This window comes from Plecotus auritus (genome assembly GCF_963455305.1).
Source record: "Plecotus auritus genome assembly, chromosome: 4".
Lineage (NCBI taxonomy): Eukaryota > Metazoa > Chordata > Mammalia > Chiroptera > Vespertilionidae > Plecotus > Plecotus auritus.
Window position 1 is genome coordinate 111,216,981 of NC_137775.1, and position 144,179 is coordinate 111,361,159.

At 40.6% G+C, this 144,179-nt stretch overlaps 2 protein-coding genes and 3 pseudogenes across 5 annotated transcripts in view; 3 read left to right on the forward strand and 2 right to left on the reverse strand.

Moving 5' to 3' along the window:
- Positions 1-10,381: 10,381 nt before the first annotated feature.
- On the reverse strand, positions 10,382-25,006 carry LOC308246784 (GTPase IMAP family member 5-like; annotated as a pseudogene). The gene is made up of 2 exons: positions 24,964-25,006; positions 10,382-11,030 (listed from the first exon to the last, which is right to left on the reverse strand). The product of its transcript is annotated as a GTPase IMAP family member 5-like (transcript).
- Positions 25,007-39,943: 14,937 nt separating this feature from the next.
- On the forward strand, positions 39,944-46,609 carry GIMAP7 (GTPase, IMAP family member 7). Its single transcript, XM_080666444.1, has 2 exons — positions 39,944-40,021; positions 45,143-46,609. The coding sequence occupies exon 2, from the start codon at positions 45,180-45,182 to the stop codon at positions 46,059-46,061; it is 882 nt and encodes a 293-aa protein (XP_080522570.1). The 5' UTR covers positions 39,944-40,021; positions 45,143-45,179; the 3' UTR covers positions 46,062-46,609.
- A 4,495-nt stretch (positions 46,610-51,104) lies between these two features.
- LOC308246785 (GTPase IMAP family member 6-like) lies at positions 51,105-73,594 on the forward strand (annotated as a pseudogene). Its single transcript has 2 exons — positions 51,105-51,302; positions 72,791-73,594. The product of its transcript is annotated as a GTPase IMAP family member 6-like (transcript).
- Positions 73,595-92,360: 18,766 nt separating this feature from the next.
- On the reverse strand, positions 92,361-97,467 carry LOC308247405 (GTPase IMAP family member 4-like). Its single transcript, XM_080666439.1, has 3 exons — positions 97,416-97,467; positions 95,569-95,640; positions 92,361-93,431 (listed from the first exon to the last, which is right to left on the reverse strand). The coding sequence occupies exons 2-3, from the start codon at positions 95,627-95,629 to the stop codon at positions 92,500-92,502; spliced, it is 993 nt and encodes a 330-aa protein (XP_080522565.1). The 5' UTR covers positions 95,630-95,640; positions 97,416-97,467; the 3' UTR covers positions 92,361-92,499.
- A 42,625-nt stretch (positions 97,468-140,092) lies between these two features.
- LOC308246786 (GTPase IMAP family member 6-like) overlaps positions 140,093-144,179 on the forward strand; it is a 15,742-nt pseudogene continuing 11,655 nt past the window's right edge. Inside the window, exon 1 of the transcript in view lies at positions 140,093-140,123. The product of the transcript in view is annotated as a GTPase IMAP family member 6-like (transcript). The remainder of the gene's footprint in view (positions 140,124-144,179) is intronic.

Here is a 144,179-nt window from a genome sequence, read left to right on the forward strand (position 1 = left end):
TAGTTATTGTAAATTTTGCCACTATGAACATATGGGTGCGTATGTCCTTTCTGATTGGTGTTTCTGATTTCTTGGGATATATTCCTAGAAGTGGGATCACTGGGTCAAATGGGAGTTTCATTTTTAATTTTTTGTTAACTCAGTAATGTTTTTCACAGTAGTTGCACAGTCTGCATTCCCACCAGCAGTACATGAGGATTCCTTTTTGTCCACATCTTTGCCAGCATTTGTCATTTGTTGATGATAGCCATTCTGACAGGTGTGATATAATATCTCATTATTGTTTTGATTTGCATCTCTTGGATGATTACTGACTTTGAGCATGTTTTCATATGTCTCTTGGCCTTCTGAATGTCCACTTTCAAAAAGTGTTTATTTAACTCCTTTACCCATTTTTTGATTGGATTGTTTATTGTCCTTATTTTAAGATGTATGAGTTCCCTATAAATTTTGTAGATTAAGCCCTTATCAGATATAACATTGGCAAATATGTTCTCCCATGCAGTGGGCTTTCTTGTTGTTTTGTTGATGATTTCTTTTGCTGTGCAGAAGCTCTTTATTTTGATGTGGTCCTATTTGTTTATTTTCTCCTTAGTTTCCATTGCCCTAGGAGCTGTATCAGTAAAGATATTGATACAACATATGTCTGATATTTGGCTGCCTATGGGTCCTTCTAATATTTTTATGGTTTCCTGTCTTGCATTTAAGTCCTTTATCCATTTTGAGTTTAAATTTGTGCATGGTGTAAGTTGGTGGTCTAGTTTCATTTTTTTTTTTTTTTTGCCTGTATCTGTCTAATTTTCCCAACACCATTTACTGAAAAGACTGTCTTGACTCAATTGTATGCTCTTGCCTTCTTTGTCAAATATTAATTGAGCATAATGACTTGGGTCAATTTCGGGGTTCTCTGTTCTGTTCCATTGGTTTATATGTCTGTTCTTCTGCCAGTGTCAGGCAGTATTGAAAATAGTGGCTTTGTAATATATCTTGATATCTAGTATTGTGATCCTTCCAACTTTGTCCTTCTTTCTCAAGATTTCTGTGGCTATTCAGGGATTTTTTTTTTTATTCCATACAAATTTTTGGAGAGTTTGTTCTAGATCTGTGAAATATGCAGTTGATATTTTAATGGGGATTGCATTAAATCTATAGATTGCTTTGTGTAGTATAGACATTTTAATGATGTTGATTCTGCCAATCCATGAACACAGTATATTCTTCCATTTGTTTATGTCTTCCTCTATCTCTTTTTCAATGTCCTGTAGTTTTCTGAATACAGGTCTATTACCTCCTTAGTTAAGGTTATTCCTAGGTATCTTAATTTTTGTTGTTGTTGTAATGGTAAATGGGATTGTTTTTGTTGTTGTTGTTTCTTTTTCTGTGAGTTCATTATTGGTATGTAAAAAAGCCAAAGATTTCTGGGTGTTGATTTTTTCATCCTGCTACATTGCTGAACTCATTTATTAAATCTAGTAGTTTTTTGATGGAGTCCTTAGTGTTTTCTATGTACAATATCAAGGAATTTGCAAATAATGACAGTTTTACTTCAGTTTTACTTCTTTTCCAATTTGGATGCCTTTTATTTCTTTTTCTTGTCTAATTGCTATGGCTAGCACTTCATGTTCTATGTCAAACAGGAGTGGTGAGAGTGGGCATCACTGTCTTGTTCCTGTTCTTAGGGGAATAGGTTTTAGTTTTTTCCCATTGAGTATGATGTTGGCTGTAGGTTTGTCATATAAAGCTTTTATTATGTTGAGGTATGATTCCTCTATTCCCACTTTGCTGAAAGTTTTTATCATGTTGTCAAATGATTTTCTGCATCTATTGATATGATTATGTGATTTTTGTCTTTCGTCTTTGCATCTCTGGATCCCACTTGATCATGGTGTATGATCTTTCTAATGTAATGCTGGATCTGAATTTCTAGGATTTTGTTGAGGATTTTAGCATCTCTGTTCGTCAGAGATATTGGCCTGTTGTTCTCTTTCTTTGTAGTGTCTTTATCTGGTTTTGGGATTAGGGTGATGCTGGCTTCATAGAAAGAGCCTGTAAATATTCCTCACGCTTGAATATTTTGGAATAGTATGAGGAGGATAGGTTTTCGTTCTTCTTTGCATGTTGGATCAAACTCTCCTGTGAAGCCATCTGACCCAGGGCCTTTCTTTGCTGGAAGTTTTTTGATTACTGCTTTTATTTCCTCCATGGTTATTGGCATATTCAGATTTTTTTATTCTTCCTGATTGAGTTGTGGAAGGTCCAATTTTTTTAGGAATATGTTCATTTCTTCTAGGTTTACCAGTTTGTTGGAATAGAGTTGTTCATAGTATTTTTTTTTTTTTTACAATCCTTTGTATTTCTGTGGGTTCTGTTGTTATTTCACATCTTTCATTTCTGATTTTGTTTGTTTGGATCCTCTCTCTTTGCTTCTTGGTGAGTCTGGCTAGAGGTTCATCAATCTTATTTATCCTTTATCTATCCCTACCTGGTTTGTGTCAGTGGATGGAGCATCAGCCTGTGGATTGAAGGGTCCTAGGTTCGATACTGGTCAAGGGCACATGCCTGGGTAGCATTCTTGATCCTCAGTAGGGGACATGTAGGAGGCAGACAATCAACGATTCTCTCTCATCATTGATGTTTCTATCTCTCTTTCCCTCTCCCTCCCTCTCAATCAACAAAGATATATGTAGAAAACAACAACAACAACAACAGCTCTTGGCTTCATTGATCTTTTGTATAGTTTTTTTTTTTTTTTTTGTCTCTATGTCATTTATTTCCACTCTGATCTTCATTATTTCTGTCCTGCTCACTCTGGACTTGCCTTGTTGCTCTCTTTCTAATTATTAAAGTTGTAGAGTTAGATAATTTATTACAAGTTTTCTTTGTTTTTTTGAGGTAGGCCTGTAGAGTTATGAACTTCCCTCTCAGGATTGCTTTCACTATGTCCCATAGATTTTGGATTGTTGTGTTTTCATTGTCATTTGTTTCCAGGATGTTTTTTATTTCCTCTTTGGTCTCTTTGGTAATCCAGTTGTTGTTTAATAACATGCTATTTAGCCTTCAAGTATTTGGATTTTTGTGATTGTTTTTGTTGTAGTTTATCCTATCTAATAAAAGGGTAATATGCAAATTGACCGTCACTCCAACACACAAGATGGATCCCCCATGTGGTCAAAGATGGCCTCCCCATGTTGATACAAGATGGCTGCCACAAGATGGCCAGCAAGGGAGGGCAGTTGTGGGTGATCAGGCCAGCAAGGGAAGGCAGTTGGGAGGGACCAGGCCTGTAAGGGAGGGCAGTTGGGGGCAACCAGGCCAGCAGGGGAGGGCAGTAAGGGGTGACCAGGCCAGCAGGGGAGGGCAGTAAGGGGTGACCAGGCCTGCAGGGGAGAGAAGTTGGGAGGGACAAGGCCTGCAGGGGAGGGCAGTTGGGGGGGAACCAGGTCAGCAGGAGAGGGCAGTTAAGGGTGACTAGGCCAGCAGGGGAGCAGTTAGGGGCAATCAGGCAGGCAGGCAGGTGAGCAGTTGGGAACCAGCAGTCCTGGATTATGAGAGGGATGCCCGACTTCCTGTTTAGGCCCGTTCCCATGGGTCCCATTTTGGAGATGGTGCAGGCTGGGCTGAGTGACACCCCCCCCCCGTGCACGAATTTCATGCACCAGGCCTCTAGTTTCTAATATTATTCCTCTGTGATCTTAGAAGATGCTTGATATAATTTCTATCTTCTTGAATTTGAAGAGACTTTGCCTGTGTCCCAATATGTTGTCTATTTTAGAAAATGTCCCATGTGCACTTAAGAAGAATGTATATTCTGTAGCTTTGGGGTGAAATGATCTGAAGATGTAGATTAAGTCCATTGGATCTAGTGAGTCATTTAGGATTGCTGTTCCTTTATGGATTTTTTTTGTCCAGAGGATTTATCCAGTGATGTCATTAGGGTATTAAAGTCCCCTACTCTGATTATATTGCTGTTGATCTCTTTGTTGATATTTTCCAGAAGTATTTTTATGTATTTGGGTGCTTCTGTATTGAGTGAATATATGTTTACCAGAATTATATCCTCTTGCTGTATCAATTCCTTTAGTATTATGAAGTAACCTTCCTTATCTCTTGTTATGACCTTCAATTTGAGGTCTATTTTGTCAGATATAAGTATTGCTACCCCAAGTTTTCTTTCATTTCCATTTGCCTGAACATATTTTTTCCCATCCCTTCACTTTCACTCTGTTTGAGTCCCTTATTCTCAGTTGGGTCTCATGTAGACAGCATCAATATAGATCATACTTTATTATTCATTTAGCCACTGTATGTCTTTTGATTGGAGCATTTAGTCTATTTACGTTTAAAGTTATTATTGACAGGTACTTGTTTGTAGCTATTTCTATTCTTTATGCCTGTGTTCCTTCTTCCCTTTCTAATTCTTCTTTTTATAACAGTCCCTTTAACATTTCTTGCATTGCTGGCTTGATAGTGATAAACTCCCTTTGCATTTTTTTGCCTTTGAAGCTCCTGATTTCCCCTTCAATTTTTAATGATAGTCTTGCTCAATAGAGTATTCTTGGACTCAGTCCCTTGCTTTGTATCACTTTGTATAATAGTACTTCACTCCATTACCTTCTGGCCTGATGTGTTTCTGTTGAAAAATCATTTGATAATCTAATGGGAAATTCTTTGTAGGTAACATTCTGTCTCTCTCTTGCAGCCTTTAATAGTCTCTCTTTGTCATTAATGTTTGCCATTGTAATTACGACTTGTCTTGGTGTGGGTCTTTTGGGGTTCATTTTGTTTGGGACTCTCTGTGCTTGTGTGATTTTTTTTCTTCCCCAAATCAGGGAAGTTTTTTGCCATTAGTTTTTCAATTAGTTTTTTTGATCCTTGCTACTCTTCTTGTCATTCTGGCACCCCTATTTTATGTATGTTACTTTGTTTCAGTTGTCCCAAAGCTCCCTTAGGCTCTCCTCCTGATTTCTAATTTCTTTCCCCAGTTGCTGTCCAGTTTTCTCCAGTTGCTCTCCAGGGTGTGTTTAACTACCCTATCTTCCAACTCACTAATTTGGTCCTCCACTTCTTTTAGTCTACTGTTGAAACCTTCCATCATGTTTTTTACTGTAGCTATATCATTTTTTATTTCTGCTTCATCTTACATAAGTTGATTTTCTCATCCATCTGGTTTATGAACTGTATGACCCTTATTCTAAATTATTTTCCTGACATATTGCATGCCTTTGTTTCATTTAGCTCCTTTTCTGGAGATAACTCCTTTTCTTTCCTTGGGGGTTGTTTTATTGTCTCCCCATTTTTGCTGTCTGTTTCTGTCCCTGTGCACCCTGTTTGGGGTTTGAGAGGTTGTAGACCACGGGTGGGCAAACTTTTTGACTCGAGGGCCACAATGGGTTCTTAAACTGGACCGGAGGGCCGGAACAAAAGCATGGATGGAGTGTTTGTGTGAACTAATATAAATTCAAAGTAAAGGAGCAGAGGGGAGAGCAAGAGAACCCTCTGTTCTTTCAGCTCTGCGGGCTGGATAGAACAGCCGAAAGGGCCGGATCTGGCCCGCGGGCTGTAGTTTGCCCACGGCTGTTGTAGACCCTATCAGAGTAATGGTCCAGAAATTGTTAGCCCAAAGCCTGGGTCTGCCTTGAGTCTCACACCTTTATTGTCTCTGCTCTGAGTTGTATCCACTTTTCCCATGGATCTGGTCCCTCAGTTGTCTTCTTCAGATATTCAGGGTGGTGGGAGCGTGTGCACAGTTCCTCTAATGTGTGATGCCTTTGAGGACCCAGAGCCCTCTGGCATGCAATTCATCTGCAGCCCTGGCACCCATGGCAGGGTGGCACCATAGGTCCCTCTGGCAGTGCACTTGCAGAGTGGTCCTGTAACCCCTGGCTGGGCACATCAGCTTGCTTCATGTTGCCTCCTCAGTGCTTTCCTATGGCCAGAGTGAGGCATGTGCTGTGTTGCTCCAGGTATCCCCTTGCAGGACTGCCCCAAGGGCTGGGGAGAGAGGGTTGGGGTTGCTCTGAGTCTCACAGTCCTGTTTTCTTGTAGCTGGAGTGAGACATGTGTTATGTTGCTCCAGTTTGCCCCTCATCAGTGTGGAGTGGAGGGTGGTTCCCCTGGGTTACTCAGTCTGTGCTCCCCTTTCACTCAGAGTGGAAGGTGCATTGGATTGCTCTGGATGGCCCTGACAGGACTGTCCTGGGGATGGGGTGGAGTGGGCATGGGTTGCTCTGGATAGCACAATCAGTGTGGCAAGCTCTGGGTTGCTCTGGGTCACCCTGACAGCAGGTCCCTGTGCTGGGGGTAGTGTGGGTGCTGGGTAGCTTCAGGTCAGGTTAGCAGCATGGTTCTGGGGTCTGCGGCAGGGGTAGGGCACAGGGTTCTCCCTTGCTTACAAATACTGTGGAGTCTTGGAGCCAGATCTAGGGCACTGGGTTCCAGTGGGCTGGTGAGAAGGCCTGGTGTGGGAGCTCACTCTGGTATAACGTGCTCCCTGCAGACATTTGAGAGCCTGCCGGGAGGTACTGTGCCACTCACTGCCAGAGCACGGCAAGCGCCATTCTCTAGGCATCCTCTGCCCTTTCTTATCCAAACCTAGAGGTCCAGTGCATAAAATTTGTGCACTTGGGTGGGTCTCTCAACCCAGCCTGCACCCTCTATCAGTCCAGGACCCCTTAGGAGATGTATCAGTGCGCCAAGTGGCAGGCAGCCAGGGAGGAGCTTGAATTGGGGCTGAATTCCATGCTGCTCACACTGTGCCTGCTGCCAGTGCTTGGTAGTGCTGCCATGGCATCGGGAGAGGCTCTTGACACCATGGCAGCTGCACTCACCAGCTGTGAGCCTGGCTTCTGGCTGAGCTGTGCTCTGCCTGTGAGAGCACACTGACCACCAGGGGGCAGCTCCTACATTGAGTGTCTGCCCCCTGGTGGTCACTGAACACCATAGTGACTGGTAGTTCTAGTTGTTCCACCATAAAGGTTGCTTAGGCTTTTATTATATTGAGATTGTCTCCTCAACTGTGATTAATTTGTTAGTTCAGGGTGGATATTCTTGGATTTAGTTGCTTTTCTGGCCCTAGGAGGAGGTCCATGATACTGCTGTCTATTCAGCCGCCATTTGTTTCTCTTTTCTTATCCTTGCTGCTCTTCTTGTCCTTCTGGCAGCCCTATTATATGTATGTTACTTCGTTTCATGTTGTCCCAAAGCTCCCTTAGGCTCTCCTCCTGCTTTTTAATTTTTTTCTCCAGTTGCTGTTCAGATTGAGCTTGTTTCTCTACCTTATCTTCTAACTCACTAATTCAGTCCTCTGCTTCTTCTAATCTACTGTTGAAACCTTCCATGGTGTTTTTTATTGTAGCTATATCATTTTTTATTTTTTCCTGATTCTTGCATAGGTTGTTGATTGTCTCATCCATCTGGTTATGAATTTTACGATCATTACTCTGAATTATTTTTCTGTCATGTTGCATGCTTCACTTTCACTAATTTCCTTTCTTGGCGACTCCTCATTTTCTTTCCTCTGGGAATTGTGTTGTCTTCCCATTCTGACTATCACCAGAAGGTTCAAACGTTGAGTTGCATGGGCCTGGGCAGTGTGCAGTGGGAGCTTCACACCACCTGAGTGTCCCTGAAGAACTCTGACACCAAGATGTGCAGCTGCCATGGGTTGGTGGGAACCAGGCTCTCCCAGGGTCAGCATTACCAGTGCTCAGTGTGGCCTTGTGTGTGCACCTAGAATCAGGGACCCTGCCTGAACCACACTGAAACAGATACCCCGCTGGAGTGTGCTGAAAATCAAAGGCCCCTAGCATGTTTCAGGAGTCAGAGTTCCCTGTGCCTGCACCAAAAGTTGAATATCAGAGTCTCTGTTGCTTCATGTGGCCTCACACTAAGAATCAGGGTCCCTGTGTGTGCATGCACCAAGAATTGGAGTCACTGGCTCTTAGTGTGAATGCACCGGGAGTCAGGGATCCCAGGCGCAAGTGATAAGAAACAGAGTCAAGTCACTGGTGCTCAGTGCTGCCTCCTGCCTGGAGAATTGGGGTCCCGGTCAGCTTGGGAGACTGGGTTGCATGGTAGCACTGTGTTGGCAGGAGGTCCACTCTTGTGCTATGGAAAACAGACTTCCGTGTATGCTTTCCCAGAATCAAAGTCAGGTGGCACTGCCACCCTGCGTGTGCTTCAGGTTTGGTTGCCCGATTGCATTGCTGGGAACAGATTCCCAGTGTCTGTGCACTCCCAGGCTCAAATTCCTGTAGAGGCACTTCAGCCTGTGCAAGAGGCTGGTCTATCAGTTACTATGGCACTGCCCATGAGCCTGCAGAAAGAGAGATAAGCTCTGTGACTCACAGAAATTTGCAGCCGGGATGTCTGGATTCTTGTTGTCTGTGGGTCTGCAGCTGTGATTGCAGGTCTCTGTCCCCAGTGGCTGCAGGCTGTTTTGCATATGAGACCAGACTGGGTAGTGCTGAGGCCAGGATCTTAGTCTCAAGCAGCTCTGTTTCTCAAGATGGCATATTCTCTGTGCCCTCACTGGCCGCCCCGGAGTGTGCGCAATGGGAGCGGGGTTCCGCCATCTAAGACTGCCAGATTTGGCAGCCCCTTGGAAGACCTGCAGAATCTAACTGTCCCAAGCTCATACACACACACACACACCACACATGTCCACACACTCCTCTATTGCTCCCTCACTCTCTCACACTCTCTTCCTCTGTATGTTCCTGCCAGTTGCCATCTTCCTTCTCCCAGACACTCCTTTTGAAAGAAGAGTTAAGTCTTAATACCTTAAGGATAGGGAGTAGAAAACAGCTTCTTATAAACTAAGAAGAGAAATGTTTACAATTCAGCTTTGTCCACAAAGTTGATGTTGGTGATGTGTGTTCACAGGAATAACATGCTGAGCTGTGCTTTTTACACTTCCCAGTGCTCTTCACCCACCAGCTTTCCTCATAGCTAGTTCTGTCTGCTCACCCAACTCTATCCCTAAAAGCTTCTAGTTTATTTATAAATTACATGAATAGTAAAAGAAGTCATTTATTTATACAAATATCCTCAGAGCAGAAATCCCTGAAAGAATTACTATTTTGTAGGGCTCAGTCTTTAAAATGGATTACAGCTTAAAATCATCAGAGACAGGAAATAGAAAGAATGAGAAATCCATGCTGATTGGTATGGCACAGTGTCGACATATGAACCAGGAAGTTTCAGTTCAATTTCTGGTCAGGACCCATACCTGGGTTATGGGATAGTACCCATTGGATCGTGCAGGAGGCAGCCAATCAATGATGCTCTCTCATCATTGATGTTTCTATCTCTCTTTCCCTCTCCCTTCCTCTCTGAATCAGTCAGAAATGAAAAATTCAATATCTATAATAAAGAATACACTAGAATGAATCAACAGGAGATTTGGTGAAGCAAATAATCAAATCAGTGATTTAGAAGACAAGGTAGTGGAAAACATCCAATTAAAGCAGCAAAAAGAAAAATAATTTTTAAAAGTGTCAATAATTTTAGGTACTTCTGGAACAATATGAAGCATAAAAACATTCCCATCATGGGCATACCAGAAGGAGAAAAGAGAGAGCAAGAGATTGATAACCTATTTTTAAAAATAATGACTGAAAACTTTCCTAATCTGATGAAGAAAAAAGACACACAAGTCCAGGAAGTACTGAGAGTACTTCAAGATGAACCCAAAAAGGTCCACACCAAAGTGCATTACCATGTAAATGGCAAAACCTAGAAACGAAGAGTGAATTGTAAAAATAGCAACAAAAAGACCAATAAGGGAGCTGCCATAACACTGCCAGTTAATTTCTCAATAAAAACTTACAAGGCCCGAAGAGGACCTAAAAGCAAGATTACTCTACCTAGGGAGGTTATCATTTAAAATTGAAGGAGAGATAAAAGGCTTCCCAGGCAAGAAAAGCTTAAGGAGTTCATTACCACCAAACCAGTATTACAAGAAATTTTAAAGGAACTTCTCTAAGAAGAAGTAACAATTAAAAAAAAAGGAACATGTTATTAATAATCAATTTAAATGTAAATGGATGAAATGCTTCAATCCAAGGTCCTAGGGTACCTGAATAGACGAGAAAACAAGACCAATATAATATGCTGTATACAAGACACTCCCCACAGAATGAAAAAAACATAGAGCATTAAAATAAAGGGGTGGAAAATATATTTCATGAAATGAAAATGAAAAAAGCAAAAAAGCTAAAAGAGCATACTTATATTAGGCAAAACACACTTTTTGACTGTGCACTGGCTTGAATGCCCAGTGACTCCCAGTATCCTTCAGGTCTTACTTTTGTTCTTCAGTGTGCACTTGAACTTTGGCTAGATAGCTCCTGTGCTCTTCTGGGGTGCCGAGTCTGCCTCCCTAGGGCATCTGTGCATTGTGGAAGAGGTTGTTTGTGTAGAAGTTACCCTGATTATCCCTCTCCAAGTTCTCAACCACAGCCATCAGCTTCTCCAGCTGCTCCCTCTGTTCCTCCCCAGTCGCCGGGTTCTTGAGGCCACAGTATCTCTTCCCACACTCCTGGACCAGGATCTGCAGGCTGCAGTTATCTGTTTTGGCTACATACTCATCTAAGGACTCTCCCCCTAAATCTTCCTTGTGGGTGAAGATTACCACCACGTGCATCATGGCTCCTGCCCCAAAGACCTCCTTCGGCCTCCTCACTGCCACTGTGTCCTGGGCAGTAAAGCCACCCAGCTGGGTCACCAGTAGAAGCACATGGGGCCCTGGGGCTGAGAGCAAATAACAGTCAATGAAGCCCTTATACAACTCTTGGTCCTGGCCTTAGCCTCAAAGATGGAGGGCGTGTCAACCACCAGGATGTTCCTTCCATTCCATGTGCATGTGGCCGACTGGAACATCCCTGCCATGGCCTGGGCCCCCAGCCTGTACTCAAACACAGGTTGACAGAGGATACTGTTCTCAGTGGCACTTTTTTTGCAAGCAGATTTTTCCACCAGGTTGAGCCTCAGTGAGGAAGATGATGGAAACTGGTTATCTTCTTCACTTCCTGAAAGAGAAAAATTGTGTATCTTATTAAGCAGGTGTTACTTCCGAGTTTTCAGTCCTGGACCCTCAGGGTATCTCATTAAAGCTGTGGATTTTGCTCCAAAGAAAGTGTCATATCTAAATACATACAAAGGTTTTCAATAACTTTAGGAGGTTCTCGGGTCATAGGAAGTCTACATAGGAAGCCCACTTTGGACCCATAGCCAACAAGTAAGCTACACTGAGAAGGTTGTACCACGTCCTTCATCAAGACCAAGGAAGATAGTTTTTCTGAAATTAAAGTGGTCCCTGTGTTTCTCCAGGGATGGTGCCTAGCCCAGTTTCATGTTAAATAAATGTGAAGTTAGAAGGAGGCAGAGGATAAGAAGTCATACATAGGAAAATATTACCACCTCTTTTCACCCACAAATTCCCAGGAACACTTGTATAGAAGTGCTCAACATATTCACCTAAACCTTGGGAGAAAAGTGTCAGCTGTGACCTTCCACCAAGGACCAGCTGAGGGTCCCTGAGTCTCTGTTTTTTTGGGTGGGGAGTTCTCTGCTTGAAATTGAGACAACAGAAAGGTCATAGTTAATGTCAAAGGCAAAATTTGAGAGATGACTCAGGATGGGTGGCTAAAGAGGATTGGAATTTAAGACCATTAGTAGTACATGTGATGAAAAGATCTACTTGGATGATTGAATTACAGGAAGTTAGCAAAAGTGGTCTTGGAGAGGTCAATACTGAGCCAAGAGCTAAAACCTTCCAGGGTGAGAACCCGGGGAGGTCTAGAGTTCTATGAGCCCAAATGTATTCCATGTTTATTGCAGTGTCCTAAAATCTATTATTTTATTTCTTCTACTCTGTGTTCTTCCTTTACTGCAGTGTTCTGCGGTGTTTTGAAGCATGCATGATTAGTAAATTTTTCTGGGAGGTATTTCTATTTTCTGCTCAAAGAGGACAAGGAAAGATAAAATTTGCTCACAATTCAGCTTAAAACCCTGCAACTTCTGACTTGAAGTTTCATTTCCACATTTTCCACACATCATGTGCACGGAGAGCATCGCACTGAAAGGGACAGGTTGAGGTGGGGGTGAAGATGGTGGGGAAGTTAAAGAAAAAATGAGCACTGATTTTTTATTCGTCAGTTTATTTATTTATTTATTTTTATTTTATTTTATTTATTTATTTATTTTACATATTTTTATTTTTATTTATTTATTTATTTATTATTTATTTATTTTTTAATTTTTTTATTTCTTTATTTTTTTATATAGCAATATTTTTTTATTAAGGTATTATATCTGTACATATCTTACCATTGCCTCCCCACGCACCCCACTCCCATACATGCCCTCACCCCCCAATGTTTTGCATCTATTGGTTATTCTTTTTTTTTTTTAATATATTTTATTGATATTTTACAGAGAGGAAGGGAGAGGGATAGAGAGCTAGAAACATCGATGAGAGAGAAACATCGATCAGCTGCCTCCTGCACACCTCCCACTGGGGATGTGCCCGCAACCAAGGTACATGCCCTTGACCGGAATCGAACCTGGGACCCTTCAGTCCGCAGGCCGACGCTCTATCCACTGAGCCAAACCGGTTTCGGCCATTGGTTATTCTTATATGCATGCATATAAGTCCTTCGGTTGATCTCTTATTTCCCCCACCTCTCCCTAAACTTCCCACTGTAATTTGACAGTCTGTTTGATGCTTTATTGCCTCTGTATCTATCTTTTTGTTCATCAGTTTATAATGTTTTTTATTATCCACAAATGAGTGAGGTCATGTGGTATTTTTCTTTCATTGACTGGCTTATTTCACTTAGCATAATGTTCTCTAATTTCATCCAGGTTCCTACAAATGGTAATAATTCCTTCTTTTTTTAAAAAAAATATATATTTTATTGATTTTTTTACAGAGAGGAAGGGAGAGAGATAGAGAGTCAGAAACATCGATGAGAGAGAAACATCGATCAGCTGCCTCCTGCACACCTCCTACTGGGGATGTGCCCGCAACCAAGGTACATACTCTTGCCGGAATCGAACCTGGGACCTTTCAGTCCGCAGGCTGACGCTCTATCCACTGAGCCAAACCGGTTTCGGCAATTCCTTCTTTTTCATGGCAGCATAGTATTCCATTGTGTAGATGTACCATAGTTTTCTGATCCAGTCATCTGCTGACGGGCACCTAGGCTGTTTCCAAATCTTAGCTATTGTAAATTGTGCTGCTATGAACATAGGGGTGCATATATCCTTTCTGATTGGTGTTTCTGGTTTCTTAAGATATATTTCTAGGAGTGGGATTACTGGGTCAAATGGGAGTTCCATTTTCAGTTTTTTGAGGAAACGCCATACTGTTCTCCACAGTGGCTGTACCAGCCTGCATTCCCACCAGCAGTGCACGAGGGTTCCTTTTTCTCCGCATCCTCACCAACATTTGTCATTTGTTGATTTGTTGATGATAGCCATTCTGACAGGTGTGAGATGGTATCGAATTGTCGTTTTGATTTGCATCTCTTGGATAATTAGTGACTTTGAGAATGTTTTCATGTGTCTCTTGGCCTTCCTTCTGTCTTCTTTCAAAAAGATTCTATTTAGGTCAGTTGCCCATTTTTTTATTGGATCATTTATCTTCCTTTTATTAAGTTGTATAAGCTGCCTGTAGATGTTGGAGATTAAACCTTTATCAGTGATAACATTTGCAAATATGTTCTCCCATACAGTGGGGTTTCTTGTTGTTTTGTTGGTTTCTTTTGCTGTGCAAAAGCTTTTTATTTTCATGTAGTCCCATTTGTTTATTTTCTCTTTGGCTTCCATTGCCCTAGGGGCAGTATCAGTGAAGAAGTTCTTTGGGCATATGTCTGAGACTTTGCTGCCTGTGGATTCCTCTAGTATTTTTATGGTTTCCCATCTTATGTTTAAGTCCTGTATCCATTTTGAGTTTACTTTTGTGTATGGTGTAAATTGGTGATCTAGTTTCATTGATTTGCATGTATCTGTCCCATTTTCCCAACACCATTTGTTGAAGAGACTGTCTTGACTCCATTGTATGTTCATGTCTTCTTTGTCAAATATTAATTGCGTATAGTGGTTTGGGTCGATATCTGGATTCTCTACTCTATTCCATTGGTCTATATGTCTGTTCTTGTGCCAGTACCAGGCTGTTTTGAGAACAGTGGCTTTGTAATACAGCTTGAAATCTGGTATTGAGATCCCTCCTACTTTATTCTTCTTTCTCAGGATTGCTGTGGCTATTCGGGGTCTTTTTTTATTCCAGATGAATTTTTGGAGAGTTCTTTCTAGGTCTGTGAAATATGCCGTTGGTATTTTAATGGGGAGTGCATTGAATCTATAGATTGCTTTGGGAAGTATGGACATTTTAATGATGTTGATTCTACCAATCCATGAACATGCAATGTTCTTCCATCTGTTTATGTCTTCCTCTGTCTCTTTTTTCAGTGTCCTGTAGTTTTCTGCGTATAGGTCTTTTACCTCCTTGGTTAAGTTTATTCCTAGGTATCTTAATTTTTTTGGTGCGATGGTAAATGGGATTGCTTTTTTGGGCTCTCTTTCTGTAAGTTCACTATTGGTGTATAGAAATGCCATAGATTTCTTGGCATTAATTTTGTATCCTGCTACATTGCTGAATTCATTTATTAAGTCTGTTAGTTTTTTGATGGAGTCTTTCGGGTTTTTTATTACAATATCATGTCATCTGCAAATAAGGACAGCTTTACTTCTTCTTTTCCAAATTGGATGCCTTTATTTCTTCTTCTCGTCTAATTGCAATGGCTAATACTTCCAGGACTATGTCAAACAGGAGTGGTGAGAGTGGGCATCCCTGTCTTGTTCCTTTTCTTAGGGGAAATGGTTTTAGTTTTTGCCCATTGATGTTAGCTGTGGGTTTATCATATATAGCTTTTATTATGTTGAGGTATGATCCTTCTATTCCTACCTTGCTGAGAGTTTTTATCAAGAAAGTGTGTTGGATTTTGTCAAATGCTTTTTCTGCATCAATTGATATGACTATGTGATTTTTATCTCTCAATTCGTTTATGTGATGTATCATATTTATTGATTTGCGGATATTGTACCATCCTTGCATTCCTGGGATAAAGCCTACTTGGTCATGGTGTATGATCTTTCTGATGTACTGCTGGATCCGATTTGCTAGAATTTTGTTGAGGATTTTGGCATCTATGTTCATGAGGGATATTGGCCTGTAATTCTCTTTCATTGTGTTGTCTTTGTCTGGTTTTGGTATTAGGGTGATGCTGGCTTCATAGAAGGAGCATGGAAGTGTTCCTTCCTCTTGAATTTTTTGGAATAGTCTGAGGATAGGTTTAGATCTTACTTGAATGTTTGGTAAAACTCTCCTGTAAAGCCGTCTGGCCCCGGGCTTTTGTTTGCCAGAAGATTTTTGATGACTGCTTCAATTTCTTCCATAGTTACCGGCATATTGAGCTGTTTAGATTCTTCCTGATTGAGTTTTGGAAGGTTATATTTTTCTAGGAATATGTCCATTTCCTCCATGTTGTCCAGTTTGTTGGAATAGAGTTGTTAGTAGTATTTTTTAACAATCCTTTGTATTTCGGCGGGATCTGTTGTTATTTCACCTCTTTCATTTCTGATTTTGTTTATTTGTGTCCTCTCTCTTTGCTTCTTGGTGAGCCTGGTTAGAGGTTCATCAATCTTGTTTATCCTTTCAAAGAACCAGCTCTTGGTTTTGTTGATCTTTTGTATTGTTTCTTTGGTCTCTATGTCGTTTATCTCCACTCTGATCTTTATTATTTCCTTCCTTCTGCTTACACTGGGCTTTTCTTGTTGCTCTCTTTCTAACTCTTTGAGTTGTAGGGTTAGGTAATTTATTACCATTGTTTCTTGTTTTTTGCAGTAGGCTTGTAGAGCTATGAACTTCCCTCTCAAGACTGCTTTCGCTGTGTCCCATAGATTTTGGATTGTTGTGTTTTCATTGTCATTTGTTGCCATGATGTTTTTTATTTCTTCCGTGATCTCTCTGGTAACCCAGTCATTGTTTAATAACATGTTGTTTAGTCTCCATGTGTTTGATTTCTTTGGATTGTTTTTATTGTAGTTGATTTCCAGTTTTATGCCACTGTGGTCTGAGAAGATGCTTGATATGATTTCTATCTTCTTGAATTTGAAGAGACTTTGCCTGTGTCCCAACATATGGTCTATCTTTGAGAATGACCCATGTGCACTTGAGAAGAATGTATATTGTGTGGCTTTGGGGTGAAATGTTCTGAAGATGTCAATTAATTCCATCTGGTATAGTGAGTCATTTAGGATTGAAGTTTCTTTGCTGATTTTTTTGTTTAGAGGATTCGTCCAATGGTGATAGTTGGGTATTAAAGTCTCCTACTATGATTGTATTGCTGTTATTCTCTCCCTTGATATCCTCCAGGAGATTTTTTATGTATTTGGGTGCTCCTGTATTGGGTGCGTATATGTTTACCAGAGTTATTTCTTCTTGTTGAATTGCTCCCTTTAGTATTATGAAGTGGCCTTCCTTATCTCTTGTTATGTCCTTCAGTTTGAGATCTAATTTGTCAGATATAAGTATTGCTACCCCAGCTTTTTTTCATTTTTATTTGCCTGGAAGACCTTTTCCCATCCCTTCACCCTCAGTCTGTTTGCATCTTTTTTTCTTAGGTGGGTTTCTTGTAGACAGCAGATATATGGGTCTTGTTTCCTTATCCAGTCCGTTACCCTATGTCTTTTGATTGGGCCATTTAATCCGTTTACATTTAAAGTTATTATTGATAGGTACTTATTTGTTGCCATTTTTATTCTTTACCCCTGTGTTCCTTCTTTGCTTCCTCTTTCTTTTTTTACAGCAGACCCATTAGCATTTCTTGCATTGCTGGTTTGGTGGTAATAAATTCCCTTAGTCTTTTTTTGTCTGTGAAGCTCCTGATTTCACCTTCAGTTTTGATTGATAGCCTTGCTGGGTACAGTATTCTTGGATTCAGACCCTTCCTTTCCATGACTTGGTATATTTCATTCCATTCCCTTCTGGCCTGATGAGTTTCTGTTGAGAAATCAGTTGCTAGTCTGATCGGGGTTCCTTTGTATGTAACTTTCTGTCTCTCTCTTGCCGCTTTTAAGATTCTTACTTTGTCGTTGGTGTTTGCCAATTTAATTATAATGTGCCTTGGCGTCGGTCTTTTGGGGTTCATTTTGCTTGGGACTCTGTGAGCTTCTTGGATTTGTGTGGGTTTTTTCTTTCCTGTATCAGGGAAGTTTTCTGTCATTATTTCTTCAAACAGGTTTTCTATTCCTTGCTCAGTTTCCTTTCCTTCTGGAACCCCTATTATGCGGATATTGTTTTGTTTGGTCTTGTCCCAAAGTTCCCTTAGGCTCTCCTCCTGCTTTTTAATTTTTTTTTCTCAGAAGCTGCTCTACTTGGGTATTTTTTTCCATCTTGTCTTCTAGCTCACTGATGCGGTCCTCTGCTTCTTCTAGTCTACTATTGATGCTTTCTATTGAGTTCTTTACAGCAGCGATGTCCTTTTCCATTTCTTCTTGGTTCTTCTTCATTTCCTCTTGGTTCTTACTCATATTGTCGAATTTGTCTTCCATTCTTTTCAGCCACCTTATGACCATTTCTCTGAATTCTTTCTCTGGAAGGTTACTTACCTCCATTTAGTTTACTTGCTTTTCTCGTGATGCCTGCTTTTCTTTCATATGCGGGCTGTTTCTTTGTCTCCCCATGGTCTCTCTTCTCCGGATGTCTGGTTATGTAGTTCTCTCTCTCCTGCATTGATTTAAAGGCACAAAATACAACACAACCAGGTACAACTCACAAGGCACTGAACAGAAATGTATTCACGATATTAATAATCTCCAATAAAGGTGACCACCAGAGAAAGGCAAATTACAGGATAGGAGAGAAAGAAGAAGAGGAAAAAGAAAGAAAGAAAAAAAGGAGTGTCTAAATGAAATTGGTAAAAGGAAAAAAAAAGTAAGAGAGACAAGGAAGAGACTAAGAGAGAAAGGGGAACAAACTATATATATGGGGAGAAAACTTCAATAGAACAACCACTAATCCCAGCAAATGCCTGCAACAAGTACCTGGGGATTAATACAAACTAATATCAAGTGAGGCAAGGGAAAACAGAAGCAAAAAACAAACAAAAACAAAGCTAACAAAAAACAAATGAACAAAAAAAAAGAATAAGCAAAACAATCTCACAAAAAAGCATAATGTTGATATAATCAACATTCAAGCAAACATGAACAAAAGGACAGAGAGAAAGACAATTTTTGGATAGTTAAGACAGCGAAGAGAGAGGTTTGTATGGACTTGGAGCAGGGGATTGTAGATTCGATATATAAGTAGAGTGAAATTTTATCAGGGGGTAAACAGAAAGAATAGGGAAAATCTAAAGCAGGAAAGGGATAAGATAAACAGGACACCAAAAGGGGAAAGGTTAGGAAGAGAGTGATGGCATAAAGGTAGAGTTGAGATAGAGTAAAACGATGATAAAGGAAAGATGAAACTAGAATGCAGAACACTAATCCCAAAGTAAAATAAAGAGAAAATAAAATGATACTTTAAAAAAAAAGGTAAAATAGTAGTAGTAATGATACTGATTGAAAATAAAAATGTAGTAATTAAAAAGGTAAAATTAAGTGAGGAAAAAAGGAAAAAAATTAGTTTCTTGAGTAAAAGATGCAAAAAATGAAAACAAAATAATAAAAATTAAAAATACAAAAGATAAAATGTGCAGTAGTGAAGGTCATTCACATCCTCTATTGTTCTGTTTGGCATGCCTGTTTCTCATTCTGGACAGTATTGCAGTTCCCTGCATTCCACTGCTCCTCAGTGTTGTAAACCAGTCCTGATTTTTAAGCAGGCGGTGTGTCTTAATTTCTCCTATTACTTTATTTTTGATCACACAAGAGTCAATTTGTGATTCAGCCCCTTGGTGGCAGTGTTTCTGGATTCACTTCCGGATCTCTTTGGCCTCTCTAGCCTGTATTTACATCCTTCTTTCTCTGTAGCACTCAATACCGGTTTGTGGAAGTTGGCTGCCTCAGAGCTGGGTCTCCGATGGTCACTCCCCGCTCTGATCTCCAGGTTCCAGAAAAACACTTTCCCCTGCAGTTTCCCAGGGTGTTCCCAACTGGGTGATCCTATGTATTGGGCTTAGTAATCAGAAGCAAGGATTTGAAGAGGAAAAAGCCCAAGTGTGTGAACAATGGGTCTGTGTGCAAGTCTAAGCAGCTGGCACACCTTTGAAATTCTTAGGCTGTCCCTGCCCGTCAGATCAAAATGGGTTGCTTTTTAGAGATCCCTTCTGTTAGCAGCTCTGAGGACCCCCTTCCACATTCACGGATCACGCCAGCCCCAACAGCCACGGATTTTTTTAGGCACAGACTTCCCTGGTCCTCCAGCTCCCGCAAAACACGCGTTCCTCTCTCCCGCCGGGACCAGAGACCTCACCTTATCCCAGGTAAAATCTGACCTTTCCGTGGTGGAGTGTAGAGCTCCTCTGAATCTGCGTGTTTGCGCCAATTGGGAACTGGTGTTCTGGGGCTCACAGCTGTTCCGTGGGTGCCGCAGTTGTGCATTTTCAGGCTTCCGATAAGCTCCACTTTCCCTTTCAAGATGGCGCAGACTCCGCGTCCAAGCCCGCAGCTCCGGGAGGGGACCCAGCTGCAGTGGGGGCTGTCAGGTCAGGGGAACCCCGTCTAGCAGTCCCCCACCTTCTCCTGGAGTTTAACTGTCCCTTAAATTGCCAACAAACACTCCTTGTGCGACCCTCAGCTGTTCTTTCTTTCTGCTCCGGGACAAGGCTCAGAACACATCTGTCTATTCCGCCGCCATTTTTCCCCCCCTTATTCTTCAGTTTAAAATCACTGGGTTTCTGTCACTGTGTTTGAGGTGAGGAAACGATGCCTCTTGAGGACTTGGAGGCTTTCTTTCCTTTGGCCTTAGTTCCATATCTGCTCTTTGGAAGTCCTTCCAGCTTCTTCTGGGATAAAAACAGGAAAAGGATAAAAAGTAAGTGTCCACATGGTGTTGGTAAGGCCTGAGGTCACCTCCAGTTCAGACTACTAAGAATAATTCTCCATCGAGGAACCATTTCCATTGCTAATTTCCTAACTCACATTATGCTCCCTCAAAAGTCTATGTATAACTTTAAGAGAACCTGGTGAAGCTAATACAATAGACTGTGAACACAATGCTTGGTCTCTTTCTTTCTGTCTCAGCATAGAGGAGAGCAGAAAATGTTTTAAAACCAATCCATTACTTATGTCCCTCCAACTGGATAAGGCACACACACACAAAAAAAGGCTTTTTTTTTTTTATGGAATGAGGAGTTGAATATTATTTTATTTTATGTTTTGGAGTCAAAGTAGGCCAACTTTCTGGAAAAAGTAATCCCCTCTCATGTCAGTCCTTGTAGAAGTCATGTCCCACATCCAACCTTCTCCTGGGAAGGTGCCGTGTACTTTTCCTCTTGGCCACTGGATACCCATGTGACACAAAGAGTTTTAGGCACTAGAAATTCTCATTACTTCAAACAAGCCAATGTCATTTACAGCAAGGCAATTTTTTCTCTGTTCTAGCAAGTTTGTGATTAGCCCCCTCAGCAGTTGGTGGAGAGAAGGGGGTGCCATGGGCAAAGAGAAGGAATCAACATGAGGACAAATTCAAGAAAAACTCACTTCCTGCTCAGTGTTTAATCAAATGTTTTTCCTGGCTGGCTCTGTGGTCCTTGTCTCCCAGTGATCACCATTTTGTATTTTAGTAGATTTAAACAGAAATTGGCACAACCATTGGCATGAATTAGCATAAATGTTTCATTCAAATGAGGCATAATATTGTGTCACTCATTTTGTTGTTAGAAAAGACAAGATGTTACATACCTAAGATGAGGTTATACTTACTTATTCAGTTTTAAATATTATGCAGTTATGAAACAAGTTTTTAAGTGAACTTATGGAACAAAAATCCACAATTTGCAATGAACAAATGTAAGTATTTTGGCATTTTTACTGCAGATATTCTATTTGATTAAAAAGTTAACACACTACACATGAATTTCATTTATGCTTTTCTCCCTCCCTCTGCCCTTTAGGGGCAACTAATATTCTGAGCTTTTTATGTATCATCTCATGTGTTTATTTATACTTTTACATACACATGTATCTATAGGTAATATCTAATACTGATTTTGTATTTTAAGCTTTTACGTAAATGACATTATTTGTATAAAATTGTATCCAATTATTTATTAACCAACTTTTAAGATGTTCCAAAATATATACTTCTGCAAAATAATCCCCATATTCTGCATATCTCTGTGCAACAATTAGTGGACGGCTTTCATATGACTAGATATTGGCAATATGACTGGAGACCACTATGCCAATTCTCATTGACACAAGCCATGTGTGAGAAGTCCCCAAATCTGCGCTTGCACTTGGTGATATTCCACTGTTAATTTTTTTATCACCTTAAGGACATACATAGTGATGTCTTCATCCACTTACACATCCATATTTCTGATTACCATTGAATTTAAAAATGGTTTTCATAGTTTGTTTGCTATTCAGGTTGCTTCTGTTATATAGAAACGTTTGCACACTTTTCTATTAATTTAGTGGGATTATTTTTGGCTCTCCATAGGTAAACCTAAGGTGGGTTCTGGCAACTGGAATCTGTCAGCTAACTGCTAACTAAATTTTCTTTTCTTCTTTTGTTTTTTTATGCTGTACATTAGATTCCTAGAAGGACACAAACTACTGAAGGTGACTCAAGCCTAAATAAAATCTAAAAGAGGTTAAATTAAAATAAAAACCTACAACCAAAGAAAAGCCCAGTACCAGATGGCTTCACTGGTGAAATCATTAAATATTTAAGGAATTAACACCAATGCATTACAGACACTTTAAAAAACCAGGAGAGGAGGAAGTACTTCACCATTCATTCCATGAGGTCAGTATCTTTCAAAGATATTACAAGGAAAAAAACTACAGACCAATATCCTTTATGAATTTATACATAAAAATCCTCACCAAAATAGTAGCAAATTGAATGTGGCAACTTATAAATACAAGGACATACATGAGAAGTATGTACCTATGTAAGTATAGACATCTGGGATTTATAATATAGTTTACGTATTGAATTACATCCCAATATCTGATATGTCCAAGGCCCTCAATGTATAATTTGTCAGTCGTATGTCAGTTGAGTGTCCCCCACTCCTTGGTGACTTGGTGAAACTGGTCCAAACTATCATTTCACAGCATGGAAGACTTCACAGTCCTCCCCTCTGTTTCTAAGAGTTCCCCTTCCTTTCCCTTGGCCTCTCCTGTTTCCTCATTCTTGTGACAGTGTGCACTGTTTCTACTTCAGCCTGTGACTCTGAAAGCCCCAAATGCACCATTTATACTGTTCCTTAAAAAACACTAGTATTTATGCAGAACTGTTCATATCCAGCTATTTCTTTTTCAGTTTTAGAAACTTTACTGGAAATGCTACAGAGTATAAGAATCAGCACACAGACTTTCTCTCTCATTTTGATGATTCTCTTCTCTTTGCTCTTCCCTCTTTTTTCCCCTCTAATTTTTAAGATGCTTTTATTTGGGTATATGAGACTCTGTTCCTTAGTGGATAAAAATCATGTCTCTTTTAGACATTCCAGCTTTGGTATAAAAAGCAACAAACCAAAACACTTTACTCTTCCTGCTCCCACTTTATATTGAAAGGCAGCAATAGTCAATTTGACAAACATTTTAAATTTTTCCACATATTGGAAATATTAGATAAAGTATAGACAAATATCAAGTGTGGACCAAAAAACATTCAGGTTACTCCCATCCCATTTAAAAGAAGACATATTGTGGTTATTTCTGGTATCCATTTCTTTTCTTGGACTTTTAAAAGACTCCATTCAAATCTCCTAGCTGCAGGAAAAGGGCTGTCTCCTTTTGAATTTTCTCCAACTGGTTTTCCTACCTGTTTGCTGGCTGCTGCTAGTTATTTCAGTTGTTTGATTGCTTTCTGTTTCTTTTTCATTCTTGATTTTCTTCCTCTATCTCACTGTCTCATGATGTTGGCTGAGAAAAGCGGTTTTGTGGTGTGCTTCCTGTTTTGCAGCTTTTGGTCTCATCGTCCTTTGTTTTCTACGTGACTGGGTTTGAGATTGGCTTATACTTTGCCCTTGTGGTTTCACACTCTGGGTGGCTTCTGGTGCAGCTTGAGACAGGCATTTGTTTGTTGCTCAGAGTTGCAGTTCTAAAGGTCGTTCCAATATAGGTTCCTCGCTGGGCACTTCACTAACAACTGCTGGATGAGTGACCAAGTCCTTTGGAAATACTTTGTCTGAAAATTTCTGCAGGAAAAAGCCACCATAATGCAGAACCTTATACCTGTTATTCACACATATTCTGGCACCACCTGTAACAGTTACATTGAGCTCCTCCATTCTGGGCACCAAGAAAAGTATGTAAAACTAGAGGCCACTGTTTTGGAAATAAGTTGGTGTTTTTTAACACTTCACACCAATCTTTGTCTTAAATTTAGGATCACATAGCAAAAAGCAACAAGAAAAATGTTACTTTGAGAAGAGTTTGGCTACAACTCATTTTAGTCATTGCACTATAGCATTTTCTTCATTTGTTGCAAGTAGAAAAATATTTGTTATCCACAGCAGGAAACCATTATTTTGTTGACATCTGTACTAGCTATTGTTGATTCACCAGCAACTCTTAGATCCTATATCTCCGAATCTGTCTTGGCCTTAGACACTTTGTGGCTAAAGTTTCATGATGTTACTCATGGCTTTCACTCTTTGGATGCTCTCTTTAAGCATAAGACGTGGTTGTCGCAAGGTAGTTTTATTTTCTTCAGCAAGTAAAGGAGATGGAGGATTCACAGACAAAGCTCTGTCTCCCCAAAGGCAGTGTTTTTATACACTATCTGGTTAATTAAACATTTCTTTCTTTTTTTTTTTCTTTGTTTTGTTTTTCATTATTGATTAAAGTATTACATATGTGTCCTTATCGCCCCATTGACCCCACCCCCCACTCATGCCCTTACCCCCCTGGTGTCTGTGTCCATTGGTTATGCTTATATGCAAGCATACAAATCCTTTAGTTGATCTCTCTCCTTAACCCCACCTTCCCCTACCTTCCCTCTGAGATTTGATGGTCTGATCAAAGCTTCTCTGTCTCTGGATCTGTTTTTGTCCATCAGTTTATGTTGTTCATTATATTCCATAAATGAGTGAGACCATGTGATATTTATCTTTCTCTGACTGGCTTATTTCGCTTAGCATGATGCTCTCCAGTTCCATCCATGCTGTTGCAAATGGTAAGAATTCCTTCTTTTTTACAGCAGTGTAGTATTCCACTTTGTAGATGTACCACAGTTTAATCCACGAATCTGCTGATGGGCACTTAGGCTGTTTCCATATCTTAGCTATGCCAAATTGTGCTTCTATGAACATAGGGGTGCATATATCCTTTCTGACTGGTGTGAAGAGATCAGCCAAGGAAAAGCTGCAAACAGCATAACTTGGAAACATTCCCAACTGTGTACGTGCCAAAGAAGCACATTCTGCAAACAGATGTGCTCCCTCTTGCCTGCAAACAGGGAGGGTGGGTTTGGCCACAAGGGAATGACCTTTAAAGCTATTCTTTAAAGTTATGGGTCCCCTACCCACACAGTTTTCCCAGGCTTGTTTGGATGGCGGTTATCAGTAGAATGAGAGCAACCTTTCATAGCTTACCACGAAGTCTGTAACTATTTACTGAGATTTGCTGTACTGAGAATTTGTCCTTCTGCTCTGTCTCTCCCTTAGAGATTAAGAGGAACAAAGAATACATTCCTCTTGACAGACCTCCTATTCAGTGTTTTGTGTATACAAGGCATTACGCAGTTAATAAACTTGCTGCAGTCTTCACCGAGCTCGGCGTCTGTCTTGTCTGTGTGTATGTTGTCTGTCATTTCGTCATCCCTCATTTTATTGAAACAGGTTGCAACAATTGGCGCAGCGAGCAGGGTTCGAAGGGAGACGAAACCGAAAGGGTAAGCACCCCGGGAATAAAGTAGGGGGACTTTTGGGAAAATCATGGGGAATTCTCCGTCATTGGAAAAGGAATATCGGGAATTGCTTAAAGGATTGCTACTTTCTATTGGCGTGGAAACGAGTGACAAAACTATGAAAAATTTATTCAAACATGTTCAAAAGAAATGTTACTGGTTTAATTGCCAACAGAAGGCACAGCTCAATTTGAGAGAATGGCAGCAAGTTGTGAAACAGCTTAGGCTGTGTCATCAGAAGGGAGAAGTTATGGATGTCAAGTTATGGACTTTGTGTGGAGCTATCACTAGAGGGCTGAAATTATTAGAAACAGATAGTGAGCAAAATAGTAGAATTAGAAAGCAAATCGTAGAAGTTGTGAATGGTCGGGCCATTGATCCTGAAGCAGAAAGTGACGAGGAGGAGGACCCTTTACATGAGGCAGTTGATGACGATCCTCCATTACCCCCTCGTTTAGAAGACAATATAGAGGTAGAAACAAAACCATCTCTAGGAGCAGAGGGGAAGGAATTATTACACCTTTTACGGCAGGTTTTCACTATTACCTCTAAATCTGATATGTAGGAAATGAGCGAGGCATCTACTCCTACGGCTGATGCCATACCCTCTGCTCCCCCTGCTCCTTCTTTGCCAAGGGCTGTGGCTCCAATAACTATGTCTCAACCTCCTTCTTATACTGCTACAGCAGGACCTCAGATGTTTACATTTGGGTATGTTCCTGAAGAGGATGATATTCCTGCCCCTCCAGGGGGCTGGCAGGATGAGAAGTCTAGTCCTTTATTATTTCCCATACAGAGACAACAGTTTGCAGCTAATGCTCAATATCCTCAAAGGGGATATAATGTACAGTATTCCCCTTTAGCTTGTAAGTTTCTAAAGGATTTAAAACAAGCAGTAGCTCAATTTGGCCCGCAATCCCCTTTTGTTTTGGGGCTTCTTGATTCTTATGCTTCAGAAAATTTACTTATCCCTCGTGACTGGGAGTCTTTGGGCCGTGCAGTATTATAAGGTTCACAATGGTTACAACTACGTAGTTGGTGGACAGAAGAAGCTAGAGTACAGGCCCGTCATAATACGACTCGCAATTCTCCTGGTCCTACCGAGGATGAACTTTTAGGTCAAGGAGCCTATCAGACAATAGCTCAACAAGCGGGACTTAATGATCTCGCTTTGACCCAGATTAAGGCTATTTTTCTGAAAGCTTGGCAAAAAAATAGAAATTACTGGAAAAGCTGCACCATCTTTTGTAAAAACTGTACAAGGTCCTAATGAACCATACACGGATTTTCTAGCTAGACTAAGAACTGCTGTCATGAAAGGGGTAGGGACTAATGAGGCTGCAACCCTTGTTCTAGAGGCCTTAGCATATGAGAATGCTAACGAAGAATGCAAAAGAATTATTAGTCCTTTAAGAGGACAAGGATCTTCTCTTGATGACTACATTAGAGCCTGTGCAGGAATAGGGAGTGCTACTCATCAGTCTAACGTTTTTGCTACTGCGTTTGCTTCTGCTCTAAATAAATCCAATCAAACGTGCTATAACTGTGGCAAGCCTGCACATTTTAGAAGGGATTGCAGAAAAGGCAATAATAAGGAGAAAAGAGTGACCAGTAGGGGTCCTCCTGGGCCTTGTCGAAGATGTCAGAAAGGAAATCATTGGACTAATGAATGCAGATCAATGAAAGATAAAGATGGTAATTGGCTTGTTAACAAAGGAGAAGTTGGGAATTTGGGAAACTCCCAGCGGGGCCCAAAGCCCTGGGGCCCCCAACAGAATGCAGGATTTCAGCAGTTTCTTGCTCAACAGGTTCCTCCCCAATTAGAGTAAAGGATTTATATGCTGCTACTAAGGGAAGTGCAGCAGCTGATTTATCTGTATCAGTTCCTTGTACTTTGTCCCCAGCAGGAGGAACGTATAAATTACCTACTGGAGTAATAGGGCCTATTCCCGATAAAACTGTGGGGTTAATTTTGGGCAGAAGCAGTTCTGCTATGAGGGGTCTAGATATCCTTACTGGGATAATAGATTCTAACTTTCAAGGGGAAATAAAAATCATGGCTCGAGTACAACAATCCTTATCCCTGGATGCCGGCGAACGGGTTGCTCAATTGCTTTTGCTTCCTTACAAGAAATTTAGCACCCGCTCAAATACAAGGACAGGGGGTTTTGGAAGTACTGGAAGTCACATTTTCTGGTAGACTTTAATTTCTGATGACAGACCATCTCTCAAATTGTGGATTAAAGGGGTGCCTTTTACTGGATTAATAGATACTGGGGCTGATGTATCCCTCATAGCTCGACGGCAGTGGCCTCTAGAATGGAAAACTAAACCAGTACCTATTATATTATCCGGTTTGGGGACTGTCAATCAAGTAAATCAGTCAAGATTTCCTGACCTGCCAAGGCCCTGAAGGCAAGATAGCCACCTTAAAATTTTATGTGGTAGATGTGCCTATCAACATATGGGGAAGAGATTTATTAAAACAATTTGATGTAACACTATCGTTTCCTGTCATGAGTCCGTCTCTTGAGCAATTCCCTGTTACTACTCAGGAAAACTGAAAGCCACTGTTCCTATTCCTCGAGCCCTACCTTTAACTTGGTTAACGTCAGAGCCAAGGTGGGTGGAGCAGTGGCCCTTAAGTAAAGAGAAGCTCGAGGCCCTTAAAATGCTAGTTAAAGAACAGCTAGAAGCAGGACATATTGAACCTTCTGCTTCTCCTTGGAATTTTCCTGTTTTTGTCATTAAAAAGAAAAGTGGTAAATGGAGATTACTAACGGACTTACAAGAGATAAATAAGTGTATTCAACCTATGGGCCCACTTCAACCTGGCATTCCACTTCCTTCTATGATTCCTTCGTCCTATAGCTCACTTGTGATTGATCTAAAAGATTGTTTCTTTACAATTCCCCTTCAAGAACAAGATAAAGAGAAGTTTGCTTTTACTATTCCAGAATATAATAATGGGCGACCTACAGAGAGATATCAATGGAAAGTCCTACCACAAGGAATATTAAATAGCCCTACCTTATGCCAGGAGTTTGTAGATCGGGCCCTTCAACCTTTAAGAACTAAATATCATAAAATAATTCTCTATCATTATATGGATGACATATTGTTAGCTGCTCCCACACAGGAGCTACGAGATAAATATTTTCAGGAGTTAAAGTCGTCCCTAAAAGAATATAATTTAAACATAGCCCCAGATAAGGTCCAGATGGACAAGCCCTTACAATATCTGGGGTATACTATGGATTCACACTGTATTAAACCACAGAAAATTACTATTTGTACAGAACATCTATGTACCTTAAATGATTTTCAAAAATTGTTAGGAGATATTAATTGGTTGCGACCTGCCTTGGGTATCACAACTGGAGATTTACAACATTTATTTGCCACATTAGAAGGTGATTCTGACTTAAATAGTCCCCGTACTTTGTCTCCTCAAGCTAGAAAAGAATTACAATTAGCAGAAGAAAGAATTTCCGTTACTCAGCTACAATATATTAATCCTCAGGAGGGTGTCATTTTGTATATCTTTCATACTCAACATTCCCCCACTGCTTGCATTGGACAAAGGGAAGGAGTTCTTGAATGGTTGTTTCTAGCCAACAAACATAATAAAAAATTAACCACATATTTAGATAAAATAGCTTATTTAATTATCAAAGGAAAGCATCGATTACACCAATTGATTAGATTAGATTTTCAAAAAATAGTAACCAAGCTTCAGAATAAACAAATTCAGCAGGCTATTGAATTTAATGAGAATTGGCAAATAGCCATTGCAGGCTTTTCTGGACAGTTTGATAACCACTATCCTTCCCATAAATTATTCGGTTTTTTGAAAGAACACCAAATTTTGCCTTATTCTCCCATTAGTGATCAACCGGTTTCAGGAATAACTGTTTTTACAGATGCTACCATCAAAGCAAGCGTAGGTTTTTGGACTAACTCTCAATATTTCATTCAAGAGGCACCTTGGGGTTCTGTTCAACAAGATGAATTATGGGCCATCTGCTTAGTATTAATGCATTGGCCTTCACAACCCCTAAATATAATCTCTGACTCACATTATGCAGTTCTCACTGCTAATCTCATGCCTCAGGTTGCTCTTCCTTTATCCTCTCAAAATATAATGCAAAAATTATTCAGAATATTACAAGAGTTATTATTACAGCGAAAAGTTTCCGTTTTTATTACACATATTCGTTTTCATTCTGGCCTGCCTGGACCTTTGTCTAAAGGAAACAATACTATAGACCAACTAGAGGCCCGGTGCACGAAATTCGTGCACTGGGGTGGGTTGTCCCTCAGCCCAGCCTGCACCCTCTCTAATCTGGGACCCCTCAAGGGATGTCCAACTACCTGTTTAGGCCCGATCCCGGTAGGATCACAATCCAGGACTGCTGGCTCCCAACTGCTCGCCTGCCTGCCTTCCTAATTGCCCCTAACTGCTTCTGCCTGCCAGCCTGATCACCCCCTAACCATTCCCCTGGCAGCCTGGTTGATGCCTAACTGCTCCCCTGCCAGCCTGGTTGCCCCTAATTGCCCTCCCCTGCAGGCCTGGGTCCCCCCCAACTGCCCTTCCTTGCAGGCCTGGTCCCTCCCAACTGCCCTCCCCTGCTGGCGATCTTGTGGTGGCCATCTTGTGTCCACATGGGGGCATCCATCTTTGACCATAAGGGGGCAGCCATCTTGTGTGTTGGAGTGACAGCCAATTTGCATATTACTCTTTTATTAGATAGGATAGGGGCCTGGTGCACAGGTGGGGGCCAGCTGGTTTGCCCTGAAGGGTGTCCCAGATCAGGGTGGGGGTTCCCTTAGGGCATGGGGCAGCCTGGGCGAAGGGCCTATGGTGGTTTGCAGACCAGCCACACCCCCTGGCAACCCAAGCGGAGGCCCTGGTATCTGGGATTTATTTATCTTCTATAATTGAAACTTTGTAGCCTTGAGCAGAGGCCAGGGCCTGCCAGAGCAGGCGGGAAGCTTGGCTTCCTCCATTGCCGGGGAAACCCAAGCCTTCTGCTCGCTCCATGGCTGCAACCATCTTGTTTGAGTTAATTTGCATACCCGCTCCTGATTGGCTGGTGGGCCTGGCTTGTGGGCGTAGCAGAGGTACAATCAATTTGCATGTTTCTCTTTTATTAATGTAGATTGCTTATAAACACCATTCAGGCGGCTCAAGAAGAACATGCTCAATTTCATACCAATGCAAAAGGGTTACGACATCATCATGACATAATGAAAAAACAAGCGGCACAAATTGTTACACAATGCCCTGAATGTGCCATTACTAATAGGGTATCTTTGCCCCCTGGAGTTAATCCCAGAGGAGTAAGAACCAATCAAATTGGCAAATGGATGTTATGATTTATAACCCTTTTGGATGACAGAAATACATCCATCATACTATAGATACTTTTTCCCATTTTCATTGGGCTACAGCTGCCACATCTCAACGTACAGATGCTGTTATATCACACTTATTAACTTGTTTTGCACTTATGGGCATACCTAATACTTTGAAAACAGACAATGGTTCTGCATATACTTCTCAAAAGTTCAAAACCTTTATGGCTCAATATAAAATTCAACACCATACTGGAATTCCTTTTAACAGTCAGGGGCAAGGAATCATTGAAAGAGCAAGTAGAACTTTGAGATTATACTGCAACAAACTAAAAAGGGGGAGTAGGGATATAATTACAGATATACCTAAGAATATCTTACACAAAACTTTATTTACTCTTAATTTTTTAAATTACTGGGATAATGTTCAGGGCACTGCTGCAGAAAGGCATTTCACCAGAATACAGTCTGAAGAAAGGAAGATACTAAGGTTTGGGTAAGAAATTTATATGATGAATGGGAAGAAGGAATATTACTGCATTGAGGGCGAGGGTTTGCTTATGTTTCCACATCTGCAGGTAAAGAGTGGGTGCCTACTCGACGTGTGAAATTGAGGCCATGAATAACCCACGAGATCAGCAAATTCTTAAAACATTCAATGAGTTAACCATTCAATGATCCTTCACCGTGGGGACACGGGGAGCAACACCCCAAACATGGGGACAGGTGAAGAAGCTCACTCAAATGGCTGAGAGTACTCTTCAGAGTGCAGGCCAACCTCTGAATCCCACCAATCTTTTTCTAGCTATGATCGCTGTCATTACTTGTCAGGTGGGTTGCACACAAACGTATGCTTACTGAGCCTATATTCTTAACCCTCCTTTATTACAGGCTGTATCCTGGGGAGATCCAGAAGTGATTGTGTGTACAAATAATACCAGTGTCTTTCCTCTTCCTTCTTATAAATTTTGGACTGAAACCAATGATTCAGTGGTCCTTCATACCCCTTTCATTAACATGACTTTATTTACAGAAGGAATTCCTGTTTGCATTGGAAATAGAAGTTTTTGTTTGCAGAGGAGTCATTCAGTCTGGGGCATGGGCTACAATGCTTCTCATCTTGCTAACTATGTTGTTATGTTATCCATGGCAGGATTTCATTATGTTCATAATCAAACTATTATTACAGATATTGATTCTTATGATCCCTTGTGTCATCTGCCTTGCCTTTCTCCAGAACAACCTCGTCTTATATGGTCTCTATGTCGAGGTCATCACCACACTGTCCTTGTCAATAGTTCTAATGTTGTTATTACAGATGAGCCCTCATGGACAGTTTAGAGAGAAGTACTCTCATCATAATTTGAAGTGGCATTGGGTAAATTCTTCTATACTGATTGGTACCGGCAATGAAACCATAATTTGGCAAGAGATGGGGCTGTCTCCCCCTAGACCACATTTGAGAGGAACTCCCGGGGTTCAGGGACATTTATGGAAAATACTTAGTGCCTCTGAACCTACATGGATGTGGACAGGGAACATGTCTTACAACAGCTCTAGTCGGTATTTACAGGTTACTCTTCATAAAAACTCTTCTAGCTACCCAGGCTTGAGTTTGCTTTCCTTACATTCTGGCAGTGGGAAATTGGCATTGGAATAGTACTGATGGAACTATCTCTTGCTTTAATTGTCAGTTGGTACAATGTGTTAATACAACTTGGTGGGGTACTTCTAATTGGACTCAGGATGCTTTAATGATAGCTCGAGCGTGAAGGGCCATTTGGATACCGGTAAATATGAATCGACCCTGGAGCGACTCTTTGACTGTTAGCCACCTATATGACACCGTAAGAATTCTTTTACATCAGTCTAGAAGATATGTTGGAATTCTCATAGCCACCATATTAGGACTTGCTATGGTGGCTTCCACTGCTACTGTTGCAGGAGTCGTATTACATCAAGGAATTCAGACTGCTTCGTTTGTTCAAGAATGGCACCAGGACTCTCATAAACTGTGGCAACAACAGAGGACGTTGGACTCTCAACTAGCTGAGGACATTCAAAATCTAAAATATTCTGTTTCTTGGTTGGGTGATCAAGTGGCTACTCTAGCCACGCGTTCTTGGCTTAAGTGTGATTGGAATTCTACTACTATGTGCATTACTCCTGTAACTTATAATCTTAGTCAATCCTGGGATAAGATTAAGCGTTTACTTACTGGTCATAACAATGTTACTAGTGAAATAATGACATTAGAACAACAAATTGCTACAACCTTTAATAAGGAATTGCCTCAATTGTCGGGCCAAGATATTTTACAAGGATTAGCTGATGGTATAAAAAATCTCAACCCTTTAGATAATATTAGAACTATTCTAACCTCTACCTTTGGAAGTACTCTGATATTAATTGTACTTCTCTTCCTTGCCTTTTTAGTCATCCGCAGATGGCTCCAAAGCTGAGTAAAAAAAGGTCCTACACCTCAAGTTATGACAGTCCTCCATCATGTCTCTATGCAAACAAAAAAGGGGGAAATGAAGAGATCAGCCGAGGAAAAGCTGCAAACAGCATAACTTGGAAACATTCCCAACTGTGTACGTGCCAAAGAAGCACATTCTGCAAACAGATGTGCTCCCTCTTGCCTGCAAACAGGGAGGGTGGGTTTGGCCACAAGGGAATGACCTTTAAAGCTATTCTTTAAAGTTATGGGTCCCCTACCCACACAGTTTTCCCAGGCTTGTTTGGATGGCGGTTATCAGTAGAATGAGAGCAACCTTTCATAGCTTACCACGAAGTCTGTAACTATTTTACTGAGATTTGCTGTACTGAGAATTTGTCCTGCTCTGTCTCTCCCTTAGAGATTAAGAGGAACAAAGAATACATTCCTCTTGACAGACCTCCTATTCAGTGTTTTGTGTATACAAGGCATTACGCAGTTAATAAACTTGCTGCAGTCTTCACCGAGCTCGGCGTCTGTCTTGTCTGTGTGTATGTTGTCTGTCATTTCGTCATCCCTCATTTTATTGAAACAGGTTGCAACAGGAGACTCACAGGAAAACTTCTCCATTTCAGCCTCAGGCCAGCACCAGCCTAGGAGGGGTCCAAAGTGACCCTGAACACAGTTCAGGGTGATCTTTACAGTGAAATTTTTCCTTGGCCCAGCCTTCTCCTCTCACCCCTCTGAACACTTCAGGAGGTAGAGATAAAGGGATGTGGGCCCTGTAACCTGGCCTTTTTAGCCTATGCTGTGACCAAAACTTCAAGTGATGAGTTAAATAGAACAAGGAGGAAGTGAGGGCTGGAAAGTGCTGTGGTGGAGGCAGGATGTGTGCTTTCTTGAGCACAAATGAATTTACAATAAATCATCCTGTAGCTCATTTCTTGGAAATAGAGTGGATTATGAGAAACAATAAAAACTTCTGTGCTGTGATACACTTGCATACACATTAAAATTGCACCTTTGTCCCTTTGTCCCTTGGTAAAGATGTACTTACAGCATTTATCAGAAGTAATAAAGCACCTAAGGACATATGTTTATGGGAGAACTGGAGTGAAGCAAAAAAAAAAAAAAAAAAAAAAAAAAAAGTCAAACTAAACCCAAAAGGAAGAAATGCAGAAATGCAGATAACAGCAGAAATTGTGCAAACCAAAACGAAAATCCCAGAAAGGAGGCAAATGACTGAATGTTAACAGATGGATCCAGCAGCCTCTGAATTCTTTCTGGGTTCCTGTTCTAAGCAGCCTATTCTTCTGCCCCTAGTGCAGGGGTGGGCAAACTTTTTGACTCAAGGGCCACAATGGTTTCTTAAACTGGACCGGAGAGCTGGAACAAAAGCATGGATGGAGTGTTTGTGTGAACTAATATAAATTCAAAGTAAACATCATTACATAAAAGGGTACAGTCTTTTTTTTTTATTTCAATAGTTTTATTCATTTCAAACATTTTAACAAGAAGAATGTAAACACTAATTATTATAATTTGAAACTTCAAAAAATGGAGGAATCATAGCACAATAACATATATTGAAGATGGCAAAGGCAAAATAAAATTGCCTAACAAAGGAAAGGTACAAAAGCCTTTCAAATTAAACTTAAATATAATAAAATAATTCAAAACTAAAACAAATAGAAAAGAACAAAATGTGTAAACAGTAAATTAAACATTTTCTTTAGTGCAACTTCCAAATTATGCCTGGGACGTAGATGTAGATGGCAATGTAGACTGGTTGAAAGGTTTTTGGTCTTTAAAACATCAACTTCAGTGGGAACAGTGTTGTTGGTCTCCTTTTTAGCTAATGCTCTGATACTGTGCTCTCCAGGGGCGTGTCTCCCTACATCACCACGATAAGGTGTCTACGCATTCCCAGGGTGATGTCGGGGGACGTGTCCGCGGGCATTACAAGGAGCCTCTGGAAGATTGAGAGGTTGTTCCTTCTACTCAGAAGAAGGAGCTGCGGCCGTGTTTCCTGACGTTGCCACACTGCTGGTGAAGGAGCAGAGGGGAGAGCAAGAGAACCCTCCGTTCTTTCGGCTCCACGGGCCGGATAGAACAGCCGAACGGGCCGGATCCGGCCCACGGCCCGTAGTTTGCTCACGGCTGCCCTAGGGTCATAGAAGAGCTAAGAATTCAGGGGTGTCCAAGCAAACAAAGGGTTGTCAAGGAAGGTGACTAAAATGTTTTGGCAGATGAGTAAGGAAGGGAGTGCAGGGTGTGCTGAGAGTGGCAGAGAATTGTGGGAGAAGCACACTTGCTTCCCTGCTTCCTGCCTTCATGTCTGTTGGTGCCACATGGTAATGGGGCTGGGATCTGTCACTGTCTGTAACTACACATGACTCTGATGACCCCAGGCACTCAAAGCAGGAGCAGAGGCCCGCAGTGATATTGCTCCTTCACACAGACCCTCAAGCCAAGAGTCCCAGGACTGGTCCCTCCATGTGCTCTTCCATGAGGAACCTTGTTCACTGTCACAGGTTTACCACTACAACCAAACAACATCTGAGAGGAAGTGTGGGTAAGCAGCCACACTGAGAGGAAGTGTGGGTAAGCAGTGCTCAGGATTCAAACCAGTAGGAGAGTCTGAGGACTTGTTCTCATGGGGCAAAGCCCAGATATTGGTGTATGGTGTAATTCCTTAGAGGCATCAGACTTAGATGATCTGACATTTATCTATCTTCTTCTCTGTAGAGATTCCAGGCCTCAGAGAGGTTATCATTTTGTCCAAAACCATAGATGCTGCTAGTGGCAGAACCAGAACAATATAGCTTTCCTGACTGCATTTCATGTGTTAATGGCAGACACTAGTGCTAATGTGCTAATATGACAATCTGCTCTGTAGCTCATGGAACAAAACCAGTGTCACTGATGTTAACAGAAGTGGACACACTGCCAGACACATTAGCATTGTGTGCTGCCGGCCGAGCAAGGTGGCTCCTGTGTATTTAAACGCATGGATGCTCTTTTTGTTTTACTTTGCAAAGAATGAGGCCCTACTCTGTTTTTTAGATGAAACTATTTATAATTTTTAAAATTAAAATTTATTGGGGTGACATTGATTATTAATAATATGCATATTTCTAGTGTGAAATCCTATGGTACATTATCTGTATATTACATGGTGTACCCACCACCAAAATTCTGGTCTCTTTCCATCTCCATATATTTAACTCCGTTTACTCCTTACAAACTCCCATCCTCCTTTCCGCTAGTAACCACCATACTGTTGTCTTTGTCTCTGAGTTGTTGTGAAACTATTTATTCTTTTGTGTGACTTTGTTGTTCTGTTGGAGTGTGAAGTCGGGTCTTGCCAGTGGGCCTGGAGCATGCTCTCAGGCAGAGGTAGTCTCAGGACCTGCTGTGCTCACACCAGCCTGGTAGTCTGCCCACTCCCTTAAGAGTCCAGGAGCCCTTCATTTCCACTTTCTCTCTCAAAAAGAAAGAATTTGGGGGTTTGTTTTGGTGCTGCATATATTTACTAAATTCTTCAGTAAAGGGCCTGAGTTCAGAAACTGTAAAAGTAAGGAGAATGGGGTGGTGCTTATTATAGGGCCTGGGAGCCCTGGACAGTGAGGTGTTGCTGAGAGACAGGGTCAGGCAGAGTTTAAAGGCCTTTCTGAGAAAACCAGCACTTCACTCATAAGCAGCCTCTGTGGTCCACCTGTGCCAGATGTGAGGGTGACGGTGGGAAGCTCATGCAGAAGGCAAAATCTCTGGGATGCTGAGCTTATGGAACATGAGAAGGGAAGGAGAAAGGTGTTGTGTGAGATTCCTAGGGCTGATGTAACACAGTACCCCGAATTGTGTAGCCTAAAGCCACAGAAACTTATGGTCCCATAGTTCTACGGTCCAGCATCAAAAGGTTGGCAGAGCCATGGTCTCTCTGAAGGTGCTGGGGAGGGTCCTTGCTGGTTCCCAGCTCCTTGTGGCTGCTGGAAACCCTTGGAGGTCCTTGGCTTATAGATGCATTGCTCTCATTTCTTGACTGTTGTATTTTACAAGGAGAACCCAGGCTGTACCCTCCAAACTGTCTTTGGAAACTCAAGTGTATTGCTTTCAAGCTCTTCTTTGCACCCAGTAGGAGAACATAACTCAGCGACTTCTCCCCCACTTTGTAACAAGTATCACCTTTCTTCCAGTGTCCAATACCACAGTCCTCAATTTGAACTGAGATCTCATCTTTAATATTCAAATTCCCAGCAACAGACTCATCAAGGATATTTAGGCATTTCCTATCAAGTGCCCCAGAATGCTCCCAGTATCTGTGCATTACCCAATTCCCCAACCACAATCATATTTTAAGCATTTTTAAAATTTCTTTATTGATTAAGGTATTACATATGTGTCCTTATTAAGCATTTCTTTTACAGCAGAACCCCACTTCTTGGTCTAATCACTAACCCTCTGAAGTCAATACTCCATTTTAAAGATCAGTAAAGGGAGTTACAGAGAGGTTAACTTATCCACATGTGGTAGGCTGAAAATTACACCCTCCCTAAATCCAGGATAACCATGTCCTAATCCCTAGAACATATAAATGTTACCTGATTGCAGAAGTGATGAAGTTAATGATTTTGAGATGGGAGATTGTCTTGGATTATCTCAGTGGGTCCTATATGTAATCACAAAGGCCCTCAGAGGAGGGAGGCAAGATCAAAGTAGGAAAAAGGCAATGTGATGATGGCAGCAGAGATTGGAGTGATGTGATCACAAAACAAGGGATTCTGGAAGTTTTTAGAAGCTGGAAGAAGCAAGCGATAGATTCTCTCCTGGAGATACCTTCAACCCTGAAGATACCTTCATTTTACCTGCATAAGACTAATTTCAGGCTCCTGACCTCTAGAAAATAAGAAAATTAATTTGCATTGTCTCAGGAAACTAAATTTTTGGTAATTTGTTATGGCAGCCAATAGGCAACTGATATACCAAGTTAATTGTTCATTATGGAAGTGTCAGGACAGTTCAAGAAACTATTCCTTTTACCTCCTGTTATTATTTTTGTAAAGTTGTAATAATTTTGAGCAGCAGAAAGAGCCTTGAACTCCACAAGGCAGACTCTGATAGAAGTTAAAGAAATGTATTTTATAACCCCAATCTTTAAAAAAATCCATATATTTACCCATTGACATGTATGTCCATGATGTAAAGCATAAAGGGGGAAAGGAATAATAGGAAAATGTAAAATAGGAAGCCATGTCTTTCTCCACATTCATCTCTTTCCTTCTGACTATGTGGAAGGAGCAGCATCCTGGGAGCTGGGGAGAGCACCTTCATGAAGTTGCAGGTGGGGACCAGCAGCAAAATGACAGGTGGCTCACAGCAGAGCTGGATGTGAAAAGACGCTCCTAAGAATGAGAAGCATGGCCAACTGAACAGCACAGGAGAGACATGAGGCAAAATTACTTCTATCAAAAGTGTCCTAGAAGGAGGTCACTTCTAAGAGAGGGTTCAGGGGTGGAAGCTGTGTTCCAGATGCTCCTCCATGGCCAAGGACCTCAGGGCTATGACCATTCAAGACCTGCATCCTATTCCCTATAACATCTATGGATTCTATTTCAACCACTTCCCTCTTCCCTTTTGGGAACCTATGAGTGTGCTTGGAGAAGCAATTAGTTGTCCAAGAAAACATAAAAGGCAGCTTCTGGCAGGACAAGTTTCATTCAGGGAATATGGAGAATGAAGTGAAACTGGGGCAGTGGTGGAGATATTTTGATCAGGAGATGCAGTTCTGGCTCTGCTCTGGACTCATATATATGCAGCCTGTCAAGGTGAGCTTCCTCTATGTGTGACTTGTAGGGTTACTCAAGGACCTGTTCTTAGAGTTTGTAATTTTTAAACCTGATTTAAAACAATGGGCTTGGTATTTTCCTTTTGTGTCAGACCTTGTGAATTACATAGCTGGCCCTGATCTGTGTCTTCACTGTAAATAGAAAAACTGTTACCTGGGTTCCTTCAAGGTTACTGAAGTCATCAATACCAATAATTGGTCCAATAATATGGCCATTTACACCATCATTTCCAAATATATCTGCTTTCCTCCATGGGTAGCAACCCTATTGTCACTTCTGTCACATTTGGTCCTTTTAGTACCTACCCTCAAGCTTAAGCATTGACTAACCCACTTTCTCAATCTAGTGAAGCAAAATGTGTAATCAAAATTTAATCTTTTTTGTGGTGATGCAACAGACAACTAGAACATCTTGTCAACCTTGAGAGATTCAAAAGCCTGCCTCTTACCTGAAAACAATTTCTAGATCCTTTGGGATCCATCCATGGTAAATCTAGGATAAGCTGCCTCTGTCTGGGCCTGGAGAGGGAGAAGGTAGGAAGGCTGGGAGGGAAGGTTGCCTCTACTCCCTGGGTGCATCTTTATATGTCATGTAATGTAGACTTTCAACCATGCAAGAACCATATGAAACAAACAAACAAACAAACAAACTGACAAACAAAAACAGAGAGATTGTGATCATTGGAAGACTTTTCCCAGGCCTCTCCTTCCTTTTTTCCACTTGGTTCCCAATGGTTTATACCCCTTTGGCTTTGTACCTGAGTTTTGTTAATTTCTGAATGAGTAACTCGAGACCTTCCTGAGAGAATAGACTCAAAACCCATATTGTACCATCACTAGCAAGACCCGAGGATACACCAAGTCCCACGTCCAACTTTCTTCTTCCAGAATGACCCCACAGTCTCCCACTGCACCAGGGAAGGTGACAGACACTGTGTCTGGCTTTTTTGGGCAAGATTTATGTCACTTAATAAGGGTCTTTGGATTCACTACTATAACCCAAAACACCAAAAATAGCTTTGGTAATTTTGGTACAAGAGCAAGCACATGGAGGAAAAGGTTTCAACTTGGCAAAATAAAAGCACCCACCAAATTAGGGGAAATATTACTGTCTCTTTAAAGGCAAACAGTTCCTCCACTGGCTCCACCCAATCTGAGCTTCCTGCCTCCGTGGTTTCAGAGGGTGTGAACAATTTTTCTTCACAATTAAAACAAAAGCACCAGCTAGAAGAGTGTCTTTGGAGAAAATTTGAGAACTCATCAATGGGTTGAAAAGAAGGTGAGTCTGGCTGAGAAGCAGACTCACTGCTTCTCAGCACTAGAGTTATTTGGGCAGTAGGTCCATGGAGTGTACATGGTGTGAGTTCTGGTCCCAGGAAGGATCAGGTTCTATGCCAGAAGCACAGCAGGGGGGTGCTGTCAGAGGGTAGTGAAGGAGGGTAGGGAGGGGATCAGGAGCTTTATTAGTACCACTAGAGGTCTTGTGCATGAAAATTTCTGCAAGAGTAGGCCTTCCTTCCCTGGGCTGCCAGCACCAGCTTCCCTCCAGCACCTGGGACCCTGGCTTCCCTCCTCTGGCTGCCGGTAGGCATCTGGGACCAGGGCTGGCTTCCCTCGGGCCACCCGCAGGGACCTGGGACCCAGGCTGGCTTCCCTTGGGCCCCGGCTTGGTCAGGAAGGACGTCCGGTCTAATTAGTATATTACCCTTTTATTATTATAGATGTTACATGTCTCATATTGAACAGGACCATTTGTGCGGACTGCCTGTCAAGCCTTCCTTTTCCCTGGATAGGAAATGAGTGTCCCCAAGGCAGGTCTTTAGAGCTTGAAGGCAATTTAGAGACTGACCTGTCTAATTCCCTCTTTTTACTGAAAAAGAAGCAAGATCCTGGAGTGTGTGGTGACTCTAGGGGTTGCCCACATCACCAAGGGCAGAGGAAATCTGGACTGTAGTTTGCTGTATCCTTTCCATCATTCAGCAGAGAGAAACTCTAACCTGAGTAAGTGTGACATGTGAGGTGAGGAGAGGGTGTCATTGATAGAGGTTTGGCTATTCTGCAAGAACAGTGTATATGAAACCCTCCACTTAATGCCCCTAGTTACAGGTTTCCTAAAAGTGTTCTGTTCTGGAAAGAGTGTGCACTCTCCTCCCTGCCCTCTCTTGATCTAGCTCTGATTCCATGTAATTTTAGAATCCTGGGTCTGAGAAGACACTGATAGGAGGTCGTTGTGTGCAGTGGTTAGGAGGGAAGGTGGTAGTCAGACAGACTTTGAATTTGATCCCTGCTCTGCCCAATACTTGTTAGCACTGTGATCTTGGGCAAGTGTCTCAGCATTTTCAAGCCACATCAATGTCTTTATTTAAAAAGTTAGAATAATAAAATTAGCTTTTTGCAGGCTATTATGGGGGAGTAGGTGAGATAATGTACAAAAAATTATCAGGGTGCTTGTTTTAGAATGTCAGCAGTGGTTATATTACACACATATCAAATTTTTATTGTTGAAAAATGTTAATTTACTCAAAGATAAACGAACATTACAAGGAACTTTCATGTACCTAGACCAAGCTTCCACAATTATTAAGTGATGCCAATCTTGTTTCATCTATAATATAGTATATAGATTCTATATACTCACCACTCCCCAGCCACGCCACATTATTTTGAAGCAAATATCATTGTTTCATTTTACCAGAAAATATTTGAAGCCACTTAAAAATATGATCATAATCAGACTTCAAAAAGCAAATAGAATTTTTTACAAAGTTACCAGTTGCCTTCAGATTTCCCTGATTGTCTCATAATTTAAAAAAACTGTTTGAAGTTGGATCTGATTAAGATTCATAAATTGCAATTGTTTGGTTTCTCTTATATTTAATTTAACATATAGCTTTCTCACCTTCCCTGTTTCTTTCTGGAAAATTTCTTTGTGTAAGAAGGAGGAAGTCTTTTCCCCAAAAGAACCGGGCAGTTTACATTTTGTTGATTAACATTCTCACTTTGTCATTTCACCTGCTCTTCTAGTTCCAGTGTTTTGGGTGAAATTATTTAAGGAGAGGCTTGATCTGACTCAGGTTTGACTATTTGGTGGAAATAAATCATAGATTCAGCTGTAAACTTCCCTCAGAAGGCATATAATGTTTGGTTGTCTCTCATTCTTTGACATTAATCGACATTAAAGATGGCCTACATTTCATTGAGGGTCAGAAGTGATTGTTAGGTTGCCAAAGGAGGAACGCATGAGGCCAGAGTGGTGAGGGATTATGAATTTATTCGATCATCTGCACAGGAAGTGGCTGAGTCTGGATGGCTCCAGCCCCCAGTGACTGGAGTCAGAGGCTTTTAAAGAATTTTTGGCAGGATTTTTCTGGGCAGAGACTTCTTTATGCATACCCGGAGGGGAGAGAATGGAATGTGGTCACCACAAGTAAAATGTGGTCTCAGCAAAGGGAATGTCCATAGTGAAATAACCTAAAAAGCCAGTTCCTCGGGGAGGAGTATTGATTCAATTACTCGATCAAAACTAACAGTGATGATATCAAATTTTATCATTCTTCCCTTATTAAATGGAAAAAAATCTTATAAAAAGAAAGTTCCCTCCAACCATTCTCTCATTTCCACAAAGTACAGTTGTATCTGAAAGACAAGATAAATGCTCAATTCTTTCCTTTTGTTTGTCAATATTCATAACAAGAAGATGCTTTCCTGGCACACTCCCAAGGGAGCAATTGACTATTTTAAGCAGAAGGCCATGTTATGAAGTCATGTATTTTAAGATATCTGATATATTTTGATTCATTGGCGTTATTATCGATGCTCACATTGCCCCATCAATGTCCAGTTGCATTCTCTTGAGGTTGGCTCTTAAGTCCTTCCCATGAGATCCCAGTGATTTTTTAGAGCATCCTGGCTTTCTTGTTGACAAGAGAGTGAAGGCTCCACTGAAGCATTTTCTGCCTATTCCTAGAATCAGTAGTTTATTTATAAAACCCTAACTTTTGTGGGCAATGGCATTTGAAAACCACACTTTAGGCACGAAGGCGGGGGGTCATTGTCACTGGGCTCATTATTATCTCTATTCCTTTTCAATGGACTTCAAAACTGCACACACACACACACACACACACACACACACGAATAGGATTTTTGAAAACGATTTTATTTTTTTCAGGTTATTTTTTTTTTAATTTAAGTTAATAACACTAAAGATGGACAATGAAATTATTGCTTTTTTAAGTGTCTTAGACCAATTCATCCACCCCACCATATACAATTAGAATTTGCCATTTCATTTTGGTTTTAGAATTTTAAAAAATATATATATATTTGTATAATTATGTAAGCTACCTACATGGCTTCAAGATCAAATCTATGAAATCTTAGTGTAACCAGTTCCCAGCTTCTGTCCTTGTTCCCTCCACCCTACTTCTCCCATCCCCATGTAAGTAAATTTTTGTTGGTTTAGTTTTCAGAGTATCCTGCTATTGCCTTTTCATACATATGAAAAAGATATGTATTATATTTTATATATGTATTGCATATTCATCCTTATTAGAGAAATGGTAGGTCAACTCTACATTATTTTCTTCACTTTCTTTTTTTCCACTTAATGATGTATCCTAGAGACCTCTCCATGCTTGTATAGAGAGGCACATTCCTTTTCACACTTGGATAGTCCCTCACTGTGTGAATATATCTTAGGTAATTCAACCAGTCCCTACTGATGGCCATTTGAAAGGTTTTTGTTCTTAGCATAATTTGTTGGTAAAGGTATGAGGGAAGCAAGTTATTAAACCTTTGGATTTTTGCCAAACCTGGAGGTGTCAAATAATATCTCACCTCAGAAATAGAGGTGTAATTTAATTAATATTTTAGTGATTTTATTGTTTGTGTTTTGATTTATTTTTCTCTGAGTGTATGGTAATGTCTTTTGATACATTCAAGGTACATTTAAATTCATTTTTCTCTGAATGTTTATTCCCATCTCTTGCTCCATTTTTTATCAAGTTGCTGATATTTAGTTTCTGTACTTTTTAATTTTCTGTGTATAACAGGAACATTTACCCCCTTTGTTGTAAGCTGAAAAATATTACTGTACAAAATTTAACATTTTTGCTTTAATTTTTAAAGTTGTCTTTTGTCCCACGTTATCTGTGATATTTTTATGTAATCACACTTATTCATCCTTTTTCTTACTCTATTTCAAATCTTAGAAATATTTTCCTTACCTCCAGGTTACAAATAAGTTACCCATGTTTTCTTCTTTTATTTACATTTTTTTTTTTTTACATTTAAACTTCTAATCTGCTTGCAATTTGAATGGCATGAGGCAATGGATGCAATTTTATCTTTTTTTTTTTTTGTATGGTTATACAGTTATCCCAAAGTTACTTTATTACAACATCTTTGGCCCCTTTGATATGGTATGCTGTCTTATTGAATCTAACTGTAACAGAGTGTAATTGAATTGAATATAAATTAATAAGGTAAGATTAATTTGGTGTGTTTCTGAATTTTCTGTTTTTGGTTCACTGTTCTCTCTGTTTGTACAACATCACGGTCCTGTAATCATAGAAACTGCAATGCTTGACTCCTGGTGGAGCTAGCCCTTCCTCCTTGTTCATTTTCTTGATGGTGCTGAATAACTTTCTTTTTTCTTCATTCAAAGTGAACTTTATAATCCAGCATTTAACTTTATAATCCACTGTTTTTCACCTGCATGAGAAAAATGGTGATGACAAAAGTTTAAATTTACAGTTATATAAAATAATGTTAGAGAAGTATCTACTTTTTCTTCATCCCAAAAATTTATAACTCATTATTTTAACTTTATAATCCACTCTTTCTCAGCTACGGGGAAAAAGTGATGATAAAAATTTAAATTTATAGTTATATAAGATCATGTTAGGTAATTATCTATTAATTCTAATGTATAAAAGCTTTAAACATGGATCAATTTTGAATTTGATCAAATGTCTGACTGCACTAGGTAATTTTCTACTTCATCTATTAATAAGATGTGTTGAAACAACAAATTTTGATATGAATATTTCCAAATGAGACATGTCTGTAGCTTTATTTATTGATCAAATATCTGTTAGCTTTTAGGATCAATATCACACTTGATTCCGAGAAAGAATTGAAAGATTTCCCTCTTTTTTATATGATTAGGAATATCTCACATAACATTGAGATGATCAGATTTGTAGAGGTTTAAGTGAGTTCTCCTGTGAAAACACCTGGACCCTGTACTCCTTTGTGGGAAAATTCTGCTTTATTATTTTTTCCATATGAATAATAGACCATTACAAATTTTCAGGGAGGACAAGAAGAAGAAAAGGGGTTTGGGAATGGTCCCCACTTACCTAAGTACCCTTTTCCCTTCATTCCCTTTCTTAAGGTCTTGTTACCTGCACCTCAGAGCCTCTTGAAAGAAGATGGCTGGCCTTCAGGACAACACTCTGAGGATCGTTCTGGTGGGGAAAACTGGAAGTGGAAAAAGTGCAACAGCAAACACAATCCTTGGGAAAAGAGTATTTGCTTCTAAAATTGCTGCCAGTGCTGTTACTGAGAGCTGTCAGAAAGCAGAGCGACAATGGAAGGGGAGGAACCTTCTTGTTGTGGACACTCCAGGGCTCTTTGACCCCAAGAAGACACTGATGTCCACCTGTGAGGAAATCAGCAAGTATGTCCTTTTATCCTACCCTGGGCCCCACGCCATCATACTGGTTATACAGCTGGGCCGCTATACTGAGGAGGAGCAGAAAACGGTTACATTGATCAAGGCCTTCTTTGGGCAAGAGGCCATGGAGAACATGATCATCTTGTTCACTCGAAAAGATGAGTTGGGTGATGAGACATTGAATGACTTTTTAGCAGAAGCAGATATAAATCTGAAAAACATCATCAAGGAGTGTGGGAACCGCCTCTGTGCCTTCGATAACCAACAAAGTACAAAGAAGGCTGAGAATGAATCTCAACTGCAGGAGCTGGTGGATCTGATAGAGAAAATGGTGCAGAGGAATGGAGGGTCTTACTTTGCTCCTGCCATCTACAAGGAGATAGGGGAGAAGCTGCAACATCAGACAGAGGCCTTGAAGATTATCTATGATGATCAATTAGAGAAGAAAACTAAATTAGTTGAAGAGCAATATGCTAAGGGAAAAATATCAAAGCAAAAAATGGAGGAGGAAAAACAAGTCTTAATGGACAACTATAATGAAAAAATGAAAAATATTGGGGAAAAAGCTAGAAGAAATATATTTAAAGATGTTGTAATGATGTTTTGGGAAATAATTTCAAGATTATGGAATAAGTAATTTTAAGTAATGTAAATTTTATTTTTGTTTCTTAATTTACTATGATATATTAATGTGATTAACTATATTTTCCAAAGGTGACTAAAACAATATGTTCTATCCCACTCATTTTTTTTTCTCATAATCAGTTTGTTTTTCTTTCTGTTGAATTATAGGGTTTGTCCCCTACCTTGAAATTCAATGGACTCTGTGACTGCTTTGACAACCAGTGTGTGGTTGTGACTTCAAAAGTGAGATAGGAAAAATGCCTCTTTTTTCCCTAGGGTTTGTGGGCTTGGCACTTGGCCACCATGTGGTGAGGAAGCCCAGGTTTCCCATTGAGAGGCCATATGAAGAGGACTTGAAGTCACTGGCCCACTCCCCTGGCTGGTCTTTCACCTGCCAGCAGAACGAACTTGCCAGCCGTGCAAGTGAGGCAACATGGAAGCAGATTCTCCAGCTGCCAACTGAGCCACCTCAGATGAAGCTGCAAAGAGCAAAGATGGGCCACCCCACTGCATTCTGCCAAGATTGCAGATTCATGAGAAAAATAAAGTTTGTTGATTTAAACTACTAGGCTTTGGGATGGTTTGTTATGTAGTGATAGTAACCACCAGCATCTTCCTGGATCACTCACCACCAATACCCACAATGCTAACAAATGGAAGAAGTTACAGAATTGGCATAATCAGGCAATAATATATTATGAAGAGTTCACAGACTCAATTTAGGAAAATCCAAATGAGAAATCCTGCATGTGTCAAGTGTTAGCACCACCGATGATGCACATTATTTCAGTCCATGTCTGTGTGCACCTTGTTAGTGAAGCAGCAGGCTTCTCCAGCAAGATGGTTCTGTGGTCCATGTGAGGCAGGATAGTAAGAAGCTAGGAAAATTCCTGTACGAATGCAATAGGGAAACTGAGATGAGAAAATTAACTGTTTGGGAGGCTTGTAGCCAGCTTGTTAATCACAAGACCTTATCTTTCCCAACAAAGGGCACTTGAGAACAAATGGTTTATAGATCTCCTCCCAAACCAGAGAATACATAGCTTAAATCACTCTAGTCTTGAAAGTAGAGCACTAAGACCCAATTATGCCATTTGTGCCAGCTAAACCCAAGGGCAGATGAAGTCAGGGAAAAATAATAAAAACCACATTAAAACAAGGCATAACTAAGATAAAATAAAACAGTAAAACAGAGCAAAGAATAATCCAAAACTGCCCTATACACTTATCTTGATGCATCAGCATATTAAAAATGCACCTGGACAGCTGATTGGGGAAAAAAAAAAAAAAGGAAAAAAGTCATCAGGACAAAAACTCGCTCTAGCACAAGCCCATGCCCTGTACCAGACATGAATTTTTTATTTCTTCATAAACTGTGGATCCCCATGAGGGACTTGCAACCAGGGGAGCAGTGGGCAGTGGCACCCAGCCTCAGCCCCTGATCCTGTCTTCAAGGCCCCCTTTTCCCTGACTTCCCAGTGAGCTGAAGCAGTCCCACCTTGGCTCACTTCCTTCCTATAACATTTCTAGAGCCAAAGCAGCCCCACCTAGGCTCTCTCCTATTGTATCTTCCACCCTAAACCCTTCCTGGGTTTCACTGTCCCCAGCTTTAATAAACATCCTATTTCCTGCACCAAGTCAAGAACTCACACACTATGGGCCAGTCCCCGTCTGGTAACACATGGATGTTTGGAAGTTGCTAAATTTTCCTGTTGATTTTCTCTCTTTTCTTTTTAGGTATCATTCTAAAATGTCCCTGAATGTAACGTAAAAATCTCTACTGTGCTAAATATTTTTCCTTTGCATCTGCAAATCCACACTTTGCCCTCCTTCAACCTAGCTCTTCGCCCAGGAGGTTGATCTATGTGGATCATATTGTTACCAAACTAAAGGGCTTCTCCACTTGCAGTGTCCTATTCCAGAAGGAGACATGGTTGTCACAGGGTAGTTTTAGCAAGTTAAGGAGGCGGGATTCATATCAAAAGCTCTGTCTCCCCAAATGGAGAGGCTTAGCCATTCTTTATACTATTTGGTCAATTTCTTTCTTTCTTTCTTTCTTTCTTTCTTTCTTTCTTTCTTTCTTTCTTTCTTTCTTTCTTTCTTCTTTCTTTCTTCCTTCCTTCCTTCCTTCCTTCCTTCCTTCCTTCCTTCCTTCCTTCCTTCCTTCCTTCCTTCTTTCTTTCTTTTTTTCTTTCTTTCTTTCTTTCTTCTTTCTTCCTTGTTTTGCTGTTGACTACCCTTGTCCTGTTGAGTTCTTGTCAAGCTCATCCTGTTCTAGCTGGTCTTATAAATTTAACATTTAACAAGAGTAGCATTTAGTAAGAATGGCCCATACCTTGAGACCCTTGTCCTATCTAACAACATCAGCGGGATTTCTGGCTCTCTGACTTATGCTTGACTTCTGCCAATGGGAAGTCCAAACAGATCTCTTCTAGGTAGAAAAGCAAGGCATGGGTATTTGTTCTTGTGCCTCTCTCCCTGCAAATTAATCTCTGACCAGCTGCAACCCTAAGTTGAAGATCATACCTTCTCTAAGGTGTGGGTTCCATTTTTTATTCACCCCTTTAGGGTTAGTGTGTAATTTCCTCACTGTTACCAGCAGTCTCCCCTGTCACTTGCATCCCTGTATGCACACATTGTAGGAAACCCTTGCACCTGACTCTCCCTCAATTACCTAATTAGAATGGGCTATCTCTGCTGCTAGAATCCTGATTGAGAAATCTTAATGATAATCACTCTCTTTTGTCTTTCAGAAATGCCCTAATCTTTATTCTTGTTTCTTTTAAAAATTCCTTCTAGTGTTTCTGACACCAGAATATCTCTCCGGATAGCTGAAATCTCTGTCATTGCCCAAGAAGAATGTTTTGTGTTCAACCTGATGAGTCTGCCAATGTACCATCTTTGCTAAATCACATGGGAATACCAGTCAATGCCCTGAGTGATCTGCCCCCCAGCCCAGGGCACTTTCTAAGTCAATGGATGGGTTCATAGGGTTCTGGGTGGGAAAAGTTGCCCCTGATTTTAGAAATTGGTGTCCTAACTTGTGTTTTCTCTCGCATGTGATTGTATTATTGCTATGACATCTGAGAGAGCAGACCCATGACTGATAAGTTTATCCAGTTGCAAAGAAGAAATCAACATGTAATTTACCAAAACTGAGTATATAAGTCTCCCTTAGGAGAGGCAGAGCTTTGGAAATTATTCCCCTGTCTCCTTCATTGGTCTCAAGTGAAAATATAACTTTTTTCCCCACCAAGACTGTGTTCCTTTGAACCCATTATGTTCTGCTACACTGTGTAAGGTCATGGAGAAGATGTGACCTCCAGTTGACCTGAAGGCTGGACCAAGGCAATTAGAGGCTCACCCTAACTATCTTTGGAATGTGCATTCAGCTTGCCCTTTCCCTTCCCAGGAGTTGCCTCAAGGAAACAGAATGGAGCTAGTAATGTGCTGCTGAGACGAGTTGTATGTTGTATGTATTTAGGCCCAGCTAAGGCCTCTATATCAACTTTTCAGATCTGGCAGGCAGGTGCAGAGAATGTTTGTCTTCAGGCTACTCAAGACAAGCCTTGTCTATAAGTTCCCTGGCTTATTAAGCTGCTATCTAACCATCTACAGTGGTCTGCCTCTTTCTTAGGTCTCTCCCTGCCCTCCGTATGGGAGTTGCTTTCAGATGATTCCTGGGAGATTTTGAACCAACATATGCATTTATTTATTTATTTATTTATTTATTTATTTATTTATTTATTTATTTCTGAGATGAGTACAGTAACTAAATTTATTTTTCTTAATTTTTTCCTTTTTATTGAATTTATTGGGGTAACACTGGTTAACAAAATTACATAGGTTTCAGGTGCACAATTCTAAAGCACATCATCTGTACACTCTATTATGTGTTCACCACCCCAAGTCAGGTCTCCTTCCATCATCATGTATCCACCATTCTCCACCTCCCACACACACCTAGTCACCTCACTGTTGTCCTTGTCCATTATTATTTTTTTTTTTGCTCAATTCCCCCAGATCCCCACCCCCATGACAGCTGTCAGCCTGCTCTTCATCTATGAGTCTGTCCCTCAAAAACATATGCTTTTAGAAGAGCAGTCTCATCTATGATTTTAGACAAATATAAAAAAAATGGAGTATCTAAGGCAACGGTTCTCAAGATCTTTCTTCCTATTAAAAAGCATCTTGTGTTTCTAAAATTTTCCCTAAATTGGGATTTGGGATTAACAAATTTCCATGTTGGAGAAAAATCATCATCATCTCCTCCTCCACAGAGGTCTGAGATCTCAGCTTGGAGTCTGGGTCTCAGCCACTCACATACATGTTCACATAAGGAACAATTTTGGTGCATTATCTGCGCATAGCACACAAGTGGTTGTTGGGGCTTTGGTGGCAATGTAAGTGGGGTGGCAGGGCTACAGGGCATTAGAAAATGGAGAGAGTCATTACCTTGGTTGTGGTGATGGTTTCACTGGTGCAGTATATGTCCAAAACACTTATTCAAATCTTTTTTTTTTCCATTTTAAATCAGGCTATTTATCTTTCATTAATGGATTGCAAGAGTTCTTTATACATCCTGTTCTTTGGCAGGTTTTTTTCAAATACTAGAGGCCCAATGCATGAAATTTGAGCACTAGAGGGGGTGGTCTCTCAGCCCGGCCTGCGCCCTCTTACAGTCTGGGACTCCTCGCTTCTTACCACTCACCTGCTCGCTGCTCCTTACTGCTCGGCTTGCAGCCATGGAGGCAGGAGAGGCTCCCACCACCACCACTGCACTCACCAGCCATGAGCCAGCTTCAGGATGAGCGGTGCTCCCCCTATGGGAGCACATTGACCACCAGGGGGCAGCTCCTGCATTGAGCATCTGTCCCCTGGTGGTCAGTGTGCTTTATAGCAACCAGTCATTCCTCTGTTCGGTCGATTTGCATTTTAGGCTTTTATTATATAGGACTAGTGACCCATCACACAGAATCACATGAGACCCAGGACCCTGCCCACACAATGGGAGAGCCCTGAGGCCCAGAGTCTGACCTCACAGGGCTGGCGCGCCATGGGACTACACGAGTCCCAGAGTGCCTCCCTGAAGCCCTGCCTCTGGGTCACAAAGAGTAGCTGCCAGCCCCAGCCCCTGCGGGGTACACACGGGGCTGCAGGAACCTCCGCAGAAGCTGTGCAGAGTGGCCGCCAGGACCCACCCCCACTGTGCGCGCAGCCATCTTGTGACTGCGTGAGGGCATCACACATGACGGTATAAGGACCACCTAGCCCTTTTTTAAAAAAAATTTCTACATTGATTAAGGTATTACATGTGTTCTGATCCCCCCATAACCCCAGCAACCCCTCCACTCATGTCCTCAACCCCTGTTGTCTGTGTCCATTGGTTAGGCTTATATGCATGCATACAAGTTCTTTGGTTGATCTTTTCCCCTTACCCCCATTCTCCCCTACCTTCCCTCTGAGGTTTGACAGTCTGATCAATACTTCTCTGTCTCTGGATCTGTTTTTGTTCATCAGTTTATGTTGTTCATTATATTCCATAAATGAGTGAGATCATGTGATATTTATTTTTCTCTGACTGGCTTATTTCACTTAGCATAATGCTCTCCAGTTGCATCCATGCTGTTGCAAATGGTAATAATTCCTTCTTTTTTACTGCAGTGTAGTATTCCATTGTATAGATGTACCACAGTTTTTTAATCTGCTCATCTGCTGATGAGCACTTAGGCTGTTTCCAAATCTTAGCTATGGTGAATTGTGCTGCTATAAACATAGGGGTGCATATATCCTTTCTGATTCGTGTTTCTAGTTTCTTGGGATATATTCCTAGAGGTGGGATCACTGGGTCAAATGGGAGTTCAATTTTTAGTTTTTTGAGGAAACTCCATACTGTTTTTCACTGTGGCTGCACCAGTCTGCATTCCCAACAGCAGTGCATGAGGGTTCCTTTTTCTCACATTCTCACTAGCACTTTCCTTTTGTTGATTTGTTGATGATAGTCATTCTGACAGGTGTGAGATGGTACTGCATTGTTGTCTTGATTTGCATCTTTCGGATGATTAGTGACTTTGAGCATGTTTTCATATGTCTCTTGGCCTTCCTTCTATCTTCTTTAGAAAAATATCTATTTAGGTCCATTGCCGATTTTTTGATTGGGTTGTTTATCTTCCTTTTGTTAAGTTGAATGAGTTCCCTGTAAATGTTGGAGATTAAACACTTATTGGTGATAACATTGACAAATATGTTCTCCCATGCAGTGGGCTTTCTTGTTTTGTTGATGGTATCATTTGCTGTGCAAAAGATTGTTGTAGTCCCATTTGTGTATTTTCTCTTTAGTTTCCAATGCCCTAGGAGCAGTATCAGTGAAGAATTTGCTTCAGCATATGTCTGAGATTTTGCTGCCTGTGGATTCCTCCAAGATTTTTATGGTCTCCTGTCTTATGTTTAAGTCCTTTATCCATTTTGAGTTTATTTTTGTGTATTGTGTAAGTTGGTGGTCTAGTTTCATTTTCTTGCAGTTATCTGTCCAATTTTCCCAACACCATTTGTAGAAGAGACTGTCTTGACTCCATTGTATGTTCATGCCTCCTTTGTCAAATATTAATTGGGCATAGTAGTTTGGGTCTATTTCTGAGTTCTCTATTCTATTCCATTGATCTATATGTCTGTTCTAGTGCCAGTACCAGGCTGTTTTGAGAACAGTGGCTTTGTAATACAGCTTGAAATCTGGTATTAAGATCCCACCTACTTTGTTCTCCTTTCTCAGAATTGTTGCAGCTATTTAGGGTCCTTTTTTATTCCAGATGAATTTTTGGAAATTTTGTTCTAGGTCTGTGAAATATGCCATTGGTATTTTAATGGAGAGTACATTGAATCTATAGATTGCTTTGGGTTGTATGGACATTTTTATTATGTTGATTCTACCAATCCATGAACATGGTATGTTCTTCAATCTGTTTATGTCTTCCTCTATCACTTTTTTCAGTGTCCTGTAGTTTTCTGTGTATAGGTCTTTTATCTCTTTAGTTAAATTTATGTGTAGGTATCTTATTTTTTTTTGGTGCGATGGTAAATGGGATTGCTTTTTTAGTCTCTCTTTCTGTAAGTTCACTATTGGTGTAAAGAAATGTCATAGATTTCTTGGTATTAATTTTGTATCCTGCTACATTGCCGAATTCATTTATTAAGTCTAATAATTTTCTGATGGAGTCTTTAGATTTTTCTGTGTACAGTATCATGTCATCTGCGAATAAGGACTATTTTACTTCTTCTTTTCCAATTTGGATGCCTTTTATTTCTTTTTCTTGTCTAATCGCAATGGGTAGTACTTCCAGTACTATGTCTAACAGCAGTGGTGAGAGTGGGCATTCCTATCTTGTTCCTGTTCTTAGAGGAAATGGTTTTAGTTTTTGTCCATTGAGTATGATGTTGGCTGTGGGTTTGTCATATATGGCTTTTATGATGTTGAGGTATGATCTTTCTATTCCTACCTTGCTGAGAAGTTTTTTGTTTGTTTGTTTGTTTTTATTAAGAAATGGTGTTGGATTTTGTCAAATGCTTTTTCTGCATCACTTGATATGACTATGTGATTTTTATCTCTTAATTTGTTTATGTGATGTATCATGTTTATTGATTTGCAGATATTGTACCATTTTGCATCCCTGGGTTAAATCCTACTTGGTCATAGTGTATGATATTTCTGATGTGCTGCTGGATCCGATATGCTAGAACTTTGTTGAGGATTTTGGCATCTATGCTCATGAGAGCTATTGGCCTGTAATTGTCTTTCGTTGTGTTGTCTTTATCTGGTTTTGGTATTAGGGTGATGCTGACTTCATAGAATGAGCTTGGAAGTGTATTTTCCTGTTGAAAGTTTTGAAATAGTCTGATGAGGATAGGTTTTAATTCTTCCTTGAATGTTTGGTAAAACTCCCCTGTGAAGCTGTCTGGCCCCGGGCTTTTGATTGCTGGAAGCTTTTTGATGACTGCTTCAATTTCTTCCATAGTTATCAGTCTATTGAGATTTTTAGACTCTTCCTGCTTGATTTTTGGAAGGTATTTTTCTATAAATATGTCCATTTCCTCCAGGTTGTCTAGTTTGTTGAAGTAGAGTTGTTCATAGTATTTTTTAATAATCCTTTGTATTTTGTGGGATCTGTTATTTCACTTCTTTCATATCTGATTTTCTTTAACTGGATCCTCTCTTTTTGCTTCTTGGTGAGCCTGGCTAGAGGTTCATCAATTTGGTTTATACTTTAAAGAACCAGCTCTTGGTTTCATTTATCTTTTGTATTTTATTTTATTTTATTTTTTTGGTCTCTATGGCATTTCTTTCCACTCTGATCTTTATTATATCCGTCCTTCTACTCACTTTTGGCTTTTCTTGTTGCCCTCTTTCTAATTCTTTGAGTTGTAGAGATGGATGATTTACTACCATTTTTTCTTGTGTGTGTGTGTTTTTTTTTTTTTTGTTTGTTTGTTTTTTGGTAGGCTTGTAAAGCTATATAATACCCTCTCTGGACTGCTTTCATTGTGTCCCCTAGATTTTGGATTGTTGTGTTTTTATTGTCATTAGTTTCTATGATGTCTTTAATTTCTTCTTTGATCTCTTTGGTAACCCAGTCACTGTTTAATAGCATGCTCTTCAGCATCCAAGTGTTTGAGTTTTTTGGGTTGTTTTTATTGTAGTTTATTTCTAATATTATGCCATTGTAGTCTGAGAAAATGCTTAATATGATTTCAATCTTCTTGAATTTGGGGAGACTTTGCTTGTGACCCAATATGTAGTCTATTTTTGAAAATGTCCCATGTGCACTTGAGAAGAACATATATTCCGTGGCTTTGGGGTGAAATATTCTGAAGATGTCAATTAAGTCCATCTGATCTAGTGAGTCATTTAGGATTGCTGTTTCTTTGCTGATTTTTTGTCTAGACGATTTATCCAGTGATGTCAGTGGTGTATTAAAGTCCCCTACTCTGATTGTATTGTTGTCGATCTCTCCCTTGATATCATCCAGGAGTTTTTTTTATGTATTTGGTGCTTCTGCATTGGGTGCATATATGTTTATCAGGGTTATATCCTCTTGTTGTATCGATCCCCTCCTTATCTCTTGTTATGGCCTTCACTTTGAGGTCCATTTTGTCAGATATAAGTATTGCTACACCAGATTTTTTTTTTCATTTTCATTTGTGTGAAAGGTATTTTTCCATCCCTTCACTTTCAGTCTGTGTAAGTTCCTTTTTCTGAGGTGGCTCTCTTGTAGACAGCATATATATGGGTCATTTTTTTAATGCATTCAACCACTTGATGTCTTTTGATTAGATCATTTAGTCCATTTACCTTTAAAGTTATTATTGAAAGATACTTGTTTGTAACTATTTTTTTTTTGTGCCCATGTTCCTTCTTGCCTTTTTTTTTTCTTCTTTTTACACCACTCACTTTAGCATTTCTTGCATTGTTGGCTTGGTAGTGATAAACTCCCTTAGCCTTTTTTTTTTCTGTGAAGCTTCTTATTTCACCTTCAATTTTGAATGATAGCCTTGCTGGATAGAGTATTCTTGGATTCAGTCACTTGCTTTGAATCACTTTGTAAATTTCTTTCCATTCTTTTCTGGCCTGGTGTGTTTCTGTTGAGAAGTCATTTGATAATCTAATGGGAGATCCCTTGTATGGAACTTTCTGTCTCTCTCTTGCAGCCTTTAAGGTTCTCTTTTTGTCATGAACATTTGCCATCATAATTATGATGTGTCTTGGTGTGGGTCTTTTCGGGTTCATCTTGTTTGGGACTCTCTGTGCTTGTGTGACTTTTTTCTTCCCCACATCAGGGAAGTTTTCTGACATTATTTCTTCAAATAGGTTTTCTAACACTTGTTCCTGTTCCTGTTGTTTTGGCACCCCTATTACTTATATGTTGCTTTGTTTCATGTTGTCTCATAGCTCCCTTAGGCTCTCCTCCTGTCTTTTATTCTTTTTCTCCAATTGCAGTTCAGTTTGTGTGTGTTTTGATTCTGTTTTCTAATTCACTAATTCAGTCCTCCACTTCTCCTAGTCTATTGTTGAAACTTTCCATGTTTTTTTTTTTTTGCAGCTATATCACCCTTTATTTCTTCTTGATTCTAATGTAGGTTGTTGACTTTTTTCATCCATCCAGTATATGAACTGTATGACCCTTAGTCTGAATTATTTTTCTGGCATATCACATGCCTCTCTTTCACTTAGCTGCTTTTCTGGCAACTCCTTTTCTTTCCTTTGGGGGTTTCTTTGTCTACCCATTTTTTATCTCACTGATGAAGCTAGATGTCGAGTCGTGCTGGGGCTGCTTTTTGGGTGGCAGTGGCTCCTCAGGCTGCAGTTGCTTTTTTGGCAGTCACAGCAGTGGCTGCTCCTCAGTTGGCGGCGGCTCCTCTGGTGGGTGCTGTTCGCAGCAGTGGTGGCTCCTCTGGCTGGTGGTGGTGGGGGGAGTTTCTCGCACAGCTGCTGTTCTTTGGACAGGGGTGGGCTGATTACAAGGCTGCTGCTCCTTGGATGGGCGTGAGCTACACACAACTGCTGCTCCTTGGATGGGGGCAGACTGCTCACATGGCTGCTGCTCCTTAGATGTGGGCTGGCTGCGCACTGCTGCTGTTCCTCGGATGGGGTGGGCTGCTCATGAGGCTGCTGCTCCTTGGACATGGGCAAGTTGCTTGCAGGGCTGTTGCTCTTCGTATGCATGCAGACTGCTCACGCAGCTGCTGCTCCTCGGATGGGAGGTCTGCTTGCATGGCTGGTGCTCCTTGGATGGGGGACGGGCTGCTTGCGCAGCTTCTGCTCCTCAGACAGGAGTGAGATGCATTTTCATGCTGTTGCTCCTCGGATGGGGGTGGGCTGCTCACCCTGCTGTTGCTCATCAGATGGGTTCAGGCTGTGTTTGGCTTCTGCTCCTCAGACCAGTGTGGGCTGTGCAGGGCTTCCGCTCCTCAGATGTGGGTGGTCTGCTTGTGTGGTTGCTGCTCCTTGGACTGGGGCGGGCTACTCAGGTGGCTGCTGCTTCTCAAATGAGGGTGGGCTGCTCATGGAGCTGCTGTTCTTTGGAGGGGGTGGACTGCCCACACAGCTGCTGCTCCTCAGAATGTGGGAAGGCTGCTTGTGTGGCTGCTGCTCCTCGGACGGGGGCAGATTGCTCATGCAGCTGCTCCTTGGAATGGTGCAGGGTGTAAGCTGTGTGCAGCTACTCCTTCTCGGACAGGGGCGGGCTGTGCGGGGTTGCTGCTCCTCAGTTGTGGCTGGGTTCCTTGTGCAACTGCTACTCTTTGGATGGGGTGGCTGCTTGTGTGGTTGCTGCTTCTCAGAGAGGGGAGTGGGCTGCTCACACAGCTGCTGCTCCTTGGACAGGGCAGGCCACTTGAGGCTGCTGCTCTTAGGCCTGGGGCAGGCTGCTCATGGGGCTGCTGCTCTATGGACAAGAGTGGGCTTCTCATGTGTCTGCTGCTCATGTGGTCACAGTGCCCTGGCCTTTCTCCAGGGCTCCTCTGTCCTTCCCGGCTGCAAATTGTCTCACCAGCTGAGTCTCCTTCACCAATTCGGGTTGGGTGTTATTTGTTTCAGCTGCTCATTCTGTTTGCTCCAGGACAAGGCTCAGGACATGTCCGTCTATTCTGCTGCCATTTTGTCTCTAGTCCTGGAGGCTGGAAATCCTGGGTCAAGGTGTTGGCAGGGTGTGTTTATGGTGAGAGCTCTCTGGCTGGCTTGTGGTTCCTCAAAATGACCTAGCCTTTTATTAGTAAGATACTTACAGGTTCTTTAACAGATATGTGATTTGTAAGTATTTCTCCCATTTTTTTTCCTTATTGGTTAAGATACATTTTGCAAATATTTTTCATTTTCCTAATATATACCTTTTTTTTCCCAAGATAGTAATTTTATTTACTTTATTTTTATATTTTTATTTTAATAAATTTATTGTGTTGACATTGGTTAATAAAATCACATAGTTTTTAACTGTACAATTCTATAATACATGATCTGAATATTTTGTTGTATGTTCACCAGCCAAAGTCAAGTCTTCTTTCGTCACCATATATTTGAACTTTTTTAGTTTTTTCTATTTCTTCCCACACCTCTTCCTCTCTGGTAACCACCATAGTGTTGTCTGTGTGTATAAGGTTTTTTTTCGTCTTTCTTGTATTTTCTTTTGTTGCATTCTGTTTTATAACCTACATGTATATGAAATTATATGGTTGTTGTCCTTTTCTATTGACTTATTTCACTTAACATGAATCTCTCAAGATCCATTCATTTTGTAGCCAATGACAATATTTCATCTTCTTTATTGTTGAGTAGTATTCCATTGAGTGTATGTACTACATCTTTATCAGTCATCCATCAGAGATCACTTAGGTTGCTTCCATATCTTGCCTACCATAAATGATGCTGCAATGAACATATATGTTTTCAGATTTTGGGGGTAGATACCCAGAAAAGGAATTCCTGAGTCTCATGGTAGTTCTATTCTTAATTTTTGAGGAACCTCCATATTGTTTTCCATAGTGGCTGTGCCAGTTTAAATTCCCACTATCAGTGTATTATGATTCCTTTTTCTTTTCTCCACAATCTCCAATACTTGTTATTACTTTTCTTGTTTATAATAGCCATTCTACCAGGTGTGAGGTAGTATCTTATTGTGGTTTTGATTTGCATTTCCATCATAGCTAGTGAATTTAAGAATATTTTCAAATATCTGCTCACCATTCGGTCTTCTTGGGAGAAGTGTCTGTTCTGGCCTTTTCCCATTTTAGAAATTGGATTGTTTTTGTTGTTGTTGAATTGTATATGTTCTTTATATATTTTGAATATATTAACCTGTTATCAGAGGTGTTGTTGCAAATATCTTATCTCATTTGGTTGTTTGTCTTTTTGTTTTGTGATGGTTTCTTTGGTTGTTGCAGAAGCTTTTTTAGTTTAATATAGTCTCATTCATTTATTTTTGCTTTTATTTCCCTTGCTTTGGGGGTCAAATTTATAAAATGATCTCCAAGACCAAGCTTATAAGTTTGGTACCATCTTTTCTTCTATGTGTTTATTGTTTATGGTCTCATATTTAGGCCTTTGATTTTTTTAAGTTAATTTTTATATATGACTAGGGGCCCAGCACATGAATTCGTGCACCTTGAATGGAACTGTGGGCTGCAAGACTACAGTGGGCACAGGGGCAGGACTTGGCTTATCCTCCACACACCTTCCCGGCTCCTCCCGCCACAGCCCCTGGTCCTCTCTCTGCCAGTAGCCCCACTCCCACTGCCACCGCTCCCATGCACTGATGGTGCTGGCCCCCCTTACACCCACTGATGGCATTGAGCAATTGGGGCTGGCACCAGCAACGCGAGCAAGCAGGGGTTGCTTCCTCAATTGCCCCTCAAGAGCAGGGGGAGGTGGAAAAGCCCTCAGGGGCAATTGGGCTGGCATCCACTGCTTGCACCTGCTGATGGTTCTGAGCAAGTGGGACCAGCACCAGGTGATCACAGCAGGTGCAAGCAGCAGCTCTGGCACCAGCTGTGGGTGTGAGTGGGGGCAGCAGGAGCCCCTTGGAATACCAAAGGATTTGTTCTCTCTCCTTATAAAAGAGAAATTTAAAACTAATTATGCCTATTTGACATACAGTCCAAACCTCAGTTCCCAGACTTCTATCTCGAACCATTCAGTTCTCAACCAAGTCGTTCACAGAAGAAATGTCTGGGTTGTCCACCAAAACTTCACTTCTAGATCTGACAGCCCTTTAATGCTGATACCTCACCATGAAGAAAAAATAATAAATGAGTATTTTAAACACCTAATAAAATGAGTCTTTTAAACACCTGAAATCCTCCTCCTGGATGCCTGAGAGCTCTGAGGCCTGGGAACAATGGGAGAATTAATGCCACCCCCAAACCTGTGTAGACTGAGGGGCAGGAGGCTGACTGCACCTTCTCAATGTGAAGGGGAAAAAAACACACAAAACACTGGCATTTTAAAAATCTCAAGTAACTGACGTCATACATGCCTGATATTAGAATTAGCAAGCCAACCTCCTTAAATGTTGTCAAGGACAATGAAAAATCTTGTCTTCTCTTTAATTATTGGTAATGTTTTCCTGCTGCTCTCTTTTAATTAGCAGCCACAAAAAGCCATACCCATGTGGATGTTACTTAGTTATCAACATCAAGGAAAAGATACTGAAGTGTTACGCCCAGATTTTGTGATCCCCAAAGACCACCAGGGAGCCGAGTCTGATGCAAAAGCAAAGAGCCTTTATTCAAGCTAGCTCGAGCTCCCCATCCACCACACTCACCAACGCAGTGGCAGGAGGCAGAGAGAGAGCCCCAGGCCCCAAACGCGCTGATTTATAGGGGGCCTGGGAGAGGTAGGAGGGGTGAGGTAGTGTGGCCTCCACTGATTGGTTGGGGTCAGGTTGCACATGGGGGCAGGGCGTGGCTTACTTTCCTCTTGCATTTCTATTGGCTAATTTAAAAGTGTGGGTTGGGCTCTTGGAGAGGTTCTAGGGCGGGAACCTGACTCCACAAGGTGGAGGACATGGAACAAAGGGAACATGGAGTCTGTCTCTCCCCACCCTTTCAGAAGCAGTAATCTTAACCGATGTAAAAACCATTTCTGTTGACCAATAAGGATTTCTTCCCCCTTAGACCTCAGTTACAGATGGAGTCAGAGAAAGTGCTTTTATCAGGTCCTTTGGTGTCCAGAGAGAGGAAAGTAAGTGTGTGGCTGGGGCTGCAGCTTGTGCTGGCAATGCTTGTGCTGGCCACTGAGGATCTTCTGTGCGATTCTGTCCCTCTTGCCACCAGACACTGGCCAGTGGGTGTGCGGTTCCCACTCTTGCTGCATCTGGCCCTTGCAGTGTTAGCCCCACAAGTCACACAGGTATTAGTGATAGAGGCAGTCTTAAAGCTCCTCCTCAGAGCTCACCTGAGGACACACCTCAGATGTCAAGTACAGGTGACAGTGGGGAACAAATTGATGATTTCTTAGTCGATACTAGAGCCACTTATTTGGTGCTAAATACAAAAATGGCCAAAAGAAGTCAGGCAACCATTTCAGTAGCAGGAGTTACCACACAGATGCAACAAACAGCCTTTCTCCACCTTCTCAGTGTTTATATTTTAAGAGATTTTTCTTATCTTAGAAATGGCTTTGAGCTATTCCAAGGAGCCCCTTGGAATACCAAAAGGATTTGTTCTCTCTCCTTATAAAAGAGAAATTTAAAACTAATTATGCCTATTTGACATACAGTCCAAACCTCAGTTCCCAGACTTCTATCTCGAACCATTCAGTTCTCAACCAAGTCGTTCACAGAAGATATGTCTGGGTTGTCCACCAAAACTTCACTTCTAGATCTGACAGCCCTTTAATGCTGATACCTCACCATGACAAAAAACTTCTCTCAGGTAACAGGCAAAAAAAAAAAAGAATGCTTTTGTTGCTGTTGAAATCAAGATTAGCACTATTTAAAAACAAAGAGGCCATCAAGAGTGCTAATGTTGGTAAGGGTCTAAAAATGCTCACAAAACAACAATCACAGGCAATTGAATAGGTGGAAAAACTATTATTTATTTGGTGTGGGAACCCCTTTCAAGTCCCGAGTGGTTCAGGGTTCTGGTTCAGGGTTCAGGTTCTGGAGAAGGCTGCACACAAATGAAAAAAGACTAGAAAAATATTAATTTGGGAAATGGGGGCCAGGCAAAAGCCCACCTCTAGTGGGAGGACTACCCTTTGCTTTGGCCTTGCCTTCCCTTTTATTCAGGTTTGGGATACACCCATTGCCCTTAGGCAGGTAATTCCAGTAACAGGCAGATTATCTGATTATTTGGTGGGGAAATTGCTTCAGCTACCATTGTCTCAATTAGATAGGGAGTGGTTGGCTCTGACCTTTCAGAGCTTCAAGGTTGACCAGCCTTCCAAGGTTCCTTGTCCACACCTTTCTAATTAGTGAGACAATGATCGGTTTCCGGCATCTCCCCCGTTTCTTTGCTTAAAAGAAAATCTTGCATCTGCAGACTAGAAATAAACGTATGAGAACAAAAAATGTTTGAGTCCCAATTTCAATGTCCAACAGTTCTGAGTCCCAGTTTCAATGTCAAACAGTTCCTTATGTGTACATGTCAGCAATGATATTTCAGTTCTGGATGGTGGACAAATGGTGTTAATGCAGGTCTGACCCTCTCTGGTTTGATCCTGGGCAACCTGCAGCGACGCACAGCTGCTAACTGCTAGCGTGGCGAGGTATCATCAGCGTCTTCCATCTCTGGACTGTTTCTCCTCTTGTCTTCGTGGTTGGAGCAGACCTGTCAATTCCTCTCTGTTGCAGGAATCCACATGGTCTTGGAGTTGTTTTCTGAAAATATACAAACATATTCTTGACCAAAAGTTAATAAAAGAATCTTTTCTATATAATTGATTTGGGATCCTTTTTATTTTTGCCCAAACGATTTTCCTTTGTCTTATTTAGACACCATGTGTGTTTTTCATGGGTGTCTTGCTGTTAGCATTACAAATGAAAATTAATTTTGTAAAGTAAAAATTTTCTAGATATAATTTATTTATAGGATATTTTTCCTTACATGATATTACCCTACTATCCCCCCTTTTTTGATTAATGGAGGCTTTTGTAAATTTTATAATGCAGTCTTGACAACTTTAAATTTTAACTTTTTGCACAAAAATATGACTGCTTTAGGTTCATTGCATGTTCAGGAATTTTACCATGACATGAACTACCAATAGAAATTTTAGTTACCACTTTAGGAACAGCTTTTTGTCCAGTACAATTAAATTTTCTTGAATATTCACTTATTTCAATTAGCCTATTTAAATTAATCTGAAAACTTGATTATTATTTTACTGTCAAATTTAATACTCTACAAACAATCTTAGTTTACCCTGTAAATATTAGTGGAAAGGATTATTTGCATTCTTGAGTAGGCCCTGAGCATTCCTGGTGCTAGGCTGGATTTAGATATAGGGCAGCTGCTGTGGGCCAAATTCTCAGTCTGTTACCTGGGTCCCAATCTGAGCTGGGCATGGGAAGCAAAGCAGCCATGGGGGCAGGAGACCTCCCTCAGACGGGGCGAGGGTTCAGGCCCCGGCAAGGTTGGGAGGGTGGGGGTCTGTGCCCCACCTCTGATGATCCAAGTTCTCTCCTGATGGCCCCTCTGCGACTGTGCCTGACTTAGGTTGTTCCTTCCCTGAGGAATCTTACCCGTCTCTGGCTAACCAGTCATCCTCTGGGGCCAAGCAGGGTGATGTGAGGTTCAGTTCTATCTACTTGGTAGCCTAGGCCCCCGTGGCCTCCACACCCAGCACCTGCCTTGGGATCCCCTGGCCTGCTGGCGGGGCCCCAACACTGATCACATATCTCGGGGAACTCAGGTTTCTTCTCCAGGGAGGGCCCAGCTCACACGATTGGGCGAGAGACAGATCCATGCTACCAGCCACCACCAGGCTTCAAGCTCAGCATGAACAGAAAGCTCAGGCAATAGATGAGGGCAATTTGATTGTGAGAAGAAGGTCCCCCTTGGCATAAAAGGCAAGAGGGGCCAATATAGAATGCTCAAGTGCCTTCCCAGTGCCTTAATTCCTTCTGAAAGAGATTAAATCCTTTCATGTCCTTTTTTTTTTTTTTAAATTGCTGCCAAACATTCAAAGAATTAGTTTGTAAGTTTGTTTGGGATAATTGTACAATATGTTGTTGTAAAATATCTAAAATTATAATGACATTGTAGAATAATATCATGTAAGGATATTTTTGTTCTAGGCCATGGCAAATCAATTTCAAATTGGCTGTCCATTTCTTTTTGTAACTTTATATAAACTTTGTCAGGGAAGCAAAAACACAAATTACTTACTTTAGTTCAAGAGGCCAAATATATTGACTTTCAATTACAATCCTTAAGACTTTTGAAGGAAACTTCTCTTTGTTTCCTTCCAAAATAATTTCCCGGCTACAGAGAGTTTAATTTAAAAATCTTTGTCAAATGAAACAATTTCTCTTAAGGTTATGGTGACCACTAGTATGGATTAGATGTAATATTTTTATTTTATTTTATTTTATTTTTTTATATATTTTTTTAATTTTTATTTTTTACATATGAGTCCTTATTCCCCCATAACCCCCCACCCCCCACTTATGCCCCACCCCCTTGTTGTCTGTGTCCATTGATTAGGCTCATATGCATGCACTCAAGTCTCTTGGTTGATCTCTCCACCTTACCCTCACCCTCCCCTACCTTCCCTGAGGTATGACGTGCTGATCAATGTTTCTCAGTCTCTGGATCTGTTCTTGTTCATCAGTCTATGCCGTTCATTATATTCCACAAATTAGTGAGATCATGTGATATTTATCTTTCTCTGCCTGGCTTATTTCACTTAACATAATACTCTCCATCTCCATCCATGTTGTTGCAAGTGGTAGGAACTCCTTCGTTTTTACCACAGCATAGTATTCCATTGTGTAGATATACCACAGTTTTTTAATCCACTCATCTGCTGATGGGCATTTAGGCTGTTTCCAAATCTTAGCTATGGTGAACTATGCTGCTATGAACATAGGGGTGCATATATCCTTTCTGATTCATGTTTCTAGCTTCTTGGGATATATAACTAGAAGTGGGATCACTGGGTCAAATGGGAGTTCCATTTTTAGTTTTTTGAGGAAACGCCATAAGGTTCTCCACAGTGGCTGCTCCAGTCTGCATTCCCACCAGCAGTGCAAAAGAGTTCCTTTTTTTCCGCATCCTTGCCAACACTTGTCGTTTGTTGATTTGTTGATGATAGCCATTCTGACAGGTGTGAGATGGTACCGCATTGTTGTTTTGATTTGCATCTCTCTGATGATTAGTGACTTTGAGCAGGTTTTCATATGTCTCTTGGCCTTCCTTCTGTCTTCTTTCGACAAGTGTCTATTTAGATCAGTTGCCCATTTTTTGATTGGGTTGTTTATCTTCTTTTTGTTAAGCTGCATGAGTTCCCTGTAATTGTTGGAGATTAAACCCTTATCGTTGATATCATTGGCAAATATGTTCTCCCATGTGGTGGGCTTTCTTGTTGTTTTATTGATGGTTTTCTTTGCTGTGCAAAAGCTTTTTATTTTGAAGTAGTCCCATTTGTTTATTTTCTCTTTAGTTTCCATTGCCCTAGGGGCAGTATCAGTGAAGAAGTTCATTCAGCATATGTCTGAGATTTTTCTGCCTGTAGATTCCTCTAGTATTTTTATGGTTTCCCATCTTATGTTTAAGTCCTTTATCCATTTTGAGTTTATTTTTGTGTATGGTGTAAGTTGGTGATCTAGCTTCATTTTTTTGCATGTATCTGTCCAATTTTCCCAACACCATTTGTTGAAGAGATTGTCTTGACTCCATTGCATGTTCCTGCCTCCTTTGTCAAATATTAATTGAGCATAGTGGTTTGGGTTGATTTCTGGGTTCTCTATTCTATTCCATTGATCTATATGTCTGTTCTTCTGCCAGTACCAGGCTGTTTTAAGAACAGTGGCTTTGTAATACAGCTTGATATCTGGTATTGAGATCACACCTACTTTGTTCTTCTTTCTCAGGATTGCTGCAGCTATTCGGGGTCTTTTTTTATTCCAGATAAATTTTTGGAAAGTTCGTTCTAGGTCTGTGAAATATGTTGTTGGTATTTTAATGGGAAGTGCATTGAATTTAAAGATTGCTTTGGGTAGTATGAACATTTTGATGATGTTGATTCTACCAATCCATGAACATGGTATGTTCTTCCATCTGTTTATGTCTTCCTCTATCTCTTTTTTCAGTGTCGTGTAGTTTTCCACGTATAGGTCTTTTACCTCCTTAGTTAACTTTATTCCTAGGTATCTTAATTTTTTTGGTGCAATGGTAAATGGGATTGTTTTTTTAGTCTCTCTTTCTGTAAGTTCATTATTGGTGTATAGAAATGCCATAGATTTCTTGGCGTTAATTTTGTATCCTGCTACCTTGCCGAATTCATTTATTAAGTCTGTTAGTTTTTTGATAGAGTCTTTCGGGTTTTTTATGTACAATATCATTTCATCTGCAAATAAGGACAGCTTTATTTCTTCTTTTCCAATTTGGATGCCTTTTATTTCTTCTTCTTGTCTAATTGCAATGGCTAATACTTCCAGTACTATGTTGAACAGGAGTGGTAAGAGTGGGCATCCCTGTCTTGTTCCTGTTCTTAGGGGAAATGGTTTTAGTTTTTGCCCATTGAGTATGATGTTGGCTGTGGGTTTGTCATATATGGCTTTTATTATGTTGAGGTATGATCCTTCTATTCCCACCTTGCTGAGAGTTTTTATCAAGAAGGAGTGTTGGAGTTTGTCAAATGCTTTTTCTGTGTCAATTGATATGACTGTGTGATTTTTATCTCTCAGTTTGTTTATGTGATGTATCACGTTTATTGATTTGCGGATATTGTACCATCCTTGCATCCCTGTGATAAATCCTACTTGGTCATGGTGTATGATCTTTCTGATGTACTGCTGGATTTGATTTGATAGAATTTTGTTGAGGATTTTGGTATCTATATTCATGAGGGATATTGGCCTGTGATTCTCTTTCATTATGTTGTCTTTGTCTGGTTTTGGTATTAGGGTGATGGTCACTTCATAGAAGGAGCTTGGAAGTGTTCCTTCCTCTTGAATTTTTGGAATAGTCTGAGGAGGATAGGTTTTAGTTCTTCCTTGAATGTTTGGTAAAACTCCCATGTGAAGCTGTCTGGTCCCGGGCTTTTGTTTGCTGGAAGCTTTTTGATGACTGCTTCTATTTCTTCCATAGTTATCAGCCTATTGATATTTTTAGAATCTTCCTGATTGAGTTTTGGAAGGTTGTATTTTTCTAGGAATGTGTCCATTTCCTCCAGATTGTGTAGTTTGTAAGAATAGAATTTTTCATAGTATTTTTAAACAGTCCTTTGTATTTTGGTAGGGTCTGTTGTTATTTCACCTCTTTCATTTCTGATTTTGTTTATTTGTGTCCTCTCTCTTTGCATCTTGGTGAGTCTGGCTGGAGGTTCATCAATCTTGTTTATCCTTTCAAAGAACCAGCTGTTGGTTTTGTTGATCTTTTGTATATTTTTTTTGGTCTCTATGTCATTCATTTCTGCTCTGATCTTTATTATGTCCTTCCTTCTGCTCACTGTGGGCTTTTCTTGTTGCTCTCTTTCTTATTCTTTGAGTTGTTGAATTAGATGATTTATTACCATTTTTTGTTGTTTTTTGAGGTAGGCCTGTAGAGCTATAAACTTCCCTTTCAGGACTGCTTTCATTGTGTCCCATAGCATTTGCATTGTTGTGCTTTTATTGTCATTATTCTCCAGGATGTTTTTAATGTCTTCTTTGATCTCGTTGATCACCCAATCATTGTTTAGTACCATGTTTCCCCGAATAAAGGCAGTGTCTTATATTAATTTTTGCCCCCAAAGACACGCTAGGTCTTATTTTCAGGGGATGTCTTATTTTTCCATGAAGAAGAATACGGTACACATTTATTGTTAAATGAAAATAAAGGAAATTTATTACCTGTATACGGTATGGTAGTACAGTAGTTGTCAACACAAACCAGACAAACTGTGAATCCTACAGTATCAAGAATTTACTCATTTATTCAATGACAATCATGTCATCATCTTCTGGAACATCATCATAACAATCCAATTCCTGAATTTCCTGGTGAATTTCTTGTGACTCCATTTCTTTCAGAATCAGTGGAACAAATCTCTCAGGTTTAGCAATAGCACTGTCTTTAAGTGAGTACTTCTTGTCAAGGTAGCCTGCTCGCAGTGCATTTGCAATGCAACTGTCAGTGATTTTCTCCCATGAATTCTTCACCCAAGTCACAACTTCTTGCAGTTTAGGTTTCACAAAGTTTCCACGCTGATTTCTCTCCATTCTATTTTCAATGTAGTCATTAATTTCCATGCGCAAATTGTCTCTGAATGTCTTGTTTATTGCAATATCAAGAGTCTGGAGATAGGCTGTCATTCCTGCGGGAATCATTATCTGATCTATTTTTCTTTCATGAAGAAATGTCTTCATGTCTTTAGCGCGGTGAGTGCTGGCTGCATCCCAGACTAGCAGACCTCTTTGGCTCCCTCGCATAACAAACGGCAGCATTAAATCAACCCACTTCCTTATAACTGCTTGTGTGGCCCAGGCTTTTTCAGTTTCAAGAATAAAAACGCCCAAAACACGTTCAATCTTTTCCTTCTTGCCCTTAGAAATGATTAAAGGTGGGATTTTAGTGCCATCCAGACGAATTGCCAAAATACAGGAAACACGTGCACTTTTGTAAGCAGTGGAGGGAATGTATGCTAAGGAGGCACCCCGCTGTTCAATTGTTGTTTGAGATGATTGGCCCATAAACACTGCAGTTTCATCCATAGCAATCATGTTGGAAAGATTGTATTTAGAGAAGTCAGCATCATCAATAAAGGTCTTGAATGCAAGTGCTCGCTTAATAACTTGAGTATCTTCCAACCTAAACAATGTTGTAGATCTTCTTAAAGACAGTTCACTTCGCTGAAGGAAATTATCCAGCCAGTGTTGTGATGCTTTGAAGTCTTCGGGGGCTATGTCAAACAGTGGTGCCATTGCAAGGGCAAATTCTTGAATCTGAGCCCTATTCACAACCAAAGCCTTTGCTCTCCTGTCAACAACCCATTCACAGATCAGGTCTTCCAGCTTGGAAAATAATGGTTGCCTACCTGATCCACACTTGCGCTTTTTAGCATTTCCCTTGTCCACTTGTTCAATGAGGTTACCATACTCTGCTCGCCATTTTCGGACCAGTCGGATACTCAACATCTTCTCTTTGCAGAAAGCAGTAAGATTTTGGCCCCAAGAGTCTTCCACGATTCCTTTCTTGTACTCCACGGAGTAGCTTTTTCTGTTTTGCGCTCATTTCCACCGTAGGGGTAGAAAAAAAGGAATTGGGGTATCAAGATGGGGGGAGGGGGATCACTCAAAATGACACAGGAGGGATCAGAGGGGGGAATCAAAATGGCACAGGAGAATCAGAGGGGGGATTACCATTTTAGTAACCCCTTTTGATCCTCCTGTGTCATTTTGATTGCCCCCTCTGATCCTCCTGTGTCATTTTAAGTGATACCCCTCCCCCCAGCCCTGTGCCACTGAACGCCTTCACCAGACATCCCCCCTACCCCTTTATCAGACATTTACCCCCTGGGGCCTGCCTGGGGACTGTCACTGGGCTTGCTGGGGTCTGGATCTGGGCTGGAGCAGGGTCTGCCACTGACTGAGAACCTTCAGTCATCATGAAGGCAGCCGCGAGCATCAGGTAGTGTCACCAGAGACAGACCAGCACTCACCACCTTCGCCGCGTCCCGTCCGCTCTAATCCTCCTGTTCTTCTACACGCATCTGCGAAAGTTTCCTCCTCTCTCCCACCCCGCGCTCACCGCTCACTCTGACCTCCGCTCCGCCTCCACACAACAGTGACGTCAGGACTCCGCGTAATGTCACTGGTTGCTAGACGCCAGTCGGGGCGGCCCTAGTGACCAGTTTATGGTAAATTAATTTTCATTCTGAGACAGAGCCTGGGGGCCTTATTTTCGGGGGATGCCTTATATTTCACTCAGAAGGAAACCTGTAAGTAGGTCTTATTTTCGGAGGATGTTTTATTTTCGGGGAAACATGGTACCATGCTATTCAGCTTCCAAGTGTCTGAATTTTTTGGAACGTTTTTATTATAGTTTATTTCTAATATTATGCCATTGTGGTCTGAGAAAATGCTTGATATGATTTCAATCTTTTTGAATTTGGGGAGACTTTGCTTGTGACCTAATATGTGGTCTATTTTTGAAAATGTCCCATGTGCACTTGAGAAAAATGTATATTCTGTGGCTTTGGGGTGAAATGCTCTGAAGATGTCAGTTAGGTCCATTTGATCTCGGGCGTCATTTAGAATTGCTGTTTCTTTGCTGATTTTTTGTCTAGAGGATTTATCCAGTGATGTCAGTGGTGTAATAAAGTCTCCTACTAATTGTTGTTGATCTCTCCCTTGATGTCTTCCGGTAGTTTTTTTATGTATTTGGTGCTTATGCATTGGGTGCATATATGTTTACCAGAGTTATAGCTTCTTGTTGAATTGCTCCCTTTAGTATTATGTAGTGGCCTTCCTTATCTCTTGTTATGGCCTTTACTTTGAGGTCTATTTTATCAGATATAAGTTTTGCAACCCCAGCTTTTTTCTCATTTCCATTTGCCTGAAAAATGGTTTTCCATCCCTTCACTCTCAGTCTTTGTGAATCCTTTGCTCTGAGGTTGGTCTCTTGTAGACAACAAATATATGGGTCATGTTTTCTTATCCATTCAGCTATCCTATGTCTTTTGATTGGTGCATTTAATCCATTTCCGTTTAATGTTATTATTGACAAGTACATGTTCATTGTCATATTTTTTCTTTTGTTTGTGTTTCTTCTTGCCTTTCTCTTTCTTCTTTTTACAGCAGTCCCTTTAGCATTTCTTGCATTGCTGGCTTGGTAGTGATAAACTCTCTTAGCCCTTTTTTGTCTGTGAAGCTCCTGATTCCACCTTCAATTTTGAATGATAGCCTTGCTGGGTATAGTATTCTTGGATTCAGACCCTTGCTTTGCATCATTTTGTATATTTCATTCCATTCCCTTCTGGCCTGGTGTGTTTCTGTTGAGAAATCAGTTGATATTCTAATAGGAGATTCCTTGTAGGTAACTTATGTCTCTCTCTGGCAGCCTTTAAGATTCTTACTTTGTTGTTAGTGTTCACCAATTTAATTATGATGTTTCTTGGTGTCGGTCTTTTGGGGTTCAACTTGTTTGGGACTCTATGTACTTCTTGGACTTGCATAGTTTTTTTCTTGCCAACATCAGGGAAGTTTTCTGTCATTATTTCTTCAAACAGTTTTTCTATTCCTTGCTTCTCTTCCTCTCCTCCTGGTATCCCTATTAAGCGAATATTCTTTTATTTTGTGTTGTCCCAAAGCTCCCTTAGGCTCTCCTCTTGCTTTTTAAGTCTTCTTTCCAGTTGTGTTTGTGTGTTTTTTCCTACCTTGTCTTCTAATTCGCTGATGCAGTCCTCAGCCTCTTCTAGTCTACTGTTTAAGCCTTCCAATGTGTTCTTTATTGCGGCTATGTCGGTCTTCATCTCCTCTTGGTTTCTTTTCACGTTGGTGACATTCTCATTCAGCTCTTTATAGTTCTCATTGAGTTGTTTGTATTTGTCATCCATCCATTTAAACATCCTTACAACAATTACTCTGAATTCTTTCTCTGTTAAGCTGCTAGCCTCAATTTCATTTAACTCCCTTTCTGGTGATTCCTCTTTTTCTTTCCTTTGGGAGTTGCTTTTTTGTCTCCCCATGTATTCTTGTAATGTTTTAATTGTAGATCCAATTGTTTTGCTACCCAGGTTCTTTTGGTGATGGTGCTACTGGTGTAATCTCTCAGTTCTCCCGGGCTTGGTAATCTAGTGTAGCTCCCTACTTGAGCTATTTGGGTTCTCTTGATGTAGGCCTGTGAGCTTGAGAGGCACAACTGCGGTGTTTAGAAGTCAGCCGCATGGAGGGGAGTGTCCCAATTTTTGCTGTCTTGCACCTTTAATTGAAATCACGCATGCCCAGTGGGGACTCACAGTGGCACCAAGGAACCGTCTATTGGGGTGATGTGGCTCAGGGGGCCTGCACTCTGGAAAGGCGTGACTGTGGTGCCCAGAGTTCTGTAGTTATGGGATGGGCAGACTCAGCTTTTGCTGCTGCACCTGTGGTGGATAGGCACTTACTCCCAGTGGCAGCTCACAGGAGCACCCATGGTAAGTTTGCCAATGAGGCATACTGAAGCACTCTGAAGGGCCCTGGCTGTGTAGCCTTGTAATTGAGGTGCCTAGCTTCTAAAGATTTCTCTTTAGGGCAGATCCTATGGCCTCAGGGAGTATTCAGATTCCATGGTGTTATTCAGAGTGGGATCTGGGTGTGGCTATATTGGTTGCCTGGAGACTGGAGGGAGGGGCTATCTCTCAGGAGAAAATCGTGACCAGGGCTTAGATATGACTCAGCACCAGACTCGCTTCCACCTCTCCTGGACCATCTGCTGTCTACTCTCCCCAGATTCCACAACTCCACCCCTTCTTCTGCACCTCAGCCACAGGTAAGTGTCTGTATCCGAAAGGTCTTACGAACTAGGTTCAGTGGAGAAAGGCACAGGCCCCAGCACTAGGAGGGACCGCATCTCTGTAAGTTCCTCTCTTGCTAGCACTGCGCAGTCCATCAGCTCTTCAGGGCTGCCTTTGAGCTCAGATCCCAAATCCAGACTCCAAGGTCTAAAATCCACTACCTCCCGCAGTCCCGTGGACCCCCCCTCTTTTTTTTTCAGTCAGATGCTTTGCCTATCCTCAGGGATGTGGCTTGGCGCTGTGTAGTTTCTCCCTGACTTTCTGGTCACAGAGGTCCGTCAGATTCTACTGCCTAGATCTTTGATTTTATCTTTATTGGGGGGATCTCTGCCCTTCCCAGCTGCAAACTATCTCACCAGCTGCGCCTCCTTTGCCTATTTGGGCTGGATTCCACTCGTTTCAGTTGCTCCCTCTATTTATTCCAGGACAAGGCTCAGGACAGGTCCGTCTATTCTGCTGCCATTTTGTCTCTCTTCATTTTTTTTTTTTTTTATGAAAGGTATGTGAACCCAGGGCACATCTTAGGTGCAGATGTAATTTTTGTCTCTCCTCCCAAGACACTCTTCCTGAGGTCATGGAGCAGACATCTGCTTTCTCTTGATGCTTCTAGATCTAAGGGAAAAGGAACAGACCCCAAAGAGGCTGAGGTTCATCCTGGTGGAGAAAATCAGAAGTGGGAAAGTACAATAGGAAACATAATCCTCAGCCAGGAAGTGTTCCAGTCTAAGCTTAGTGCTAGACCAGTGTCCAAGACCTTCCAGAGGGGGAGCTGAGACTGGGCCGGGAAGGAACTTGAGGTGATAGACACTCCCGATATTTTCTCCCCTGGAGTTCCACAGGAAGTGGCAGGTAGGTGCTCCTGGGAAGCCATCGCCTTCTCCTCCCCAGGGCCACATGTGGTACTCCTGGTGACAGAGCTGAGCAGGTTCACAAAGGAGGAACAGTTGGTGGTCAGGTGCCTCCAGGATGTCTTTAGAGTGGGAGTCCTGGCCTACACCATCCTGGTGTTCACCAGAAATGAAGACCTGGATGGTGCCTCCCTGGACAAGTAAGTGAACGACTGACAACTGGGAGCTTGCTGAGATGGATGTGATTTGTTTGAAGCCCACTGTGGCTTCAACAACATGGAGGAGGGGAAAGAGCTGGAGGCCCAGCTGAAGGAGCTCATGGACAAAATCGAGGGGGTCCTGTGCAAAAATGAAGGCCATCATTACAGCAACAAGGCTTACCAATACTCACAGCAAAATCTTCTACTTACAGAAGTGCAGGGAAGGCAGATAATCCAGGGGCAAGGGCTCTGGGGAAGGGCTCAGTGGGGAGACCTGGCTGGAGGGACTGTTCAGAATCCAGAAGGCATCTGAGGAAACTCACAAAGGTCTCTTTAAAAATATATATATATTTTATTGACTTTTTACAGAGAGGAAGGGAGAGGGAGAGAGGGTTAGAAACATCAATGAGAGAGAAACACTAATCAGCTGCCTCCTGCACACCCCCTACTGGGGTTGTGCCCGCAACCAAGGTACATGCCCTTGATCAGAATCGAACCTGGGACACTTGAGTTTGCAGGCAGATGCTCTATCCACTGAGCCAAACCGGTTAGGGCCTCACAAAGGTCTCTTGAAGTGGGCACCCATCTGAGCATATGCTGCACTCCAGTGTAGGACAGCTATTTCCTATGAGCCCCTCTCAGCCCTGTGTCTAGCTTCCAGACTGTCACTTGTGCTCCCATCCCATGAATCACTGACTATGCCAGTCTCCATGTTGGTGTCTGGTGTGGTAAGAGGGTGTGGGTTCCTGAGTTCTCAACTCCCACCCAGGTTCTTCATCACATCTTTCAATGCACATGGACTCCTCCTTCTTCTGTTCCCCTCTACTTCCTGCATGCTTTCTCATATGTAACCTCACATTGCATTGGCATTATGTTTCTTGAAGTTCTTATCTTTACTCTGATAGAACCAAAGCTTCTTGAGGGTAGGTCATTTCTCATTCTTCCATGTAAACCCCTACAGCATCCAGATCACTACAGTCACTACTTAAATGATGATAGCAAATCTCTGCAGGATGTTGGCTAGGTGATATCACACCTCCTACTATGTCCTTGCCCACAAAGGGGAAGGCATAGTGACTTTTTAAGGTACCTACTGTGTGTGGTGGTCAGGACATTGCAATGGCTGTGAAACATGTGTAGAAGGACAGCTGCTGGGCTAGGGACAAGAGGGAAGGGGGCATGAGGAACAGATCTTTTATTCTCCCCTGAAAGAGGTCATTGAATCACAACAAAAGTGCCTGTGGCAACTTCCTGGTGGAAATGATGAGCAAAGAGGCCAAGATATCCAAGGAGCCAGGCCTGGTCAGAGAGGTGGCACAGGGACCTGGCTATAAGACATGGAGGCCCAAGGAGGCACCATGAAGGCTTGAGAAGAATAGAAGGACGTTCCTAAAGCAGACTTATATTAGGTATGTTCTCATTAGGGTCTCTTCTCATTATATCTGCCCCCTGATGGTAGAAAACAAAGGTAATTTTCAACCCTGTCTCAGCCTTACCTGAAAACACCTTCTCTTTTCCCTTGATAGTGAATACTTAAGGTGAGTGTCTGAGTGTGTAGTGGGGTTACCCAGTAAGGTATTTGTGAGTGTCAAAGGGAGGGAGGCATATAAGAAATTTTATCAGTAAATGTGACAGGTGAGTGACGTGAACATCATAGGGGGAAGCCTGCCTGGTGCTGTGGAGGAGTTTATATCCTGTGGGTCTTTGTGGGGGACTGCTCCTGCAGACTGGAGCCATGGGGAAAAAGGTGGCCTAGAACCAGAAGACAGCATATGTTGGTCTGGTCCTGGCCATCTGAACTCACAAAGAGAATGATGCATCTCAGATGCAGCTCAATTCCTCTAAGGTTCAAGATGCTCGTTGGGGAATCTGACCAACAGCTGGAAAAGGGATATGAAGAGATGGATAAAATGCCTCCCCATAGACCCTTCTTTTCCTTTCTTTAAGCCATTTGGTGAGGGTCAGCTACTTTCTTCAGGGATGGATGGAAAGTGGAGGTGGGCTTGACAGTGCTGGGGAACAATCAGAAATCAGGCTTCTCTGGATGCTCACCTGCGAGTCAGAGACCTACTAATGTTAGAGGCCCTATCTAAACCCTGGTCCCCAGTCTGGAGGCCGTGACACCCCACTTTCCCAGACACAGATTGAACCTAAGACTGTTGGAACATACCTTGTACTGAAAGATTCAGAAAAGTGTCTCAAGGCATAGCACAGACTTACTTTTGTTTATACTTAAGACAGTCTTCATACAGAACCATTTATTACATAAGCATTTCACTTCCCATGGACCAAAACACTACCATTACCACTATTAAGTCTTCATACTCCCCAAGACCCATGGCAAGATTTTAAGTTCTGTTCCTGTCTTCTACTATTCCAGTCCTTCTGAATAAAATATTGATTTGATTACAATGGTTTTGATTTCCTCATATTTGTATTTATTTTTTATTCTTATTTTTCTATTTGAAAATTAAAACCACTTCTCGAATTTTTAGGAAAGGACCTTATTGGCATTTCAGTGGGAATTGTGTCACATCTCTGTATTATGTTTGGGAGAATTGGTAAATACTTCAGGACAGGTGAACCAAGGACATCTTGTTTATAGGTGAGCAGACTCACAACTTCTGAGTTAAAATCATTGCATTTCCATTAGGATTACAAAATACATTTTTTGTTAAGTGTTATTGTTTTAACTGTCTGCTTAATTCATTTCATAATAGAAAATGTTATGACAAGCATTTCATCAAATGACACCCATTCATTGATTCTAAATGGCAAGTCACTCAAAAGGTATCATTCCTTAAAAATCCTAAGAGAATTTTTAAAATTATATAAAACTAGAGGCCCGGTGCATGGGATTCATGCACTGGTGGGGGGCATGGCACACGGGGATTGGCCCCCTGTGGGAGCACCACTTATCCTGGTCAGCCACTCATCCCAATCCGCTGAGCTGCGCTCCCACTGTGGGAGCGCACTGACCACCAGGGGACAGCTCCTGCGTTGATTGTCTGCCCACTGGTGATCAGTGTGCATCATGGTGACTGGTCAACCGGTCATTCTGGTCATTCTGCCATTCAGTAACTGGGCTTTTATTATATAGGAGATTGTGTTTTCCTGGCCCGTGTGTCTCAGTGGTTAGAGTAGTCTTGTGCATGGAAGAGCCTTGGGTTGGATTCTGGCTCAACTGTACATATTTTGGTTGCAGATTTGCTCCAGGGCCAGGCAGGTGTGGGAGGTAACCAATTGATTTGTCTCTCTGTCTGTGTCTCATCCCTCCCTCCCTTCCACTCTCTAAAAATCAATGGGAAAATATCTTGGGTTAAGGATTAACAACCACAGCAATACACACACCAATATACATATATGACATTTTCTCTCTTTTATTATTAAAAATCAGAAGGATAGACAGATGCTGCTCCACTGCCATCACTCCCTGGGCTCTGAGAGTGGAGAAGGCAGGTCTCCCATGTCTGAAAATCCCACAGTCCGTGTATCATTAAGAAAGATGTGGTATGGGCAGGGATGGACTGGGGGAGAGAGGGTTGTCTTTGTTAAGGCTGTGAAAATAGTGAATGTTAGAATTTGTTATTTTTTAAATTAGAGTGGAAAGGAAGCAGAAGGGTAGAGCAATCACATGTGTGTCCAAAATTTTGTCTCTCCAGGTTCAGGAAACAAGAAGTATGTTAGATAAAGAACTTCTAGTCACTTCCTGAGCTGTGGTTTGGGGAGTGCCCTCTGGGTAAATATTTTTTCAACATGTGTGTCACCTTGTGTGGTTCTTTTTTTGAAGGATGGGCACACCTTCAGTTTCTATCTGTTTTGGTTGTTCTCCATTGCTTTACAGGATTTGATGCTTGACAGTTTTCTCAAAGTTTATCTGTGGGCCATTTAGTCTGTTATAAGCCACTGTTATTTTTAAAACTAGACTCAAGCTCTACGGTTATATTCTCTTGTCCTTTCCATGGCCCATGTGTAGAATGAACAGAAATTGAGGATTATATGAAAGTTTGGTTAGGGGACTGTCAAAAGAATTCACCACAGGGGTGAGGGTGAGGGTGAGGTAGCTCTCGATCAAGGGATTGAGCAAATTCTCCAGGTTGCACATGGCACATGCTGCCAGTCATCTGCTTACTAGCCATTTACCACTTCTTCCCTCCTAAGAAAACTACAATCTTTCTTATAAAGATGATGTGTCCATTCTTTGCATCTAGTTCACCATACGGCCACAAGACATAAACACAAGTTCTGTGGAGATTTCTGGTTGGCTTTGCTTTTGTAATACAAGTGTCATTCTGTCTCCTTTATTGTTTCTACCTTCTTCCTATCTATAATTCTGATATGAGGCTGAAGGTGAAGCAGCCATCTTGCCACTTACAAAGAGCAGGTAGGGAGAGAAAATCAAGTTCTTTGCATAGTATTATCTATCAGTCCTGGACTTACCACTGTAAACTCCTTGTTATATAAAATCTGAACCCTTTGTGTGTTAAGCCACTTCAGCAAAGGCTCTCTTACCTGCAGCCTGACTCTCTAGGTGACACTCTGGGACTGAAGGAGAGTCACCATCAGACCAGCCACAGAGCATTTCAGACCAGCAAGAGCTGAGTTGTGGTGAAGTCTGAGAAATCCAACCTGGGTCACACCCACTTATGGCCTTCCTTGTTGGGGGTCAGGAGGACTTCAGAGACCTCACAGGTAAGGAACATCACCCAACAAGTAGCGAGATAGAGGTTGAGGTCTCAGAACCCCATTTTTTTCCACAAATGACAATGTCACAAGGCATTCAACCCAACAGAGATAGAGAAACACGATGGTTGGGAAATGGCTGTCTCCGTCACCTAAATAGACTGCACAATGTGTAAAGGAACTCCTTACCAGATCACATTGGACAGGTTTAAACATGATTAAACATTTAGTTATATTTTTCTCTACAAGTAATGGGTGGGAGCTAGGAAAGATTTTAAAAAGTAACAATTTATTTTTTCTCTTTATGCTATAAATAGAGCCTATGTTTAATTTTGCAATGGATGCTATTTCCAGTGAATTCCAAATTGCTCCACAAACAGTAATTTACTTAAAGTCTTATGCGGCTCATTTCTCCAATCCTGTTTAAATTATTTTTCCTATAAAAGCAAGTATTGCCTCTAAAATAGAATTAAAATTTCCCTATCTCATTATCCTGTCTCACATATTCTATATTAGAGATATAATGCTTAAGAATATATATTTCTCAGTGGGTTGAGAATTGTCCCATTCACCAAGAAGTCACTTGTTCAATTCCTACTCAGGGCACTTGCTTGAGTTTCAGGCTCATTCCCCAGTAGGGAGTGTTCAGGAGGCAGTAGATTGATTTTTCTGTCTTTCTCTCCCTCTCCCTTTCTCTCTCTCTCTAAAATAATAAAAAAAAATAATTGAAAATAAGTTAAAAAGAGAATATATATGCACTAAATAACACAGCAAGCATGCTCATAAAACATAAAATGCAAAGACGTACAAATTAAAATGCCCTAATAATAGAAAACCTTAACATACCATTCTCAGTACAAGGCAAATAAATTAGATAAGACTAAGTAAGGGGATAGAAGAATTAAACAACATAATATAGTAGATCTCATGATATATAAAAAATACACTCCCTATGTAATAATAAAGATTACACCCTTGTTTTTCAAGGACACATGAACCAGTCACAAAAAATGATCACCATAATCCTATCTAATAAAAGAGTAATATACAAATTGACCATCACTCCAACACACAAAGATGGCCACCCCCATGTGGTCAAAGATGGCTGCCCCCATGTGGACAAAAGATGACCGGCAGGGGAGGGCAGTTGGGAGGGACCAGGCCTGCAAGGGAGGGCAGTTGGGGGCAATCAGGCCTGCAGGGGAGGGCAGTTGGGGATGACCAGGCCAGCAGGAGAGGGCAGTTGGGGGGGACCAGGCCTGCAGGGGAGGGCAGTTGGGGGGGGACCAGGCCTGCAGGGGAGGGCAGTTGGGGGTGACCAGGCTGGCAGGGGAAGGAAGTTAGGGGTTACCAGGCCAGCAGAGGAGGGCAGTTAGGAGCAATAGGGCCAGCAGGGGAGCAGTTAGGTGTCAATCAGGCTAGCAGAGGAGTGGTTAGGGGGTGATCAGGCTGGCAGGCAGAAGTAGTTAGGGGCAATCAGGCTGGCAGGCAGGTGAGCAGTTTGGAGCCAGCAGTCCAGGTTGAGAGGGTTCAGGCTGTGCTGAGGGACCCCCCCCCCAGGTGCATGAATTTTGTTCACTGGGCCCCTAGTTTATATATATAAAAGCTTAAGCAACCGAATGACCGAATTAGTCAGCTGGTTGCTATGATGCGCACTGACCACCAGGGGGCAGATGCTCAATGAATAAGCTGCCCCCTGGTGGTTAGTGCTCTCCCACAGTGGGAGCACTGCTAAGCTTATTGACCTGTCCCAGTGGCCCACCAGCTTGATGACAGCCAATCACTCCCTCAGTAGTCCCGCAGGTCCAATCTCCAGAGAACAGGCCAAGCACCGATGGACCCGAACAGGTGCCACTGGCATGATCCTGGCAGTACCACCTGACTCTTGGAAGTCAGCCTTGGGTACCCTGGCTGCTTCCCCTCCCTAGATGCTCTGCAAGAAAGAAATTATATAAAACCGGCCACCAGGTGGCTTCTGACAAACGGCGCCAATGTCAGCGAGATGGATCTGGATCCTGGGGTGGTAAGGGTGTCCCACCACCCGCTGGAAGAGCAGATCATGTCCTGACCCCTCCTCACCCCCCTCGGGACCCCACCCATGCACGAATTTATACACCAGGCCTCTAGTAAACAATAATAATTGTGGTCCATAAAGTAGAAATACTACAAACAACACTTTCTGATAAAAATGCAATAAAACCAGAAAATATTCTAGAAAAAAGAAAGGTTCTTCCAACTGAAAATTAAAACACCTTCTTTAAAACAACTCTTATTGAAAATAAACATACAAACTGACACTTTAGACTTTCCTGAAGATCACAATAATAAAAATACTGAATATCAGATGCTATAGGATTCATTTAAAAGAGGGATCAGAAGAAAATGCTTTGCCTCGAAGACTTTTACAATAAAAATATATCCTAAGAAACCAGAAACACCAATCAGAAAGGATATATGCACCCCTATGTTCATAGCAGCACAATTTACAATAGCTAAGATTTGGAAACAGCCTAGGTGCCCGTCAGCAGATGACTGGATCAGAAAACTATGGTACATCTACACAATGGAATACTATGCTGCCATAAAAAAGAAGGAATTACTACCATTTGTAGACACCTGGATGGAATTAGAGAACATTATGCTAAGTGAAATAAGCCAGTCAATGAAAGAAAAATACCACATGATCTCACTCATTTAGGGATAATGAAAAACATTATAAACTGATGAACCAAAAGATAGTTACAGAGGCAGTAAAGCATCAAACAGAGTGTCTAATTACAGCGGTAAGGTTAGGGAGAGGTGGGGGAAATAAGAGATCAACTGAAGGACTTGTATGCATGCATATAAGAGTAACCAACAGCTGCAAAACATTGGGGGATGAGGGCAGGTATGGGAGTGGGGTGGGGGGGGGGCAATGGTAAGATATGTACACATATAATACCTTAATAAAAATTTGAAAAAAATAAATAAAAATAAAAATAAAAGAATAAAAATAAATTAAATCCTCAATTCGCAAAACAAAAAACTAGAAAAAGTACAATAAAGTAAACCAAAAGAAAGCATTAAAGAAAAAAATATTTAGATGTAGTTAATAAATCATAATCCTTGCTAATTGGAAAAACAAAATAAACAAATTGCTAATTAGATTATCCAAGCAAAAAAAAAAGTAAAACCTCTTTGTGAATAAACTTGAAAACCTGGATGAAATGGATAGTTTACTAGGGAAACACAGATTACCAAAATTGTCCCTAGTAGAGAGAGAAAGTGTAAATAAAAGAATTATCAAGTAAGAAATAGAGAAAGCTCTTATGGAGCCACACTACCAGGTAAGCACCAGGACCAGACTGTTTTGCATGAGAATTTTTCCAAACTTTCAAAGTCCAGATAGTTCCAAAGTCCTTTACATTGTTCCAGAGCATGGAAAATGAAGGGAAATGCCTTTATTGCCTTTTCAAAGCAAATATAACATTAATAACCTAAGCCAAATAGTGACAGTGCAAAAAAATTAATCTATACACCAGTATCTGTCATGAATATCAATACAAAAGTATTAAATAAAATTTTAGCAAATAGTCTCCAAAACCACATGAAGAATATGAGACATCATAATCAAATGAAATTCAAAACAAATATGAAACCTGGATTCAATATTAAGAAATCTACTAATAGTATGTACTTATTAATAGATTTAAGGAGAATCAAAAGACTTTCACATAGATGGATTTTAAAAGCCTTTGTCAAAATTAATTGCTGTGAATGATAAAAACTCTCAAAAAATAGTGATTGGGGGATACTTGCTTAATATAATTACACACACATACACACGCCATATACTCCTGTTTTCCAGTATCTCATTTACTTAACTGAAAAACACTGAGGCCATATCCAGCAGCACAGCAGGTATGCTCATTTACTATAGAGATTTTTAGCCAATGCAATTAGACAAGAACAATCAATTAGGGGCATAAGAGTAATGGGGGTTGGGAGGTAATGGGGGAATAAGGACACATATGTAATACCTTAATCAGTAAAGAAATTTTAAAAAAGAGTAAATAAAGTAAAAGTGATAAAGAAACTATGGTATATCGATAAGGTGGAATGCTACCCATCAGTAAAGGAGAACAGCTATTGATGCAAACAACATGAATGATTCTCAGAATCTTTATGCTCAGTGAAGGAAGCCAGTCTCAAAAGAGACTTTGTTTTACTTTCTCTAGATTCTCAGTGTCTGGTATAAAATCTTCAGTCAAGTTCAAACAACCACTGACTGTTAATGAAGGGATGAATATGTATAAACTCCCAGCACAGAAGGGAACATCCTTATTCTTCCATCCTATTAATCACAATGCATGGTATTTATCAAGACCTTCTATCTGCCATCTGCCCTGCGAGACAAATGAGCAACACTGCTCTCAGGGTTTTGTACATGGGCTTCTCATCTCCTCACAGCTTCTCAAAAGCAGAACTGTTACTTTGCCTCATCTACAGCATTAACCTGAATGCAAGGGTAAGAATAAGTGAGTGCATTTACAAGAAAGTGACTACACAGCAGTTAAATACTTTTTTTTCCACATTAACCTGTATTTACATTTTTCTTGCAAGGTATGTGGGCTCTTTGATTAAGTATGTGCTTCTAGAAGTTTGTTATATAGTAGGATGTTTCATCATTGGAGCTTCAGAATATTGTCTGAAATTCCACTGATGAAAACAATAGACAGAGTGTGCCCCATATTCTGCAGAGTGAAGCCAACCCTGTCTCAGTATGAGTGACTTTCTGAAAGAATTATGAGCTTCTTTCTATGGTGCTTCTCTTATCCTTGAGCCTTTGCTAACTTTTTAAAATGTACAGTCTAAACTGATTTGTCTTTGGGGGAAGTAAGGGAGTGGTATATATATCCTATTGTGGGCAAAATGAGGTGAGGCATGAAGAAGTCAATTTCAAGTGGGCCGAGCAAGGACAGTGGTATGTGACCACAAGACATGCGGGCAGAATGTGGAAAGGTACTTTGGGAAATTCTATAAATGATTAGGGTATGAGTATACAGTAGAAGAGGTATAGACTTCACCTACTGTTATCCACATATTAAAGGGATTTAAAAATATATTTACTGTAGAAAGTATTATATGTGTACCGTTTTATCCCCACATTGACCCCTTACAGTCCACCCCCTTCCCCTGTCCCAGGCCTTCCCCACACTATTATCTGTGTCAAGAGGTCATGCATATATGCATACAAGTTCTTTGGTTAATCTCTCCCCACTACCCCCACACTCTGCCTTCCTTCTGAGAATTAACATCCTGTTCCATGGTTCTATGCCTCTGGATCTATTTTGTTCATCATTTTATTTTGTTCATCACATTCCACATATGAGTGAGACCATGTGTTACTTGTATTTTGGAAATTAACCCTTTATCAGATGTATCATTGGCAAATATGTTCTCCCATGCAGTGGGCTTTCTTATCATTTTGTTGATTTTTATTTTATTTTATTTTTTTTTTGCTGTGCAGAAGCTTTTCATTTTGATGTAGTCCCATTTCTTTGTTTTCTCCTTCGTTTTCTTTGTCTTAGGAGATGTATCAGTAAACATATTGCTAAGAGAGATGTCTAAGGTTTTTTTGCCTATGGTTTCTTCTAGAATTATTATGGTTCCAAGACTTATATTTAAGTCTTTTTGTCCATTTTGAGTTTATTCTTGTGGATGGTATAAGTTGGTAATGTAGTTTTGCTTTTGTGGTTTGTTTTTGCATGTATCTGTCCAATATTTTCTTTTTAAAAATTTCTTTATTGATTAAGGTATTACATATATGTCCTCATCCCTCCATTAACCCCCCAACCCTCCCACTCATGTCTCACCCCCCTGGTGTTCGTGTCCATTGGTTAGGCTTATATTCATGCATACAAGTCCTTTGGCTGATCTCTCCTCCTTACCCCCAACCTCCCCTACTTTCCCTCTGAGGTTTGACAGTCTGATCAATGCTTCTCTGTCTCTGGATCTGTCCCTGTTCATCAGTTTATGTTGTTCATTATATTCCATAAATGAGTGAGATCATGTGGTATTTATCTTTCTCTGACTGGCTTATTTCACTTAGCATAATGCTCTCCAGTACCATCCATGCTATTGCAAATGGTAAGAATTCCTTCTTTTTCACTGTACCACAGTTTTTTAATCCACTCATCTGCTGATGGGTACTTAGGCTGTTTCCAAATCTTAGCTATGGTGAATTGTGCTGCTATGAACATAGGGGTGCATATATCCTTTCTGATTCGTGTTTCTAGCTTCTTGGGATATATTCCTAGAAGTGGGATCACTGGGTCAAATGGGAGTTCCATTTTCAGTTTTTTGAGGAAACTCCATACTGTTCTCCACAGTGGCTGCACCAGTCTGCATTCCCACCAGCAGTACATGGGGTTCCTTTTTCTCTGCATCCTTGCCAACACTTGTCGATTGTTGATTTGTTGATGATAGCCATTCTGACAGGTGTGAGATTATACTGCATTGTTGTTTTGATTTGCATCTCTCGGATAATTAATGACTTTGAGCATGTTTTCATATGTCTCTTGTCCTTCCTTCTGTCTTCTTCGAAAAAGATCTATTTAGGTCTGTTGCCCATTTTTTGATTGGATTGTTTATTTTCCTTTTGTTAAGTTGTATGAGTTCCCTGTAAATGTTGGAGATTAAACCCTTATTGGTGATGACATTGGCAAATATGTTCTCCTATGCAGCAGGCTTTATTGTTTTGTTGATGGTTTCTTTTGCTCTGCAAAAGCATTTCATTTTGATGTAGTCTCATTTGTTTATTTTCTCTTTAGATTCCATTGCCCTAGGAGCAGTATCAGTGAAGAAATTTCTTCGGCATATGTCTGAGATTTTTCTGCCTGTGGATTCCTCTAATATTTTTATGGTTTCCCATCTTATGTTTAAGTCCTTTATCCATTTTGAGTTTATTTTTGTGTATGGTGTAAGTTGGTGATCTAACTTCATTTTTTTGCATGTATCTGTCCAATTTTCCCAACACCATTTGTTGAAGAGACTGTCTTGACTCCATTTTATGTTCATGCCTCCTTTGTCGAATATTAATTGGGCATAGTGGTTTGGGTTGATTTCTGGGTTCTCTATTCTATTCCATTGGTCTATATGTCTGTTCTTGTGCCAGTACCAGGCTGTTTTAAGAACAGTGGCTTTGTAATACAGCTTAATATCTGGTTTTGAGATTCCACCTACTTTGTTCTTCTTTCTCAGGATTGCTGCAGCTATTCGGGGTCTTTTATTATTCCAGATGAATTTTTGGAATGTTTGTTCTAGGTCTGTGAAATATGCCATTGGTATTTTAACGGGGATTGCATTGAATCTATAGATTGCTTTGGGTAGTATGGACATTTTGATGATGTTAATTCTACCAATCCATGAACATGGTATGTTCTTCCATCTGTTTATGTCTTCCTCTATCTCTTTATTCAGTGTCCTGTAGTTTTTCGCATATAGGTCTTTTACCTCCTTAGTTAAGTTTATTCCTAGGTATCTGAATTTTTTTGGTGTGATGGTAAATGGAATTGCTTTTTTAGTCTCTCTTTCTGTAAGTTCACTATTGGTGTAAAGAAATGCCATAGATTTCTTGGCATTAATTTTGTATCCTGCTATATTGCAGAATTCATTTATTAAGTCTAATAGTTTTTTGATGGAGTCTTTAGGGTTTTCTATGTACAGTATCATGTCACCTGCAAATAAGGACAGTTTTATTTCTTCTTTTCCAATTTGGGTGCCTTTTATTTCTTCTTGTCTGATAGCAATGGCTAGTACTTCTAGTACTATGTCGAACAGAAGTGGTGAGAGTGGGCATCCGTGTCTTGTTCCTATTCTTAGGGAAAATGGTTTTAATTTTTGTCCATTGATTATGATGTTGGCTGTGGGTTTGTCATATATGGCTTTTATTATGTTGAGGTATGATCCTTCTATTCCCACCTTGCTGAGAGTTTTTATCAAGAAGGAGTGTTGGAGTTTGTCAAATGCTTTTTCTGTGTCAATTGATATGACTGTGTGATTTTTATCTTTCAATTTGTTTATGTGATGTATCACCTTATTGATTTGTGGATATTGTACCATCCTTGCATCCCTGTGATAAATCCTACTTGGTCATGGTGTATGATCTTTCTGATGTACTGCTGGATCCAATTTGCTAGAATTTATAGTGTTTTTATATGATTTTGGGGTTAGGATTATGTTGACCTCATAAAAGAGGTTTAGAAGTGTTCCTTCCTCGTAGATTTCTTGGAATAGTTTGAGGAGGATAGGTTTTAGTTCTTCTTTGAATGTTGATAAAATCCTCTGTGAAGCTTGGTCCAGACCAAGGCTTTTGTTTGCTATGGGTTTTTAAAATACTTCTTCAGTTTCATCAGTTGTTATTGGCCTATTCAGGTTACCTGATTCTTTTTGGAGAGCGAATTTATGTAGGAATTTGTCCATTTCATTCTAGGAACATTGTTCAGCTTGTTGGCATATAGTTACCTGCAATATTTTCTTACATATCTGTGGTGTCAACTGTTACTTCATTGCCTTAGTTTCTGATTTTTTTAGTTGAGTCCTCTTTCTTTGTTTCTTGATGATTCTGGCTAAATGTTCATCAATCTTGTTTATCTTTCAAAGAACACACTCTTTTTTTAAATATATTTTATTGATTTTTTACAGAGAGGAATGGAGAGGGATAGAGAGTTAGAAACATCAACGAGAGAGAAACATCCATCAGCTGCCTCCTGCACATCTCCCACTGGGGATGTGCCCACAACCAAGGTACATGCCCTTGACCGGAATCGAACCTGGGACCTTTCATTCCTCAGGCCTATGCTCTATCCACTGAGCCAAACTGGTCAGGACAGAACAAGCTCTCTGATTCACGGTCTTTTGTATTATTATTTTTTTAATTCTTTAATGTTTAAAGTATTACATGAGTCTCCTTTTTTCCCCCATTGACCTCTTCCCCACACCTGCAAGCACAAGCCCTTACTCCCCCTACTGTCTGTGTCCATTGATTATGCTCATATGCATACATACAAGTCCCTTTTGTACTATTTTTAATCTCTGTGTCTTTTATTTCTGCTCTAATAATTATTATTTTCTTACTTCTACTTACTCTGGGCTTTTCTTGTTGTTCTCTTTCTAATTCTTTAAGTTGTAGGGTTAAATAGTTTATTATTAATTATTCTTATTTTTTGAGGTAGGCCTGTAATGCTATGAACTTTCCTCTCAGGACTGACTTTGCTGTGTCTTAGAAATTTGGGTTTGGTGTGTGTTCATTTTTATTTGTTTCCAGGAAGTCTTTTTTTTTTTTTTTTTTTTTTTAATTTCTCTCTTGATCTCACTGGCAACCCATTCATTTCATGACATGTTATTTAGCCTCCATGTGTTTGAATGTTTTTGAGTGTTTTTACTCTACTTGATTTCTAATTTCATTCCATTGTTATATGAGAAGATGCTTGATATTATTTCAATCTTCTTGAACTGGTAAAGTCTTGTTCTGTGTCCTAACAAGTAGTCTATCTTTGAGAATGTCCCATGTGCAATTGAGAAGAATGTATGTTTTGCAGCTTTTGTGTGAAATGCTTTAGAAATATCAATTAAATTCATCTGATCCACTGTGTCTTTTTGAGTCACTGTTTCCTTGTTAAGTTTTTGTCTGGAATATCTATTCAGTGAATTCAGCAGGGTGTTAAAATCCCCTATGACTGTAATGTTGTCAATCTCTCCCTTAAAGTCCTCCAAAAGTGTGTGTGTGTATGTGTGTGTGTGTGTGTGTGTGTGTGTGTGTGTGTGTGTGTGTGTATGTATATATGCTCCTGTAGTAGGTGCATATATGTTTACCATGATTATATCCTCTTGTTAAATCAATCCTTTTAGTATTATGTAGTGACCTTTATTGTCTCTTCTGATGGCCTTCAATATGGAGTCTATTTTGTCAGATATGAGTATTGCTACCCCAGCCTTTTTATTAATTTCCATTTGCAGGGAAAATAATTTTCCATCTCTTTACTAATCACCTTGTGTGAGGCTTTTATTCTGTGGTAGGTCTCTTTTAGACAGAATATATTTGGGTCATAGTTTTGTATCCATTCAGCTAACCTATGTATTTTGATTGAAGCATTTGATCCATTCATATTTAAAGGTATTATTAATAGCTATTTATTTATTGCCATTTTAATTCTTTATCTCTCTCTCTCTCTCTCTCTCTCTCTCTCTCTCTCTCTCTCTCTCTTCCCCTCCATATTTCTTCTTCTCATTACAGCAGTCCTTTTAGCATTTTTTGCAGTGCTACTTTGGTGTTGATAAAATCCTTTAGTCTTTTTATTTGTCTGGGAAGCTCTTTGTTTTACCATCTATTTTGAATGCTATCCTTGCTGGATATAGTAATGTTAGTTTCAGATCCTTCCTTTTCATTACCTTGAATACTTCATGCCATTTCCTTTTGGCCTGTAGAGTTTCTGATAAAAATCAGCTGACAGCTTTATGGGAGCTCCTCTATAGTTAACAAATTGTTTTTCTCTTGCTGCCTTTAAGACTCTCTGTTTGTCTTAACTTTTGGCATTTTGATTATGATGTGTCTGGGTGTTGGCCTCTTTGGGATATTCTCACTTAGGATTTTTGTGCCTCCTGAATTTGTGTGACTTCTTCCTTCTCCAAGTTAGGGAAGTTTTCTGCCATTATTTCTTCAAACAGGTCCTCTATCCCTTGCTCAGTTACTACTTTACCTTCTAGCAGTCCTATGAGTTTAACATTGTTACATTTTATGTTGCCCCACAGCTCCCTTAAGCTGTCCTCCTGTTTTTTAATTTTTTTTTCTTTTTGGTTCACTGATTGAGTGATTTTTTTCTACCCTGTCTTCTAACTCACTAACCCAATCCTCAGCTTCCCCTGATCTGCTGTGTATTCCTTCTAATGTGTTAATTATTAGTGCTATGTCATTCAACATTTCCAACATAGTCATTTTTCACAGTTTCTATATCTTTTCTCATGTTGAGCATCCTTGCAATAATCTTTATGAACTCTATATCTGATAAATTTCTCATCTCCATTTCATTTAGCTCTGCGTTGGAGAATTCTCTTGTTCTTTCAGTTGGGGTTTATATTTTTTTGTCTCCCCATTTTGGCTGTCTGTTTGGGTTTGTGTCTATGTGTTAGGTAGATCTTCAACAGTTCCAAATCACTGGTGCAGGACAATGTCAGACACTGTTTGTGACTGGTCCTGAGTACCCTGTTAGGAGCTATCAGCAATCTACAGCTTGTGGCTCCCTCTGCTGGGGCTGGGTGCCTTTAAAATGTACCAAGATGTGCAGCAAGGTCTGATTTTCCTAGCTTGGGCCCAGAATTAAAACAGGTTAAGATTCAAAGCCTCCAGAGTTCTGCCTCTGCCTGCAGTCTTATCATAATTCAGTCCTGATGATCCTCTGTCTATTGACTCCAGGATGTGGGGAGAGATTTTCCAACAGGGTGGGGCAATGGCTTGTTCTCCAGGCAAAAGCTGTCTGGATGGTAAATGTCTGACTGAGAAAGATGTCCTCTGCAACATGAGGGAATTACTCAGCACAGGAATCCAGGGCAGCTGCCTTCTGAGCTCTTACCCCAGAGCCATCAGCCCTGGATTCTGCTCACAAGGCTCTAGTTCACTCTATCCTCCCTTTGCTGGAGTCCAAGGTGAGTGGCTGCACCCAAAATTTTGTGTGTTGGCCCTTTAAGAGGATGCCTGCATTTCCAGCTGTGTTGGAGACCGGGTGTAAGCTGACAAGGTCCTTGCACCTGAAGGGACTAGCAAGGCTAGGTCCCCTACCCACACAGTTTTCCCAGGCTTGTTTGGATGGTGGTTATCAGTAGAATGAGAGCAACTTTTCATAGCTTACTAAGAAGTCTGTAACTATTTACTGAGATTTGCTATACTGAGAATTTGTCCTTCTGCTCTGTCTCTCCCTTAGAGATTAAGAGGAACAAAGAATACATTCCTCTTGACAGACCTCCTATTCAGTGTTTTGTGTATAAAAGGCATTATGCAGTTAATAAACTTGCTGCAGTCTCTCGATGACCTGTAGTCTTCCCGATCCCGCTCTCCTATCTTTCTTTCTTTTCTCAATTCCCACCTCCCTACCTCAGCCCGGTTCAACCTGTCAGGCTGGCCCTGGCACAGCTGTCTTTCCCTTTCAGACAGAAACCCTGCTGCTTTTTAGAACCAATTGTTATGTGGGAACCTTTCTCAGTTCTGGTGCTCTGAGCTGGAGGCCCAGTTTGGGGTTTAGATCCTATAGTTCTCAGTTGAGAAAAATCCACAGCTGAAATATATTGAGCTGCTATTGTGGGAACCCGGCGAGCCCTCTCCTGCCTCGATGTGGTCTCCTCTTTCCATGCTTGGTTATTGGGGTTCTCTGCAGCTAGTCTTCAGCTGATTATTCAGGTTGGTTTTTCTGTATTTTAGTTGTAATTCCAGTTTGGTCATGGGAGAGTATCTGTGAAGCTTCCATTTATTCCTCTGGCATTTTGGAACCTGTAAAGCAAGCACGTCAAACTTGTGGCCCCTGGGCCACATGTGGCCTACAATGAATATTTTTGCGGCCCAGCCAATATAATGGTATGTAAGAAACGTTTTAATAAAAATTTAGTAACTTAATTTTTATAATATCCTGTTATACATAACTATTAATAATGAACTACAGTGTTCGCTATTGACTGCTTACTATAATCATGTTGCAGTAATTTCCCTTACATGCCTTATGCACAGGTGCACCATTTCTGTCCACTAATACTAGCAGTGAATATTTTAGCAGCCAATTGCCATGTCATTAGTCTTGGAATGACTTGTCTGGTGTGCGCAACAGGAAATATTTTGCTTTCTGAGAACAAGAAAAATAGGTTCATTTATTTGTGCAGTAATTCAGTGTCTGGTAAGTTAATGTTCAAGAAAAAATATTAATTTTTATTAAGTGTTCTATTAGTTTATGTTAATAAACTCATTAATTTACTCATTAATTTCAGCCCTTTGTATTGAGCATGTTTATATCTAAATCAGCGGTTCTCAACCTGTGGGTCATGACCCCTTTGGGGGTCGAATGACCCTTTCACAGGGGTTGCCTAAGACATCCTGCATATTATATATTTACATTACGATTCATAACAGTAGCAAAATTACAGTTATGAAGTAGAAACAAAAATAATTTTATGGTTGGGGGTCACCACAACATGAGGAACTGTATTAAACGGTCACAGCATTAGGAAGGTTGAGAACCACTGATCTAAATAAACCTACATTTCTATGAAAATTGAAGCTTTTGGGTTTTTTTTGTGGCCCACATAAACTTACAACTTGTTTATTTGGCCCATGTTAGCCTTTGTGTTTGACATGCTTGCTCTAAAGGAATTTTTCTTTTTTTAACAGAAAGCGCAGAAAGATCTCAGAAATCTTGATTACACATAATTTAGCACATAATGAATGAATCCAAGGATAAGGTGGTCTTTGTTGGGAAGAGGGGTTAAGAACATGGTCCAAACTTTCAGGACAGAGGGCAGAGATCTTAGGGGTAGATCAAGGCTGGTTTTGTAGTTTTACCAAAATGTAAAAGTCATCTCTGTGTTCTTAAAAGAATTATTAATGGTATTTCCCAAGATAAAAGAAATTCCACTTTTGCACAAATGTGAGAGAATAAGAGACTTATATTATGGTAACAATAAGCAAACAATTGAACTGGGTGGAGAAGCAGTGAGGGGATGACCCACCTAGTAGTAAGTCAGCAAGGTGTGGGATGATGGATGTGTGGTGGTAACAGTTTCACAAGAAAATGAGATAACTAATTATTCAGCAAAGTAGTTACAATAAGGTTGTTCAAAGACTTTCTACAGAAACATCTGAATATACCGAACATTGTTCTCTTAGCGATTGAACCTGTGTCATTTGCTCTTTCTGGCCTTTCACTTAGTTGAGTTCTGAGAAATCTGTTTTTCAGGCAGCTCTTTGTTCTTCAGGGTGCAGATGATAGGAACAATTTCAGTAGTTCCCTAAGAATGTAATTCAGCAAATTTAAGTTCATTTGAAGGAATTCTGTAAGCATCTCTAGCTATCCATTACCTAATGCAGATAATTGATTGCTGTTAACCACATGGGTAAAATGGTCATTGTCATCCCAAAGGCAAAAATGTGGAGAAGCCACAGGCAGAGATTACATGCCAATCTAGAAACAATATAGAGGAGAAACCTTTACTGGGGATAGAGAAAACTTAGGGTCATCATCTTTTTGTCTCTTGCCTTCTCCTTCTCTGTCTCTAAGAAATGGTTCAGAAGATAGGGAGCATGCATACATTCTGCTTTGGAGTTTTACAAATTGAGAATGTGTCCCTCCCCTGTTAAATAAATAAAATATCTACCTGTTGCCAACAAGAAACTTTATTACACTCCCCAGTCCTGAGAGCTTGAGAAACAGAAACAGAGAGCTCTGACTTTGGGGAATGAGTTACATGGGGAAGGAACACTTGAAAACCTGCAGGAAACATAGACAGATTTTCATTAGCTTAATCTTCCTTGAACAGTAATGAGATAACAAAGGAAGCAATCTTTAATACTCTCAAGATTATGTCAAGTATATCTTTCTGACTCTCAACTTCACCTCGGGCACTTTGCTGCCTGAAAGAATAGTAATTCTCCTTTTCTTTAAATTTCATCTCCATTTCTTCCTTTCTCTTTTCCCGCTCCAGTTTATCCTCCAGCTTTCTGATTTTCTCTTCATACTCCTCTCTTAACTGCCTTTTCTCTCTCTCCACCTCAGTTCTACATTGTTCTTGTATCACTTGAATCTGTTTCTGAATCTGGACTTCGGCCCTTTGGTACATTTTATTAGTGTAGCATCTTCCCTGGTTCTCCATCACTATATGCTGGACCAGGTCCAGCAGCTGTGTCCTCTGAGCCTCCTGCTCAGCCCCTGTCGCCTTATTGTTGAACTCACAGTGACGATCCTTGAACTGCTCCATCAGATCTTGAAAAGCTTCTGGAACTTCCTTTAAGTAATCATGGAACTCCATGCCTTCCAAGTCATCTTTCCGGGTAAATAAGAGAATCATGTATCTCCTAGCTTTGGGTCCAAACATTGACAACATCTTCTCCACGGCCTTTTGTTCTTCCTTTGTGTAACAGCCCAGCGGGATTACTAGGAGCACAGCGTGAGGCCCAGGGGAGGTCAGGAGGATGCAATTAGCAATCTCTCTTTGTGTGTCAGCATCCCTTATTTCTGTGTCAAAAATGCCAGGCGTGTCCACAACAACAATTTCTCTCCCATTCCACATGCTGCTCCCTTTCTGACAGACCTTGGTGATGGATTTTGCTGCAATACTGGAATGAAATATTTTCTTTCCAAGGATGCTGTTCCCAGTGGCACTTTTTCCTGCTCCAGTCTTACCCACTAAGACAAGTCGCAGTTGTGAATCTCTGGGGTATTGGTTTCCAAACCCTGGGACATCAGGAAACAAAAGCCACAGTGTTAGGACTGACTTCCAACCTTTCCCCCTGCTTGGGCCCCACCCACTGGAGGTGGAGATTCATAAACAGATTAATGTGATACAGTAGTGTCCTGTCCCTGAGCCACCTCTGCACTCACAGGAGGTCTGTGGAACCCCTGGGCCTTACCTCCCTCCTGCAGGACTTGGAGAATGCCAGGCCCTTCTCAGGAGTCCTTGGGGCTACTCTCTCTGACCTTAGGAAGCTAAGTGCCCATGGATGAAGGAGCATAATGGTTCAAGTGAGAACTCTGAGCCACTTCTGGTAGCTGCTACTCATAAGCTAATGTAGGAAGGAACACAAAATCTGATTTTGGGACATCACAGGTGAAGATTCCCTTCCCCCCAATTTATACCCAAAATGGAACTTTGCGTCTTCCCATTAAGAATCCAAGTAGGTGGGTGATTCAAGATATCCTACCCTTGAAAGGGAGAAAAGGGCACATGGGCAGAAAAGCAACGTGTTCCTTCATATTCACGTATGCATCCATCTTCTCAGGGATTCTGAACCACAGGAGAACAAAAACTTTACTTTTACATTATGACCTTAATGTATAAATCTAATGAAGTTTTCATACCTTAAATTAATATGTAGAAGACTTCTAGCCAGAAAGTATTGAGAGTTCTCTGGAATTACTCTAAAATCCCTTGATACATAAATAATAGTAATAATAACTCATATAGAGTAGCATCAGTAGAGTAATACTTTCTTAGTTTCACCTGGTTAGGCATGTATCCTTCCTAGGACACTTGGAATTGAATAACAGAACAGCATAGCCTATTGCCTGAATGATATTTTAAAGATTAGTGTGTCTTAGGTTAAACACCAAATCATCTACATAGCTCATTCCCTATTTCTAATCAGTAATTCTCTGCTTATCTTTTCCATGTGTCTATAAAGTTGAAGTCTTCAGGATTTGTTGAGCACAGACCGGGACAATAGAAGTCAACTGATAAGCACATCTGAGAGCCTGTTTCTCCTCCAAGAAAAAGACCCTGTCAGCACAGCCCTTGAATAAGACTGATTCCTGCAGGAGGAATCCTGTATTATAACCACCTGTCTCTGCTTTAAGTCTATACATACATCATCACACTGACAATATTACAGATATGATTGTAAACTCCATTTTATTTTTCAGAGATATCATCATTATTTACCTAGTACCTCAGACCAAACTAGAAATTGTTCTAGAGTCCTCTCTTTCCATTACCTTCCAAATCTGACCTATTGGCAAGTTCTCTAGCTCCATCCACAAATCTGACCTCTTCTCTCCATTCTGAAGACCATCATACTAGCCCAAGCTACCATCACCATGCATGACTCAGCAGTCCCCCACTGGTCTCTTAATTTCCATCATTCTTTCTTTTTCTATTCTGTAAATTGGAATGAGTTTTTAAAAATATCAGTCAATTCAAATGGACCAGTCTGTTGAATTTGCTGGTTACAGTGAGGCCACCAGGAGCAAGGAAATTAGTGATCTGGATGAATCAATTCCTCTCACATTCCCCTTTCCCAGTCCTCTCTCAGGCTGAAGAGAGTGACAGAGAAGCAACCAGAGAGGCTACAACTGGCCTTTCTGATGTGTCCACATTGTAGGAAGTAGGGAATAAAAACAAGGCATCAGCCTGGGATCAATCAGGATACTTTAACCTCTCTTCCTCTAGAGCAGTGGTTCTCAACCTTCCTAATGCCGCGACCCTTTAATACAGTTCCTCATGTTGTGGTGACCCCCAACCATAAAATTATTTTCGTTGCTACTTCATAACTGTAATTTTGCTACTGTTATGAACTGTATGTAAATATATGATATGCAGGATGTCTAGGCGACCCTTGTGAAAGGGTCGTTCGACCCCCAAAGGGGTCGTGACCCACAGGTTAAGAACCGCTGCTCTAGAGGTTTTGCTGCATCATGAAGAGGCAGTGCAGAGAGTGGAGAGAAAAGAAAGAGCTGAGTCACTTAAGAGAATATAAGAAACGGGGTTGGAAATATTCTGTTCTTGCTCAGATGGGGACTGGCAGAGAGCACAGGAGAACCCACTGCCACGTTCCCTCAGTCCCACTTGGCCTGGGGAGCCCAAGCATCCTCTCACCATGGCTGGTCCTGGGTTCACTGAAGTTGAAAGACGTACTGTGCAATTGAGCTGCCATCATAGTTAGAATTCCTGTAGATAAGAAACATAACTAATTTTAGGGAAATGGGTAGTAACTGCAAACCAAAACCTCATGAAGCCAACAGTTTTTTGTTTTTTCCATAAACTTGCTACTTCCCTATTTCCCAACACTTCTCAACTCCCCATTGTTAGTTTCATTTTCACTTGTGGCTTTCTAGACGAACATGTTTCAAATGCTTTCTCAGCATTGGTTCTGGGTGTCCTTCCCCATCTATTCAATAAATTATTGTTTTAATGCTGTTTGTATGTACTCTGTAGTCTAGACCATCCTCAGAATTCTGAATTTTTATGTCCCATTTAACTTGTCCACTGGGCAAGTTCATAGGCATCTCACTAAGAACTTAGACAAAATGTAATCCTTCACTTCCCCAACCTCCCACCTGTCCTGTCTCCAGATCAAGTAAATTATTCTGCCCCCATTTCAGTAGATTTCATCACCATTCAGCCAGTGGCTACAGCAGGATCTTGGGGTCAGTTACAGTTCCTCACTTCCTCATCAGTCCACCACCAAATCCCATAGATTCTACTTCCAGAACATGCAAAATTATTCATTCTTCCCGCCTTCATCTTTATCCAAGCCAGTATTATTCGTTTGCCATGTAACAGGCTCCTAAGCTATTATATCATCATCAATTATTTTTTCTTCTATAATCAGATGCCTTTAAAACTAAAATATCTTTTTTTCTCCAATACCTTTCCCTCCAACAGCATCACCACCAACAATACAGCTGTGCTGGGGTCCACTTGCTATTTGCTACAATCACATTCCCAGGGGTTCCTGTAGAACACATATCACTATAGGATGTTGTTTGTCTGCTCTTTTTACGTTGCCCTTTTTGGTGTAAGCTTTGTGATGATGGTAGGGCCATCTGTGTCTTGTATTCCCCTTATTACTTGGGGACAAGCACAATAGTCAACAAAGAGTAGTTCTTCATAAATATTTGCTAAATAAATAAATTGATTAAAAAATTCTCTGGTTCTTGCTTCCTCTCTGATCTTGTTTGTTCAGTCTACATCTGTGAAGAAGATTATTCTTTTCTTATTCATCAATGCTTAGTATAATAGAAACATCATATTGCATTTTAAATATTTTGTCTCCTTGTTACCTATAAATGTTTGGCAATAGAGAAAGCTGTGTATAGAAGTCATATTAGAGTGGAATATGACTGGAACAGGCTGACAGACTCATCTCATAGGAAGCCAGCAAGTATAAACTTGAACACTGTTAGAAAGACAGACACTCCTTTTGGAAAAAGAGTTATGTACTTATCTCTTAAAGATAGGGAGTAGAAAACAGCTTCTTGTAAACTGGGAAGGGAAATCATAGAATGTTTACAAATAAGCTTTGGCCATGAAGTTGATGTTATGATGGGTATTCAGGGGAGGAACACACTGAGTTGTGCTTTTCCTAGTTCTCTTCACCCACAAGCTGCCTCAGAGCTAATTCTGTCTGCTCACCCAACTCTATTCCTGAAAGCTTCTAGTTTATTTATAAATTCTAAAAATACTGAAATGAATTATTTTTACAAACGTCCTCTGAGAAGCAACCCCTGAAAGAGGTACTAATTTTTAGTGCTCAGCATTTAAAACAGATTACAGCCTAAAATCAGCAGAGGCAGGAAACAGAAAGCAATGAGAAATCTATGCTGAGAAGTTTGCCAGAGGTTTCAGAAATAAATCCAGAGGAGAGGTCCCCTCTGCACCAAATCCCACATTTCCCTGCCTCTTCCCCCAACACACACACCAAAACGCCAATATTCCTTTACCTGAAAAATCTGGGTCCTGCTCCCTTCTCTTACTTTGAAGGCAATGCTGAGCGAGGATATTGAGGGTAAGGAGGAAAGAGAAAGTAAGGGGAGGAGCTGTATGAACATACTCCTGTAAGACCTGCCCACCTTTCAGAGCAGCAAACAGAAAACACCCAATCAGAGCAGCAAAAAGAAAAAGGTATTTTTAAAAGTGAGGACCACTGGCTGGTGTTGCTCAGTGATAAGAATGTTAGCCCATACATAGAAGGGTTATAGTTTCCATCCTCAACCCCTGTGGGGACCATATGCGAGAGGCAACCTATTGATGTGTCTGTCTCACATCTCTCTCTTTCTCTCCCCTCCCCCGCATTTCCACTCTCTTAAAAAAAAAAAAATCAATGAAAAAACTCTCCTCAGGTGAGGATTAACAACAACAAAAAAAGCGAGGATAGTTTAAAGGACTTCTGAGACAGCATAACAACCTCTGCATCATAGAGGTACTAGAAGGAAAAAAAGAGAGAGTAAGAGATTGAAAGCCTGTTTGAAAATTTAATGACTGAAAACTCTCCTAACCTGGTGAAGTAAATAGATACACCATTCCAGGAAGCACAGAGACTTCCAAACAAGATAAAGTCAAATAGGCCCACACCAACACACCTCGTCATTTAAATGGCAAAAGCCAGAAACCATGAGAGAATCTTAAAAGCAGCAAGAGACAGTTATTTAAAAGGGAGTTCCTATAAGACTGTCAGAATTTTCTTAATAGGAACTTTATTTTAATCTTTATTGTTGAAAGTGTCACATGTGTCTCCTTTCTCCACCATTGCTGACTCCCACCCCCGACTCTACCCCCAGACTTTCACCACCCAATTGGCTGTGTCCATGGGTTATGCATATACGCATATGAGTTCATTGGTTGATCTCTTCCCCCACTTCCCCCATCTGCATTCCCTCTGGGGTTTGACAGTTTGTTCAATGTTTCTATGTCTCTGGGTCTATTCTTGTTCATCAGTTGTTCATTAGATTCCCCATATGAGATCATGTGATACTTACCTTTCTCTGACTGGCTTATTTCCCTTAGCATAATGCTCTCTAGGTCCATCCATGCTGCTGCAAATGGTAAGAGTTCTTTCTTTTTTACAACTACATAGTATTCCATTGTATAGATGTACCACAGCTTTTTAATCCATACATCTGCTGATGGACACTTAGGCTGTTTCCAAATCTTAGCTATTATAAATTGTGCTGCTATGAACATAGGGGTGTGTATATTCTTTTTGATGAGTGTTTCTGAAATCTTAGGGAATATTCCTAGAAGTGGGATCACTGGGTCAAAGGGTAGTTCCAATTTTAATTTTTTGAGGAAACTCCAAACTGCTTACTACAGAGGCTATACCAGTTTGCATTCCCACCAGCAGTGTATGAGGGTTCCCTTTTCTCCATATCCTTGCTAACACTTCTCCTTTGTTGATTTGTTGATGATAGCCATTCTGACAGGTGTGAGGTGATACCTCATTGTCATTTTGATTTACACCTCTTGGATGATTAGTGACTTTGGGCATTTTTTCATATGCTTTTTGGCCTTCTGTACGTCTACTTTGGAGAAGTGTCTATTTAGGTCCTTTGCCCATTTTTTAATTTGATTGTTTATCTTCCTTTTGTTGAGTTGTATGAGTTCTCTATATATTTTGGTGGTAAATCCCTTGTTGGATGTATCATTGGCAGATATGTTCTTCCCTGCAGTGGGCTCTCTTGTTATTTTGTTGATGTTTTCTTTTGCTGTGCTGAAGCTTTTTATTTTGATGCAATCCCAAATTTTTAAAATTTCTTTTTAGTTTCCATTGTCCTAGGAGATGTCTCTGTGAACATATTGCTATGAGAGATGGCTGAGATTTTGCAGCTAATGGTTTCTTCTAGGATTTTTATGGCTTCATGTCTTACACTTAAGTCTTTTATCCATTTTGAGTTTATTTTTGTGCTTGTGTAAGTTGGTGGTCTAATTTCATTTTTTGCAATTTTCCCAACAACATTTATTGAAGAGACTATCTTGATTCCATTGAAATGCTCTTACCTCCTTTGTTAAATATTAATTGAGCATAATGGCTTTGTGGATTTCTGGGTTCTCTGTTCTGTCCCATTGATCTATATGCCTGTTCTTGCGCCGGTTCCAGGTTGTTTAGAGGACAGTGGCTTTCTAGAATAACTTGATATCTGGTACTATGATCCTGCCAACTTTGTTCTTATTTCTCAAGATTGCTGCAACTATTCGGGGTCTTTTTTTATTCCACATAAATTTTTGGAATATTTGTTCTATGTCTGTGAAACAAGCCATCGGTATTTTGATAGGGATTACATTGAACTTATAGATTGCTTTGGGTAGTATGGCCATTTTAATGATGTTGATTCTATCAATCCATGAACATGATATATTCTTCCTCTTGCTTATATCTTCCTCTAACTCCTTTTTCAACATCCTGTAGTTTTTTGAGTACAGATCTTTTGCCTTCTTGGTTAAGTTTATTCCTAAGGGTCTTAATTTGTTGTTGTTATTCAAATGGTAAATGGGTTTGTTTGTTTAGTTTCCCTTTCTGAACGTTCATTATTGGTCTATAAATAGGTAATCAATTTCTGGGTATTAATTTTGTATTCTGCTACTTTGCTGAATTCATTTATTAAGTTTAGTAGATTTTTTTATAAAGTCTTTAGGACTTACTATGAACATTATCATATCTTCTGCAAGTAGTGACAGTTTTACTTCCTCCTTTTCAATTTAGGTGTCTTTTATATCTTCGTCTTGTCTGATCATGATGGCTAGCACTTATAGTACTATGTCAATCAGGATTGGGGAAAGTGGGTACCCCTGTCTTATTCCTGTTCTTATAGAAAATGGTTTTAGTTTTTGCCCATAGAGTATGATGTTGGCTGTAGGTTTGTCATATAAGGCTTTTATTATGTTGAAGTCTGATCCCTCTATTACCAATTTGTTGAGAGTTTTTATCAAAAATGGGTGTTGGATTTTGTCAAATGATTTTTCTGCATTTATTGATATGATTATGTGGTTTTTATCTTTCAGTTTGTTTATGTGATGTATCACATTTATTGATTTGTGGATATTGTATCAGCCTTGTATATCTGAAATAAATCCCCCTTGGTCATGCTGTATGATCTTTCTAATGTATTGCTGGATCCAATTTGCTAGAAATTTGTTGAGGATTTTAGCATCTATGTTATTCAGGGATATTGGCCTGTAATACTCTTTCTTTGTAGTGTTTTTATATGGTTTTGGGATTAGGGTAATGCTGGCCTTATAGAAAGACCTCAGAAGTGTTTCTTCTTCTTGAATTTTTTGGAATAGTTTGAGGAGGATAGGTATTCTTCTTTGAATGCTTGGTAAAATTGTCCTTTAAAGCCATCCAGACCAGGGCTTTGTTTACTGGAAGTGTTTTTTTTGTTTGTTTTTATTGCTTCAACTTCATCAGTACTTATCAATCTATTCAGGTTTTCTCATTCTTCCTGGTTCAGTTTTGGAGGATTGTATTTTTTTAAAGTTATGTTCATTTGGTCAAGGTTGTCCAGTTTATTGGAATAGAGTTGTTCATAGTATATTTTTTTTTTCCTTTACAATCCTTTGTATCTCTGTGGGGTCGGTTGTTACTTCATCTTTCATTTCTGATTTTGTTTATTCAGGTCCTCTCTTTGTTTCTTGGTGAGTCTGGCAAGAGATTCATCAATCCTGTTTATCCTTTAAAAGAACCAGTTCTTGGTTTTATTGATCTTTTGTACTTTTTTTTTTTTCTTTTTGGTCTCTACCTACGCCATTTATTTCTGCTCTGATCTTTATTACTTTCTTCCTTCTACTTACTCTGGGTTTTCCCTGTTGCTCTCTTTCTAGTTCTTTAAGATGTAGGGTTAGATAACTTATTACAAGTTTTTCTTGTTTTTTGAGGTAAGCCTATAGGCAGCGGTTCTCAACCTGTGGGTTGCGACCCCTTTGGAGGTCGAATGACCCTTTCACAAGGGTCACCTAAGACATCCTGCATATCAGATATTTACATTATGATTCATGACAGTAGCAAAATTACAGTTATGAAGTAGCAACGAAAATAATTTTATGGTTGGGGGTCACCACAACATGAGGAACTGTATTAAAGGATTAGGGAACTGCATTAGGAAGGTGGGGAACCACTGCTATAGTGCAATGAACTTCCCTTTAAGGCAGTGGTTCTAAACCTGTGGGTCGAGACCCCTTTGGGGGTCAAATGACCCTTTCACAGGGGTCGCCTAAGACATCCTGCATATCAGATATTTACATTATGATTCATAACAGTAGCAAAATTACAGTTATGAAGTAGCAACGAAAATAATTTTATGGTTGGGGGTCACCACAACATGAGGAACTGTATTAAAGGGCCGTGGCATTAGGAAGGTTGAAAACCACTGCTCTAAGGATTGTTTTCACTGTGTCCCATAGATTTGGATTGTTGTGTTTTCATTTTCATTTGTTTCCAAGATATTTTTTTATTTCTTCTTTGATCTCTTTGGTAACCCATTTGTTGTTTAATAGCATGCTATTTAGCCTCCATGTATTTAATTGTTTATGATTATTTTTATTGTAGTGGATTTCTAATTTCATGTCATTGTGATCTGAGAAGATTCTTGATATGATTTCAATCTTCTTGTATTTGTAGAGTCTTAGCCTATGTCCTAACATGTCATCTATCTTTGAAAATGTCCCATGTGCACTTGAGGAAAATGTATATTTTGTAGCTTTGGGGTGAAATGTTCTGAAGATGTCAATTAGTTCCTGTTAGGGTCCCGAAGGAGGAACTCACAAAGCCAAAGTGGTAAGGGATTATAAATTGATTAGGTCATCTGGATACCAGATGGGCTGATCTGCCAAATTGTGCTAGCACCCAGGGATGGGGAGTCAGAGGTTTTAAAGGACTCTGGGTGGGCCTTTTCTGGGCAGAGAATTTTCTGGGCAGATCTAGATCCTGGGAATATCCCCAGGAGAGAGATAATGGTCTTAACAAGTGGAATGTGGTCTTGGAAAATGAAATGTGGTTTAAATGAAAGGGAATGTTTATTGTGAAGTGGCCTAAAGGTCAGATATCATGGGAGTGGTATTGACTCAATTATTTGATCAAACCTAACATTCCAGCCTTTTTGTTTTATGGAATAGGGACAAAGATCATATCATCAATAGTTACTTCCTGCTGAGCAGAGACATCGAGATCACCAGGGAATGGACTTTGATTGTAGTTGGCTGAAACACTGTATAGATTCCTGATGGTTGGAACAAGGGGTCACAGCAGCATGATTTCCTTGATAGACTGGTTGGTGACAGTTCGAAAGTGGTCCTGTTGAATGACTTGGGAGGTATAAGCTGGTCCTGAGGCTTCCACAGTATCACTTGTCTGATTTAGCTGCTTTTTCTGGGCCTGAAGCTGAAATACAACTGAAGTTTAGATGTTATCTTTAAGGAGGAAAATACCAAGGGTCTAAATTGATTTGAAAGGGGAGGATAGGTTACCCTAGGTGTGAGGTTCTTGTTTTCCCACTTTTGCCCCCTGCTAGACATCCAGAGCTTTCTTATAGGTCCTGCGACAGGATTTCAAAATATGATAGAGCAGTGGTTAAGCTCCCTAAGCCAGTTCCAATCCCTGCTGTGATGCCAAGGGTTATGAGAAAAGGGGTTATCTAGACTGTTCTTTTTGTCAGATATGATGGTTTACAGGGACAGGTAAAGACTGATTATTGGGGGCTATATCTACATTGGGTGAGAGATAGATGAGAGTATAGGTTCCTATCCAGTTGGTTGGGAGGCAGATGTATGTGTTTTCTCCACAGAGGAAGAACAATTCCTGATCATTGAGGCAAGCTGAAAAGTGTAGGGACAAGAGGTGGACTAAAGGGTATGATATTCCTTTTTCCAGTTCCATGCTCCAAACCAAAAGGGTAGTTGCCATGGTGCTACCCATAAGGGGTGACAGATGAGTGGGTTGAGATTCTATTGCAGTGAAAGTGGGCATGAACACTAGAATGGGCTGTTATCCAAGGGAAAAGTGAAAGGGAAGGAAAGGAGCAGTTGAAATCTTGGGCCTGGATGGTTAGATAAGAAGTATAAGCCAGTTGGAGAAAGGTAAATATCACATGATCTCACTCATGTGTGGGATATAATGATCAACATAATTTGATGAACAAGATTAGATCCAGAGACAAATGGCAAGGGGGTGTGTGGTTAGAGAGCAACCAAAGGACTTGTATGCATGCATATTAGCATAACCAATGGACACAGACACTGGGGCAGTGGGGGCTTGCCCAGCGTGGGAATGGCTGGGTGGGGGGGTCAGTTTGGGAAAAAGGAGACATGTAAAACTTCAGATAATTTAAAAAAAAAAAAAAAGAAGTAAAATGGTCTGAGCTGTAGGAAATAACCACTGGCTTTCAGTGAGACCTGGTAGTCAACCTGTTGGGACCAATGGCCGTTCAGTAGTTCTAAGTTGACTGTGGTGTTGCAAGCTGATGATGGGAGATAGCCTAGTGTTATATTGCCCTATGATCTTGTAAAGCATAAAGGGGCTAGGACGATTAGTGGAATGTGTAGAGTGATAGGACCTGTGACCCAGAGGGAGGAAGGAGCTACCTTAGTAAGAGATAGAATATAGGTATGAAAAAGCAAGGAGGCTTGATTTGCCTGCAGTATAGGATAATTACCTAGAAGGGTGTTTGCCTTTTTGGGAAATATAGTTCCCTTTTTCTTTTTATAAGCTAGAGTGATTTTTACCTGATTTTATCTCTTACTTGGTATAGGGATGGTGGTATACACTGAAGAGAAGAGGGAAGAAAGGCAGAGCCATTAATTCCTGGCTGAGGAAGGAATGGGTAAGGTTAAGTGTTCATTCTAGATAAGTGGAGGTGAGAAAATCCCCTACGGGAGTAGGATAGGAGGGTTGGAATAGCATGAGAATGAGACCTAATCCACTTCAGGGCCGGGATTCTCCCAAGGAGGGGAAATGGTATGTTCCGGATCTAGAGAGAAAAATATCTTATCTCAACAGTAATCAAATTCCCCTTGTAGAAGGGAGCCCCATAGAAAGGTGAGAATCCTGATGTGAAGGGAGAGGGAGGCAGTAGCTAGGACCAGGAGGATTTGTATTGGGAGAGGAGGTGGGCTTTTACGGAAGTCAGTATTGGTAGAGTCAGTACATAGGGGGCATGTTTAGGGTTGCTCACTCATTCATCCTCTTCTGGGATGTGGGTAAGGCAGAGTCTGGTGGGCCAAATCTGGTGGCTTAATACTTAGGAGACTCCAGCTCATGTGATGTAGGTATTCCTGGGACAGGATTTAATCTGGAAATGTGGAAGCATGGGGTATGCCACAATAGTTTAGCTGCAGTTAGAGTAGTTAATAGGGCCTTGCCATCGGGCTGTAAATTATTTGATGAATGGATTTCCTTTAGGAGGACCCAGTCCCATGGCTGTAGAAGAGTAGGGGGGATGTCTCCTGAAAAAAAAAATCAAGGGAGGACAAGATCAGCATATTCTCTCAGTAATTGTCAGATGAGATTTAAAATGAGAACATAGTCTTCTAGAGTGGTCTCTGTTGGAAGGGAAGTTTCCTAATAAAAAAGGGTCTTCCATACATAAGTTCAAAGGGTCTAAGATAGGAGGGTACATGGAGGTTGCCCTGATTCGCATAAGAGCTAGAGGTAGGAAAATAGTTTAAGGTTCTTTAGTTTTGAGAGTTAATTTAGTTAGGTGAGACTTAATTAAGAAATTTAACTTTTCTACCTTGTCTGAAGATTGGGACTGGTAGGGGGGGGGGGTGTAAGTTCCACTGGATGTTTTGAGTGGAGGAGCCATGATGAGTTATTTGAGATATAAAAGCAGGTCCATTATCTGATTGTAATGAGGTGGGTAGGCCGAATCTGGGAATGATATGCTGAATGAGAGTTTTTGTGACATTAGAGGACTTTTTAGACCTAGTGGGGAATGCTTCTACCCAGCTTGAGAATGTATCTATGAGGTTAAAAGAGTGAGTGAAGTCAATTTGCCAATCTTGTCCAGGGATTTGGCCCCTCACCTGATGAATGGGGAAAGAAGGAAGTCTAATTTAACCTGTCCTTAGGGTAGATACTGAGTAACAAGTATACTGGTTTTGGTGATATCTTGCAGTAGGGAGGCTAGGCTATGACATGTGATGAGGGGTTGTAGGAGTTGTAGAAGAGGTCTGTATCCAAATGTAGGGAATTATGAATAGCCCATAAGATATTGTGGCCTGTCCTCAGAGAGGGATATATATTTCCTGAAATTTTACCCATGGGCCTTCCTGAGTGGCGCTAAGAGCTAAAAGGAAATGAAGTTCCTCTGGTGTGTATTTGGGTATTATATAATGTATAGCTAAGACTTGGGGAGATGGAGTCTTGGCCTCCTGCTCTACTTTATTTCCATGTATTACAGGGTAAGTCCCTACTTGGTGTGCCTTGCAGTGTATGACTTTAAAGAAGGCTAGAAAAGGGGAGAGACGTTCCTAAATACCAAACAGGAAGTCCTGTTGAGGCTTTCAATGACAGTGTCAAGGATTGTGAATGAGCGGTGGAAATAAAGAAGGTCTAGGCTTTAATAGAGGACTTAAGCAACAGGAGAGAGCCGGGGTGGGTTGCTTTAGCTTACTAGGAGAGAGGGGTTCCCTTTAGACATCAGGGGTGATTAGGTCCTAACTCACTGGACCAACTTTTCTTTAGCTTTCACTAACTTCTCTACCCATTCACAAATAGCCAGATTTAGCCCAAAAGTAAGCAACCAGGATTTCATAGATTGACATGTATGACTTTCAAGAAAATACACCTTCAATAAAGTACAAGGCTTAATGTAATGCAATTAACAGATTGTCTGTAACAAAAGCTAAAATCAGGTGAACTTAAAACTTGTTGAAATATTTACATGTTTATCATTCAACCCAGCAATGCTCCAAAGCATTTAGGTTACCAAAGACTTTGGAAATTATGTATAGGAATATGAAGCTGTAGAAAAGGCAGGAAGTGGAGGGAGCAGGTCCAGAAACCTGTTCCCAGGCCTCTAGCCACTTGAATTTAAAACTGCCACATTTTTCCTTAGAGATAACATGCTAAGGTTCAGCTTCTGGTAGTATCAGGACTGTTGAGTAAGCATTGTAGTTTTGCAGTAAAGAAAGTTGTTATTTGGGAAAAGGGGTGGGGAGTATGAGAAGGTGCTGAGGTGAGAGCAGTTTTCCGAGTATTAAAGAGGTGGCCATGGGATCTAAAAGCTCAGTGAGGTTTCCCTTCACTGTGTCATAGAGGGGTTTTGTGAAAAGACTGAAGTTGGGAAACCATAGATGAAAATACCAGTGAGTCCAAGAAAGGAGATTATTTCTTGTCTAGAGGAGGGGATAGTCATGGAGTAGATAAGGCATTTATGGTCTAAGGTTTGTGGGGTGAGAGTGAAACCAAGATAGGTGACTGTGGTTGGGACAACTGGGCTTTATGAGGCGATGTGTGATAGCCCCAGTTGGGCACCAAGGTAGAATGAGTAAAGATTGGATAAAGAGGGTTTCTAGTAAGATGCAGTGTAGAGGTGAGGTGGCTAATGGCTGTGAGAGCCCATCAACTCCCATAATAGAGACTGAGGAGGGGACAAGGGTCCCACTGAATTCAGGGAGGGCAGAATATGTGACCCCAGTGTCAATTAAAAAGGAGATAGGCTTGCCGAAACCGGTTTGGCTCAGTGGATAGAGCGTCGGCCTGTGGACTGAAAGGTCCCGGGTTCGATTCCGGTCAAGGGCATGTACCTTGGTTGCGGGCACATCCCCAGTGGGAGGTGTGCAGGAGGCAGCTGATCGATGTTTCTCTCTCATCGATGTTTCTAGCTCTCTATCCTCTCCCTTCCTCTCTGTGAAATATCAATAAAATATATTTAAAAAAAAAAAAAAAAAAAAGGAGATAGGCTTATCTGTCACTACAATTGTTACCCAAGGCTCTGTGATGTAATTCTGTGGGGCCTTGTTAGGACCTGGGCAGCTTCAGTCTTCAGTGGCCAGTCCCAGGAGTTCTGGGAGCTCCAAACTAGATCCAGAGGGTGGCCTTGCTGGACTGGCTGAGATCTGACCTGGAGGGGCCAGACTACAGTCTGATTTTCAGTGGTCTTCCCTTCCACACCTTGGGCAGGGCCTAGATGGGGATCTCAGGTTTGAGCAGGACTTGGCTCAGTGTCCTTCCTTGTTGCACTTGAAGCATGGGTCTGGAGGAGGCTTAGCCCCTGACTTACCCTTGATTGGAGGACCGGCACTTTGCTTGGAGTTCATGAAAGCGAGGCCAATGTTTTAAGAGATTATAAAATGATTGTGTTATCTGAATACCAGATGGGCTGAGCCCCAAAATGGTGCCAGCACCCAGGGATGGGGAGTCAGAAGTTTTAAAGGACTCTAGGCAGGCTTTTTATGGGCAAAAAATTCTCTGGGCAGGTCTGTATCCTGGAAAGGTCCCAAGGGGAGAGATAATGGTCTTAGCAAGTGAAATGTAGTCTTAGCAAATGTAGTCTAAGTGAAAGGGAATGTCCATTGTTAAGTGGCCTAAAGGTCAGTTCCCAGTAGAAGGGTAAAGATTCAATTATTTGATCAAACCTAACAATTTTATCTGATTTTGTGTCATTTAGGATTGCTTGTTTCTTGTTGATTTTTTGTCTAGAATATTTATCCAATGATGTCAATGGAGAATTAAAATCTCCTACTATGATTGTGTTGATATCAATTTCTCCCTTGATATCTTCCAGAAGTTTTGTTTGTTTTTTTCTTTATGTATTTTGATTCTCCTGTATGGGGTGCATATATGTTTACCAGACTTATATACTCTTATTGTCAATCCCTTTAGTATTATGAAGTGGCCTTCTTTATCTCTTGTTATGGCTTTCACTTTGAGGTCTATTTTGTCAGATATAAGTATTGCTACACCAGCTTAATATTTCATTTCCATTTGCCTGAAGAATTTTTTTCCATTCCTTCACTTTCAGTCTGTGTGAGTCCTTTGTTCTAAGGGGGGTGGGGTGAGTCTCTTGTGGATGGCATATATATGTGTCATGTTTTCTTTCCCATTCAGCTATCCTATGTCTTTTGATTGGAACACTTAATCCATCTCTGTTTGAGATTATTATTGATAGGTACATATTTGTTGACATTTTTATTCTTTATGCCTGTGTTCCTTCCTCCTTTTCTATTTCTTCTTTTTACAACAGTCCCTTTAGCATTTCTTGCATTGCTGGATTGGTGGTAATAAACACATTTAGACTTTTTTTTTTGTCTATGAAGCTCTTAGTTTCCCCTTCAATTTTGAATGATAGCTTTTGTTGGATAGAGTATTCTTGGATTCAGTCCCTTTCTTTGCATCACTTTGTATACTTCATTTCATTCCCTTCTGGCCTGATGTGTTTCTGTTGAGAAATCATTTGATAGCCTAATGGGAGATCCCTTGTAGGTAACTTTCTCTCTCTCTCTTGCAGCCTATCATAGTCTTTCTTTGTCTTTTACATTTGCCAATTTAATTATGATGTGACTTGGTATAGGTCTTTTTGGGTTCATCTTGACTGTGACTCTCTGTGCTTTTTTGATTGATTGACTTTTTTCATCCCCAAATCAGGGAACTTTTCTGTCAATATTTCTTCAAAGAGGTTTTCTATTTTTGGCTCAGCTTCCTCTCCTTCTGGCACCCAAATTATGTGGATATTGTTTTGTTTCATGTTGTCCTAAAGCTCCTTTAGACTCTCTTCCTGCTTCTTGATTTTTTTCCAGTTGCTGCTCTGCTTGGGTGTTTTTTTCCTACCTTTTCTTCTAACTCGCTGACTTGGTCCTCAGCTTCTAGTCTACTGCTGAAAGATTCCATTGTGTTCTTTATTGCAGCTATGATATTCTTCATTTCCTCTTGATACTGATGTTGGTAAATTTCTCACTCAGCTCCTTATAATTCTCATTGAGTTGTGTGAATTTGTCATCCAGACATTTGAGCATCCTTATAAACATTACTCTGAATTCTTTCTCTGATAAGTTATTTGCCTCCATTTCATTTAGTTCACTTACTGGTGATTCCTCCTTTACTTTCCTTTGGAGATTGCTTCTTTGTCTCCCCATTTTTGCTGTCTCATTGTATTTGTTTCTATGTCTTAGATCAAACTGCTTTGCCACCCAAATTATTTGGGTGTGGTACTATGTAGTAGGTGTTTTGTGGCCCAGTAGTATATAGCCTCTCAGATATCCTGAGCTAGGTGTTCTAGGAGAATCGACCCCGCTACAGGGGCATATGCCCTGATGAGAAATTGAATCAAGGACCTCCTAGTTCATGGATTGAAGTTCAACCCCTGAGCCACACCAGCAGTGCCAGTTATACTTTCCAATTCCAGATTTTCTATTTTGTTCTTAATAAATAACTTCTATCTGTATTGACATAGTCTGTTTGATGAGATACTGTCATCATTGCTTCCTTTATTTTTTTAATGTGTGATTTCCTTAAATTCTTTAAACATATTTATTATTGCTTCTTTGAAACTTTATATTCAAATCTAATATCTGGCACAAGCTGCAGAGCAATCTTCAGGAAGTTGCTACTTGTACTCTTGGAGGTACTCAGGTGAGGCCAAACTGTGAGTTGAGACAGGCTGCTACAGGTGTTGGACCTGGGGTCATGTATCAAGATGTATGGAGCAGGCTGAGTGCAGCTACTACTTTTTGACAAATTTTAGAAAAGTCTGAAGTCTGAGCCAGGACAAGCCATTTATATGGAAAAGCCACAGCAAACATCTTGGTTGGGGCTTCAAATTGGGTGGGACAAGGTCTCAGGGAATCACCAGGGTGGGGTGAACAGTGTGAGCCAGGTTGATGGAGACTCAGATATGGCACATGCCAGTCAGTTCTATCATGGAGGAAGGTTCGCATAGGAACAATGACCTCTGTGAACAATTTTGTCTGGGAGAATCTTGCCGCCCCAGTTCTTGCCCTGATTACAGGCAATTTACTTCCTCCTCGTATGTCCCTGGATCCTTTCAAGCTGCTACCCCAAGGCTGCTACCTCAGAGGGAGGAAGTCTGAGTAAATCTGTGCTCCAGACTTTAAGAGGAGTTATCTGAGTATCTAGCAGCCTCCATGCCACTCAGCCACAATCCCAGATAGTTTTTACAGCCGGAAGTTATGGGGACTTCTCTTCCCAGTACTGGAACCCTGGGCTGGGGGGAGGGGGTGTCTAGTGTGGGGCTGGGACACCTTGATACTCACATAAGACCTCCATAGCTAATATATCCCTCCAGATTAAAAATAAGAAAACACATATTCCTCAACTCTGCCCTTTCTACCAGTCTCAATGTGCTTTCTTCTTTAATTCTTTAGTTGTAAGACTATCATTCAGCCAACTTCCAGGTATTTCTGAATGATGGTCGCTCCTGTATTTTAGTTATCATTTTGATGTGGTTGTGAGGGGCTGAAAGTACCATGTTTACCTACACCACGATCTTGGTTTGCAGCCCAATCTTCCAACTTTTAATACCTACATTTACTGCAGTTTTCTTAATCAAATATTACATATAAATGGAGGTTGATGAAGTATTTTTGTAAATAAGTGAGATAAAATAGAGGCAGGGCCCAGAAGTAGACTAAACAAGGTCCAAAATCCTGGGACAGAAAGAATGAGAATAGAGTCTTAAGCAGATGTTTCCATCATGAAGGATTTGTGCCAATTATTAATTAATATTCTCACTTGGCATGTTCAAAGTATTTGGCAATATCTATACCACCAATTTGAATTCCCTCCTACCCTGTGTTTTTAACATTTTATTATAGATTTTGAGAATTATTTAAGACACACTATCATTTGAACAGTGTATTATATCATAATTCTTAGATAGATCTAAAAAAATCTACTTGATATTTTGCAAAATTTAAATCAATTATTCTTTGATAATATATGAAAGGTCTTGTAACCCTGGCTAGTGTTGCTCAATGTTTTTCAGAGTGTGGTCTCATGCACAGGAAGGTCAAGAGTTTGATTCCTGGTTAGGGTATGTGCCTCTGTTGCATTTTCAATCCCCAGCCCCCATTTGGTGGATGTGCAAGGGGCAACCAGTTGATTTTTCTCTCACATCAGTGTTTCCCAATCTTTATTTTTCTCCCTCATTTCTATTATCTCCCAAAAAATCAATGGAGAATATTGATTTAAAAGTAATAATACTAATAAATAAAAAAAAATTCTTGCCCAGCCGGTGTAGCTCAGTTGTTGAACATGGACCTATGAACTAGGTGGTCACCATTCTATTCTCATTCAATGCATAAGCCTGAGTTGTGGGCTTGATCCCCAGTGTGAGGTGTATAGGAGGCAGTCCATCAATGATTCTCTCTCATTGTTGCTGTTTCTATTTCTCTCTCCCTTCCTCTCTGAAATCAATAAAAATATATTAAAAAATCAAAATAACAAGGTCTTGCTTTCCCTGGAAAAATTTTGGTGCCTTCATGGGAGGTCTTTCATGTTCTATATAATTTTTAAATCATTATTTTCTTAATTTTTTATAACAATACTTTCCATGTCCAAAGTAATAATCTATTTTCCCATCTCTCCATCTGAAAGTGTCGTGTTTTTTTGTGTTGTTGTTGTTTTTCGGGGTGGTGGGGCCCGGGGGCATGAAATTTTATAAAAGCTGTTTTATAGCTTGCCCAAGTTACAAGCTCAGGTCTAGTTAAAATTGTTTAGGATTTTTTGACATTTAATTCTATTTCCAGTGACTAGTTTTGTTAACTTTGTTTTTCATTGTTGAGAGGACATGACTTATCAAATTCCTAATATCTCTAACAACTTCTTGTGGATTAGCTGTACTACAGTAAATTGCAATCTACAGTATAGTTGTCATATATTTTGCAATATATCATATTCCAGGCTTCATGCCTTTATTTTAAAGTTAAAATTTTGTCTATTCTTAGTTTTTAAACTAAAAATTAACTTAATAACATTATAAATAAATAATGATCACACTTTAAACTGAATCACCAATGACAATGTGGATAGGTGTCACTGTAACTCATGCTGTCTCCATGAACTAATAAAATAAAAGTAAAAAGATTATTTAAACAGAACCAGTCTATTGGTGTTGACTAGATCAGTGAAGTGTTTATATTAATACTGGAAATGATGCTGTGAGATATAGCAGTAACATGTGATACAACACTTAGAGTCAAATATTTTTCTTCCAAAATAGTAAAGCTGTGTTTCATGGTGAAAGTATTTTATACTGTTTCAGTTTTCAATTTAAAATTAAAACTAATTACACTTCAATAAAATTTAAAATTCAGTCTCTAACATACACCAACTACATTTCAAGTCTTTATTAGCCACATGTGGCTAGTGGCTACCATACTGAACACTACAATTCTTAGAAAATATTCAAAGTTTTTGAAATTAAGAACATATTTCTAAGTGACCCAGGAGTGAAAAAAAAGATATCACAAAGAGTATAGAAAATATTTAAACTGAATGATAATGAAAACAGAATATACAAAAATTTGTGAGCTGTCGAAAAAAACATGCATAAAGGGAAAGTTTATAGCTTTCTAGCCTTATGTTAGAAAATAAAATTTAACTAATAGTTTACAGGACATTGCAGGTAATATGTCGATAGAGGCTCTGAATATTATTATCTTCTCCTGAAAAATATTGAATGTGATTGCCATTTAAGCAGGCACTTAAATTATGAGCACATTCCTTTTATCTTTGGAAGGCTGCTTTTAGATGTCATTAGCCAGGGACTACTCCAAGTTTGCCCTTTCTTTAAGCAAATCCCTGAAACCTGAATTTCTTTTTACTCCTAAAATAGGGCTCGTTGGGGATTTCAGTGGAATACTGGGTAGAATGAAGCCTCAAATTCTGTTTTTGCTGCTGTGGGCACCTACTGACATAACTGACCTGTTCTTCCTGCCTTCCAGGACAATTTTCTCAGGACCCTTTGGAAGTTAAATTTCCTAGGTCAGCCAAAGATTTGAGGGGTGTTTATATGCAGAATTTCTAAAGCCCCATCCCCTCTGTGTCTCTGTTCTTTTGGGTGGTTACTCCATAAATTTCTACCTGCTCTGGCTGCCCCCACACTCCATCAGCTTTCTCTCTAGTCACTGTGGATGTCTGCCCGAGTGTTATTCCTGTGTGAGCAGGACAGGAAGTGCCCTCAGGGAAACTGCATGAATGTGAGAGTAATTTCTTACCCTAATATTGACCACAGGATATTGACCAAAGCTCAAGTCCCCTAGAGGGTCTGTCTATATTTGGTCTCTCCTCAGTGCCACAAACTGTTGCTTTAAAATCATTATTATTTCACATTTTCTCCATAGTGCATCAATGTTATGGCAGGAGAATTGAGACATGGAATTCCTTTCTGAAACTTTTAGCAGCCACTCCCTCCCATCAGAAAGGAAACAAGCATATACTCCCTGGGCTGTTCCAATTGTCCATGTTCTTGTTTTTTATACTTTTTTTCTCCAGTGTTGAGATGCTTTTTTAAAGATAATGAATTCTAAAGTTCACTATGTTTACAGCCTTCACCAAGACAATCCTCTTTCCTCTGCTTGTCCCCATATCACCACATCTTTCTTACTGTTACACAGACTGGAGTTTCCCAACATGCCCACACCTGCCTGCCCCACTCTCAGAACCCTGAGAGTGATGACAGTGGAGCAGCGTCTGTCCCTCTACCTGAAATGTTGTGGGCAGTATCTTCCCTGGGTTTTAGTAATAAAGTAGAGAAAACACCATGTTTGATGGAATTAAAAACAATTCATTTAGTGTTTTTAAGGAATGATATGATTTGAGTGACTTGTCATTTAGATTCTCTGATTGGATGTTGTTTGATGAGATGCTTGTATTTTCTATTATGAAATAAATTAACAGTCAAAACAAAAACAGTAAAAGCAATTTATCTTGTTATTCTAGTGGAAATGCAAATGGTTTTAACTTTTCCTCAGTAGCTGTGAAGGTTCGAGTCTGTTCACTTAGAAACCGGATGACCTTGATTCATGTGTCCTGATGTGTTTACCAGTTCTCCCAATTGTAATACAGAGAAGTGACACAATTCTAACTGGAATACCAGTAGGTTCTTTTCTGAAAATTAACAAGTGATTTTAATTCTTTCATAGAAGAATAAGTGTCTGAGAATAACAAATGAAATACATAAATATGGAAATCAAAGCCGTTGTAATCAAATCAATATTTATTCATAAGGAGTAGAAAAGTAGAAGATGGAAACAGAGTTGAAAATCCTGCTATGGAACTTTGGGAATATGAAGACTTAATAGTTACAACTATTAAGTTTCAGTTCATGGGGAGTGAATTGCTGATTTAATGAATGTTTCTGGCGTGATGGTGCTCTTTTGTGTATACCAAAATAAATCTCTGTTCTGCCTGAGACACTTTTCTTATATTTCAGGAAAAGAAATGTTCCAACTTTCTTAGGCCTCTCCTGTGTCTGGGGAAGTTATGGGCCATGGCCTCCAGGCTGGGAGACAAGGTTCCTGATAGGCCATCTGACAGTAGAGGATGTCTGATAAGCCAGTTAGGAAGCAGAGAGACATGATCCTGCTTGCATCTCTGATTTCTATTTGTCCCCCAGCACTGTTATCCCCACCTCTACTTTCCACCCCTTTCTGAAGAAGGTAGCTAGAGGCCCTCTGTCACATGGCCTCAAGAAAAGGAAAGATAGGTACATATTTATTTCCATTTTTTGTCTATATAAATATGTTCCTCTATCTCTTGAGTTTTTCTTTTTCTTAAAGCAGGTGCGTTAATATTTCTTGCAATGGTGGTTTTCATCATAATGTACTCTTTTAAACCTTTATTTTGTCTGGGAAGCTCTTAAATTTGCCTTCAATTTTAAATGATAGCTTTCTTGGATAGACTAGTGTTACATTCAGGTCCTTGCTTTTCATTACTCTAAATCCTTCATGCCAATCCCTTCTGGCCTAAAGTATTTCTGTTGAGAAATCAGCTGACAGTCTAATTGGAACTCCCTTATAGATAACATTTTGATTCTTTCTTGCTATCTTTAAGATTCTTTCTTTGTTTATAATATTTATCATTTTAATTATGATGTGTGTTAGAGAGGGTCTTCTTGGGTTTATCTTGATTGGGATTCTCTGTGCTTTCTGAACTTGTATGATTTTTTTCCTTCAACAGGTTAGGGAAATTTTCTGTCATTTTTTTTTTTTTTAAATAAGTTCTCTATTCCTGGTTCACTTTCTTTTCCTTCTGGTACCATTGTGATGCAGATGTTGAAACATTTCATATTGTCCCCATGACTGGAGGGAAGGGCTATCAGAAGTTGAGGAAGAAACAAGGAGTGTCCTTCTGTTGCCTCAACCAACCTGTAGAGAGAGGGGGCTGAGAGAAGGTTCCGAGGTCATCACCCCGAGACACCTTTCCCATGGAGTAGAAGAGAATTCCCAGCCAGGCGCCTGGGCTTTCGTAGAACGAGTAGTCCTGTAGACGGGAAACTCTGAGACCCTAATGCCCCTCCAGGTCACAGGGAGCGAGAAAAAAGTAGGGGGGTGGGTTGGGAAAGTCCCTGAAGACTACTGGTGGGAGGGAAGTGATGAGATCCCCAGGTGTCCTGGTCCGGCAAGGTTCGAGAGAGGGTCTGGGGCGGGCCAATAAACTCAGAACCATACCATGGAGCAGAGCCAGAGAAGCTTGGGGCTGGGTCCGAGGATCATCCACACTCCCATTCACCTCTCCTGGGTTTCAGCACCAGAATGAGAAAATCAATCAGGAGCCGAAAACCAGGATTACAGGCTTTATTAGGGGGAAAGAGAACTGCCGGGCTGTCTCGCAAGGGGAGAACAGCAACATGTGCAAAGGCAAACACGCCTTTTGAGGAAAGGAATGGTGGCATAGTGTACTTGGCACACGCTGATTGGTGGCTTAATGCATGGTCATATAGGGACAAGGGCTTAGGGTATTTGGCAGGTGTTGATTGGTGGTTCAATGTATAGTTCATATAAGGTGCCTGGTTAGGTACTCAGGTATGTCCAGGCTGCAGGTTATGTCATACTCAGCCCACCAGTTGGGGGGAAGGGAGGATCTATCAGGTTCTACTCAGAAAATATCTAATTTGATGGTTCAAAGAGGGGGGAAGAATTTCATTTGCCTCCCAGGCAGTAAAACTCAGAAGTCAATGAATCAGCTAAAATATGGCCTAATGGACTCTCTGGTGGAACCCTGAATGAGCCACCCATTTTAAAACAGAAACAAAGTCCAAAACAAAGATAAATATCAAACAAAGACTCTCAAATGAAATTCTCTGGTCTTAGAATCTTATCTCATACCAACTGATACCACAAATTTCCTTCACAAGGTCCAAATGGCACAAAGCACAAATAGAGAAGATAGAGGATTCCCAGTATGCACACCTGTTCAACTTTACCGAGTCTTGGAACATAGTGACTTCACCAATGACCATTTTCTTCTCCTGATAAAGCATTTATACTCATGTTAACGCAAAACAAAACATTGAAACCTGTAAAGAATTTTTATGAGTTTATTTGAGCCAAACTGTCGACGTATGCTGAGAAGCAGAACCTCAAAGAATTGAGATAATGCTCCAGAGAATGGCAGGTTATGCTGGAAACTGATCATTGTCTCACTAATTAGAAAGATATGGACAGGGAACCTGGAAGGCTGGTCAACAACCTTCATTGCTCTGGAAGGTCAGAGCTAGTTCGCTCACTGTTTAGTTGAGACATTGTTAGCTGAAGCAGCCTCCGCCTCTGTTTGTCTTATGTAAATTTCTGTTATTGGAGTTTCCTGCCTAAGGGCTATGGGTGTATCCCATAGTCTCAATAAAAGGGATAGCAAGGCCAGAGCAGTGTGTAGTCCTCCCACTAGAGGTGGGCTCCCGCCTGGCCCCCAATATTCCCAAATTAATACTTTTCCAAGTCTCTTTTCATTTGTGTGTGGCCTTCTCCAGAACCCGAACCCTGAACCGGAGCCCTGAACCATGTAGGACGTGAAAGGGATTCCCACATCTGGCTCCTGAACTGGGATGTCTGGAGGAGATGATATTTTTCGCCTAGAGCAGGGGTGGGCAAACTTTTTGACTCGAGGGCCACAATGGGTTCTTAAACTGGACCGGAGGGCCAGAACAAAAGCATGGATGGAGTGTTTGTGTGAACTAATATAAATTCAAAGTAAAGGAGTGGAGGGGAGAGCAAGAGAACCCTCCACTCTTTCGGCTCCGCGGGCCGGATAGAACAGCCGAATGGGCCGGATCCGGCCCGCGGGCCGTAGTTTGCTCATGGCTGGCCTAGAGCGAAGGAGGGAAAAAATACACCAAGAAAAGGTGTGGAAAATTCACCGAAAAAAGGTGAGGGAAATTCACTGCACGCAAAGTCCACAGCCAGTTACAGAAAACGGATCTATAAGTAGGGTGGGAACATCTTTTTCAGCCAGGCTAATGGGGAAGAATTAGATTATAAAATAATGTGGGTTCTTGTTCAAATTAAAATCTTAATTGGTATTTGGAATTTAAAATCTGTAATAAGAAATGAAACTCCACTGCTGAAACCGCCTCTGGTGCGGAGAAATTCAAAGGTGGCAGGAGAGGGCAAGGCTATCCACTCTCCCGCAATGAGATTACTTAAGGTTTCATTTAAAAATTATAAAAGAACTCGCAGGGAAATGCAAAACTTGGCCAAATTGGATGCTAGTTATTACTTCAGAAAGCGAAAAAGAAAGAAAAGATTTAAGATCTGTCTATCTTTTAAGCATGAAAAGAAATTCAGCCAGATCTGTTGCTGAAACTTCTCCCGAAGTAAGTAGGATGTGGGGAAAGGGAGACACGTGGAGATCCAATATGGAAGCCCACTCTCCCAGTATGCTAATTTAAAGTTTCCTTTCTCGCCATGAAAAAGTCTTAAAAATTTAGAAATGTGTCTGGAATTTCTGTGCTCGTGGGGAGAGAATCTAGCTGTAAGACAGAATGTGGGCATGGTCCGATTTCAGACATTTAGATTGTCTTCAGCTGGAATCTCTCTGCAAAAGTTATAGAAAATGAGAAACCCAGAACTGTTTTTTTGTTTTTTTCCTAAGAAAGATGGCATAAAGGAACCCAAAGGAGAAGACACAGGCTAGGTTCTAGCAGCAGGATTGGCATTTCCATAATAAAGAGTAGTTTTTAAAATGCTAATGAACCTTGTTAAAAAGTTAACTTTTAAGGCCTTTAAGAAAATAAGTAAATTTGTCTCTGTTATAGAATTTATCCAAAGTAAATGCTTTAAAATAATTATAATTGACTCTAGAATCTCAAATAAATTGTTGAAATATAGATAATGTATTAATTATAAAAATCTAAATAGCCCAGGTGAGGGCTGGCTACGCCTTTTATTAATGGAGGAAGAAGGGTAGACACCCTTCCCTCAGCAGGACAGGTACACCAGTTCTTCAGTAGTCCTTCTTTAAGGACAATTTTTGCATTTGAATACTTGCAGGCTTGCTACTCAATTTCCCCTGGCAAAGGAAAATCATGGCCATTTTAAAAGGTCAAGCGGCTAGGCTGGGCCTGTTAATCAAAAGATAAAAACTTGTTTAATAATCTGAGTTTGCTTCCTCATAAAAAAACCTAGAGGACAGAATTGAAGCTATTAATTGATTAAGAATATAAAAGTGTTATTAATCTAGGAACTGCTAAATGTTTGACTTGCCAGCTTTAAAAGTTCAAAGTGCAAATTAAACTGGGAGAAATTATATAGTTGTGGTAATTAAATGTATAAAGTATACAAAATTGTTGGAAAAAAATGTGTTTTCTCTGAAAATAATTAGGAATTAAAAATAAGTTGCTTATTGGTTTAATTAAAAAAGAGGATTAATTCTGTGATCCCAACCAAAATTTTCTATGCAAAAACTAGTTTAAAATCTAATTGATATCTTAACATAATTATAAAAAGTATTATAATCTTTAAATCATATATGGATATATATATATATATATATATATATATATATATATATATATATATATATATATATATCATGGTTTTTTCCATGTTAAAATTTCAAGGCTTTAACAGAGATGATTCTTGGAAAGCTCTAAGGGCCCAGAGTAGTACAAGAAATTTATTCTCTCTTCTTAAAGGAAATATTTTAGATTTAACCGATTGATACTTGAAATCGCATGGAAAGCTTTATCAAATAAAAATTAATAACTATATTTTAAATGTTATGAAGGTTTTGGCCTTAAGGAGGGCAAAATATTTCTTAAAATTCAATAGCAAAATTTTAAGACGGAATTTAAAGTGACAAAAAGCCCGTAGCCGCCTGCATTCTTAATTAAGCTAGAGGTGGGGCAACATTTGTGGCTTGTGAATCAGACGCAAAACATTTACTAAATTTGCTTTGCTTTTAAATGAAGATACCTACTTTAATTACTTAAATAAATTAGCTTTTTAAATTATAATCAAGGTTTTCAGCTAAATGAAAAGCCAATATTTTTATAAACAATTCTAATAAAGACCAGAAACAGCTAGTGAGATTTTTGTTTGTCTGCAATATAAATTTGACTGTCTTTTAAAAGAACGAATTAGACAGCCACCATGATGGCCACATGGCTTGCTGGTCCCCTAGGAAGCCCTAGGGGCCAACCCCTTCCTTTGGAATAAGCCAATGTCTTTGTAAGCAATTTGATTAAGTATTCTAACAAAGTTATTGAAGGCCTCCCATGGTCCCTTTGTGGATGCAAATAAGCCTAAGGGGATAGTCTTTAAAAAATAAAATTCCAGCTTAATAAAAAGGAGAAATTTGAAAATTTTGAAATCTCTTTCACTGGTATTCATAGGATAAACTGAGGATTGTTATTAAAATATTAAATCTAATCCATACTAGTGGTCACCATAACCTTAAGAGATATTGTTTTATGTGACAAAGATTTTTAAATGAAACTCTCAGTAGCCTGAAAATTATTTTGGAAGGAAATAAAGAGAGGTTTCCTTCAAATATTGTAAGGATTGTAATTGATAACCAATGCATTTAGGTCTCAGAAGGTGGAGATAAGAAAAGATTGTCTTAAAACTTTAAATGACTTTCAGAAATTATTAGGGGACATTAACTGGTTAAGACCTTACCTGAAGATCTCTACAGGAGAAATGACAAACTTATTTAGTTTACTTAGAGGTAACTCTAATCTTTCCTCTTCCCGAACATTAACAGATGAAGCTAGGAATGAGTTGCTGAGAGTTGAGCAGGCAATTTCCTCAGCATGGGTACAGCCCCGAATTACCTTTATTGGGACAAATTAACCCTACTGCAAATAGTCCCACTGAAGTCATCTTTCAAAATAAAAATTCTCCTGCCATTATTGAATGGGTCCACCTAGGGCATCAATCCTCTAAAACTGCGGTTACATATATAGAACTATTGGCCCAATTAATATTTCAAATTAGAAAACGTTGTAAACAGCTTAGAGGGGAAGAGCTCCAGTGTATCTCCCCCTCACTGGGAAGCAATTAGAAATGTTATTTCAGACTGATAAATTGGCAAATTGGGTTAAGTGGATATTCAGGGGAACTTAGCTGTCACCTATTAAAAAATAAATTACTACAATTTTTATATAATACCCCCATCATTATACCAAAAAATACCAGACAGGAACCTATTCCTGGAGCTTGAACTGTTTTTACTGATGGATCATCTAATGGGAAAGCTGCCTATCATACAATAAATTCAGACCGAGTCATACTGACCAGTCATACTTCTGTACAAAGAATTGAACTAGAAGCTATTAAGGCTGCATTGCAGGATTTCCAAGAGCCTCTTAATATCATCTCTGATTCCTTTTATGCGTGAACTTAGTGAATAGAATTGAAACTGCCCAGTTGAAATTGCTTAGTGACCAAAGTTTATTTTTACTATTTAAACAAGTTCAGCAGATTGTACAACAGAGACAATATCCTTTTTATATCACTCACATCAGGGCTCATAGTGTCTCACCTGGTCCTTTAACAAAAGGAAATGCACATGCTGATCAATTGGTTGCTTTATTAAAAGAAACCTTAGAATCTCATAAGCTTTTACATCAGCCTGCCAAAATGCTGTCTAAACAATTCTCAATCACAGGCAAAACAGATTATGAAGGAATGTCCCACTTGCATGTTACATCTACCTCAAGGGCCTAACACAGGAGTCAACCCTAGAGGTTTTCTAAGACACCATATCTGGCAAATGGATGTACTTATCTGGCAAATGCATTATACTTCCTTTGGATGCCTTGGGGCATTACATGTCTCTGCAGATAACCTTTTCAAAAGTCCTATGGGCTACTGCATCTACAGGAGAAACGGCAAAACAGGTTATTAATCATTGCCTAGCTGCTTTTGCCATCATGGGAGTTCCAAAAATTATTAAAACTGATAATGGGCTTGCTTACACAAGCTGTCAATTCCAGGAATTTTGTAAAAGGTGGAAAATTCAGCATATTACAGGAATACCATATAATTCGCAAGGACAGGCCATTATTGAATGACAGCATCAGCGGCTAAAATCCCAACTTGAAAAACAAAAAGGAGGGATGATGGAGAAATCACCTGTGGGTAGGCTGCACCAAGCCTTAATTACTTTAAATTTTTTCACTTGTGATGCTGATGGAACGACACCTATGGAACTACATTAGTGTCAGAATAAAACAAAAGAAAGTGGTCTAGTTAAATGGAAAGATCCCGAATCTGGTTTATTGAAGGGACCCGATCCATTAACCTTTGGCAGAGGGTATGCTTGTATATTTCCAGAGAATTTTTCCAAACCCGTGTGGATTCCTGCTAGAAATATTAAACTGCAACAGGGATCCAAGAGAGAAACTAGCCAAACTAATGAAGACCTTGCGCCTGGAGCCACACCATGCAGCTGCAGACAATCAACTACCTCAGCCACAGAGAGCAGCAACTCCAAGCAACCCACTGAAGATGAGGAGCAGGAGGAGTACAAGCCAGACAACAAACAGCCCGGAGACCACCTGGCATGGTAAAGAAGATGGTACAGGGAGAGAAAAAAATGGCGGCAGAATAGACAGACGTGTTCCGAGCCTTGTCCCGGAGCAGAAAGAAAGAACAGCTGAGGGTCGCACTAGGAGTGTTTGTTGGCAAGTTGGGGGACAGCTGAACTCCAGAAGAAGGTGGGGGACTGCTAGACGGGGTTCCCCTGACCTGGCAGCCCCCACTGCGGCTGGGTCCCCTCCCGGAGCTGCGGGCTTGGATGCGGAGTCTGCGCCATCTTGGACCGGAAAGTGGAGCTTATCGGAAGCCTGAGAATCCACAACTGCGGCACCCACGGAACAGCTGCGAGCCCCAGAACAACGCTCCCCAATTGGCGCAAACACACGGGTTCAGAGGAGCTCTACACTCCACCACGGAAAGGTCAGATTTCGCCTGGGATAAGGTGAGGTCTCTGGTCCCAGCGCGAGAGAGGAACGCGCGTTTTGCGGGAGCTGGAGGACCAGGGAAGTCTGTGCCTAGAAAAATCCGTGGCTGTTGGGGCTGGCGTGATCTGTGAATGTGGAAGGGGGTCCTCAGAGCTGCTAACAGAAGGGCTTTCTAAAAAGCAACCCATTTTGATCTGACGTGCAGGGACACCCTAAGAATTTCAGGGGTGTGCTAGACTTACGCGCAGCCACGGAGTGCGCACACTTGGGCTTTTTCCTCTTGAAATTCTTGCTTCTGATTACTAAGCCCAATACATAGGATCACCCAGTTGGGGACACCCTGGGAGACTGCAGGGGAAAGTTGTTTTTCTGGAACCTGGGGATTGGAGCAGGGAGTGACCATCAGAGAGCCAGCTCTCAGGCAACCCACTCCCACAAACCGGTAGTGAGTGCCACAGGGAAAGAAGGCTCTAACACTCCCTAGAGAGGCCATAGATAAACCCGGAAGTCAATCCAGAAACACTGCCACCCAGGGGCTGAATCACAAATTGACTCTTGTGTAATCAAAAATAAAGGAATACGAATTAAGACACACCGCCTGCTTAAAATCAGGACTGGCTTACATCACTGAAGAGCAGTGGAACGCAGGGCACTGCAATACTGTCCGGACTGAGAAACAGGCGTGCCAAACAGAACAACAGAGGAAGTGAATGACCTTCACTACTCCACATTTTATTTTTATTTTTTATTTTTTTATTTTCATTTTTTGCATCTTTTACTCAAGAAATTAATTTTTTTCTTTTTTCCTCACTTGATTTTACCTTTTTAATTATTACATTTTTATTTTCAATCCGTATTATTACTACTGCTATTTTATTTTATTTTTTTTAAGTGTCATTTTATTCTCTCTTCATTTTGTTTTGGGATTAATGTTCTACATTCTATTTTTATCTTTCCTTTAGCATCATTTTACTCTATCTCAACTCTACCTTTATGCCATCACTCTCTTCCTCACTTTTCCCTTTTCGGTGTCCTGTTTATCTTACCCCTTTCCTGCTTTAGATTTTCCCTATTCTTTCTGTTTACCCCCTGTTAAAATTTCACCCTACTTATATATCTAATCTCCAATCCCCTGCTCCAAGTCCATACACACCTCTCTCTTTGATGCCTTAACTATCCAAAAATTGTTTTTCTCTCTGTCCTTTTGTTGTTGTTCACTTGAATGTAGATTATATCGAATTTTTATGCTTTTTTGTGAGATTGTTTTGCTTATTCTTCTTTTGTTTATTTTTTTGTTTGTTTAGTGCTTCTGTTTTCCCTTGCCTCACTCAATATTAGTTGGTGTTGTAGTTTGTATTAATCCCCAGGTACTTGTTGCTGGCATTTGCTGGAATAAGTGATTGTTCTATAGGAGTTTTATCCCCAATATATATAGTCTGTTTCCCTTTCTCTCTTAGTCTCTTTCTTGTCTCTCACTTTTTTTTTCTTCTTTTTTTCCCTTTTCCCAATTTCATTTTGACACTCCTTTTTTCTTCTTCTTCTTTCTTTCTTTTTCCTCTTCTTCTTTCTCTCCTATCCCCTAATTTGCCTTTCTCTGGTGGTCACCTTTATTGGAGGTTATTAATATCGTGAATACAGTTCTGTTCAGTGCCTTGTGTGTTGTACCTGGTAGTGCTGTATTTTGTGTCTTTAAATCAACGCAGGAGAGAGAGGACTACATAACCAGACACCCAGAGAAGAGAGACCATGGGGAGACAAAGACACAGCCCGCATATGAAAGAAAAGCAGGCATCACCAGAAAAGGAAGTAAATGAAATGGAGGCAAGCAACCTGCCAGAAAAAGAATTCAGAGAAATGGTCATAAGGTGGCTGAAAAGAATGGAAGACAAATTCGACAATATGAGCAAGAACCAAGAGGAAATGAAGACGAACCAAGAAGAAATGAAAAATGACATCGCTGCTGTAAAGAACTCAATAGAAAGCATCAAGAGTAGACTAGAAGAAGCAGAGGACCGCATCAGTGAGCTAGAAGACAAGATGGGAAAAAATACCCAAGTAGAGCAACTTCTAGAAAAAAAAATTAGAAGGCAGGAGGACAACCTAAGGGAACTTTGGGACAACACGAAACAAAACAACATCCGCATAATAGGGGTTCCAGAAGGAAAGGAAGCTGAGCAAGGAATAGAAAACCTCTTTGAAGAAATAATGACAGAAAATTTCCCTGATATAGAGAAGAAAAAACCCACACAAATCCAAGAAGCTCACAGAGTCCCAAGCAAAATGAACCCCAAAAGACCGACACCAAGGCACATTATAATTAAATTGGCAAACACCAACGACAAAGTAAGAATCTTAAAAGCGGCAAGAGAGAGACAGAAAGTTACATACAAAGGAACCCCCATCAGACTAGCAACTGATTTCTCAACAGAAACTCATCAGGCCAGAAGGGAATGGAATGAAATATATAAAGTCATGGAAAGGAAGGGTCTGAATCCAAGAATACTGTACCCAGCAAGGCTATCAATCAAAACTGAAGGTGAAATCAGGAGCTTCACAGACAAAAAAGGACTAAGGGAATTTATTACCACCAAACCAGCAATGCAAGAAATGCTAAAGGGTCTGCTGTAAAAAAAAAAAAAAAAAAAAGAAATAGGAAGTGAAGAAAGAACACAGGTGTAAAGAATAGGAATGGCAACAAATAAGTACCTATCAATAATAACTTTAAATGTAAATGGATTAAATGCCCCAATCAAAAGACATAGGGTAATGGATTGGATAAGAAAACATGACCCATATATCTGCTGTCTACAAGAAACCCACCTCAGAAAAAAAGACGCACACAGACTGAGGGTGAAGGGATGGAAAAAGGTTTTCCAGGCAAATGGAACTGAAAAAAAAGCTGGGGTAGCAATACTTATATCTGACAAATTAGATCTCAAACTGAAGGACATAACAAGAGATAAGGAAGGCCACTTCATAATACTAAAGGGAGCAATCCAACAAGAAGAAATAACTCTGGTAAACATATATGCACCCAATACAGGAGCACCCAAATACATAAAAAAACTCCTGGAGGATATCAAGGGAGAGATTGACAGCAATACAATCATAGTAGGAGACTTTAATACCCCACTATCACCATTGGACAAATCCTCTAAACAAAAAATCAGCAAAGAAACATCAATCCTAAATGACTCACTAGACCAGATGGAATTAATTGACATCTTCAGAACATTTCACCCCAAAGTCACAGAATATACATTCTTCTCAAGTGCACATGGGTCATTCTCAAAGATAGACCATATGTTGGGACATAGGCAAAGTCTCTTCAAATTCAAGAAGATAGAAATCATATCAAGCATCTTCTCAGACCACAGTGGCATAAAACTGGAAATCAACTACAATAAAAACAACCCAAAGAAATCAAACACATGGAGGCTAAACAGCATGCTATTAAACCATGACTGGGTTACCAGAGAGATCAAAGAAGAAATAAAAAACATCATGGCAACAAATGACAATGAAAACACTACAATCCAAAATCTATGGGACACAGCGAAAGCAGTCTTGAGAGGGAAGTTCATAGCTCTACAAGCCTACTGCAAAAAACAAGAAACAATGGTAATAAATTACCTAACTCAACAACTCAAAGAGTTAGAAAAAGAGCAACAAGAAAAGCCCAGTGTAAGCAGAAGGAAGGAAATAATAAAGATCAGAGCAGATATAAACGACATAGAGACCAAAGAAACAATACAAAAGATCAACAAAACCAAGAGCTGGTTCTTTGAAAGGATAAACAAGATTGATGAACCTCTAGCCATGCTCACCAAGAAGCAAAGAGAGAGGACCCAAATAAACAAAATTAGAAATGAAAGAGGTGAAATAACAACAGATCCCGCCGAAATACAAAGGATTGTTAAAAAATACTACGAACAACTCTATTCCAACAAACTGGACAACCTGGAGGAAATGGACAGATTCCTAGAAAAATATAACCTTCCAAAACTCAATCAAGAAGAATCTAAACAGCTCAATATGCCAGTAACTATGGAAGAAATTGAAGCAGTCATCAAAGAGCTTCCGGCAAACAAAAGCCCGGGGCCAGACGGCTTCACGGGAGAGTTTTACCAAACATTCAAGGAAGAACTAAAACCTATCCTCCTCATACTATTCCAAAAAATTCAAGAGGAAGGAACACTTCCAAGCTCTTTCTATGAAGCCAGCATCACCCTAATACCAAAACCAGATAAAGACAACACAATGAAGGAGAATTACAGGCCAATATCCCTCATGAATGTAGATGCCAAAATCCTCAACAAAATTCTAGCAAATCAGATCCAGCAGTTCATCAGAAAGATCATACACCATGACCAAGTAGGGTTTATTCCAGGAATGCAAGGATGGTACAATATCCGAAAATCAATAAATGTGATACATCACATAAACAAATTGAAAGATAAAAATCACATAGTCATATCAATTGATGCAGAAAAAGCATTTGACAAAATCCAACACCCTTTCTTGATAAAAACTCTCAACAAGGTGGGAATAGAAGGATCATACCTCAACATAATAAAAGCTATATATGATAAACCCACAGCTAACATCATACTCAACGGGCAAAAACTAAAACCATTTCCCCTAAGAACAGGAACAAGACAAGGATGCCCACTCTCACCACTCCTGTTTGACATAGTACTGGAAGTATTAGCCATTGCAATTAGACAAGAAGAAGAAATAAAAGGCATCCAAATTGGAAAAGAAGAAGTAAAGCTGTCCTTATTTGCAGATGACATGATATTGTACATAAAAAACCTGAAAGACTCCATCAAAAAACTAACAGACTTAATAAATGAATTCGGCAATGTAGCAGGATACAAAATTAACGCCAAGAAATCTATGGCATTTCTATACACCAACAGTGAACTTACAGAAAGAGAGACTAAAAAAGCAATCCCATTCTCCATCGCACCAAAAAAATTAAGATACTTAGGAATAAACCTAACCAAGGAGGTAAAAGACCTATATGTGGAAAACTACAGGACACTGAAAAAAGAGATAGAGGAAGATGTAAACAGATGGAAGAACATACCATGTTCATGGATCGGTAGAATTAACATCATCAAAATGTTCATACTACCCAAAGCAATCTATAGATTCAATGCAATCCTCGTTAAAATACCAACAGCATATTTCACAGACCTAGAAAGAACTCTCCAAAAATTCATCTGGAATAAAAAAAGACCCCGAATAGCCACAGCAATCCTGAGAAAGAAGAATAAAGTAGGAGGGATCTCAATACCAGATTTCAAGCTGTATTACAAAGCCACTGTCCTCAAAACAGCCTGGTACTGGCACAAGAACAGACATATAGATCAATGGAATAGAATAGAGAATCCAGATATCGACCCAAACCCATATGCACAATTAATATTTGACAAAGGAGGCATGAGCATATAATGGAGTCAAGACAGTCTCTTCAATAAATGGTGTTGGGAAAATTGGACAGATACATGCAAAAAAATGAAACTAGATCACCAACTTACACCATACACAAAAATAAACTCAAAATGGATACAGGACTTAAATATAAGACGGGAAACCATAAAAATACTAGAGGAATCCACAGGCAGCAAAATCTCAGACATATGCCAAAAGAACTTTTTCAGTGATACTGCCCCTAGGGCAATGGAAGCCAAAGAGAAAATAAACAAATGGGACTACATCAAAATAAAAAGCTTTTGCACAGCAAAAGAAACCATCAACAAAACAACAAGAAACCCCACTGTATGGGAGAACATATTTGCAAATGGTATCACTGATAAAGGTTTAATTTCCAACATTTACAGGCAGCTTATACAACTTAATAAAAGGAAGATAAAGGATCCAATAAAAAAATGGGCAACGGACCTAAATAGAATCTTTTCGAAAGAAGACAGAAGGAAGGCCAAGAGACACATGAAAACATACTCAAATTCACTAATTATCCGAGAGATGCAAATCAAAACGATAATGCGATATCATCTCACACCTGTCAGAATGGCTATCATCAAGAAATCAACAAACGACAAGTGTTGGTGAGGATGCGGAGAAAAAGGAACCCCCGTGCACTGCTGGTGGGAATGCAGACTGGTGCAGCCACTGTGGAGAACAGTATGGAGTTTCCTCAAAAAACTGAAAATGGAAATCCCATTTGACCCAGTAATCCCACTCCTAGGAATATATCCTAAGAAACCAGAAACACCAATCAGAAAGGATATATGCACTCCTATGTTCATAGCAGCACAATTTACAATAGCTAAGATTTGGAAACAGCCTAGGTGCCCATCAGCAGATGACTGGATCAGAAAACTATGGTACATCTACACAATGGAATACTATGCTGCCATAAATAAGAAGGAATTACTACCATTTGTAGACACTTGGATGGAATTAGAGAACATCATGCTAAGTGAAATAAGCCAGTCAATGAAAGAAAAATACCACATGATCCCACTCATTTGGGGATAATGAAAAACATTATAAACTGATGAACAAAAAGATAGTTACAGAGGCAGTAAAGCATCAAACAGACTGTCAAATTACAGCGGTAAGGTTAGGGAGAGGTGGGGGAAATAAGAGATCAACTGAAGGACTTGTATGCATGCATATAAGAGTAACCAACGGATGCAAAACATTGGGGGGTGAGGGCATGTATGGGAGTGGGGTGGGGGTGGGGGGCAATGGTAAGATATGTACACATATAATACCTTAATAAAAATTTGAAAAAAAAAAAAAAAGGAGATGGTACAGACGCCTGAGAACGTCTTTCTTGCCATGCTAGCAGTGATCATCTGTACGGTAATATTACCTGGGAAAAATGGGGAAGTATTTTGGATTTATGTTCCTGACCCTTCATGGGCAAGACCCCTTACGTGGGCTGATCCCCCGCCTAATGTAGTCATCAATAATACCAAACACCTTGGTTTATCCAGGAGGAACGTGGGTGGGGCAAGGAAGTATAATTACACAGATGTTGCCACCCAGCTTCCCTTTTGTACACAAAATCAAACCACTGCTCCTTTGTGTGTAAAATTAAAGAGAGGCCTCTGGCTTGCATGGACACCAAAGGAGGGGAGGCAAAAGCAAAAATACGTCTACTATCACTACTTGCTCCTGGGAGAGGTGCAGAAAATGTAACTAAGACCTTGTCTATACAAAAAGAAATTGACAGCCAGTTTGAAATTGAATTGCCATGGCCTAGAGCAAAGAATATCCTTACATGATATTATGCTACAATGTCATTATAATTTTTGATATTTTACAACAGCATATTGTACAATTATCCCAAACAAACTTACAAACTAATTCTTTGCATGTTTGGCAGCATTTTAAAAAAGGACATGAAAGGATTTAATCCCTTCTAGTAGAAATTAAGGCACTGGGAAGGCACTTGAGCATTCTGTATTTGCCTCTTTTGCCCTTTTTACCAAGAGGGCCCCTCCCCCAGCTGTTGCCTGAGCTTTCTGTTCATGCTGAGGTTGAAGCCTCCTGGTGGCTGGTACCATGGATCTGTCTCTCGCCCAATCGTGTGAGCTGGGCCCTCCCTGGAGAAGAAACCTGGGTTCCCCGAGATATGTGATCAGTGCCAGGGCCCCGCCAGCAGGCCAGGGGATCCCAAGGCAGGTGCTGGGCATGGAGGCCACGGGAGCATAGGCTACCAAGGGGACAGAACTGAACCTCACATCACCCTGCTTGGCCCTGGAGGATGACTGGTTAGCCAGAGACGGGTAAGATTCCTCAGGGAAGGAACAACCTAAGACAGGCACAGTCGCAGAGGGGCCATCAGGAGAAAACTTGGGGGTCAACAGAGGTGGGGTATAGACCCTCACCCCCCCCAACATTGCAGGGGCTTGAAATCCTCACCCCTTCTGAGGGAGGTCTCCTGCCCCCATGGCTGCTTCGCTTCCCATGCCCAGCTCATATCAGGACTCAGGTAACAGAGCCCAGCTCAGATCGGGACCCAGGCAACAGACAAGAGACTTGGCAGACAGCAGCTTCCCTATATCTAAATCCAGCCTAGCACCAGGAATGCTCAAAGCCTACCCAAGAATGCAAATAATCCTTTCCACTAATATTTACAGGGTAAAGTAAGATTGTTATTAGAGTATTAAATTTGACAGTAAAATAGTAGTTAAGTTTTCAGATTAATTTAAATTGGCTAAATGAAATAAGTGAATATTCAAGAAAATTTCGTTGTACTGGACAAAAAACTGTTCCTAAAGTATTAACTAAAATTTCTGTTGGTAGTTCATGTCATGGTAAAATTGCTTAACATGCAAAGAACCTAAAGCAGTCATGTTTTTGTGTAAAAAAATTTAAAGTTATCAAGACTGCATTATAAAATTTCCAAAAGCCTCCATTAATCAAAAAAGGGGGAATAGTGGAAAAATAGCATGTAAGGAAAAAATATCCTGTAAGTAAATTACATCTAGAAAATTAATTTTCACTTGTAATGCTAACAGCAAGACACCCCTGAAAAACACACATGATGTCAAAATAAGCCAAAGGAAAATTGTTTGGGCAAAAATAAAAAGGATCCCAATTCAAATTTATAGAAAAGATTCCTTTATTAACTTTTGGTCCAGAATACGTTTGTATATTTTCAGAAAACAACTCCAAGACCATGTGGATTCCTGCAACAGAGAGGAATTGACAGGAATGCTCCAGCCATGAAGACAAGAGGAGAAACAGTCCAGAGATGGAAGACGCTGAAGACGCCTTGCCACACTAGCAGTCAGCAGCTGTGTGTCGTGGCAGGTTACCCAGGACCAAACTGGAGAGGGTCAGACCTGCATTACTACCATTTGTCCACCATCCAGATATCATTGCTGACATGTACACATAAGGAACTGTTTGATATTGAAATTGGCACTCAAAGAACTGTTGGACATTCAAACATTTTGTTCTTATATGTTTATTTCTAGTCTGCAGATACAAGCTTTTTTTTAAAGGAAAGAATCAGGGAGATGCCAGAAACTGATCATTGTCTCACTAATTAGAAAGATATGGACAGGGAACCTGGAAGGCTGGTCAACAACCTTCATTGCTCTGGAAGGTCAGAGCTAGTTCGCTCACTGTTTAGTTGAGACATTGTTAGCTGAAGCAGCCTCCGCCTCTGTTTGTCTTATGTAAATTTCTGTTATTTGAGTTTCCTGCCTAAGGGCTATGGGTGTATCCCATAGTCTCAATAAAAGGGATAGAAAGGCCAGAGCAGTGTGTAGTCCTCCCACTAGAGGTGGGCTCCTGCCTGGCCCCCAATATTCCCAAATTAATACTTTTCCAAGTCTCTTTTCATTTGTGTGTGGCCTTCTCCAGAACCCGAATCCTGAACCGGAACCCTGAACCATGTAGGACTTGATAGGGGTTCCCACAGGTTACATCTGTATTTATACATTGCAATCAAAGGAGAGACATAGGTGAGTTACATGAAATTTATTGGTGATAGATTAAGGAGGTGGTGTTACAGAAAACCAAAGAAGAACAAAGCAGTACTTAGAGAGATGGAGTTACATTTATTACGCGCGGGTCCAGAAGAAAATGTCTCTCAAATTCTAGGCCCCAACATGCAGGAATTTTCCCTATTTATATGCTTTTACCTTCTTTGTCTCCCAAATATGGGGTGTTTCCAGCCCCTTTTGCAAGTTCTTAAAGAGCCCATATGTGCTGGGGCCTCGAGACCTCAACCAGAGGCCTGGCCTGGCACCAGCACTGATAACCTTGTCTGGGGAAGGTTTAATGGCCTCTCTGAAGTGGGAGTAGTCTTAGCAAGCAAGAATTTACAGAAGCCAAATAGCAGGGTTAAACTTTCAAACAGCAGTTTTTATATAAGATGGATGCTTCATTCCCCACTGGTTTTATGTACATGAGTCAAATCATTGACTCTTAGTCATTGTAGTTATATTTACCCCTGAGGACTATAATCTTAATTTGCTGCCTAATAAAGTTAGTGGGGCTGCTTATAAGATAAGGGCCAGGAATGAGGGCCAGGAGTAATCTTTTGAGAGTCCAAAGAGTCCTGGACTCTCTATTTTTCCTGGGCTGTCTTAAGCCGGGTGTGATGAAGCCATGTTGGGATTCCGTTGACCTTGACTGCCGTGGAGGTGGTCCTTTCCAGGTAAGGAGTCAGTCCTTGGGTGGCAAATTTCTTTACCCAAACAGAGTCACCAGGGTGGAAGGGATGAACCAGATCAGAAGGTGGTACAGACAGAGCGTCTCAGATGTGCTTCTGGATTGCTTCCTGGGTAGACTGTAAAGCCTGTAAGAACTTGAATAAAGACTGGTTATGGATTTTAACTTTTTCTAGATTGGGTAGGTCAGAATCTGGAAGAGTCACTAGAATCTATAGAGGCCCCACTGGTTTTAGGGCAGCCTCCTGGGCAGCTTCATCTGTGGCCCGGTTCCCTCTTGCTTCTATGGAGAGCCCTTACCTTGTTGTAAATGTGTACCTGCTATCAGTATAAATTGTTACTGATTTTTCTTTTGTCTACCAGAGAGCCTGAAACTGGGTGACTCAAGTGTTTGACATCCAGTGCTCTAGTGTGTTCTGGAGTAAAACCTCAACCTCATGTGGGGCTGTTAGGTTTAGTTACTGCCCTAGGGTTAACTTATTTGCTTTTTTAATAAGCATAGCTGTGGCTGCTACCGCCCAGAGGCAAGCAGGTAACTCAAATGCAAAGGGGTCAAGTCTTTTGGACAAATAGGCTACCAGCCTTTTCTAGGGGCTGAGACTTTGGTGAGTACCTCTTTGCCTATGCCCCTTGTCTCACATATGTAGAGGTGGAAAGACTTAGTTACATCCTCTAGCGCTAGTTGGCCCATCGTCCCTGCTCTGCTCAAGTCTGTCTAACTGCCTAATATATTACCTCAAGGATCCTGGCTCTGAATTCTTTTAGAGAAAATGGACGTTGAATTTCTTCTGTAGCTGCTTCGTGCTGAGGAGGGATGGAGTTTTCTCTCAGAGCCAAGAGATCCTTACTGTCTGTCACAGGGATGATGAGGCCTGGGCCCAGAAGGAGGTGGGCTTGTGACCTGGCAGAGACAAACTGTAACAAATGGTCCAGTGGAAGGGAAAGAAAACATTTCAGTTTTAATGACCTCTATTGAAATAGAATTTTTCTCCTCAAAATTACCTCTATGTTTATCAAAAGAGCCAGATAAAGACTAATTTACCTATTGTATTTAATTTGGCCTGATTGTTTGCATAAACACAGCAAGAATGGTAACTGACTACCTTTGCCAGAATTTCATGATTGAATCTTATTGTGCCCCGTAGGGCCAGGAAGCCAAGCCATCCAGCTGCCGTCAGGCCTGCCTGTAGTATCTGCTGAGTTAGGTGAATCCCTCACCTGCAGCCACTCCACCTGGGCCCACACCCTAGGTTTTAAGGCCCATCTCAGTAGCCCTCCTACTCGTCACGGCCTAGAGTGTGTGGGGTTCCGCAGGGATGCAGAGTCATCCTTATTGCTCCCCTTCTACTCTGACCAACTGCCAGTGATGGTAGGGCATGGGCCTGACGCTCCAGTGCCAGCCATTTTCAGGGATCCCAAGCAGGATACCAGGCTTTTCCTTGGCACTCTCATTGGCTTCAAGTCTTCAGAGTTCAGACAGGGCTCTTTCAAACATGACACTCCAGTCAAAGTTTCCGGTCAATAAAACCATTATTAGAAACCAGTCTTATTGAATTTATGCAAAGAATGTATTGCCATGATTTATTAAGCATTGCCAAATTTCAGAGGAATTATATAAGGAGAAAAATATACTGACCTGCTTTAAGATCTTCTGATTTTCCTTGTCAGTCCTTTCTATGGATTCTTCAGAGTAATATAACTGTCTTCAAATGACAAGGAGAAATTCAAAATGTGTCTATATTCAAGTAGACAGTTATAGCTGTCCTTGTAGTAGGGTTCCCCCTACTTGACTTGTCCTTAAAATTTTATATGGTCTCTGGGAGGGGTGACATGCCCTCTGAGAAAGGACTAAGGGAGCTTTATTGCTTACAGGGTCTCACATGTCACAGGACCTCACGGGTTCTGTAATTCCTGTAACAAAGGGTTGGTACTCACCACTTCCCTCTGTTCCAAATAGGCCTTCCCCAGTTTCCTAAAGTTGAGGTTTGTGCCACCCCTGACATGGGCATGGTCACACAGGCCTGCAAGACAGTAACATTGGCACTGTGGCCACCTTAGGTAGACAAATCTTCTGCTACCATATATGACATATGGTAGGGCTATACAAATATCTTAGGGAGGTGACTAAAGTCTATTCTTGACCTTCCTACACAAAGCAAAATTGTCCTTGTCTTTCTGGAGTCATGTCCATGAAGTCGCAGGTATCATCTAAATCTATTATACAGCTTTCTGCAGGTCACTGTCAGGGCTGTGCATGGTGGCCAGTTCTTCTTTCTAGCCACAAACACAGCCTGTCTAATTTCCCTAAAATTTATTCTGGCACGGGAGAAAGTTGTTTTGCTGTAAACAGGCAGCTTAACCCCTACATATCTGGGCTTGCACATCTGCCTAGAAAGCCATAATTTATAAGTTTAACATGTGGCCTTAGGTCCTTCTAACACAACAGGGTCTCTGCCATCCCTCAGTCAGACTCCTCCTCTCTTGGAGAATCTCAAAGTCCTGAAGGCTCCCCGCTCCAGGGAGAGTGCCTTTCCTTTGCTCTTTGACTTTAAGCTGTCAGTCCAAAACAGCCAGAGTTACAGTTAGAAACAGCTTTGCATATTGCAAAGTGCTTCTGTGGCAGTGGCTTGGGTATTAGGCCCCTTGTCTTCCTGCCAGTCCCCTTTGTGGCAGAGCAGGGACCAGGCCTCTCCCAAGGGAGTGGACTGGAAGGGGATCTCAGCCCCTCCTCTTCCAGCAGCAACAGGTACTGAACCCTTTCAGTACATTTGCAAACAGGGAGCTTTCACTAGCTCTACCTGCTGCTTTTACAGATCCCGGGCCGGCTGCTCTATTCCTGGGGCTGCAGGGAGACTAGTAGCAGTCACTGGCTTCTGGTTTAACTGCTGCAGCCAACAAGCCAAAGGCCTAAGTCTTGTATTGTTTGTTGTAAAACACTCATTACTCACTCTGTAGCAGCAGGGCAGCTCTAGTGTCAGGTAAATGTCTGCTGTGCCCTGCTTTTCTTGCTGCTGAGGCTTCTTCCAGGGCCACTGCAGGCAGCTCAGGCATCCAGCCCCCCTCACCCCCTTCTTTCATCTGGCTTTTGGGGGATGAGTCTTCCTAGCAACCAGTTTTAAATCACCAGGGCAGCTAGATTAATTATGCTTGCAGAAAACTTGCTACCTTGAATCTAGTGAAGTTCTGATAAGACACCTGGACCATACCCCTACGCCAGCAGAATGGTCGGCAGCCAGTAAAATCAACAAAAACCTATTTCTCCCTGCTTCATAATTAACTGCCAACAACCCCCCCCGTCCTCTGTCCTGTCCCACAGTCCAGTTGCTTGTCTCTCTTCCCAATTGTGAGTCAGAGAAAGACAATTCCTACAGAGGGGAGAAATAAAAACAGTGGGAGTTTCAGAGAAAACTACAGACTACCACTGTAGTAGTCCTCCCTTTCGAAGACTGAGGTCCGACCTGTGGAGAAAAGTGACTCTTAGTCAGCCTGGAAAGATAGGGAGGAGGAAGATAAGGGTGTGTAGGGAGATTTCTTGGGAACTGAAAGCCTGGAAGGCCTCCTGAAAGAAAAGATCTTTAATCCAGTTACAGATGCTATTAGAATCGGGGGTCCATAGATTATAATAACTTCTGCCTTAGTTCCACCACAGGTGGCTCACATTGGATTATGATGTCACAGGCAGGGACAGGGCCTGTAAATCTCTCCGCCCTGCGGAGCTGTAAGCCCTGCCCCTGGAAGTCTCTGATCACCAAAAGAGATAAGAAAGCCATAAATAAAAGTTCTTTGTTCTTTGAAATGTCATAAATTTATATCTTTAAATTAACCCTAAGACTTTAAAATTTCAATTTAATACAGCAAATTCACAAATCAGAGCAAACTGAAACCCTTACTTATACAAAATTAGAGAGAAATTTTTACTAGCTAAGTGGGCTGATTCCCTCCCACTGTGATAGAGAGCAAACATCTCTGAGAAAAATAACTCAGCAGCACTGCTTAAGACGTTTGTAGACCATTACAGGTTCAACCTTTAATAAATAAAATATTTTAGCCAGATGAATCAACAGAAATGCAGAATAAATCAAAGTAGCTTTCGCTTCACACAGACCAGTTAATGAGCAGATAATTATGCCAAGACAGACAAACATCCATACTCACACTCTCTCAGTAGACTAGCCCAAACTGGAGCTGAGCAGATAAATGAAACAACGCCCAAACTCCCCAGATGGGCATGGGGGTACTCCCGGCACCCATGCCCCAGAACAGAATTCTCAACCAATGTCTTGGTGAGAACCTACTGGGGGAGTTAAGACTGTGTCCAGTCCCCCTTTCTCGGTAGCAAATTGCTTAGTCCCACACAAACAGCAGAGTAAACTCATAATTCCTTAATCGAATCTGAATTCATTCACCTCCAGAGTCCCACATTTATATACTAGTTAGTCCGAGTTTTTTACTTCTACCAGATATTTACCCAGAGTTTAAACAGTCACCTGATTAATTTGCCTGAGGAAGCCATATGGCTTCCAGGGAGGTGATCAAGCTCCCCCTTCCACTCACTTGGAGTGGGCTGAACTGACGGGGCCCCTACCTTACAGATTTTGTCGACAGATCCAGAAGTGTCCGTCCACTCTCTCCAGATGCCAGCTGGGTCCTGGGCTGAGGTCCAGGAGTGCCCTGAGTACCCTGGTTTAATTCTGCTAAATCAGCAGAGTGGCACCTCCCGGAGGCCTATCCGGCTCCCTGGGCCCCAAAACAGGCCCATTCACCAGAGGCCAAAAGGCCAAGCACAGTTGTTCTCAGTCAGGGAACCAATAATGTTACAGAAAACCGGAGAAGAACCAAGCAATACTTAGAGAGATGGAGTTACATTTATTACGTGCGGGTCCAGAGGAAAATGTCTCTCAAATTCTGGGCCCCAACATACAGGAATTTTCCCTATTTATATGTTTTTACCTTCTTTGTCTCCCAAATATGGGGTGTTTCTGACCCCTTTTGCAAGTTCTTAAAGAGCCCATATGTGCTGGGGCCTTGAGACCTCAACCAGAGGCCTGGCCTGGCGCCAGCACTGATAACCTTGTCTGGGGAAGGTTTAATGGCCTCTCTGAAGTGGGAGTAGTCTTAGCAAGCAAGAATTTACAGAAGCCAAATAGCAGGGTTAAAATTTCAAACAGCAGTATTTATATAAGATGGATGCTTCAGTGGGATAAAGCAAAGCAGGAAAACCCCTGGGATTGGATAAAAAGTAAAATGATGGACACACACTTAGGTGGGTGCAGGAACAATTAACATGATAATGAAGGAATTTGTGGGATCTATCCTGGCACCCAACACATTTGGTTGTGCCCCAGGGGGTCCAGAAAAAGGGAAGTTACAAGTTACCTAGACACTTCAAGGGTATGTTATTATAGATGCAAAAAGACAGATAGGCTCAGTTAATAAGGTAAAGGTTGACCTTATCAGTGAAGATACCTGGCTAGGACGTAACTGCCCACTATAACAGCTTTTAATTAAAGTTTAATTTCAGACCATTTTTTGTGGTTACTTTAGGTCTCTGAGTTTGCAAGACTGCCATGCAGGCCTCCCCTGAGCTTGTCAGGTCAGCATGTGGCCTCTTTTGTCCACACTCCACTGATGCCATGAGAGGGACTCTAGAGAGAATCTCTGAGATAAGAAACTCTTGGCAGCTTCTGTCAGCAATTATCCCAGAGCCAGAATGTCTAAAGGTTGGATTTTGCTTCTTCTGAAGTTATTTCCTAGAATTCTTAAGCAAGCAGGTTGTTAATTTGCAGTCACATATTAGTTAGCGGGTTATCATTTGCAGAATAATGTTAAAGGAATGTTGACATGGGTTATAAAATGAGTGGAGGCCAAGCAGGGACCAGAGGTCAAAGTTAAGGGATTTTGTTCATCTCTGTGGATGGAACAAACAATTTGCACATGGGAACACATGACAGCCAAAGAATCACAGTCTGAGAAGATGACACCATGTGAGTCTGACTCAGCTGGACTTACCTTACAGAGAACTCTGTGGTCTGCCTAAGGAAGCAAAGTGCAGGTCAGATGTGACAAAAACATTCCACACTATCTGACTTTTGTCAGGTCTCCACTGACAAAAATGGAAAAAGGACAGTTTGTTTCCTGTGTTTAAAAAGTAAAATAATAATAATAATAATAATAATAATAATAACAATAATAATACAAAATGGACACAACAGGCCAAAATTGAGAGAGAACAGTCTGAGAAGTAAAAATAATAACACGATGTGGTCTCACATTTCGAAAGCGATCAAGCACTTTTGCATTTTAGAAGGACATAATTTAAGAAGTGTCACTTCATAGTTTCTCCCTCCTGAGTTGGATGGATAAGCTTTTCCTTTTTCCAAAAGGATGACAGTCATGCCCCATGACCATCTCTTCCAAAATCTCCAGTAAAGAAGCTAAAGGCTACGGAATGCTTTGTACATGTTGTTATTGCGAAAATCAGCCAAAGAACTGAATTTGAAGTTTACATGACATAGAATATAATAGTCAGAGCATAGAGCTCAATATTGAGAACATAGAGGGAAGCAAGAGAATGTGAGCTCAGAGAGATCCCCAAATGAGCAAGAAAGATTGTAGACTCTCTATGTTGTGGAAATGTACCTTGATAAAGTTTCAGCAAATCTTCAAAAGGTTGGGTGATAAATATTTACTGAATGCCCCTGAAAACCAGGAATTTGGTACACAGTGATGAGCAAGGAGGAGCCCCCAGGCACCAACTATGATGGCAGTGTATGTTAGTCCACTGAGACAACAAGCAATCAAGGTACAAGATAATAAATTAATACATTTCCCTGGGCGTAACCAGCATCAAATTGGTGTAAGCCCTATTGTTGCCTTAGATGAGATCAAATTATTTCTATAAGAAGGTCAGATACAAGTTGAATTATCTCAAGGATTATTCAGCTGTGCTAAATCCTCTCTTGTACACTGGGCACAATTGATTGACCTGCTATGTTCTCAGCATCACAGGGAAAGGCCTGGAGACATTCCTATCAGCCCTTTTTAGACAGGTCCAGCTTACAGTCTATGGATACGAGGCACTCACAGGAAATTTGGAACATGGACAAGGACGAGTACCATACCCTAGCAGGTATTGCAAACTGACAACATTGTGCTTCTCCATCTGACTTTTTAAATGGTTGTCATTAATCCTCACCTGAGGATATTTTTTCAATTGATTTTTAGAGAGAAGAAGGGAGGAAGTGAGGGGGAGAGAGAGACAGAGAGGGAGATAAAAACATCTATGTGAGAGGGACTCATCAGTTGGTTGCCTTCCACACTCTGCCTCCACTAGGGTGAGGATCGAAACTGCAACTCAGTATGTGCCCTTGACCAAAAATCAAACCTGCAATCCTTTGATGGTGGCCAAATCTCTAACCACTGCACCACATAGACTAGGGGCCCAACTGACGGACTTATTTATTTATCTATTTATACTCTTTGTTGTTGAGAGTATTAGAGATGTCCCTCCTTTTTCTCCCTTTTGCCCCCCTCTACCTAGTTCCCTGCTGTCCCAGGCCTTCACCACCCTATTGTCTGAGTCCCAAGTTAATGCATATATGCATATAAGATCTTTGGTTAATCCCTTCTCGTTCCCCTTCCCCATTCCCTTTGAGATTTGTCAGTCTGTTCCATGTTTTCATGCCTCTGATTCTATTTTATTAATCAGATTATTTTTTCATTAAATTTATTGTTCTTTTCTTTTAATTTATATATGCAATTGTTGATAGATATGTATCCATTGCTATTTAATTGTTTTTTTTTATTTTCTTCTGCTTCTTCCTCTTCTTGTTTTTTAAAATATATTTTTATTGATTTCAGAGAGGAAGGGAGAGGAAGAGAGATAGAAACATCAGTAATGAGAGAGAATCATTGATCAGCTGCCTCCTGTAAGCCCTGCACTGGAATTGAGCATGAAACCTGGCCATGTGCCCTGACCAGGAATCAAACCATGACCCCCTGCTTCATAGGTTGATGCTCAACCACTGAGCAACACTAGCCAGGCTCTTCTTCCTCTTCTTAAAAAATACCCTTCAACATTTCATGCAGTACTGGTTTAGTGATGATGAATTCCTTTAGCTTTTTCTTGTCTGTGAAGCTCTTTATCTGACCTTTAATTCTAAATGATAGCTTTGCTGGGTAGAGCAATCTTGGTTGTAGGTATGTGCTAGTCATCACTTCTAGCCTTCAGTTGAGTTTCTGTTGAGAAATCAGCTGACAGTCATATAGATGCTCCATTGTAGGTAACTAACTGCTTACCTCTTGATGCTTTTAAGATTCTCTCTTCAGAAATGGCTCTCCTGTATCTCTAACCCTTGGCATTTTAATTATGATGTGTCTTGGTGTGGGCATCTTTGGGTTCCTCTTGTTTGTGACTCTCTGTGCTTGCTGGACTTGTAACTCCATTTCTTTCACCAGGTAGGGGAAGTTTCTGTCATTATTTCTTCAGAGATTTTTAATATCTTGCTCTCTATATTCTCCTTCTGGTATGCCCATAATGTGAATGTTGGTATGCTTGAAATTGTCTCAGAGGCTCCTTACACTATCTTCATTTTTTTTTTTCTTTTTCCTTTTTGCTCTTCTCTTTGGGTATCTTTTTTTAAAAATATATTTTATTGATTTTTTACAGAGAGGAAGGGAGAGGGATAGAGAGCCAGAAACACCTATGAGAGAGAAACATTGATCAGCTGCCTCCTGCACACCTCCTACTGGGGATGTGCCCGCAACCAAGGTACATGCTCTTGACTGGAATCGAACCTGGGACTCTTCAGTTCGCAGGCCGACGCTCTATCCACTGAGCCAAACCGGTTAGGGCTCTTTGGGTATCTTTTGCTTCCTCATATTCCAAATCGTTGATTTGATTCTCAGAATCCTATACTCTACTGTTGAATCCCTGTAAATTATTCTTTATTTAAGTTAATGTATGCTTAATTTCTGACTTTTTTTTTTTAATGTCTTTGACAATCTCACTAAGAGCCTTGAAAGTCTCACTAAGTCCATTAAAGATATTATTAAGAACCTTCAGTAATCTTATAACCATTTTATGAACTATATATTTAGGATCTTGCTTGCTTCCATTTCTTTCATTTGTAACATGTTTTTTTTTGTTTGTTTGTTTGTGTGTGTGTGTGTGTGTGTTTTTTTTTTTTTTTTGTCTCCCCATTTTGTCTGTGTCCCTGTCTTTTTTTTCTTCTTATTTTTCTATGTATTCAGTAGAGCTGTATGTCTCCTGGAAGTGGTAGAGTGGTTTTGTGTAGTAGGTGTCCTGTAGGGCCAAGTGGATCAGCCTTTTCAGTTACCTGACCTGGCCACTCTAGGTGTACTCCTATGTGGGCTGTGTTCACCATCTTTTTGTAGTTGGGCCTTGATTGTTGCTTCCATCACTGAGAAGAATTGGCCTCCAGGACAATTGACTGTGAGGACCAGCTGCATCTAAAATGGAAGAGCTGCTATACAGGAGACATCTCTATGGAGCAGGACTTGATTCAGTAGGGCTTTGATGCTCATTGAGTCTGCCCTTTGAGTGTGTTGCCTGTGGATGTGTAGAGTTTAATCTGGTATGGTCTGAAGTTGTCCATTGGGTGCCCTGGCTCTGGAGCCTCCAAGGTGGTGCATAGTCAGGCACTTCCTGGAGCTACCTAGGAGGAGCTACAGAGAGATCTGTAGATGTCTGCTACTTGTATTGGGCTAGGAAGTGCCCAGGCGAGGATGAACCATAAAGCAAGGAAGGTTGGTGCTAGGCCAGTTCTTGGGCCTTTTATTGATACGTTTGGGGCAAGCTGATTCCAGCTGCTACTTGTTTAAGAGATTTTAGCAAAGTAAAGCCTGAGCCAGGACAGGCCACTTATATGGAAAAGCTTCTGTAAACAGCTTCTGTGGGGCTGCAAATGGGATGGGACGGGATCTCAGGGAATCACCAGGGCAGAACAAACAGTGTGGGCCAGGCTGATGGAAACTCAGATATGACTACCAGTCAGCTCTGCAACAGAGGAGGTCCCAGCACAGAAACATTGACCCCTGCAAGCACTCCTATCTTTGAGAAATTTTCCCTGGAGTTCTTCCTCCAATGCCAGACAGTCCAGTTCCTCCCTGTATGCCCCTGGATTTCCTCAAAGCCACCACCTGGTGCAAGAACTTAGAGGAAGCTAGATCATGTAAGTTTTTCCATGAGTCCTTTAAGAGGTACACTTGGGACTCCTGCAGCCTCTGTGTTACTCAGCCATAATCCCCACTGGTTTCTACAGCCCAAAGTTACAGTGATTTTTCCTCCAAGCTCTGGAACCATGGGCTTGGGTCTGGTGTAGAGCTGGGACCCCCTGCTTCTCACAGAAGGTCTGATAGATGTCTCTCCCAATTAAAAAAACACCACAAGTGGGTGTGGGACCAGCTTTTTCCATGCCTCTACCCCTCCTATCAGTATCTATGTTCTTTCTTCATTACTTCTCTACTGTAGGACTGCCATTCAGTCAAATTTCAATGGTTCTAAATGATAGTTGTTCTGTATATGACTTATAATTTTCATGGGATTATAGGAGGTGGCAAGTACAGGCGTTTACCTATGACACCATCTTGGTTCTCCCCATCTGACTTTTAACACCAACATTGACTTCAGCTTTCCTAATCAAATGTTATAATATCTGTACCACCAATTTGAATACCTCCTCCTGAGTTTTTAAAATTTCTTCATAGATTTGGGTATTCTTTAAGACATACAATATTTTTGGGGCAGTGTCTTATGTCACACATCTCTTGTAGCTCTAAAGAAAAATACTTGCATTTTTTTCACATTTTAAATCAATTAGTCTTTTATATTACTCAAAATGTCTTGCTTTATATGGGCAATTGTTTGGTGCTTTCATGGGAGGTTTTTCACGTTCTGTATATTTTTAAATGTTTAAATTTTTCTTAAAATTTTCCAGTGAAATCCTCCGTGATCAAAGTAATAAAAGTGTTTGTTTGTTTGTTTTTTGTCCCTTTTTTGTATGTTTGCAATTTTATCCTAAGGGTTTTGTAGCTAGCCCAAGTTACAAGCTAAGATCCTATTAAAAAAAAAAAAAAAAGTTGTTTAGGATCTTTTCCTTGGGCTTGCAATTCTAGTTTCAGTGATTAGTTTTGTTGATTCTGTTTTTGTTCCTTGAAAGGATGT

What these genes read in the sequence shown, in the direction of transcription:
- LOC308247405 (XM_080666439.1), bottom strand. Translation starts at nt 95,629, where the DNA reads ATGATGGCAGCTCAATTGCACAGTACGTCTTTCAACTTCAGTGAACCC. An exon ending in TGAACCCAGGACCAGCCATG is followed by an intron (nt 93,432 to 95,568) that starts GTGAGAGGATGC and finishes CTGATGTCCCAG; the next exon opens with GGTTTGGAAACCAATACCCC.
- GIMAP7 (XM_080666444.1), top strand. Translation starts at nt 45,180, where the DNA reads ATGGCTGGCCTTCAGGACAACACTCTGAGGATCGTTCTGGTGGGGAAA.